The sequence below is a fragment of the Lampris incognitus genome, chromosome 8 (assembly GCF_029633865.1).
Source record: "Lampris incognitus isolate fLamInc1 chromosome 8, fLamInc1.hap2, whole genome shotgun sequence".
Taxonomy (NCBI): Eukaryota; Metazoa; Chordata; class Actinopteri; order Lampriformes; family Lampridae; genus Lampris; species Lampris incognitus.
The window spans coordinates 37,559,672-37,673,108 of record NC_079218.1 but is presented as its reverse complement, the minus strand read 5'-3'; the positions used below and the strand labels follow the sequence as shown (position 1 = coordinate 37,673,108).

Below are 113,437 nucleotides of genomic sequence, written 5' to 3'. Positions count from 1 at the left end.
TCCTCCTGTTAACCACATCTAAAACAAGGAGGGTAAAGCCATTTCACCAGTGACAGAGAGGCACCTTTTACTCATTATTTTGATTAGATCAGAGCCCATAGCAAGTGAGGAGGGGAATGATCAAAAGCTGGGCCACACCATTTACTCAACCCCGACCTACCCGCCCCCCGTGGGCCATTCTCGTAGCCTAAGAGATGTTTTTCCTCTAAACAACATTCCTTACTTTCGAACACCCCAAAGAAGTGCACGTGCCTGTACTCTAAATGCTGCTTAGAAGAATTAACGCTTGGGTCTGACTAGTTTTTGAGCTCTCCAAACACACAGCAACTGTGGAGGGAGATTTGCATTTGTGGAGAAGTTAGCAGTGCTGTTAATGCACGGGAATCAAAACTCTATGTGCTTGTTCTATATGACCCAATAGGCTTTACTATTGTCCAACAGTGAAAATGTTGAATGAATACACATTATATTCATATTATATTCTAGCAAAATGCTTTCATTTACTTACACTCTAAGTTAAAAGTGAACTACCACAATATTAAACAAATAACATAAGGATGCAAATGTACAGTAATATCGTGGTTAACAAGTCACATCGCTGTTGTTTTTTCCCCACCAGAATTTGTGGTTCAAACAGGTTGTTTCTTTCTCTTCTCATTTAGCAATGCTCCCCAGTGTAGTTGAAACAAAGCCTATAACTTAGAAATGAGTGATTGCTAATGCTTGGTGGGATGCTCAACATAAAGACACAAAGAACATTAACATAACATCTGAAGGAAGGAAATTAGAAATAAAAAAGAAATTAGGATAAAAAGAGAAAGAAAGAAAGAAAGAAAGGAATGAGAATAACAACTCTAAGGACATCACAGACTGATGGCAAAAATAATTCCAACAGTACTAACATCCATTGCCTTGAACGCGGAAAAATCAAGAATATTTCAATGACAATTGTCTCAAGTCAGGTCAAGTTTTATTTGTATAGACCAAAATCACAAGGTAGTCCCGAAGGGCTTTACAATCAGTACAAGCGGCTATATTGTTGTATTTGAACCCCGGACTATGTTGATTCTGGGCTTCAAGCCAACACAAACTGTTAGAAGTTGAAAGCTTCAACAAGCTTTATCAAAAATATCCACCAAGTTTGGTGATGTTTGGACAAACTGTTATCGATCTATGGACAAATTAGCACCAGGCCCATGCACGTGCTCGGAACTGGTGGTGCCCATATTGAACAATTTCAGAATAGTTTTACACAACTGGTTCAACATTGTTATGAAACATATCCTGCGAGATTTGTAATGATTAGACAAACAATGTCTGATTTATAATCTAATTTATGTTATGCAACACCCATTTTTGGCATTTGTAGTGCTCCGCTAGTGGTCTATTTGAATGAAACTTTCAGGGTATGTTTCAGGTATTTATATGGAAATATCCCATAAGTTTTGTGATGACTGGCCCAATGGTTGTTGACTTTGGTCTATTTTTGTGCTGAGCCACATCCTTTTGACATTCATTGGTCAATATCTCGAAAACTAAATACGATATCAACAAGCTTTATGCAACTTTTGATAAGCTTGTGCCAATAATGATCCACATAAAATTTGGTAGCAATCAGACCTATGGTTTAGGAGACGTCAAAAATATGTTTTTCAAAAAATTCAAAATGACGGACATCTAGTCAGGCAGAATTTAGTAGTTCTTGAGGCAAATTTGTTGAGTGAGGAGATGGATGTCTGTGCCAAGTTTTGTGTAAATTCGACTTGTGGTGCAGGAGTTAAGACTTTTCAAAGCTGACCTTTAATAAATTGCTAGGCCATCACTGCAAATAAAAATTTATCTTAATGAGTAGCCTGGTTGAATAAAGGTTAAATAAAAATGAAAATTATTGTGCAGATTGAGGTCATATTTCTTGGGCAGCATTTGCACAAAACTTCCAATCAATGGACAAAATCTCATGCTTCTACCATTTATCATCTCACAGGAATTTGCACACATTTCTGAAGAAAAATAATATATGGCATAAGTCACCTTCAATCCTTGGATCCCCGATCCAAATGAGGAAAATCTCCAAAAGAAAAACCTGATCAGTCCTGAGATGCAGCTGCTTGTAAACTCTGCCAAAAGCTAATAAGCGTCACTGTGTGCCGGAGATGGCTTTGAACAACCTCATAATCATTGGTCATTGATTTATTTCATTAATGGCTGACGGTATTAGTTTAAAATCTAATCATTATTGTCTTGCATCACTAAAGACGACCTCTGACACAGCATCTTTGAGGACTTTAAACAGCCCATAAAATTAGAACCTGTAATGTGGGAATTTACATCCTCTATGTAATTCTTGTTTTGGTGTGTGGTGTGGGTTAGATTTGAGATAGGGAGAAGGCAGGGCTTGTGATAATCTGTGAGGAAGTGTGAACTGACAAGGACAAAGTTGTGATGGCGCTATGACAGTGCCCCTGCTTGTTGTGCCATATCACCTCTTTCCATTGACTTGCACTGTGCCAAAGTTTGGAGCAAGTGAGCCCATGACTGTTCTAGCCTTCTAACTAACACAGGCGAGGCTTTAAAAGATGGGAGAGCTCTGAAATTGCACATAAATATATATATATATATACATATATATATATATATATATATATATATATATATATATATATATATACACACACACACACATATATATTGTTCCTAGGTGTGAATGTGTGTGTGTGAGTGTTTGTGTGTGTGGGTCCTGTGATGGCCTGGTGGCTTGTCCAGGGTGTCTCCCCGCCTGCCGCCCAATGACTGCTGGGATAGGCTCCTGCATCCCTGCGACCATGAGAGCAGGATAAGCGGTTCCGCCAGGCCATCACAGGACCCCCCCCCCCCCCACACACACACACACACACACACACACACCCACACCCACATCCACACATTGATACCTAGGGACAATTTAGTATGGCCAATTCAAATGACCTACACGTCTTTGGACTGTGGGAGGAAACCGGAGCCCCCGTAAGAAACCCACACAGACACAGGGAGAACATGCAAACTCCACACAGGACGACCCCCCCCCCCATGGTTGGACTACCCCGGGGCTCGAACCCAGGACCTTCTTGCTGTGAGGCGACTGCGCTAACCCCTGCGCCACGGATATATATATATTGGAAAACCTCCAAAGGAAGGCACCCTAATCAGATACTCGAACCACCTAAACTGGCTCCTTTCGACAAGCTCCTCACCCTCCTCACTCAAGCTTGGGCATCGGGAGGGAGCTCAGAGTAGAGCCGCAGCTCCTTCACGTCGAAAGGAGCCAGTTGAGGTGGCAACTAATTGGGATGCCTCCTGGGCACCTTCCTTTGGAGGTTTTCTGAGCATGTTCAACTGGGAGGAGACCCCCAGGGTAGACCCAGAACTTGCTGGGGGGACTACATGTCCAATCTGGCCTGGGAACGCTTTGGGATCCTCCAGGAGGAGCTGGAGGGGGTTGCTGGGGAGAGGGATGTCTGGAGTGCCCTACTTAGCTTGCTGCCACCACTACCTGACCCCAAAGAAGCGGCTGATGATGAGATGAGATGAGATAAGATGAAATTTCCAGTATTATGATGTATAGTAAAATGACTGATAGTAGAACTGAGAGTGAATTCATGCAAATAAACTGGGTGTTGAGGTGACAGAATGTTGAGATCATATGTATTGAAGTCACCTATGATCAATTAAAAACACAATGTTTGGGCAATATATGGGAAAATAGCAGTTAGTCACTTCGAGCATGCTTTTACCCAAAATGATTTAGATGCAAACTTATGAGATACAAAGTGACATCAGTATATTATGTGACAATTGATGAGAAGGTAAACATATAATAATAGCATGTGTCCCATCATTAATACTTCTCCTGTGCAGTTAGATCCCAGTCCAGTTCAACTACATAATATAACAACTTGTTAACATTGTAAAAAGTGAATCAACAAAATTAAAAAAAAGTATAGTGAAAGTGAACAGTAAATATTATTTATGAGTAAATGCATTGATTTGTAGAAATGGAAGACAAACTGAGATGACTTACAAAAATCTCTAAACTTCAAAATGGTTGACAACTTTCAGGGGTGTTTGTGATATGTTAGTGACAGATGAATTGTCAATCAATGAAAAGAAAATGTGGCATGATGCCTTGAGCCAGCCTGAAAAAACACGGCAAACTACAAGTTAAAAAAAAGAAGTGTGACTTGGGAAGCCATATATGACCCATGTACTCATGTCATTCACAGTACTCAATTTCACATTTAGCCAGTATCTCAGAAAACACAAAATGAGAAACGCACAATAAATGATGCTGGCTAAAAAGCATGCATGCAAGCATCCACTGCAGCTAAACACTTAAATTCAGCTACAAAATTGCAAACGCGCATGTAAGAATAGTGGCATACCTTTGTGGACTCTAGATTCATATAGGTTTCTATAAATGAACAATATCAATGCAAACTATAGGTCTAAAATGAACAATAAATATCAATTCAAATGTTGTATAGATTTGTAAAATCCATTACTAAACACTTCAGTTCAGCTACGAAAACAGATGCATACCTTTGTGAACTTCCTTTGTGGGAAGATGGTGGTGGGAATTCGCGTTTACGGCAGCCTCACCCAGTACCGGTGTGGGAAGATGGTGGTGTGAGTGCCGTCCATGCAGTGTCTTTGTCAACATCTGCGTTTGGGGTTTGCCTTCGTTTGGTGGCTGGGAGAGCTGGCGCTGGATCGGATGGGAAAGCTTGGTCTGCTGCTTCCTGTGGGCCCAGGGACCACGGCTCTGCCTGGAGCTGCGACCAAGGAGGTAACACCAAGGGTGGTCTGACAGGACGTGGAAGCGGGGCAAGCTATGCTAACTTCTAGCCCTTACAGACCGGCAGTTCCAATAACACCGAGGGCAGTCTGGCAGCGGCCTCACCTGGCGTTAACTGTGGTGTTTTTGGTGTCGTCGTGTGGAGTGCGAGGAGGTGTGTCGAGGGTGTCTGGCTAGTAGAGCTGGCGTTGGATCGGCTGGGGGAGGGAGCCTGGTCTGCTGCGTCCGGCGAACCCTAGGACCACAGCCCTTGCCCGGAGCTGCGCCTGAGGACGAAGCACCGAGAGCGGTTTGACAGGACGCGGAAGCGGGGCAGGCTAAGCTCACTGCTAGCCCATGCAGAAAACAGTTCTAACAGTTATCCTGGCCGGCGTTCGTTCTCCTGATATACGTATGTATCATTTTGGATATACTATGCGTTCTTGTAGTTTTTGGATATCTGTTTTTTTCTTTGTGCTGCACTGCTGTGGGCTGGGGGAAATGAACATGAAATGAAATGACAAAGTATTCCTGCTGCTGGGATAGGCTCCTGCATCCCCGCGACCCTGAGGGCAGGATAAGAGGCTTGGATATTGGATGGATGGATGGATGGATGATTCCTGAACTCTACATTTGTATAGATTTGTAAAAATGAACAATAAGAACTCTCCTGTATTTTTAGATTGTATTAATTGGACTTTATATAACTCAAATTCAAAGAAAATTGGAAATTAATAGACAGCAATGGCCCAACTAGCCAATAGCTCAAATCAGCTAAGAATTGTATCTATATTGATTGGACACAATAGGGTACATTGTTGGGTGCAATTTCATCACCAACTGCCAACATTATGATAATTAAAAAAGTGGACTTTACAATTTGATTGGCTTGATAATATAATAATTTGATATATGTGTGTGTGTGTGTGTGTGTGTGTGAGGCTCACACACACACACACACATACCTAGGGACAATTTAGTACGGCTGATTCACCTGACCTACATGTCTTTGGCCTGTGGGAGGAAGCCGGAGTCCCCGGAGGAAACATGTTGACTTGTCCAACACAGCCACACTACATGAAAACATGTTTACAGATAATTTAACACTGCCACGAACATAAAAGTGCAAAATCAATGGCTTACCTTCACTTGATGTCCACTCGCCTGTCTTTCTCCATGTATCTCTGTGTGACGTGACGTGACCTTGATGGCTCTGATTGGCTCGCACTCCCGCCATAAGCAGTGCCTTTCCTCGTCTGTTGATTTCGCCTTAAACTATGCAATATGCATGCGAAACTCCGAAATTCACAGCGTTATAGGCAAACCTGAAAAAGCAGAGCCTACCCTTCCCATTGAAAAAGTAGGTGAGCTTGTGCGCTATATGACGTTTCGCTTATACAATATATAACACAGCACAATGGTGACTAGAGTGAGATTTTGATATGTTATGAATTTGCCTACCCTGCCCACCCTGACTGCACAAACACACACAAACACAAACACACACAGTGCGTGTGTGTTTGTCTCGGCCCTGTGATGGCCTGGCGGCCTGTCCAGGGTGTCTCCCTGCCTGCTGGCTGATGACTACGCAACCCCAATTGGGATAAGCAGGTTGGATAATGGATGGATATATATCATTCATTCATTATCTGAACCGCTTTTCCTGCTCTCAGGTTCGCGAGGATGCTGAAGCCTATTCCAGCAGTCATCAGGCGACAGGCAGGGAGACAACCTGGACAAGCCACCAAGCCATCACAGGGCCGACACACACACACACACAAACACTCTGGGACAATTTAGTACGGTCACCTGACTTACATGTCCTTGGATTGTGGGAGGAAACCGGAGCCCCCCGGAGGAAACCCGCATTAACCTGTGCCACCGTATATATATATATATATATATATATGTGTGTGTGTGTGTGTGTGTGTGTGTGTGTATGTATGTATATATATATATATATATATCAGTTTTTTTTCGGAAACCGTGAATGGTGTTGATTAAAAGTTCTCAACAAATGAGGAGCAGAATATCAATAGAGATGTGAGAAAACAAACTTTTAATGCATAGCGGTACAAGCTTGTTTCATGTGTCGCGCACTCATCAGATGCTATCATTAGCAGCTGATGAGTGCGCGATGCATCAAATGAGCTTGTACTGCTTTGTATTAAACGTTTTTTCCCTACATCTATATATATATATATATATATATATATATAGCTATAGCTATATATATATATATATATATATATATATATATATATAGCTATATATCTATAGCTATATATAGAAACATCTGAAGGATGATCAGTGGAAACAGGATGAACCTGAGCTCAATTTTGAGCAGCAAAGGGTGTGAATACTTATGTACATGCAATATTTCAGTTTTTTTATTTTTAATAAATTTGCAAAAATTTCTACAAAACCTTTTTGGCTTTGTCATTATGGGGTATTGTATATAGATTGATGAGGAAAAAAAAGGAATTTAATCCATTTTGGACTAAGGCTGTAACATAAAATGTGGGGAAAGTGAAGGGGTGTGAATACTTTCCGGATGCACTGTATATATCTCAATATAGATGTAGATGTGATGGCCTAGTGGCCTGTCTATCAATATAGATGTAGGTGTGATGGCCTAGCGCCATGTGATGGCCCGGCGGTCTGCCCAGGGTGTCTCCCCGCCTTCCGCCCAATGACTACTGGGATAGGCTCCAGCATCCCCATGACCCTGAGAGCAGGATAAGCAGTTTGGATAATGGAATGGAAATATATATATATATATATATATATATACACTACCGTTCAAAAGTTTGGGATCACATTGAAATGTCCATATTTTTGAAGGAAAAGCACTGTACTTTTCAATGAAGATAACTTTAAACTAGTCTTAACTTTAAAGAAATACACTCTATACATTGCTAATGTGGTAAATGACTATTCTAGCTGCAAATGTCTGGTTTTTGGTGCAATATCTACATAGGTGTATAGAGGCCCATTTCAAGCAACTATCACTCCAGTGTTCTAATGGTACAATGTGTTTGCTCATTGGCTCAGAAGGCTAACTGATGATTAGAAAACCCTTGTGCAATCATGTTCACACATCTGAAAACAGTTTAGCTCGTTACAGAAGCTACAAAACTGACCTTCCTTTGAGCAGATTGAGTTTCTGGAGCATCACATTTGTGGGGTCAATTAAACGCTCAAAATGGCCAGAAAAAGAGAACTTTCATCTGAAACTCGACAGTCTATTCTTGTTCTTAGAAATGAAGGCTATTCCATGCGAGAAATTGCTAAGAAATTGAAGATTTCCTACACCGGTGTGTACTACTCCCTTCAGAGGACAGCACAAACAGGCTCTAACCAGAGTAGAAAAAGAAGTGGGAGGCCGCGTTGCACAACTGAGCAAGAAGATAAGTACGTTAGAGTCTCTAGTTTGAGAAACAGACGCCTCACAGGTCCCCAACTGGCATCTTCATTAAATAGTACCCGCAAAACACCAGTGTCAACATCTACAGTGAAGAGGCGGCTGCGGGATTCTGGGCTTCAGGGCAGAGTGGCAAAGAAAAAGCCATATCTGAGACTGAACAATAAAAGAAAAAGATTAAGATGGGCAAAAGAACACAGACATTGGACAGAGGAAGACTGGAAAAAAGTGTTGTGGACGGATGAATCCAAGTTTGAGGTGTTTGGATCACAAAGAAGAACGTTTGTGAGACGCAGAACAAATGAAAAGATGCTGGAAGAATGCCTGACGCCATCTGTTAAGCATGGTGGAGGTAATGTGATGGTCTGGGGTTGCTTTGGTGCTGGTAAGGTGGGAGATTTGTACAGGGTAAAAGGGATTCTGAATAAGGAAGGCTATCACTCCATTTTGCAACGCCATGCCATACCCAGTGGACAGCGCTTGATTGGAGCCAATTTCATCCTACAACAGGACAATGACCCTAAACACACCTCCAAATTGTGCAAGAACTATTTAGAGCAGAAGCAGGCAGCTGGTATTCTATCGGTAATGGAGTGGCCAGCGCAGTCACCAGATCTGAACCCCATTGAGCTGTTGTGGGAGCAGCTTGACCGTATGGTACGCAAGAAGTGCCCATCCAACCAATCCAACTTGTGGGAGCTGCTTCTGGAAGCGTGGGGTGCAATTTCTCCAGATTACCTCAACAAATTAACAGCTAGAATGCCAAAGGTCTGCAATGCTGTAATTGCTGCAAATGGAGGATTCTTTGACGAAAGCAAAGTTTGATGTAAAAAAAATCTTATTTCAAATACAAATCATTATTTCTAACCTTGTCAATGTCTTGACTCTATTTTCTATTCATTTCACAACATATGGTGGTGAATAAGTGTGACTTTTCATGGAAAACACAAAATTGTTTGGGTGATCCCAAACTTTTGAACGGTAGTGTATATATATATATATATATACAGTGCTGCTTGAAAGTATGTGAACCCCTTGAGCAGTTTAGATTTTTCTGTTGTTTTACCATGATTTTCTTATTCTATCATCACCAGTTTTTATGTATGAAATGTCAGATATATGTTTATCAGTTGCATGTACTTGTTTAGTGGGACTTGTTTAAGTAGCCCAAAAACTACATGAAACATGGAATTAGTGTATGTGCAAAAGTAAGTGAACCCCCAGCTGCATTGGTTAAGTCAAGCAGGTAACAGACTCGGGTGAAACACATTTGGGTGCTTAATTAATCATTTAAGCAGACCAATGAAATGAGATATCCTTGGGAAAGGGTTTGGCCTGCACTAATTAAAAGTGAGAGGAAACCAACCAAACCATCGTGGTCCCATACAAATCAACAATGCCGAGAGCAAAGGAGATATCTGAGGACATGAAGAAGAGGGTAGTGACAGCCCATCAGTCTGGGGAGGGATATAAGACCATCTCCAAAAGATTCCAGCTCCATCCATCCACTGTAAGACAAATAATTTACAAATGGAGGGCCTTCAACATGACAGCAACTCTGCCTAGAAGTGGACGCCCATCAAAACTATCACCCAGAAGTACCAGAAAAATAATAAATCAGGTAAAGGCCAACCCACACATCACCTCTAGAGAGTTGCAGACCTCTTTGGTAGCATCTGAGACAAATGTGCATGCGTCTACAGTCAGACGAAAATTGAATAGCCATGACATTCATGGGAGGGTTGCTAGAAGGAAGCCTCTGCTCTCAAAAAAGAACAAAGCTGCCCATTTCAACTTTGCGAGAGAGCACTTGGACAAACCAGAGACCTTCTGGAAGTCCATTCTCTGGACAGACGAGTCCAAAATAGAATTATTTGGTCACAATCAAAACCAACATGTTTGGAGAAAAGCCAACACTGCATATGAAGAAAAGAACCTCCTCCCAACAGTGAAGCATGGTGGTGGAAATGTGAAGGTCTGGGGCTGCTTTTCTGCTTCTGGACCTGGACGACTCCAAATTATCCAAGGAACCATGAATTCTCCGGCATATCAACAAATTCTTGACCAGAATCTCCTGCCATCAGTCAGGGAGTTTAAGCTGGGACGAAAATGGATTATGCAACAAGACAATTACCCAAAGCATTCCAGCAAAACTACAAAGGAATGGCTTCAGAGAAAGAGGATTTGTACTCTGGATTGGCCCAGTCAAAGTCCGGATCTTAATCCAACTGAAATGTTGTGGCGAGACCTGAAGAAGTTGGTACATACCAGATGTCCCTCCAACCTCTCTCAACTGGCTGAGTTCTGCAAGGAGGAGTGGGCAAACAGCCCCATAAGCAGATGTGAGATACTGGTTAGTGGTTACAGAAGACGTTTGGTTGAAGTAATGGCTGCAAAAGGAGGAGCCACAAGCTACTAATACAAGGGTTCACATACTTTTGCACATGTTAAATTTTCAGTTTTTGTGAAATAAACCACCTTTGTTGAATTAAATAATGGAAATATATCTCTTTTTGTGTGCGTGTCCATTATTTGGAAGGTGTGCTTTACAAATTGGGATTTGGATGTATGTGTAATAAGCTTATTTTAATGTTTTTTACAAAAACAGTGACCATGTCTGGAGGGTTCACAAACTTTCAAGCAGCATTGTATATAGCTAGCAGTGATCTTGCCATATTTGTTCTATGCAAGTAAATGACCTTCTGTGACTTCCAGCAAGTGTGCTATGGCGGGTATCTGTAAGTGGTGAATTAATGAATGACATATTTTGAACATGTAAATAAGCAGGATATAACATACAGTTAAGCCATTGCCAAAAATCTAAAGTGAACAACAAATCCACACATCAAACCCAGTGAACAAATCTCCATATGCATCAGATTATTTGTTACATGCTGGAAAAGGAGTAGGAGGAAATATACACTGATATTTCCTACCCCTTCTCACCTACTCTAAAGTTAATACCTTTCAAACTCAATTCCCACTGTACTATATAGTTCAAATTAAATGCAAGTTATACTGCACAATACAAATTCAACAACTGTGAGACACGATAAGCAAGCAAGCAAGCAAAATTCATTTATATAGCACTTTTAAAAACACACCGCTATAAAGTGCTTTACACTCCATACACAAAATACAAATAAATACATAAAATGAATTGAATGAATAAGGGGCGTCCAGGTGTCGTGGCGGTCTATTCCGTTGCCTACCAACACGGGGATTGGCGGTTCGAATCCCTGTGCTACCTCTGGCTTGGTCGGGTGTCCCTACAGACACAATTGGCCGTGTCTTCGGGTGGGAAGCCGGATGTGGGTATGTGTCCTGGTCACTGCAGTAATCGGGGTGCCTGTTCGGGAGGAGGGGACTGGGGGGAATAAGATGATCCTCCCACGCGCTACGTCCCTCTGGCGAAACTCCTCACTGTTAGGTGAAAAGAAGCGGCTGACGACTCCACATGCATTGGAGGAGGCATGTGGTAGTCTGCAGCCCTCCCTGGATATGCAGAGGGGGTGAAGCAGTGACCGGGATGGCTCGGAAGAGTGGGGTAATTGAACGGGTACAATTGGGGAGAACAAGTGGGAGAAAAAAGAGAATCAATCTTGCCCCACAAATGGAGATTTGCTGGGCTAGACAGAACATCGTACACAGCTTGTACCATGAACTTGATCCGCTGTGGTTCTGCCTGCCAGATATCTACCCAGGATATCTTCTTCTCCAGCATACCCTCCCACCTTGTCCATGCTCCCTGCTGCTGTATGTCCACCTTTCTGCTGGTCCTTTCCTCCTCGACATGTGCCTGCTCCTCCTCTAGGATTAGATGGTGTTTGTCCTTGCCATGGGCCTTATCATAGCGAGGTTGTGGGATGGCTCCCAGCCCTGCCCGTCCAGTTGCCACTGTGCCCACCAAAGCCCTGCGTCTCAGCTGAGACTCTGCTCTCTCCAGGCCTTCCTGGGCTCTCCACTTCCTGCCTGTCCACATCATAAGGCCTGCTGATGTACTCTAGAGTCCTTGGAGTACCAATAGAGCAGTGCCTCTCTTGTGCAAAAAACCCCGAACTCCTCGTCGAGGCTGCTGATAGGGAGCTGGAGTTTGTTGCTCCTCCCATACAGTGCTGCACTACTAAGGCTGCGCGGCAGGCCAAGCCATCTTCCTCTCCAAGGTCTTCATTGTTGACAAGTTTACCTCATAAACCAGCATCGGCCAGAGGACTCAGTGTAAGATGTAAATCCAAGCCTTGAACCTGCCAGGTACGCCAAACTTGTCTACTGTGGTGAGCCAATTCTCAAGCTCCTTGATGGTTGCTTGGATTGCCGCTGTATCTCTTAAGGCTACAGTCAAAGACCTTGCCCAGACTCTTGACTAGTTTCGTGGTAATGGAAGGGATTGTAATGCCATCCAGAGAGAAGCGAAACCAGTACACAACTTTTCCCCTCTTCAACACCATGGCTCTGGATTTGGCTGGTTTAAAACTCATCCTTGCCCAGGAGATGAGCATCTCCAGGCCCCGGAGGATCCACCTAACACCAGGCACTGATGCTGTGGTGACAGTGAGGTCGTCCATAAAGGCTTTGATTGGGGGGGGGGCGAATGCTAGACTTGGACCAAACGTCTCTGCACTCCGTTTCAGCTGCCTTGACCAACATATTCATGGAAAGGGTGAAGAGTGTAACTGAGATGGTACACCCAGTTATGATCCCCTTCTCAAGTTGGTTTCAGTCAGATGTTGTGAACAAAATATATTTGTGTCATCCAAAAATAAAACAAATTTCAATATTTTTGACATCTTGCATACATCATTTAAGTACAGAATGAACCATTTTGGACCTAAAACTGACCCCTGTCGTATACCACAAGTAATATCCATGCATGACGATTTATATTCGCCTAGCTTTACAAACTACTGCCTGTTACTTAGATAGCTTCTTAATTCTGCACCACAATCTATTGTGATCAATCTTGTCAAAAGCTTTTTTAGATCTATAAATATTCCCACAACAAACTTTTTTTGGACTATGCAATTAGTTATTTCTTCAATTAATTCATGAGCACCAGAGATGTCGATCTGTTTGGTCGAAACACATACTGGCTATCAGTCAGCAGATTGTGCTTCTCAATGAACTTGTCTAGTCTAGCAGCAAATAGTTTTTCCAATATTTTGGAGAATAGTGACAATAATGAAATCGGGCTGCAGTTTGTAAATTGGTGTCTATCCTATCTCAGATTTTACACAACGGTATGACTTTAGCGATTTTCGTTTTGCTTGGAACTTTACCATATTGAAAGGACATGTTATAGATATGGGTTAGTGGTTTTGCAATACTTTCGATTACTTTTTTAACTATTGTCATATCAATATCATTTCAGTCAGCAGAATTTTTTTGTTCTCTCATTTGTTTACAATGTTCACGATTTCCTTCTACCGCTCTAAGAAAAATGGAACTTGGATTTCTGTTCCCATAATCACTGTCATTCCCCTCTGTGACTGTTTGTGTGTCATTGATTTTTTTTCTGTCAGTGTTGGGCCCTCATTTACAAAGAATCCGTTGAAGCCATTGACCACGTCTTCCATGTTATTTATAATCGTATCATTATCTGTAAAATATTGAGGGCAGCTTGGGCTTCTAGAGCCGTTACTAATAATACTCTTCAACACATCAAAGAAGGTTGAATCAGTTCCTCTGGATACAACGTTTATTGACAGATCCGGTTTATCACTCTACTAAGTGACAGGAGCTCACTTAATAGAGCGATGAACCTTATCTGTCAATAAATGTTGAGTCCAGTTGAATTGATTCAACCTTCTTTGATTTTCTTACCTGGGTTATTGAGCATGCATCAAGACATTATTCAACACATTCCATATAAACCTTTGTGAATTGGTGATAGGGGGATGTAGCGCCACCCTGTGGCTACATCTCTCAACAACAACAAGAACAACAACAAAAACAAAAACAACAACAAAAAACACGCCAAAATAACATACAGCAAAATTAAGATATTTCTTTGTTAATTTTAAACTTGTCATGCTGCCTCTTCTATACAAAGACGTCATTATCGTTAACGTACATTTGCATGCAGCACAGTGACTTAGTATTTAGCTCTGTTTTATCAAAGACAGGCATGCTATACTAACTCAGGATGCGACATGAATAATTCTCTTAAACGTATGAGTTGCGTCTGGGTAATTATGTATAGGACTGGTGACACGTTTCCCTGATGCCTGCATGTCAGCTGAATTAGCATTATACATTACTAATTATTACTATATTACTACCGCAATAAAAAGTGATATTCAGTTAAATTTAAATCAGATGGCTGTAAAATTGTTGCAAAACCGTCATAGGTCCACAGAAATAAAGTTCAAGCTGAAACATATACAAGGTGGCAATGGAGGATTAATCAACAGCAGTGAGGGTTAATATGAAAACAGAGGTGCGGATTTGTCAATGCAAACCCCCATTCATATAAGAAGAAGCCTTGCAGCTCCAGCTTTCTGCTCTGACTCCTCTTCCTAAATCTCTGCTGGTGAACAAAAAACTCATTCAACTCACTAGAAGAAAAAAAAACAGAAAGACAGGGAGAAATCATTTGAAAACAGGCGTCCTTGCAGAGCGAATCGGAAACTTGTAAATGCTCGACAGAAGAAAACGTGTAACAACAGATATTCATTTCTTTTATGAGCCAAGATACTCCAACAGAAACTGCATGGATTCTGCACAAAGTCATTTCTAATAAGTTGGGAACAGCATTGTCAGGTGGGGAAAACTGTAAAATCATACAGCAAGCATACGTGTATTTTAAAAATCATGCATTATAAGCACCTGTCACTTGAACTGAAATTTCTTAGCTCTGGGTACATTCGGTGCATAAGTTCTAAATCCCTCTGATTCATGTGATGTATTCAACAGCCCAGTAGAGAGCTCACATGGTGGATCAATGTTACACTGGCAAACTGGAAATGAGTTGATGTCTTGCTTAAATACTGGGCAGTAAGTGATTATACCAGAGGCTCGTAAGGTTTATTACATCTTAGCACATTGTTTGCACTTTGACTATTTTGTAAACTACTTAAGCCAAAGTGTTGGCAGCACTGAACAATTCTGTTAAAAAGCTTATCCCCCCCCCCACAGAGTTTTGTCTTTTATTTCTGTTGAATCACTTTTTTTACATAATGTGTCAGATGGAAAGGAGAACAATTAAAATGTTTATTCAGACAACATTATTTGGCTAATGTGACCATTGAATGTAACAGTCCAAAGTCAGGTAAAGAATTTCCCCCAAAATCCACTGATTCCTGAACTGGTTGTTTGATGGATTAATGGGTGTTTAATTACCCTCCTGTTAAGCATGTGACTAATTCAACATCCCGTTCAGACACGACCTGCTTACTGCTGGTTTATAGGCTCACATCTGAGTCTTTGAACTTGAAGTGTTTCTGGATGCAGAGCGACCTTGGAGCTTATTCAGTATAACACTGTACCACTCCAGATGATTCATTATGCACAATCTGACCCTTTCCAGCTTCATATCACCGTACCGAGTCAATGCAGCACGTTCAGTGCATACGATTCATTACATGCAAGACTTATTGGTGGTGAATTTGAAAAAGATTTGTTCAAACACTGTTCATTTTGCCGTCACGGGAACACTTCTCGTTTATGTAGAGCTAGTTACTTATCAATTAGTGTGGTTATGGGAAGTGGGCATGAACTTCCCCTCTACTGCATTAGACTGCAATACACACACACACACACACACACACACACACACACACACACACACACACACACACACACACACACACACACACACACACACACACACACACACACACACACACACACACACTTCCCTTATTGTAGAGAGCGGATCAGTGTAACACGTGAGTTGAAAGACACACCCCGGGTCCGGTACAAATGTGTTGAAAAACGACAAGTGAGATTAAGAAAGTTGTCCCTGTGGAGCTCCCGCTGTCATGTACTCCCCCGATAGCAATCATATTAACGTGCCCCATGGTGATGCGGCGCCCCTGCGACTAAACCAGCTCGAAATCCCAGTTACTTCCAGCATGCCTAACTACGAGGACGTCACCGCTTTCCTGGGGGAATGGGGTCCATTTCAGCGGTCGGTGTTTTTCTTTCTGTGTCTCAGCATCATCCCGAACGGCTTCTCCGGTTTGTCCATCGTCTTCCTTGGCGACACGCCATCCCACCGCTGCCTCATCCCCGCACACGCCAACCTGAGCGCCGCTTGGAGAAACAGCAGTATCCCAGTGGAGGAAAGCGGCGGAGGACTGGTTCCCAGCAGCTGCTTCAGATACAAACTCGATGCGATAGAAGGCTTTTCGGAGAGAGGGTTGATTCCCGGGGTTGACGTAAACTTGTCCGATGTGCAGCGAGAGGGCTGCCTGGACGGATGGGAGTATGATCGGAGCACGTACACTTCCACCATCGTGACCGAGGTGTGTAAAGCCGCTGCGTGGATTGCTTTATATCCAATACAATATCCACGCCGTGACCTCTCTTGAACTCCGAATAGACGCGTCAGAGTTATTTGTTTGTTAAAGTTAATTTGCAAAAAGAAAATCAATTCTACCGTGATGTGCATTATAGTAATTGAGCCATCACTTTGTGCAACCTGCCTATGGATGGTCTGTGTAGCCTACTTATTATCCCCTTCACGCGTACTACGGGAGCTATCAGCCTAATATTTTCTGTGCACAGTTATGACTGTATGAGCAAGAACCAACCTCATAAAAAAACATTTGTTCTCGTTATTGCCGTTCCCTCTCTTCATTCACCCTCTAGCTCGCTCGAACAATGCTGCTCTCGCTGCCCGATCTGAGTCAACGGTGCGCATGCGTAGAAATGCGTGACTACGGTTGAGTCAGATCGAGCAGCGACATGAGCAAGTTTTTAAAAGAATTTTGATAATCCCAAAAATGTGCAGGTTATAAAGGAATAACTTTCTTTAGGTTGCAGTCAAAACAGGAAGTGTTGCATATCTTTTTTCTTTTTTTTTATTCGCCCCCTCTTTATCTCGGCCAATTACCCCACTCTTCCGAGCCTTCCTGGTCGCTGCTCCACCCCCTCTGCCTATCCGGAGAGGGCTGCAGACTATCACATACCTCCTCCGATACATGTAGCGTCGCCAGTTGCTTCTTTTCATCTGACAGTGAGGAGTTTCGCCAGGGGGGCGTAGCACGTGGTAGGATCATGTTATCCCCCCCCAGTCCCCCCCCCGAACAGGCGCCCCGACCGACCAGAGGAGGCGCTAGTGCAGCGACCAGGGCACATACCCACCCCATTCGGCTTCCCATCTGCAGACAAGGCCAACTGTGTCTGTAGGGACGCCCGACAAAGCCGGAGGTAACATTCGAACTGGCGATCCCCGTGTTGAAAGGCAAAGGAATAGACCGCTATGTAACCCGGACGCCCCAAGTGTTGCATAGTCTTGTCGCTGCCCGATCTGAGTCAAACACAGATGTGAGTCGCGCATGTGTAACCCGCATCAAATGTTGGGTTATCAAAGGGTTAAAACCAAAAAAATAAATCACTGCGCATTATGGGTGATGCCCAGTAGAGAGCGCGTGCGTGCGACAAAGGCTTCTTGCAGTGAAAAACTACTTGTGGAAAATCTTGGTGAGAATTTAAAAAAAAAATAGTCATACAACATGAAAATATTCGGTTAATGTATATCAATCCTTGCTAATAAGGTACTCTTCTGTTAGCGACAAGATTATTGACGAGAGGAGCCAGTTTTCTTACATCGTTTTTCCACTTTTCTACCGGGAATCCCGGTAAGTCAACATGAAGCACATGTTCGCTAGCAGGAGCTACAGGGTTTTCTACAGCCTATAGTGATTGTCAGCTTGAAAAACGAGAGTTTTACAGCAAATTCTGTTGTTGGAATTACATACGGCAACCAATGAATGAATAAATAAATAAATAAATACATTTAAAAAAATACAAAACATCGGGGTAATAAGGAAGTATTGTGAAATGTTTGAGTTATGTAATATCCATAGGTCAGGATATTATGGTATTGTAACGTGCATGGATAAGTAGACACGTTGGTCCTTGGCTAAGGGGTCGGACCCTTCAGTCGACTGGTTAACGTTGTCGCTTGCGGAGCGAGCGATACGGGTTCGCGACCCGGCTGTGGCGACGGTCTCCCAGACTGCCCCCCGAATTCGCTACAGTATGATCCATTAATGGTCTAGTCCAGCACGACGCTAGGTGATCACGTCATTGACCTATCCTGGAGATTCAGGAAATGCACCAGACGGAAGGGATGTGTATGCATGGTAGACCGCAGCAAACACGGAAAACCAAACGTTATTTAATGTGTGGACATTGCTTCATTCGAGAGACTGTTAGGAGGCAACCCTTTTAAATATTACACGGTGTCAGAATCAACTCTCTAGTGCTCATATCGACCTGACGACGAGAGATGGAGGCTACCGGTGTTCCGATGCCAGGGATGGATTGGGACTCGTCCAACCTTCCCGATGCGTGGAGAAAGTTTGGCCAGCATGTGGAGCTTATGTTTGCCGGATAAAAGGAGGAGGAAAAATGCAGCTACTAGCTGTTATGGATTGGAGAGAAGGGAAGAGACGTCTTCAATACATGGACTCTCACTGCAGACCAGAAAAAGGTATTGACAACCTCTTATGACGGCTTTGAAGCCTACGTAATGCCCAAAGCTAACCCCATCTTTGCACGTTACAAGTTCCACGAAAAGATGCAAGGTGAAGGTGAAAATTTCGACCCGTTTGTGACTGAATTAAGACTGCTAGTGAAGGACTGTGATTATCCTAACAGTGACGAGATGGTCAGGGACAGAATTGTGTTCGCCACAAACTCAACAAGAGTGAGAGAAAAGCTTCTCTGTGTAGGTCCAGAGCTAACACTGGAAAGGGCTATTGACATAGCACGATCACACGAAATATCACAGCAGCAATTAAAAACAATGGATTCCCCCACCGCAGGCGTAATCAACCAGTCTGTAGATGCAGTTAGCAAGAAGCCGTTCAGAAGAGGACAGGCACGTCACGACCGCAAAACTGTAAACAAAACTGACGCTAACCGTGCCATGCAAAACAAAGGATGTGGTGCGTGCGGAGGAGAGCACAGCCGCACCGAGGAATGTCCAGCAAAGGGCCACCAGTGTAACAAATGCAAAAAATTCAACCACTATGCTAGGGTGTGTAGGACACCACCACAGCATCATCAAGCACAATATAAAGCAAAGAAAGTGCATGCTATTGCAGAGAGTGCTGAACAGCAATCAGAAGATGAACTGTACATTGACACTATAACTGAACAGCATGAAAACACAAATAAGGAACAGGCCTTTGCAGAATTGGAAATAGGCAAACAGAGGCACAAATTAAAGTTTAAAATAGACACAGGTGCCCAGTCCAACATAATACCAGCAAACACATTCCACCAACTGTTTGGAAATGTAGTGCTAGGCCCACCGTCCAGGCTTTCAGGATATGGTGGGAACACACTCAGTGTGAAAGGTGCCTGTAAGTTAACCTGCAGGTACAAAAAGAAAACAGTAATGCTAGATTTTGACATACACTACCGTTCAAAAGTTTGGGATCACCCAAACAATTTTGTGTTTTCCATGAAAAGTCACACTTATTCACCACCATATGTTGTGAAATGAATAGAAAATAGAGTCAAGACATTGACAAGGTTAGAAATAATGATTTGTATTTGAAATAAGATTTTTTTTACATCAAACTTTGCTTTCGTCAAAGAATCCTCCATTTGCAGCAATTACAGCATTGCAGACCTTTGGCATTCTAGCTGTTAATTTGTTGAGGTAATCTGGAGAAATTGCACCCCACGCTTCCAGAAGCAGCTCCCACAAGTTGGATTGGTTGGATGGGCACTTCTTTGAGCAGATTGAGTTTCTGGAGCATCACATTTGTGGGGTCAATTAAACGCTCAAAATGGCCAGAAAAAGAGAACTTTCATCTGAAACTCGACAGTCTATTCTTGTTCTTAGAAATGAAGGCTATTCCATGCGAGAAATTGCTAAGAAATTGAAGATTTCCTACACCGGTGTGTACTACTCCCTTCAGAGGACAGCACAAACAGGCTCTAACCAGAGTAGAAAAAGAAGTGGGAGGCCGCGTTGCACAACTGAGCAAGAAGATAAGTACATTAGAGTCTCTAGTTTGAGAAACAGACGCCTCACAGGTCCCCAACTGGCATCTTCATTAAATAGTACCTGTTAGAGCCTGTTTGTGCTGTCCTCTGAAGGGAGTAGTACACACCGGTGTAGGAAATCTTCAATTTCTTAGCAATTTCTCGCATGGAATAGCCTTCATTTCTAAGAACAAGAATAGACTGTCGAGTTTCAGATGAAAGTTCTCTTTTTCTGGCCATTTTGAGCGTTTAATTGACCCCACAAATGTGATGCTCCAGAAACTCAATCTGCTCAAAGAAGTGCCCATCCAACCAATCCAACTTGTGGGAGCTGCTTCTGGAAGCGTGGGGTGCAATTTCTCCAGATTACCTCAACAAATTAACAGCTAGAATGCCAAAGGTCTGCAATGCTGTAATTGCTGCAAATGGAGGATTCTTTGACGAAAGCAAAGTTTGATGTAAAAAAAATCTTATTTCAAATACAAATCATTATTTCTAACCTTGTCAATGTCTTGACTCTATTTTCTATTCATTTCACAACATATGGTGGTGAATAAGTGTGACTTTTCATGGAAAACACGAAATTGTTTGGGTGATCCCAAACTTTTGAACGGTAGTGTAGTCTGTGCAGAAAGCGCTCCCCCCATCCTAGGCATGAGAGCATGTCTAGACCTGAACATTGTCAAAATAGTGCATATGGTCAATGCGCAGCCAGAGCCACACATGAGCCCGATGGATGAGTATGTGGATGTTTTTCAGGGCATTGGGCTGTTTCCTGGAGAGTGTAGTCTTTGCCTGAAATCTGAAGTAACACCAGTGGTGTGCCCGCCTCGCTGCGTCCCATATGCTTTGCGCAGCCGACTCAAAGACGAGTTAGATGAAATGGAGAAAATGGGCATAATCCAAAAGGTCACTGAACCAACAGAATGGGTTAACGCACTGGTAGTAGTGGAAAAGCCCAAAACAGGAAAGCTCAGGATTTGTTTAGATCCCCGCCCCCTAAACAAAGCCATCCAGAGACCCCACTATCCACTCTCTACTCTAGATGACATTACGGCAAGACTGGCGGGGGCACAGTACTTTAGCGTATTAGATGCTAGGTCTGGTTACTGGAACATAAAACTCAGCGAAGAGTCATCCATGCTAATCACATTTAACACCGTCTATGGCAGATACACGTTCAAGAGACTCCTGTTCGGAATCATATCTGCACAAGATGAGTTCCAGAGACGGGTGGATGAGGCCTATGAAGGACTCCACAATGTCGCTGCCATTATCGATGACATCATTGTATATGGTCACACCAAAGAGGAGCATGATGCCAGCTTGCGTGCCATGCAGCAGAGAACCAGAGAGAAAGGAATAAAATTGAACAAAGACAAGAGCATCATCTATGTGCCCAAGGTGAGCTATTATGGACACATACTGACACGAGAGGGCGTCCAGCCTGACCCCAACAAAGTCAAAGCAATCAAAGACATGCCCCACCGCAGAGCAAGGCGGAGGTAGACACAATATTGGGCATGATCACTTACTTGTCTAAGTTTGCCCCCAGACTCTCGGGGGCAACAGCCCCGCTCCGAGAACTGTTGAAAGAGAGCAGTGAGTTTGTATGGGACTCGAACCAGGATGCTGCATTCCAGCAAGTGAAAAGCCTCTTAACACGAGAGCCCGGTCCCGTACTAGCCTACTTTGACCCCACAAAGGATGTGAAGCTGTGGGTGGATGCCTCCAAACATGGTTTAGGAGCAGTCCTGCTGCAGGATGAGAAACCAATTGCATATGCATCAAAGGCACTGAATGAGACGGAAGTCAACTATGCTCAGATTGAAAAGGAGCTGTATGCCGTGCTCTTTGGATGCAAACGATTCCACCAATACCTGTATGGACGTCAGGTGACCGTGGAGTCAGATCACAAGCCGCTTGAGTCAATCATGCGAAAGCCCTTGGCATCTGCACCGCTGCGGCTCCAGCGCATGATACTACAGTTGCAAAGATACAGTGTCAACATTGTTCACAAGCCTGGAAAGCAAACACCAGTCGTGGACACGCTGTCTAGGAAGCCGATTGAGTACAGTGACAACTCCCTGAGTGAAGGCATGGATTCCCAAATACACAGAGTGATCAGCAGTGCTCCGGTGAGCGACCGGAAAATGGCAGAAATCAGGTCTGCCACAGCCAAGGATGAGCAACTCTCAGCCTTGAGACAGGTTATCCAATCAGGGTGGCCTGAGACAGTCAAACAATTTCTGCTGTCGCTGAATATTGGAATCACAGGAATGAAATATCCTAGACAGACTGCATTCTGTTAAAAGGAGAAAAAATCATTGTGCCAAAATCACTCAGAGCAGACATGCTTGCGCGCATACACACAGGCCATCTTGGCATGGAGAAGTGTAAGCAGCGTGCGAGAGAGATTCTATTCTGGCCAGGGATGGGTAAACAAATAGAGACACTAGTTGGATCTTGTAGCATTTGCCTAGAGCGACGCCACTCTGTCCCTAAAGAGCCAATGCTGCCACACCCCATTCCTGAACGACCTTGGCAGGTCATAGCCACCGACCTGTTCAAATGGAACAACACTGACCATATATTTGCAGTTGACTATTATAGCAGGTAATCTGAGGTAGAGAAAATCGCAAACCTCACTTCCCCAACTGTCATCCGGAAGCTGAAGGCCGTGTTTGCAAGATTTGGAATAGCCCAGTCTGTACTGAGTGATAATGGCCCTTGCTACAGCTCACAGGATTTCAAGAGATTTGCACAGGCATGGGACTTTGAGCATGTCACAAGCAGCCCCCTGTACCCACAGAACAACGGGTTGGCTGAGAAGACAGTGCAAACAGCCAAAGCCCTCATGGACAAAGCACACACACAGAGGTCAGACCCGTACCTCAGCTTATTGGAATACAGGAACACACCAGTGGATGGACTCAACTCCCCAGCACAGCTGTTAATGAGCAGAAACTTACGCTCAGTCCTTCCAACCACTGCAAAACAGCTACAACCAGAACTCGCTTGTCGCAGCGCAGTCCATGGCAGGAGAGAACTGTGCCAAAAACGACAAAAACAATATTATGACAGAAATGCCAAAATGCTACCTGCACTGCCGACAGGAGTCACAGTCCGAGTCCAACAGCCAGCTGGAACGTGGGAACCCGCTACAGTTGTGGGACCAGCTGAGACCCAAAGATCTTACATCATCATCACAGATGAGGGTCAAGCGCTTCAACGCAATTGACGACACCTTCTACAGACCAACGAATGTGATGCAGGTCAGGAAGTTAACACACACGACCAACAGGTAGAACCCCAGACCACTGAGTCTAAGACTGTACAGCAAAGTGTGTCAGGTTCCCCAAGAGTGTCGCCACAACACGCCACTACTAGGTCATGACGTGTGGTTGAGCCAAAAGTTATCTTTGACCTGTAACTGTTTGAAATCAACCTAAAAAAAAGCAGAAAGATTGATACTGTGTTGCAAAAAAAAAAGTTGTTTAAAATGTGAATAGATGTTGCACTTAAATATATGTATTATTGTTCATGATTTTCCGGAATTTTATTTGAGCTACTCAGGGCCATTGAAGATTCATTTGCAGATTTATTTCATTGGTGCAATAATTGAAAATGTCTATTTTGTTATTGATAGATTTATGTTGACATTATAGCTTACTGAACTTGCATGCCATCAAGTTTTTTTTTAAAAGAAGGGGGATGTAATATCCATAGGTCAGGATATAATGGTATGATCCAGTAATGGTCTGCACGACGCTTGGTGATGACGTCACTGACCTTTCCTGGAGATTCAGGAAATGCACCAGACGGAAAGGATTGTGTATGCATGGTAGACCACAGTAAACACGGAACACCAAACGTTATTTAATGTGTGGACAATGCTTCATTCGAGACACTGTAGAGTGACCGTTAGGAGGCAACCCTTTTAAATATTACAAGTTACATTGGTGCATTCTCTATCATTTTATATTATGTTAAGCTAGGCAGCTAGCTGGCTTTATTGTTTTTGTTACCTGTGCATCTTGATCCTGGTTTGGTGCTAAGGTAATGTACTGGCTAATTTTTTTTTTAAATTATTACACTGGTCAACACAATTTTTCTTGCATGGGGTTTTTCAACGGATTCTAGCTAACTTTTGGGTGCTGAATCCAAATCTGGCATTAGTTTTTGCCTATCACATCAGGTTTTTGAACTATGAAAAATCATTATTTTTGAGAAAACAGCAATTTTACACTCGAAGTTAAAAACACTTGCAGGGGTCTCCAACCTTTTTCCCTCTGAGAGCTACTTTTACAAAATGAAAATGGCTGAGAGCTACTCGTGTTTTGCAACATTTATTCTCATAGCTTATTTCAACTCAAACAAATTGAATAAGTTTGTTTTGCCTGAACGTTCACAAAATGTTGGTTTCCACAACTCACATTTTGTATTAAAACGTTGTGGCAGGATGAGGAAAAACACAGGAGACGAAGGCGAGTTTGAACTTTATTCTTCAGCTCCAAAACCAAACTGAAACAGGTACAACCTTGCACCAGAAAGCCTGGGAACGTGAACCACACCCCCAGCTCACAGCCCTGCTGGGTGAGAGGCATAGCCCCTAGTGTCCGCCACAACGTCACAAAAAGTATTTAATTCACCTGCATATGCGTTTTGTATTTCTGCATGCATTTCTTTCTAGTCTATCTCACACTATCAAATTAAAATATGAATGCTGTAAAACAAAATGCAATTACAAATACAGAGATATTATTACTTACTTGTCATTTTGTTATATCTGTCCACATGTCACTGTATCACTTCACAAGAGTATTCACATGTACAGTTGTATGTGTGATGTGTATTCAGTCTTTTGTAGTTAGTGAGATGACTGGCACTGCATGGAGTCAACAAGAGTGGTGTGTGCGGGAGTGTATCCACTCAGGTTCACTCTTATGGAGTCATTTAAATTTTCATCTGTCAGTCTTGTTCTGAATTTTGATTTCATGACATTCATGTCAGAAAAGGCCGACTCACAGAGGTATGTAGACCCAAACAAAGCAGACATTTTCAGAGCTGCTTGGTGAAGATTCTTATAATTATCTGGCTCTACTAAGCTCCAGAAATACTGAGAATGCTGTTGAGCCCTTAACTGCACATTATTTTGAAGGTTTATTACCTCAATTTCCATTTCTACAGGATCAACACAGAAAAGTTCAGCAATCTGTCCTGAAATCTCACTTATGTCCACATCCATGAAGGGGTTAGCCATCACAGGGCTCAAGTTTCTCAAAGTCACTGAATCTGTCTGCAAACCCCTGTCCAAGCCTTGACAAGAGGTCACAATACTTGGAAACATTTAAAACGCTGGCTGCACCTGTGTGACTTTCCAACATATTTGAGACACAGGGGAAGTGCTGAAACCTTTTGTTTTTCACTTGCTGAATGTACAATGACAGTTTTGCACTGAACGCATTGACAGCACTGATCATATCAGATATGTTTTTATCTTTGCCTTGTAACTGTAGGTTCAGGTCATTAATTTTCTCAGTTACATCTGTCAGGAAAGCAAGATCAAGTAGCCACTCTGCATCAGATAATAGGGTGGTATCCTCCTCCCTCGTTTCCATAAATGCCTTGATTTCACAAAGCAAGAAAGAAAGCGATGTAGTATCTTACCCCGACTTAGCCATCTGACTTCAGTGTGGAGGAGGGGATCCCCATACTCCGCAGAGCATTCCTCCAGCGGCAGCTTGAAGCTCCGGTGTTGCTTAGCCTTTGCTCGAATGGAGTTGATCTTAACAACAGGCGCCATCACACGGTCAAATTCCATAACTTCTGCGCATATAGCCTGCTGGTGAATGATGCAGTGATAGTTCAGAAACTTTGGAAAGTCCGGGCCGCTTTGCAGTGCGCAATAAATCCTGAGTGACGACCTGTCATAGCAGGGGCTCCATCAGTTGTTACAGACACCAGCTTTTCAATAAGGATCTTTTGTTCTACAAAATAGTCCTTCACTGCATTGTAAATATCAACTCCCCTGGTTGTGGTTTTCAGTGGAAGTAAGGTCAAAAACTCTTCTTTGGTGGAAAAGTCACCAAACACCATCCGAATGAGAACAGCCAGCTGGGCTGTTCACTGGGGTCGACAGACTCATCATACTGAAATGAAAACCATTTGCACCTGTTCGTGTCCGAGTCCAGCTGTTTTACCGCATCCACAGACAGCGCAGACACTCTCCTTGCCACAGTATCAGCACCAAGTTGTACATCGGCAATAGCAGACAGCATTTCTGTCTTACTTTTATGGTCCCTGAATAACGTGTCAGCCACCGCAGTCATATACCTCCTTTACAATCCTGCCATCGGTGAAGGGCTTTTTGTGCTTCGTTAAGACGTGCGCCACTTTAAACGCAGCCTCCGTTGCTGCTCTGGCCTTCTTCGTTGGTCTTGTGAGCAGAGACTGTTGTATTTGAAGCGTAGTTTTCAGCTCCTTTATCTTCTCTTTTCGTAGACTGCTACCTGCAGGAAAGTCTCGTGAAAACTTGCTGTGGACTTTGGTGAAATGGCGCTCCACGTTACATCTTTTACCAACTGACACGCTAGCTCCGCAGATCAGACACACACACTTGTCGTTTACATTTATGAAACAAAACTCTGTTTCCCGCTCTCCGTGAAAATAGTATGTTTTTAGCCTCTTATTGGTACGGGCAGCTGCCGCGGTCATGGTTGCTGTCCATCTCACATCACCACTGACTCATCAAGCTTGACAGCAGCGCAACTGTTTGATTGACAACTAATTAGCAAATAATCATTTCGTGTAAGGAGGGACCGGACACCTGTGAATTTGATTGGATATAAATGTAAGCAGGTTTTCCAAGTGACCAAACAAATTTGACTCATCAAATTTTCAAATTTATAGTCCGCGGTGGTGTAGCGGTCTAAGCGTCGGCTTTGTGTCGATGCAGTTGACACTGGGGTCCGGGGTTCGCGCCTCGGTCTCGTCAGATCCGACTATGGCCGGACTTGATGAAGCAGCAATAATTGGCAGCGCTGTCTTGGGGAGGGAGCGGGATCGTCTTGTGTTCGTCATATGAAAGCGTCTCTGGGTTTGTTGGAAAAAGCAGTGGTTCGGCCTGGATTCACCTTGTCACGGAAGTGGCGAGGCGTCTCCTTCAAGACTGCCGGCCGGAGAGATGCAGCTGGCGAACGCATGCAGTACGAGGGTGGGTGTTGGAACTAAAATAGGGAGCGATTGGCCACTGAATTGGGAGAAAAAGGGGACAATCAGAAATAAATAATAAAAAAAGTTTTCAAATTTATGAAAGATTCATTAACCCTTTGGCGAGCTACTTGAAAAGGGGCCGCGAGCTACCGGTAGCTCGCGAGTGACGTGTTGGAGACCGCAAAAATGATTACAATGAAAGGTACCTACTTCAAATACAATATTAAATCATACATTAGCATTTAATCCATGCTGGCTTGCACATATTTTTACACATTTTCTCAATATTTTTAATGTATGAAAAGTTTACAAATGTCACTAATATATAGACGGAAAAAAGTCCCCATTAACATGGTGTACATCACTTAAATACAAGGCATCACTCAAGCTCAAAGCAGTTTTGTGACTTTTCACGACATTCAAAATGCAGCAATAAATGCAATATTTTGCGAATATAAGAAAATAAGTACCGGTACTTGAAAACGTAAGTATCCAAAGGCACAGGTGTAATCATATTACAACATGCTAAACTTCCTCTTTGTGGACAGTCTCTTATATATGTAACCAGGTTAAAATTAATGTTTTTATTTTATTTTGTTTGAGTATGAAATATCACCAAATCCTGTCTGTGTGCTGTTATTTGTGTTTACTACATTTTATTTTATGTCATTATTTACTTTTATGTATGTTTTCCAACGACCGTCATATACATGTACTGTCGCTTTAAGAGAGAGGTCTTGTGGGTACACGGAAGAGGGAACGCGGGAGAGGCCATTTTTGTTTTGTGGGAGGAGTCTCAAGCGGCAATCGAGCCGAGCCACACGTGTTTCTTACCGTAGGACAGTTTTGCTGGTTGAGGAGAACGTAACCTTGAGTATCCCTGTAAGAAGATACTGCAAGCTGTGGGATAAAATACTTGTTTATCCTTTCTTACATCGGAGTCCCGTGGACGGTTTCTCCTTCTAACGCACACGAGTGAAGTCCGGGCAGTGGTTGAACTTCGACCCCCACGTCCGTAAGAAACACCGCTCCCGCTGGAGGACTGGACGTTTGTCGAAGGGTTTGAAACCAAAATAAATGGCAAGGTGGGCCAAATAGAGTCCTGTGTGTCCCCCCTTCTTCCTTGATCATGATGATGATGATGATGAGAGACTGAGGGCCCCCACAACACCTGGGGCCCCACCCAACTAGAACACAACGCAGAGCTAATGATGAGAGTGACGGGCATGCAGCAGGCTGACCAGCATAGAACAGCATAGGACTGCCCCCGTTACATTGGTGCCGTGACCCTCCTGGATTCTGAGAGTGACATCAGTTGCTCGCCGCGGGAGGCTGCTGTCGTCATCAAGCCCCAGACATCCTCAGGTAGTTCTACAGACTGTACACTCATGTTACAGTGGACTGGAGTTGAGCTGTGTGGACACTGGACAGTCATAGCTGTGGTTACCATGGACTGGGCTTGTGAACAGGACATTTGTATATACTGAAGGAAGAAAAACACACGAAAAAAAAAAAGAGGAAAAACTGGTTAATGTTGATGTGATTGAAGGACTCGTGTGAATAATCTATTGATCTAAACTACTGGATATGTGCATATGTGATTAATCTATTGGTGAATTTGTTGATTGTGTGTGATTGTTTCAATCTCTTAGTGATTTCTAGATTCAATTATTTAAATGAATTGAGCTTTTCACTTTTTTATTTTATTTTTTATTTTATCTGAGTGTTAGAGGTAGGAACATGGCAGAGGGTGGTTCGTACGTAGGTGGGGGTAACATTGCTGATCAGGATCTTTTGGATCGCCAGTGTGCTATGGAGAGGGGGTACCAGTTAGATGTGGGTGGGGGTTTACGGCTAGGTGTAGGTAGGAGTTTCGGGCAGCTCTTAGAGGGCGGGGAACCAGACACCAGAGCACCAGGACCTAGAGACCTGACCACATTTGGCACTCCTCAGTTCACCTCCACACGCTACGTAGAACGGGCCAGGCCAGGTATCAGCGAAGGGGCTGTGCTAGGTAACAGCGAGCAGCCAGTGGGTGAGTTAGCCATGCTCATTACTCGGTTAGCAGAGAAGATAGGAGAGTCAATCACTGCTAAGCTGCAGGAAACACAAGTGCTTAGAAACACACACACAGACAGTGCTAGGTCTGCTGAACAGCGTTTGGAGACAGCTCCTAGTGTTAGAGTAGTAATGCAGACAGACGCTAGGGAGCCTCCTATTTTCAGGGGCGATAGCTCTGATAAGTTTACAGTTCATGAGTGGGAGAGCCTTATGACTTTGTATTTGAGGAAGCGAGCCATTCCAGTTAGTGAGCAGTCACATGAGATTCTAGCTAAGCTTATGGGGAAAGCAGGGGACGTGGTGAGGATAAAGCTGCGCAACACATCTGTCAACCACATAGCGAACCCCCACATTATTTTTGATGTACTGAAGCAACACTTTAGTGACCTCACATACTCGAGCATGCCCCTGGCGGACTTTTACAGTACGCTGCCCAAGCCAGGTGAGGACGCTATGGAGTATTGGATTAGGCTTAATAAAACAGTGGAGGTGGCTGACGAATGCTTGAAGTGGCAGGGCCGTAGTATTGAAGAGCCAAGCCACGAGGTAAGCATGATGTTTATCAAACACTGTCCAGATCAGTCTCTTGCCAATGTTTTTAAGTTCAAGTCCGCAGGGAAATGGTCTGCTAGCGAGATCCAGGAGAGGCTTGATGAGCACATGCTGGAGAGGAAGTCCCGTGTTGCTGCAGGTGGACAACGTGAAGCAGGCGCGGTAGAGCGTAGGTTCCATTCACAGGTTCATGTCCCTGTAGTCGACATGGCTCCCGACTTGAACACGACCGTGCCGGTGGTGCCATCTCCCGTCCCGGCTCATGGGTCATCTCCTATACCATTTTGTGCAAGGTCTCCTACACCGTCTCCCGCACCGTCTCCCGCACCTGTCTCTGGCGGTGATGACTATATGAGGAGTTTAGTGAGCTTGCTAGACCGTTTGGTCACAATGCAGACTCAGGTTCCAGTTAGCGCTGCAGTCCGGACACCGACGCTGACTCAACCGCCAGCTAACGCCGCAGGGCGGGTGCCAGACGCACCACAGAGGTTGTGCAGGGTTTGTAAGTCTCCGGATCACTCCACATTTTCCCACTGCAGCCGGGAGAACCGATGTATAAACTGTTTGTCTCCTGGTCATTGGAAGAGGGACTGTCCTCACCCTCAGCCGCCCAACCAGCTCCGTTCTCAGCCTGGTGGAAGAGCTGGTCGTCAGTCTCGTCCGTTAAACTACCAAACCCACACCTAGAGAGGGATGGTGTGGGTAATGTAGATGTATCCCTCACTGATGTCTCCGACCTGGCTCACTTGTATGAAGACAAGTGTGCCAAAGCACCTCAGGGTTCGCGTATGGTCATTCAGGCGACACAGAGGATTCAGGCTTTCAGTGACTTGTTCTATGCTCCTGTTCTTGTCAACCAGAGTGTGCAGCTTAATGGCATGTTGGATACTGGCTCTATGTCATGCAGTATCAGTGAAAATGCAGTAGAGAAGCTCCGCTCTGGGGGTGTTTTACCTGAGAAGCAGCAGCCTGAAGAGAACATTGTCTTGATTGGCTGCGGTGGTCTGGAGACTAGGCCTGATGGTTTTTATGACCTCAACATGCAGCTTTATGGTGTTTCCTTTGTCATACCCACTCTGGTCGTGCCCGGTCAGCATGATGATCTGATAGTCGGCACAAACGTCATTAAACATGTGGCCCATGTACTCAAGAGTGGTACTGAGTACTGGGACATCGCGTCCAGACAGGAACATCCGTCTAGTCCTGACGTTGAACAGTTCTTGTCCATGTTCACGAATGTAGAGCGCTGGAGGGGTGGTGCAGTTCCTGAGAAGATAGGTACTGTTAAGCTCACCCAGGCCGTGACGCTCTTACCGAGGCACGAGCACTTAGTCTGGGGCAGACTTCCTGCTAAGGTGCCTATGTCAGCTGGAAGCACTGTTGTTGTGGAGCCGACAGACTCCAAGGCCATGCCACGCAGTGTCCTCGTAGGTCGACTTGTCACACCGCTCTGGGGTGATAGGTGGGTACCCATGACTGTTGTCAATCCATCTGACAAAGCCATCACACTGAAAAGGAACTGCAAGTTGGCTGATGTGTTTCCATGCTTGGCGATTGAGGACTTTAATGTTTTCCAGGGACTGCAATCAGTTGCAGGGAGGCATGAGTCCAACGCCACAGATAGTGCCTGTCCCCCTGTCCAGCCGGCTAGGAGTTTGTCAGAGCTCGGACTCAGTGACATTGACCTCAGCTCCTGTCAGGTTAGTGAGGCATGCAAGTCCCAGCTCACTCAGCTGCTCACCGAGTACCATGACATCTTCTCCAGGGACTCTCTGGACTGTGGCGAGGTCACAGGATACACACATCGCATCCATCTGGTGGATGAGCGCCCCTTTCGCTTGCCCTACAGGAGGGTTCCCCCAGCCCACTATCAGAAGTTGAGACAGGCTCTCACTGATATGGAGGAGAAAGGGATTATCCGGAAGTCCTCGAGCGCATACGCTTCACCGCTGGTTATGGTATGGAAGAAGGATGGCGGGCTTCGGATCTGCACTGATTTCAGATGGCTGAATGCTCGGACCTTGAAAGACGCTCATCCCTTGCCACACCAGTCGGACTGTCTTGCCGCGCTGGGTGGTAACTGCCTCTTTAGTACGATGGACCTCACCTCTGGCTTCTTCAACATCCCAATGCATGAAGATGACAAGAAGTACACTGCTTTCACGACTCCCCTTGGGTTGCATGAATACAATCGCATGCCACAGGGCCTTTGTAATAGCCCTGCAGCCTTCATGAGAATGATGATTGGGATCTTTGGGGATCTGAACTTCACGAAGCTTTTGTGCTATCTTGATGATCTTCTTGTCTTCGCGCCGTCAGAGGTTGAGGCTCTGTCGAGGCTCCGCACTGTGTTTCAGAGGTTGAGGGAGAACAACTTGAAACTGGCTCCGAAGAAGTGTCATCTGCTGCAGAAGCGGGTGCGGTTTTTGGGCCACGTGGTTGATGGCGGAGGTGTGTCTGTCGATCCCTCCAAAGTAGAGGTCATCTCCAACATGACAGTGCAGGATCTCATGGAAGGTGATGGGTGCACGCCTTCTGTTTTGGTATGGTATTTTACTACTAGCATTTCCTCCTGAACTGCTCCTCCGTGGCTAAGCCCCTGTTCGCCCTTACAGCTGGACAAAAGAGGAGGGGGAGGTCAGCTAAGGATAAGAAGCCCCATGGCAGCTTCCGTAAGCTTACCTCCGCAGACTGGACGGTGGAATGTGGGGAAGCATTTGATCTGTTGAAGACGATGTTACTGGAGTGTGTGGTGCTTGCCCATCCAGACTTTGAGGTGCCTTTCATTTTGTCGGTCGATGCGTCTTTGGACGGACTCGGCGCGGTGCTGTCTCAAGTGCCCCGAGGAGAGTCCAAGGCCAGACCTGTTGGTTTTGCAAGCAAGTCCCTCAGTGCCTCACAGCGGAAGTATCCAGCTCATAGACTGGAGTTCATGGCGCTGAAGTGGAGTGTTTGTGAAAAGTTCAGCCACTGGCTGAAGGGTCAAAGCTTCACCGTTTGGACAGATAATAATCCGCTGACTTATCTCCTAACGAAGCCGAAGCTTGACGCGTGTGAGATCCGCTGGGTGTCTAAGTTGGCGTCTTACACTTTCGATCTCAAACACCTGCCAGGGAAGAAAAACGTGGTGGCGGATGCCTTGAGTCGCGACCCTTTTTCCAAGCCCGTCAGTCAGAGGCTACTTAGGGAGCCCTACCCGGCCCTTGTTCAGGAAGCCGAAGGGGTTGAGGGGGACTCTGTGCAGGATGTTTTTAGACTCAGTTGCCAGTCCCAAACAGTGAGTAGTGCGCGATCTGGGTTTGCTTGTGATGCAGCTGAGGTCAGGGCTTTTTGTCAAGCCAAATGTGACTGGCCTGATGCATCAGTATTCACAGCACTCAGTTTGGTCCAGCACGTTCAGCATCTGTCGGGTGGTCAGGATACACTGCCAATGTTATCCACCGAGGAGCTCAGGTTGAGTCAGGAGCAGGACCCCTGCATCTCCAAGGTGTTGCCCTTTGTCGCTGTTCGGAAGCGGCCATCGAGACGTGAGAGGCATGGTGCTGACCAGAAGGTCCTCAGGCTGTTGAAACAGTGGGAGAAGTTGGAAGTCAATGATGGTGTCTTGTACAGGGTGACAAAGGACCCAGTGTCCAAGCAGAGGAGGTCTCAGTATGTTTTACCTCTGAGTCTGAAAGACAAGGCACTGTCTGGCATCCACGATCACGCTGGTCATCAGGGCCAGGACCGTACTCTCTCTCTTGCAAGGCAGCGTTTTTATTGGCCTGACATGGAGAGGGATATCAGAGCATATGTCAGATGCTGTCGGAGATGTGTGTTTGGGAAGACCCCAGAGCCAGCTGCTTGCGCGCCCCTGGAGAGCATTAAAACTTCCGCACCGATGCAGCTTGTGTGTATGGATTTCTGGTCCGCTGAGGACAGTAAGCAGCGGTCAGTCGATGTCTTAGTGGTTACTGACCACTTCACTAAGCTTGCTCACGCGTTCCCCTGCACCAATCAGACAGCGAAGCAGGTCGCCAAGAAACTCTGGGATCATGTATTCTGTGTTTACGGGTTTCCAGAGAGAATACATTCTGACCAGGGCACAAACTTTGAGAGTAACCTGATTGCAGAGCTTCTCAAGTTGGCGGGTGTAGCGAAGTCCCACACGACGGCCTACCATCCTATGGGTAATGGCGGGACAGAGCGTTTTAATCGCACGATGGGGAATATGCTCCGTTCCCTTCCGCTTCAGCAGAAGCAACAGTGGCCTCAGCAGATCCATTCTCTCACGCTCGCGTACAATGCCACTGTTCACGAGACCACGGGTTATGCACCTTTCTTCCTGATGTATGGGCGTGTCCCAAGACTGCCGGTGGATGTTATGTTCAGGCAGGTTTTGCATGATCCTCACGTTGTTGACTATGACTCTTATGCTCAGTCTCTGCTTTCCTGTCTAAGGAGTGCAATGGAGATCGCTCAGAAGCACTCCACGGCTGAGCAGCAGCATCAGGCGCGACAGTACAACAGACACGCCAAGGGCACTGTCCTGTCTGTCGGGGATCGTGTTTTGGTTGCGAACCAGAGTGAGCGAGGGAAGAGAAAGTTGGCTGACAAATGGGAGAACGGAGTGTACACGGTTGTCGGTGTCAACCCCAATATCCACGTCTACAAGATTCAGGATGCAGAGGGGCACACCAGAGTGGTGCACAGGAACCGTTTGTTGGAGGTCAACTTCTTGCCCCTTTCTGAGTTAAATCAGGGTGAGGAGTCCAGTACAACCAGTCAGTTGCTTGACTGCGCAGAGTCCGATGAGGAGGACAGTGCAGATGGCCTGACGGTCTCAGGGGATGCAGTGGGGCTAGCAGTCTCATCACTTGGAGACTCGCCTAGATCTGAGTGGGCAGAAGCGGAAGAGTTCATTCCGTCTAGTCTGGTAGTCAGTCCTGTGGGGGCCACTGCTCAGTCTCCACCCAACACACACGCACCACACAACACATGCACCACACATAGAGGCATCACACTCACTCGATGTAGGTGTTATATCTCACACTGATTCGCACATAGGGGCACCACCCTCACTCGATACAGATGTTGCAGCTCGCACTGTCTCACGCACACAAGTAGAGAGCGATGGTCGGGTTAGGACACGCACAGGGAGGGTGGTGAGGTCAGTGAACAGGTTAATAGAATCTATGGCTCAGATGCCATTTCTACGGAATGTGAGGGTTTGAACTTTGATGGAGGTTGGAGTCATTCAAACTAGTTTAATGTGAGTTATTAGGTGTCTATCAGACAGGGTTGTTTTGGGCCAAGTGCATGGTGTGGCGTATCAGGCGTCACATTGATCTAAAAGAATTCTGAGACTTGATCAACCTCATTATTTTCTGGACCTCGTAACCGAGGTAGCTCCTAAGTTGACTGGAGGACTAGGTCCTTCTTTTCACTTGTGCCAGTAGTCAGTGATGGACTTTTCCTTTCCTCTTTCTCTTTTTATCCTGCTGTCAGGATGTTGGTGAATTTCAGGAGGGGTGAATGTAACCAGGTTAAAATTAATGTTTTTATTTTATTTTGTTTGAGTATGAAATATCACCAAATCCTGTCTGTGTGCTGTTATTTGTGTTTACTACATTTTATTTTATGTCATTATTTACTTTTATGTATGTTTTCCAACGACCGTCATATACATGTACTGTCGCTTTAAGAGAGAGGTCTTGTGGGTACACGGAAGAGGGAACGCGGGAGAGGCCATTTTTGTTTTGTGGGAGGAGTCTCAAGCGGCAATCGAGCCGAGCCACACGTGTTTCTTACCGTAGGACAGTTTTGCTGGTTGAGGAGAACGTAACCTTGAGTATCCCTGTAAGAAGATACTGCAAGCTGTGGGATAAAATACTTGTTTATCCTTTCTTACATCGGAGTCCCGTGGACGGTTTCTCCTTCTAACGCACATGAGTGAAGTCCGGGCAGTGGTTGAACTTCGACCCCCACGTCCGTAAGAAACACCGCTCCCGCTGGAGGACTGGACGTTTGTCGAAGGGTTTGAAACCAAAATAAATGGCAAGGTGGGCCAAATAGAGTCCTGTGTGTCCCCCCTCCTTCCTTGATCATGATGATGATGATGATGAGAGACTGAGGGCCCCCACAACACCTGGGGCCCCACCCAACTAGAACACAACGCAGAGCTAATGATGAGAGTGACGGGCATGCAGCAGGCTGACCAGCATAGAACAGCATAGGACTGCCCCCGTTACATATACAGCATCTGGGACATCCCTCATCAAACTCCAGCAGTAATCTGCCATCATATTTGAGTCCCAATGACCTTGATAACGTTCTTCCATCACTTTAATGTCTTGATGGAAACGTTCACCCTGTTCCTCACTTACATCTCCAAGGTTATCTGGAAACTTGCTCAGGTGACTGTGCAAGTAGTGCACCTTGATGCTCATTCTGCACCCCAGCGCTCGCAGACTAAGGAGCAGCTCCTCCACAATCTCTCGGTAGTTGTCATCTTTCTTGTTCCCAAGAAAATTCTGCACCACATTAATGAATGCATGCCATGCTCGAGCTTCGACAGCGGTGATCATCATAACGAAGTGTGGATCCTTGAGTAATGTTCTGATCTGAGGTCCGTCGAATATCCCTGCTTTTTTCTTCTCGTCGCTAAGACTCGGAAAGGTTGAACATATGTAGCCAAAGCAGTCTCCAGTGTGATCAAGAGCTTTAACAAACTGCTTCATCAGACCGAGTTTGATGTGCAATGGTGGAAGGATGATATTTTTCCGATCAACCAGTGGTTCATTAATGATGTTCTTGTCACCAGGTATCAAACTATTCCTTGATGGCCATTCCTTTCTCACCCAGTGCTCCTCCTTAGCCCTACTGTCCCAGTAGCATAGGAAACAAGGGTATTTGGTGTAACCTCCTTGTTGCCCCAAAAAGAAGTTCACCATTTTCAAATCCACAAAAATCAACCATTCATGATCGTGGTACTTCAATTGTTCAAGTACAACCTTGATGTTTGCATACTCCTCCTTCAAGGTCACTGGGTGTCCTATAGGGATGGATCCATAGATGTTCCCATTGTGAAGTAAAACACATTTCAAACTTCTTTTCGAACTGTCAATAAAGAGTCTCCACTCACTTGAATGGTACGCAGGCAATACCACAGTGAGAAGAAGCCCTTCAACATCATTGCAGTATACAAGTTGACCATCAGAGTGGAAATACTTCCTCAGTTGTGCCTCTCTGTTGCGATAAAATGAGACGCTTGTGCCAGGTTTGAGAAGGTTTTTCTCTTGCAGCCTGAAAGCCAACAACTCAGCAGATTGTTTTGGCAAATTCAAATCTCGGATCAGATCATTCAATTCAGGCTGACTATACAGTGAAGGTCGATCAAAAAATGAATCCAATGGCTTGTACTCTGCGTCTGCTTCTTCATCATCAACGGATAAAGATGTGGATGAAGTAAGTGCTTCCTCATCAATCTCTGTGAGCTCGGTAAAAATAGGTACACGTGTTTCGTCACAATGAGGAACTGGCCGTATAGCAGAGGGTATGCTAGGGTATTTCATGTATTGCTTGTTTTTCTTACTGAATCCTTTGACATTTACAAGGCATAAGTAGCAGTCATCTAGGTGGTTTTTTGATTCTCTCCAAACCATCGGCACACCAAACTTGAGCTTAGCATTTTTTCCTTGAGACCATGATCTCAGAGTTTCGACACAAGTCGTGCATACTTTATGAGGGGCCCAGTGTTTGTCCTGGTCTCCAAGCGGTACTTTAAAGTAAGCACGGTACACTCTCTTGACGAATGTAGTGATGTTGCGTATTTGAGGGGCTAAAGTGAAGCATCCACAGATATAACAGAAGATATCTGGGTCGTTACGGCACTTTCTTCTCTTTGGAGGTGTAGACATAGCTAGCTGAGTGTAAGGTACCGGTATAAACAGCAGTCTTAACAGCAGATTAGGTAGTCTTCACAGCTGCAAATCACAAAACATAAACAAAGACTTAGAACATTTGTAAAATAATTTTAACCCTTTAATGCATAACATATTCATACCCCCGTTACTACACAACTGGGGTCAAAATGACGCCAATTAATTTACTTTTCAATTCATTTTCCATTAAACTCCTCCTTGCAAACAGTACCCCCCCTCCTCCCACTCCCCCTCTGCACCCTCAAAAATGATACATTTGTGTTTTTTCCCACACTCAGGACCAGCACCTGCTCTGATCAAGCTCTGACAATGCTCTGATCATGCTGACCATGTCAACCATACTGTATGCATTACAGTGTTATGATGTATAATATAGTATAAACACTTGATTCAAGACTTATGAAACTGCTTAACATGGAATTATGTATTGTATTTCTGATTTTAAACATCAGCTTACCTTAGGAAGAGCGGGATTTATGTTTGTTGACAGCACTTGGGGAAATGTCTGCTGCATCTGTGGCTGACTCCTTCAAAATGACTGACACCCCCCCCACCCCCTTATGTGACACTTTAAATTAGGACCCATGCAAACATGAACTAAATAAATAGTTCCATCTCTTAAAATTGCATATGGCTGCTTTTGACTGGGATCCCAGCAAGAAGCACTAGTAAAAACAGTAGTGAAAAATTTCATTTGTGATGAAAAAGTAATATATTTATAGAATACATGTGATATTACATGATAAAATACATTTATTTCAAAGATATGACAAATAAACACTCAACCTAGCATGAAATTACTTAGGAAATGAATAGGGGTCATTTTTGTCCCCACCAAGATTGCCAGACTAGATGGTCAACTTTTGTAAAATCCTGAATAAGGAGCATACAGATGGCGCAAATCTGAGCTCAGATTTGGATTCAGCAGCCCAAAATTAGCCAAAAACAGTTTCCAAAGTCCATGCAAGAAATAAAAAACCACATTTTTGTAGACCAGTGTTATTAGCGGTACCTTTTGTATCATATTTTATTTCAACAAGCAGCCAGCTAACATTGTTTACATTAAAGATGCGTTGCACAAAATTCACCGATTTCTCTAGTAAATCGAGCATTTACCTAAATTCATGATGGTTTGTACCAAAGCATTTATAAGTTACATTGTATAGCAAGCTAAAATTACATTTAATGTTACAGTTAAGGATAAATATTAAATGTATTCACAATGTTAATATCCATTTCATAAGTGTGGACAAAATAAACTGTTCCTAGAAGAAATACGAAAATGTAGAAAATGTTTAAAGGTGTAATATTTCATTCTGTCATGTTAAATCATGGGCAGCACAGTGGTGCAGTGGTTAGCACTGTCGCCTTACAGCAAGAAGGTCCTGGGTTCAAACCTTAGGGTTGTCCAACCTTGGGGGTCATCTCAGGTCGTCCTCTGTGTGGCGTTTGCATGTTCTCCCCGTGTCTGCGGTGGGTTTTCTCTGGGTGCCCCAGTTTTCCCCACCACCCGGTCTGTGCCCTTGACCGAGGCATCGCAAGAAGAACTGGAATTGGTCCCTGGGTGCTGCACGGTGGCTGCCCACTGCTTCTAGCTACACAGCTAGGATGGGTTAAATGCAGAGTATAATCTCCCTATGGGGATCAATAGAGTATATCAAAATAAAAATAAAAATCAAAAAAATCAAATCAAAAATCATAGTCTGTTGTAAAAAAAAAAGTAGTGGTAATACATGCTGCAAAATTATATAGTTATTTCCATAATTCGTGGTTTTGTGCTACTGTGTTAAATAATAAATATGAATTAACTAGGTCTCATGTTAAGTTATAAGAAAGCAAACATCTTAACTAATATTTTCTCTATGTGCAGATTGTTTTTTTGTTTTTTTGTTTTTTGGAACCTGGAATTGATTGGTTTCAAGCCTGAAAATTGATGCGTGAGCTTGCCTGAGCTCGATGGCGAGCCTGCCTGGTGAGAAACTCCAAGCAGGGAACGTTTTGAACCAGTGTGGCAAACTGGTTTGAATTTCTTTCTTTGGAGCGACTGATCTGATCCTCGCCAGGATTTCAGACAAGATAACTTGTGCAAACTTTAGTTTTCTACCCGGGTAGATAAGTAATCACAATATCAGTAAAGGGAACACTGAAACTGTTTTTTCTTTCCAACAAAAGAACTAATTCTCTTTAAAAATTTAGCAAGCAGGACCATTTAAATACAAAACCAAGGGACAAAATTATATATGTGAATTTGTTTATTTTGCTACTTTAAACAGGACACTTTACACTTTTGTTTGTTACTTTGCCCTTTCTTTATTAGGCGAGCTTTGCGTTTGTTAGGAAATTTCATTATTTTGTACAATTAATGCAGTAATCATACAGTAAAGGTAAACTGATAATTGTGTAATAAAGTTGTCAAGTGTTCAATCTCACACAAAGTCTCCTCGTGAGCCTTTCTAACCTTACTACTTCAGAACCTGGGTTTGAAGTGTAGTATCGCTAGTCAATTGGGAATCAGAATCAGAATACTTAATTCATCCCCGAGGGTCAATTGGGAACAGAGGTGCTACACTATGAAAAAAATGGTGAGCCAGCCAGGAGTACTTTGTGGTTACTTCCCCAGACCTGTGAACAGCTTGGTAATTTTATGCAGCACTCCTTGGTAATTTTCTTACCTTTTACTTACCTTAAGTATGCTACAACATGGTTGTAATTCAGACTGAAAATATTAAGGTACTCTATTCTGCTTTAATTGATGGGATATCTGGTACTGAAGCAGATGATGAGGTAATTGAATTTCTTCAGCAATATGGGTCAATAGCCAGGGTAATTCAGGTGGCAAGCTCCGATGTGTAATTTGAGAACGCAGCCATTGTTGAATTCCAATTTGGCTCAGCTATCCAGTTGCTTCAAGATGAATTACCATGCAAACGCCCTACATCTAACCCCAACATTGTTCATCACCTCCAGCTTCTGTCTAGCATTTACTCTGAGAGGAAGGGCTCGAGCTTAGCCCTTTCCTACTTACACGAGTTAAAAGGCATTGCTAAATCGAGTGGTGCAGACTTTTAGAAAAGTCTGCTTGATGAGTTAGCTCGAATTCAACAATATGCAAAACCTGACCCCCCAGTTAAGTATGAAGAGTTCACAATAAGTCAACCTCCTTCACTTACCTCTGATGCAAATCTAGCTGTGTCACAAGCAATCGATAAATCCCCTCCCACTGCAATAACAGACCCCAGTGTGACTAAGCTTCTTGAGAGAAGCTCACCTCCACCTGGTGATGAAGCTGAAGCTTCAATTGTAGGTGCGAGGCCAACCTAGGTGGTAGTTGAGCACATTGCAGAGCACTGACCTTTCCTGCCAGTACCATGGCTTTTCTAAATTGAGACCTTTTTCAGGCAAAACCACCAGTCAAAACTTAGAAGCTGACTATGATTTAAGGCGTAGTAATGTCGAGTTCTTCCTCACAGACTCCTCAGTCACTGACAAGCAAGTGGTTAGAAAAATGCTCAAAAGCCTCTTTCCTCCTGCTTCAAACATTGTGATATATCTTGGGCCTCATTCCAACCCCCATGATAACTTGAGTTTGCTTGATTCAGTTTATGGCACTGTAGATGATGGTGACGAGGTCTTTGCATGTTTTCTCAGTACCAACCAAAACTCTGGTGAGAAACCTTCTGTTTTATCTACAGCGACTATAGGCAGCATTGAGTGAAGTCATAAAGAGAGATGGCATTGCTGCTAGTGATTCTGACTGCCAGCTGCTTAAATAGTTTTGCAGGGGTTGCTGGAACAACAGCTTAATTACCAGTCTCCAGCTGGAACAAAAGAAGTGTAACCCACCATTGTTCTCAGAGGTGCTGCTCCTGCTAAGAGCTGAAGAGGACAAGCAAGCTGCTAAGTCCACCCATATGAAACAGCACCTTGGGCTTCCCAAAGTCAAGATCCAGTCCAGTGCTCTGACTGTGGACGACTGCGGCACAGATGAGGCAGACATGGCAGCCGTTGCTGAACATACACCCTCTGCAACTGCAAGCCCAGCTGACAACCCTGAAAGCCTCCAGGGGTGAGTACTCCGCAAAGACCAACTCTAAACCTGCTAAGCCAAGGAAAGCTGCAAGAAAAGAGCCTGCACAGAAACTGCCTCAGCAGACTGAGATGAAAGCCAGCAAGAAACCTTGCCCCTGGTACTGCTTTAACTGTGGCGAGGATGGGCATATTGCTACATCCTGCAGCGATGAGCCCAACACCAAACTTGTTGAAGCTAAACGAAATGCACTACGGGAGAAGCCGAAGGCTTGGGAGGAACACGCTAGGAAGGGTTTGAACTGAATTCTGTTCCTGTTGCGGGACTGATGGGCAGACTCAGCCCAAAGCCTCAATTTATTCACACAGTTTGAAACACCAGTTTAAATTACGGACAGGGCTTGTAGGTGAAAAAACCACAGCTAATCTTATTGTGTCAGCAGTTAACTGTAGCTGCCTTCTAGACACCGGTTCTCAGGTGACTATCATCTCAGCCTCATTCTACAATGAAAATCTTACAGAGGAGCCTATTCAATCTATCAGTCTCCTTGACATCGAGGATGCCAATGGTCAGCGTGTTCCATACTTAGGGTATGTTCAACTTACTTTACAGTTCCCAAAAGACTTTGTTGAAACAGAGCTCGAAGTTTCCACCCTTGCTTTAGTTATCCCTGATCTGCACACCAACTGCGTCTTACCTGTCTTGATAGGAACCAATGCACTTGATGTGTGTTGTATGATGAGCACTGTCAGCACAGAAATCCAAATGACATTTCCCTGTGTATGGCTATGGAAAGATCCTCAGAACTCTTCAGCTCAGACAAAGGGTAAACACCACAGGGAAAATAAGCCTTATGACACTCCAAGGCAAAACACAGGAAGATACCCGCTAATCAGCGAGTTGCTCTTGAAGGTTGTGTAAATGTCAAAGCCAGTAAGACAGGGGAGGGGACAGTTCTTGAACAGCCACTCACATCTGCCATACCCAGTGGTATCTTTGTCGATTGCTGCCTTATCACTTTGTCAAAAAAACAAAATACTCCCATAAGTTGCCTGTGTGGGTCAGAAACGAAGCAGATCACGACATAACATTTCCCAGTAACTGTGTTATTGCAGAACTGTATGTTCCAGATCAGGTCTATGAAAACCCACACTCGCCCGAGAAAGTTTCAGACTCTGCCAAGTGCTGTAACATCTCTTCATAGCCATCATGTGAGACTGCTGGCACAAAGTTAACATTTAACTTTGGCAATTCTCCTCTGCCAGAGGAATGGAAGAGAAGAATCACAAGGAGTCTCATTGCATATGCTGATGTCTTTGTACACCATGACCTCGATTTTGGACATGCAACAAAGGTCAAACACCGTATTAAGGTTAAAGATGGAATGCCCTTTAAACAAAAGTCAACACCATCCACCCAAACGATTACGAGGCAGTGAGAAAACATCTGCAAACACTCCTTGAAGCAGGCGTGATATGCGAGTCTGAATCCCAGTATTCCTCACCAATCATCATGGTGAACAAAAAACATGGTGAAGTCCACTTATGTGTCGATCACCGTAAGCTCAATACTCAAACTGTTAAGACCGCTTACGCACTGCCAAATCTTGAGGAGGCATTCTCAACCCTTAATGGTTCCCAGTGGTTTTTGGTGATGGACCTTAAGTCTGGCTATTACCAAATCGAAATGGAAGAGTCTGACAAGCCAAAAACTGCCTTTGTGTGTCCTTTGGGGTTCTGGGAATTTAATCGTATGCCCCAAGGCATTACCAATGCACCCAGCACCTTCCAACGCTTAATGGAGAAATGCATGGGCAACTTTAATTTGCTTCCTGGTGCAGGAAAAAAGATGCAGGCTCTTGCACGGTTTTACTGTGGGGATGTATCTGATCCAGATGGAGCAGTCGATGAGTTTCTCTCCTTTCGCACCATGTACTCGGAGTTGTCCATAGACCTTGACACGGATGCAGTCCTACCTTTTCTCATTTCCAATGACAGGCACAATGCATACCTGCAACTTACAATACTCCACAGAATATATACGACAATCCCGGTTACCAGTGCCAGTGCTGAAAGGAGCTTCAGCCAACTAAAACTCATCAAGAGTTATTTACGTTCGTGCATGAACGAGGCCCGACTCTCCAACCTTACTCTCCTTTGCATTGAACATTAACTTGGAAATAGTTCATTCATTGTTTCGAGTTAATTGGGTACTTTTTATAAACACTATGGAGCTTAAGCAACAATGGGCAGGCCCGCTTGGTGAATAAATGCTTTGTTTGCATTTCACAGCGTGTGTGAGAGAAGAGAGACTAAAGTTTGGTGTTGTCATTATGCTGCCTAAGTGCTGCGCTCTGTCTGTCCAACCTGTAAAGAGAAGTTCTTCAACCCAAAGGAGCCCTTTGCAGACTGATGGACACCTGCCTGTCAGGAAGCAATGGAATCATTGAGAAGCTGACTTCTGCACCAGTTCTTGGGTTTGCAAATCTAAAGTTACAATATATTCTCCACACTGGTTTAGGAGCTGCATTATACCAGGAGCAGGATGGTCAAATGTGCGTCATTGCCTATGCCAGTATGGGACTGTCACCTAGTGAGAAGAGGTATCCAGCACATAAACTGGAGTTTCTGGTTCTCAAGTGGTCCATTGTAGAGACGTTCCAGGACTATCTGTATGACAACACTTTCACAGTCATAACAGATAAATAAAAATCCATTAACCTACATACTTAACTCAGCCAAACTAAACGCAGCCAGTTATCACTGGTTGGCAGCCCTTTCCACATTTAACTTCAACATCAAGTACATGGCTGGAAAGTGCAACCAGGACACTGACGGCCTCTCTAGGTGGCTTCATGAAATGTTGGCTGAAGACCCTGCTTCACTAGAGGCGAGGGAGGGGATTGAACTGTTCACGTCACATCACTTGTCATCCTCACCTGCTGTCCAGGATTTGCCCATAGATATAGTTACAGCTCTTTGTCATCGACATCTCCTGAGGAAAACAGACGACGGCTTACCTGCCATCATGTTGGTGGAATCTCTTGCCCTGTATGCTGATGCAGTTCCAGACACCTACAATGTGGAGGAAATGTTAGGACATGTAACTGTACCTACCTTCAGTGAAGTTGAAATCAGAGAGAAGCAAAATTCTGATCCAGTCATCAGCCCTGTTGTTCATCTGTTAAAGGCAAGAGATGAAGTACCATACAACCCTGATCCTGATTGTTCAGAGTTCAAGCTTGTGCTTAAGGAGTGGAAGCACCTTGAGTGATGTCATGTACAGGAAATGGTAGTGTGACAATGAGACAACTTATCAGCTCGTACAGCGACCTCTTGCATCTTGGATTGGCTCATCCTCTGCATTTTCCTCAAAATGTCGTTTCTTCTTTCGGGCACTTTCTTCTTGAAACTCCACAGTCCCATTGCTCTCCTCTACCATCTGTTTTGCTGTGCCCACCATGGCACCAAAGGCTTCATCTGTCCGTAGTACCCTTATCTGAGCTATGCAAGTGTCAATTAGATCAACAGCCGTGTTTATATCTATAGAATCTTTCTGTAAGTAGTTGGACAAAATGTATGTCTTTTTTAACACGGTAGTCCAAAACATACATTACCTTGTATTCGAAAGTGCTCCTTTTTGAGAGAAGACCTTGTGCCTCAGATGCTGCTTTCAGTGATGTATGGCTGTGATGCTGGATTCTGTCCAGTGCCTTCAGAATTGCAGGGAGACCCTGCATAATGGCCTCCGTAGCCTGTTTCCTCGAGGCCCACCTGGGGTCTGACAGGCTTTTAAGAGTAAGAACTGTTCTGTCCAATTTCCTATTGTCTTGTTCCTCTTCTAATATCCTAAACCTAGGGAGGCTTGAGGTCAAAAAACAATAAAGGCTCTCAAGAGTGCCGAAAAATAGTTTTGCACTATTTGAGGAACACGCAGCGTCTAGTAATATGAAATTCAAGTTGTGTGCGCAACAACGTACATAGAATGCTTTGTCGGTGCAGTTTTCATTAACACTCGCTTGCAGTCCCAAAATGTGCCCAGACAAATTTCACACACCACCATATGCCTGGCCTCTCAAAAAAGTAACATTAAGCCCAAGATAATTGAGCGCGCCAATCAAAATATTATAAAATGCTTCAGCGCTGCTGTCAGGCAATTCATCAAATTTCACGAAGCGCTCGACTGTGTCGGCCTTTTCTGTGACAAACCGCAGTGACAAAGAGAACTGGTCTATTCTTGCTACACCAATGATCGAGTTGACAATAACTGAATAGAACTTAGCTGTCTTGACCTCTTGTATAAAAGCACTGAGGGTCTCACTGGTGAGTGCCTCAATAAGTTCGTTTTGTGAGTGGTTGCAGATGTATGTCACATTGCTGTCAGCCGGTGATTTCAGGTGATTTTCCAAAATCGAATCGTACTGGGCCAATAATTTCAGTAGCACTATAAAGTTTCCTTCGTTTGCATGCGAGGCTCCCAAACCACTCTTGGTGGCCACGAAAAGCAAGACCCTGTTGGGCCAGAAACAGAGTCACATCAACTAACCTGTGGAGGATTCTCCTGTTCTTCTCCACCTGTTTTCATTCTACTTTTAATAGTTCTGCAATCACCATGTTATCCTTAGTGATACGATACTTGGGTCATTAAATGTGCGCGTTCTGCCTCACGGTGGGCTTTTGATTTTTCATGTTTATCAATCTTCTCTATTCCTTTTCTGTATGACGACAAGCCCAGATTTGGGTCAGCCCAAACTCTCCCCGCAGAGTCACTGGATTTATTTCCAAATAACCAACAACAGCAGCAAAACATGCAGTGGGCAGTAGGCAAGTAAACTAGCCATGCTTGATGGATAGAAGAATTTCCTACTTGACGTTTGTACCAGCTTGAGTTGAATTGTCGCTGCTCCTGGTCAAAAGGAAACTGGTCAAATCTGTCTTTCAGTCCAGGCTGACAAGAACCATGTCGAATAACGGCCCGGATTACATCAGGGTTGAGTGGCTGATTTTTAAAAAGATGTGGGTCGATCTGATAGTCTCCAGGTAGGAGAATGCTAACGAGTTGAGTTGGTCGTTTTGCGTCAGGCGTGTCACAGCCTAGCGGCGCTAAATGGACTGTTGCTGGGCTGGAGCTCTCCTCATTCCTTTGGTTCTGTTCACCTTCACTCTCTTGTAAAATGTCTATATGTATGTCGGCAGTGTCCAGTAAATCCACGGGGTCTGGGGGAATATCTGCTTCTGATTCGAGTCCACCATTATTTTCATCAAGCAGGAAACCGCTAACATTAGCAGTAGCTGTAACGGTCAGATGCTCCTCTTGTTTGGATGAGGAGTCATGAGAGAAAAAATGTGAAATGGGAGCACAAGATGCCGTTAAATTTTGTTTAAATCCCTTTTCTTTGTGCTTCTGTGCACCAGATTTGTGTTTTTTGTCCATTTTCAATTATAGTTCAGAGTCAGACGGTTAACGCAGTTAGCTAGCACAGAGTCATGTCAGTTCAACCGGATATAGCCTACGCAATGGTTGTGTAAAGCAATGTGAATTCAAAACATAAGAATAATATGAAATATAGGTCTACATAAATGTTTTTAATTACGTTTTTGTAAATAAATTAAATGTGAATTTAGAAATAAAAAAAAATTAAAAATATACATATTTTTAAAATTATATAATTTATTAATAAATGACAGCACCAGTGGGCCCCTAAGCATTATGGGGTCTGGGGCTGCCGCCCCCCTGCCAGACCCGCTACTGAATGGAACTTATCCCTGGAGCCTGACAGTCAAAACATCAAGGATATCTTAGTCATTACGGAACATTTTACTAAGTATGCGGTAGCCATACCAACAAAAGACCAGAAGGCTACAACTGTTGCCAAGTGCCTTTGGGAGGAGTTTCTGATACATTATGGGCTCTCTGAAGGACTGCACAGTGATCAGGGCCGAGACTTTGAGTCTTGTACACTCAAAGAGCTCTGCGCTATTATAGGTACCAAGAAAGTGCAGATTACCTAGAGGTAATCCGGTGAAGCAATTCAATCGCACCCTTTTAGGCATGCTGGGTACTTTGAAGGATAAAGAGAAGAGTCATTGGCGTGACTTTCTGAAACCACTCACACATGCCTATAACTGCACTAGAAGCAAGGTCACCAGATTTAGCCCCTACGAGTTGATGCTCAGATGACAGCTCAAGCTACCAGTGGATATTGCTTTTGGCTTACTTGTCAGTGAGGGTAAATCAGGGTCTCACTTACAGTACGTGTGAAACCTGAAATCTCGTCTAGAGGAAAGTTATCAAATTTCCAATACGAACTAAAAGGTTGCTGACAGGAACAAATGTCACTATGACAAGTCTGTGCGAGAATCAACTCTTGAGGAAGGAGATCGAGTATTTGTGTGAAATGGCTGTCTGCGGAACAAGCACAAACTCGTGGACAAATGGGAGTCTTCTGTGTATCAGGTCCTTAAACGGATGGGAGACTTGCCAGTGTACATGGTCCAGCCAGTGGGTGAAGATGGTCCAACCAGAACCCTACACAAGGACCTCCTACTTCCTTGTGGGTATCTACTTTCACCTGAGGAGGATGAGGCAGCGGACCCAAAGCCAGTTCGCCAGTTCAGGACAAGATGCAGTCACCCTCAGCTCCAGGAAGGTGAGAACTCTGAAATGGAGGACGACTTCCCATTCTGTTCTGTGGAACCATCAGTTATCCCTGAGCAGAGGTTTACCGAAGTTTATGAAATTCCACAGGCGGGAACCACTCACTGTTCCTCCAGTAGAAGATGGCCAGAGCAAAATCTTACCTTCTCAACCTCAAGTGGAGTCCCCTGCAGATAATTCTCCATTCTTACCTGTTGAAACAGTAGAGGCATGTACTGAAACTGAAGGAGATAATTTAGAACATGCTCCTTAGCAACTTCCAACTGAGAGCGGAGATCTTACAGGATCCAGTCAATGGGACACCAGTTGTTGCTGATGCACATGATGATGTACTCATGCTAGAGTTAGGTCATCCTGAGGATAGAAATAAAGACAAAGAATTACAAGAAACGGGAGCAAAAGAAATGACAAGCCAAACTCTGAAGTTCCTGGAGAATATGAGACTGAAGCACGTGAAGAAAATGGCGAGGACAGTTCTGTCCACAGATCAGATAGACTGTGGCGAGCATCCGGATGGTTTCATTATCCTGAACTGGGGAAACCCTTAATCTCATTTGCACAGAGTCTCTTGGAGAGTTTCAGTCAGGCCCTCGATTCTATCAGTGACTATGAAAGCCACCCAGGCAAGTGTGTTTGAGTCTAGACATTGTAGCACATGAAGGGACTCATGTGAATTCAAGGGGAAGGGTGTAACCCACATGAAATGTTGATTATTAAAGGGTTAAAACCAACAAAAGAAATCAGAGCGCATTATGGGTGATGGCCAATAGAGAGGGCATGCATGCTCTAATTAAGCAAGAGACAAAGGCTTCTTGCAATGCAAAGGACACGTAGAAAATCTTGGTGAAAAATGTTTAAAAAATAGTCACAAAACATGAAAATATTCGGTTAATGTATAGCAATCCTTGCTGATAAGGTACTCTTCTGGGCATCCGGGTAGAGTAGCAGTCTATTCCATTGCCTACTAACACGGGGATCACCAGATCGAATCCCTGTCTTGCCTCGGGCTTGGTCGGGTGTCCGTCCCTACAGACACAATTAGCCGTGTCTGCGGGTGGGAAGCCGGATGTGGGTATGTGCCCTGGTCGCTGCACCAGCGCCTCCTCTTGTCAGCCGAGGCACCTGTTCAGGGAGGGAGGGGGAACTGGGGGGGGGTAGCGTGATCGTCCCTGGCGCTACGTCCCCCTGGCGAAACTCCTCACTGTCAGGTGAAAAGAAGCAGCCGGCGACACCACATGTGTCGGAGGAGGCACGTAGTAGTCTGCAGCCCTCCCCGGATCGGCAGAGCGGGTGGAGCAGCGACTGGGAAGGCTCAGAAGAGTGGGTTAATTGGCCAAGTACAGTTGGGGAGAAAAAGGGGTAAAAACAATTAAAAAAAAAACAACCGAAAGTACTCTTCTGTTAGCGACTAGATAATTGATGAGAGGAGCCAGTTTTATTGCATAATTTTTCCACTTTTCTACTGGAAACTCCGGCAAGTCAATATGAAGCACATGTTTGCTAGCTAAAGCTACCAGCTTGAAAAACGAGAGTGTTTTACAGCAAATTCTGTTGTTGGAATCACATACTGTAGCAAAACCAAACCAAAAAAAAAAAAAATTAAAACAAAAACAAAAATAAAAATAAAAAAACAAAACAAAACCAAAACCAAAACAATCTGGGTAATAAGGAAGTATTATGAAATATTTGAATTTTACATTGGTGCATTCATGGTATATCATGTTAAGCTAGGCACCTAGCTTTATTGTTTTTGTTACCTGCATATCTTGTATCCTTGTATATGGTGCTGGCTAATTTTCCGTTTTTTTTTATTTTATTTTTTTTAGCGGTACCTTTTGTATCATCATGCTTTATTTTGACGAGCAGCCAGTTAATATTGTTTACATTAATGGTGTGTTGCACTAAATTCACGGAATTGTCTGGTAAATGGGGAATGTAGCTAAATCCTTGACAGTTTGTACCAGAGCATTTATAAGTTTAATACATTGTATAGCAACTAAATTAAATTTGATGTTATAGTTTAGGATAAATATTAAATGTATTCACAATATTAATATCCAGTTCATAAGTATGGACAAAATAAACTGTGTTTCTAAAACAAATAAGAAAATGTTGAAAATGTTTAAAGGTGTAATATTTCATTGTTATGATAATTCATAGTCTGTTGTAAAAACAAACTATTGGTAATACATGCTGTAAAATTATATACAGTTATTTCCATAATTCATGGTGTTATGCCACTGTGTTAAATAAGAAATGGAAATTAATGAGGTCTCATGTTAAGATATAAGAAAATGAACGTCTTAATATTTTCTGTCACCCTGCACGCTCTCTTTTCGTAGTGGGATCTGGTATGTGATGACAAATGGAAGAACCCGTTGACCTCTTCCCTTTTCTTCTGTGGAGTTCTCACTGGGTCCTTCATTTCAGGGCAGCTTTCGGACAGGTGATTCTCTCAGTGCTAATGAAAAAAATAACAGCAGTAACCATATCAGTCTGTCATGAAAGGTGATGTGTTAAATCAGGGACCAGACACATGCATTTGTGTTACTTTTTAGCGTTTCTTGATGCTGTGGTTGAAATGTTCACTAGATAAAAAAAAAAATTATTTTGATAACGTCAGATATAAATACATTGTAAATTATAAAATGAGCTCTGCTTTGGTTCCAATGGTTGAAATGTGTTCCCCAGCATGAACCTGCAGTCTGCATAGCTGATGTGAAATTCATCATACTTGCAGTTTTGAGGTTTTCCACATCAAAGCATGGATTTATTAGTTTCAATCATTGGTTATAACAAGATTGAATATCAGGACTTTATTACTGCTCAGATTTGTTAAAGTATGCTTATTTGTAAATGTGTATCCAGAAGCTCTAAATAAGTAGTGATATATTGTAAATGTGCATTCACATCTGTAGACTTGTATCATGACATCAAAAAGGGTCCACATTTGTAGCAGAAATGAACATTTGTGAATAGGTGCACAACTCAACAAATTTGTATTTAGAGGTCTTACATTTTTAAACCGTCTTAGTCTTAATACCTTCCCAGTTTAGTTACCATGTAGCCTATTAATCACTTGCAAATCTGCATATGGGTATTTGTGAATTTTGTCAGACTTCTGGCACACCATAATTTGTAAATATAGAAGATAAAAATGATCAGATAACATAATAAATATTTAAAAAAGCTGAATGTACAACATTTTCCAAAATGCAATATGGCCCATTTCCTGGTGTTGTCTGAGCAGTAGTCTGGCGGATGGTGTCTTCTGCAAAGCATTTGCTATTTCTGTTGAACTCTATTGCATATACTGGTAACCCACTTGCTATTTGTGTTTTTGCTTTGTTTATTTCCTCAGGTTTGGGAGAAAAATAGTTCTGTTTGCTACCATGGCAGTCCAGACAACATTTACCTTTATCCAGGTCTTTTCTCCATCCTGGACTGTATTCTGTGCCATGTTCTTTGTCGTCGGGATGGGACAAATATCAAATTATGTGTCTGCGTTTGTGCTAGGTACAAAGAAATTACAATTTACTGTGGGGATTTTTAAATGTATAGAGAGGTGCATTTTTTGGTGCCGATGCCATCCATCCATCCATCAGTTTGGCCCTGTCCTACCCTTCATCCATCCAAATCCCTTCTCTCCATCCATGCATTTATCCATCCATCAACCTTTTGAACTTTTTGTACATCTGTCCAATGATCCATCCATCCATCCATCTGTCTGTCCATCCGTCCGTCCATCCACCAGTCTGTCCACCTGTCCTCTCCATCCATCTTTCCATCTTTCTGTACATCTGTCCAATGAGCCTTCCACCCATCCGTCTGTCCGCCCATCTATCCATCCTTCCATCCTTCTGTCCATCTGTCCATCCACCCACCAGTCTGTCCACCTGTCCTTCTCCATCCATCTTTCTGTACATCTGTCCAATGATCTGACCATCCACCATTTTCCATCCAGCCATCCATCCATCCATCTGCTTGTTGCAAAGTCTCAATACAAATGAGACTAAGTATGTGCCTGGTTAATCTCTCTGTGTCTTATGTTTGAAGGAACTGAGATATTCAGCCCACCAGTGCGGACCATCTTCTCCACTGCAGGTGTATGTTTGTTCTTTGGCCTGGGCTACATGCTCCTCCCTCTGACGGCTTTCTTCCTAAGAGACTGGAGGATGCTTCTACTAGCTCTTACACTGCCTGGCTTAATTTTTGTGCCTCTCTGGTGGTAGGTGTATGCTAGTATGTTTGTGTTTATTACAGGAGGGACAGTTACCTATCACTGTTAAATTTGAAATAGAAAAATCCAAAATGGAAACTGCCCTGCATATTCTTTTTTTTGTATTCTTTATTTTTCACAGCAGTATATATTACAAAATGTATATCAACACAATAACGGTTTCATTTTCTACTGCCATTCAGGTTTTTTTTTAAAATTACAAGAGAAAGTAAAAAAACAAACAAACAAACAAACAAAAAACTATATATATACATACACATACATACATACATATATACATACATACATATACACACATACACACACACACACACACACACACACACACACACACACACACACACACACACACACATATACACACACACACATATACATACACACACACACACACATATATACACATAAAAAAAAGGCAAACTTTAAGAACTTTACACAATTTGGGAGAGGTAACGTGTGTACATAAGACTATACAGGAGAGAGGTGATATGAGGATTCCCAGTTTGTGGTAGGGAGAGTGTGAAGGTTCCCAATGCATGGTAGGAAAAGGAGTGTGAAGGTAGAGAGAGAGGGTGTATTAAAATCTAATTAATTCAATATCTCCACAAAATATGGTCTTAAGGGCTTCACATATTTGACCCACTTGGTCCAGAATTTAACAAACTTCTTTTTCTAAAGATGGAGGGAAAAAGTAATCTTTTCCATAACATAAATGTCATTTACTATATCTATCCACTCCTGTATTGTGGGGGGTTCAGGAAGTAACCAATGTCTTGTGAGTGCTTTTTTACCAGCACATGTCAAAATACCAAATAAATATTCATCCGGCCGTCCTGCCTGGAAATCGGCATTTCCTAAGAATATTGTGGAAAATTGCAAGGGCAGATCATTATTAAGTATGCTTTTCAATACTTTGTGAAGCTCTGCCCAGAAAGGTCTTATCATTGGGCACTCCCAGAATATGTGTCAGTGGTTGGCTTCCTGAAGTCCACACTGTCTCCAACATTTGGTGTCCCCCCCATCAATATGTGCTTTCTGTTTTGGTGTAATAAAAAATCGACTAAAACACTTCCACCCAAACTCCCGCCATACAGTGCATCCGGAAAGTTATCACACCCCTTCACTTTCCCCACATTTTTTTATGTTACAGCCTTATTCCAAAATGGATTAAATTCCTTTTTTTCTCATCAAGCTACACACAATACCCCATAATGACAAAGTGAAAAAGGTTTTGTAGAAATTTTTGCAAATTTATTAAAAATAAAAAACTGAAATATTGCATGTACATAAGTATTCACACCCTTTGCCATGACACTCAAAATTGAGCTCAGATTCATCCTGTTTCCACTGATAATCCTTGAGATGTTTCTACATCTTGATTGGAGTCCACCTGTAGTAAATGCAATGGCTCGGACATGATTTGGAAAGGCACACACCTGTCTATATAAGGTCCCACTGTTGACAGTGCATGTCAGAGCAGAAACCAAGCCATGAAGTCAAAGGAATTGTCTGTGAACCTCCAAGACAGGATTGTATTGAGGCACAGATCTGGGGAAGGGTACAAAAACATTTCTACAGCTTTGAAGGTCCCGAAGAGCACAGTGGTCTCCATCATTCGTAAATGGAAGAAGTTTGGATCCACCAGGACTCTTTCTAGAGCTGGCCGCCCAGCCAAACTGAGCATTCGGGGGAGAAGGGCCTTGGTCAGGGAGGTGACCAAGAACCCGATGGTCACTCTGACAGAGCTCCAGTGTTCCTCTGTGGAGATGGGAGAACCTTCCAGAAGGACAACCATCTCTGCAGCACTCCACCAATCAGGCCTTTATGGTAGAGTGGCCAGACGGAAGCCTCTGCTCAGTAAAAGGCACATGACAGCCCGCTTGGAGTTTGCCAGAAGGTACCTAAAGGACTGTCAGACCATGAGAAATAAGATTCTCTGGTCTGATGAAACCAAGATTGAACTCTTTGGCCTGAATGCCAAACGTCACGTCTGGAGGAAACCAGGCACCTCTCATCACCTTGCTAATACCATCCCTACAGTGAAGCATGGTGGTGGCAGCATCATGCTGTGGGGATGTTTTTCAGCGGCAGGAACTGGGAGATTAGTCAGGGTCGAGGGAAAGATGAATGGAGCAAAGTAAAGAGAGATCCTTGATGAAAACCTGCTCCAGAGTGCTCAGGACCTCAGAATGGGGCGAAGGTTTACCTTTCAACACGACAACGACCCTAAGCACACAGCCAAGACAATAAAGGAGTGGCTTCGGGACAAGTCTGTGAATGTCCTTGAGTGGCCCAGCCAGAGCCCAGACTTGAACCCCATTGAACATCTCTGGAAAGACCTGAAAATAGCTGTGCAGCGACGCTCCCCATCTAACTTTACAGAGCTCAAGAGGATCTGCAGAGAAGAATGGGAGAAATACCCCAAATATAGGTGTGCCAAGCTTGTAGCTTCATACCCAAGAAGACTTGAGGCTGTAATCGCTGCCAAGGGTGCCTCAACCAAGTACTGAGTAAAGGGTGTGAATACTTATGTACATGCAATATTTCAGTTTTTCATTTTTAATAAATTTGCAAAAATTTCTACAAAACCCTTTTCACTTTGTCATTATGGGGTATTGTGTGTAGATTGATGAGAAAAAAAATGAATTTAATCCATTTTGGAATAAAGCTGTAACGTAACAAAATGTGGGGAAAGTGAAGGGGTGTGAATACTTTCCGGATGCACTGTATGTGGGAGTTGGTGCATTTCCAATGGAATTTACATACATCAAGCCAATCGTCATTTGATATTGTAAAGTTACCTTCTTTTTCCCATTTTTTTTTAATGTATTCTGTAGAGCAGGGGTGCCCACTACGTCGATCGCGATCGACCAGTAGATCGCGAAGGCAGTGCTGGTAGATCGCCATGACATTCCAAAAAAACTTTTTTTTCCCCAAGACATTAGCCTATCATCTGTCCTCCATTTGGCATTTGCCTTTTGATTGACGTAAAGGACGGCCAGTCTGCTGTTGCCTAAAACCAAAGATTCTAGAGCGGAACCTAAAACTTTGTTACATTAGGTTACCATAACAACCAGAGCCCTTCTCTAACGTACCTTGAAGTTCACATGCCCACAACGTGAGCTAACACAGAACTGCATCGAGCCAGCTAATTCAACTCTCTAAAAAAAAAACTACTAAAAAGTGAAACAAAACAAAAATGAGTGGGGGAGCCGGACCTAGCAAGAAACAAAAAACGTACCATTTCCATGTGGAATGGGAGGAGGACTTTTTTTTCACCATGTCTTATTCCAAATGTGTTTGTCTCCTCTGTCAGTCTAGCATTGCTATCCCAAAGAAAGGAAATGTGGAGAGGCACTTTCGAACTGTTCATAAAAACTATGACAATGACTTCCCTCCGAAAAGCGAGCTGAGAAAGCGAAAGGTGAGGGAACTAAAATCACAGTTAATCGCCCAGCAGTCACTTTTCACGCAGCCACATTCAAAGACAAAGGCAGCCACCGAAGCATCTTTACGGGTGAGTCACTCCATCATTAAGCATAAGAAGGCCTTCCAAGATGGAGAGATGATGAAAGAGGCCTTCCTTGAGGCAGCAGATTCGTTGTTTCGGGACTTTAAAAACAAATCAGAAATAATATCTTCAATCAAAGCTCTCCAGTTATCAAGAAATTCCGTCACAAGGTGCTGTGAAGTGATGGGTGATGATTTGACACAGCAGCTTTTGAGGGACATTGTGGACTGCGAGTGTTTCTCACTACAATTGGACGAGTCTACGGACATAAGTGATATGGCCCAATTGTGCATTTCATTCGCGTGGTGTTTCAAGATATGACCGCAAAAGAGGAGCTGTTAACAATACTACCCATGAAGGAACACACGTGGGGAGAGGACATTTTTCAGATCTTCAAAAACTTTGTGGATAAAACCCAGCTCCCAGTGTGTAAACTGGTGTCAATCACCACGGATGGTGCGCCTGCTACGGTGGGCCGCTCCAATGGATTTATTGCCAAGTGCAGGGAGGACGATGCTTTCCCGGACTTCCTTAATTACCATTGCATAATACACCAACAAGCATTATGCGCAAAAATGCTAAACATGAAAGAGATCATGGATGTGGCAACCAAACCCGCCTGTTCTATTCGAGCAAAGTCTCTTCAAAGACGGTTGTTTCGTACACATTTGGAAGAGGCCGACTGTAACTACTCTGGCCTCTTGCTACACACTGATGTGAGATGGCTTAGTAGAGGGAGATTCTTGCAGAGATTTCGAGAGCTCTGCCCGGAGATTAAGGAGTTTCTCCTTATCACTAAACATGCAGAACACAAGCAACTTAATGACAATCAGTGGCTGCTAGACTTGGCGTTTTTAACTGATTTAACCAACATGTTGAACGAGCTTAATTTAGAGCTGCAAGGAAAAGACAACAGCGTGGTAAACATGATCAGCTCAGTTAACACTTTCAAATGGAAAATGCAACTTCTGTCCTCAAAGTTGCAGCGCCGTGATTTGGGAAACTTCTGAAACCTCGCAGCAGAGCTGGAGAAGCAAGGGAGGGCGTGTGCGCAACTTGACAGTGCACGCTACACAGAGCAGATTGAAAATGTCCGGTCAGACTTTGACAAACGGTTTCAAGACTTTGCTTTGCTTGAGCCAATCGCTACATTTATGTGCTACCCATTTGGGGACGATACAGAGGTGGATTCCCTCGCCTCAAAAATGGCAACACTGTTTCACCTGAACTCGTCTGCAGTGGAGAATGAGATGCTGACAGTACAGGCTGACATTCAGCTTAAGTCCAGGGCGCATGGAGAGTTTTGGAACTTACTTACAGAGGACAAGTACCCAACCATGAGGAAATGCGCAACCTCCTTGACGGCATTATTCGGCTCTACTTATTTGTGTGAGTCAGCCTTTTCTCACATGAAGTTTATCAAGTCCAAATACCGTTCCACCATGACAGATGATCATTTGGAGGCCTGCTTGAGGCTGGCTACCAGCAGCTACTATCCGAACTATGCAACCCTGTCTGACTCTCTCCAGTGCAGGTCATCCTCAGAGTAGAGGCAGAGATCACAAATCTATTTACCACAGCTGTAAAGGTTCATGCAGTGATGCAATTTCAACATAGTGTAGTAGCAAATGCTTGGTATGATTATTGCCTGTGTAAGGTTCAATATAAATGCAAAGCCATTGCAATACTGTATATGTAACACAACATGTATATAAATACACACACTGCATATAAATGTTCATATATATGTAAAACATTTATTGAGTATTTTCATTATTATTTTTAATATGAGTAGATCATTTTGACCTGGTCATTTTAAAAGTAGCTCACAAGTCAAAAAATTGTGGGCACCCCTGCTGTAGAGTGAGATTTTTTTGTCATAAGGCCTTTATAAAATCTCGAGACAACACCCCTATTTGAGTCTTTTTGCTAGGCACTAATACATATCCTCAGTATAGGATCATTAAAGTCTGTTTTATCTTTAATGTTATGTTCAAAATGATTACGTATCTGGAGATACCTATAAAAATCAGATTTTTCAAGATCATATTCTTTCCTCAACTTTTCAAAGTCTTTTAAGTGTCCCTTTTCTGTTAGGGAATAGAATGTTGTTATTCCTTTTGAAATCCAGGACTTAAATCTATAATCCATTTTATTAGGCTTGAACTCAGGATCATAGGCACACCATTGAATTATTTGTAATGTATGGCCCAGTTTATATTCTTCTCTTATCATATTCCAGATTTTTAGTTGGGCGGTAACCCATGGATTTTGCACCTTATCTATAAACCTTCCTAAATTTTTGTGAGCCAATACTGCATGAATTGGAGAATCATTCATAATGGAGAGTTCAATGTCTTTCCACCTGGCATGAAATGTTGGGTTACATATGTTGATTAAGGGTTTAGTCTGAGCTGCATAAAAATAATCCTTGAAACAGGGTAATGACATTCCTCCTTTCTCCCTTGGTAGTTGTAGAGTTTTGAGTTTAACACTGGGTTTTTTTCCCTGCCAAATAAATCTGGAAATGATCTTATTCAATTCGGAGAATTGTTTTGAAGAAATTTCTGCAGGGAGTGCTTGAAATAAATAGAAATATTGTGGAAGGATGTTCATCTTTACAGAATCAATTCGATGACTGAAACCAAGGAAAGAGACAGCATTCCATCTACGTACACTACCGTTCAAAAGTTTGAGATCACCCAAACAATTTTGTGTTTTCCATGAAAAGTCACACTTATTCACCACCATATGTTGTGAAATGAATAGAAAATAGAGTCAAGACATTGACAAGGTTAGAAATAATGATTTGTATTTGAAATAAGATTTTTTTTACATCAAACTTTGCTTTCGTCAAAGAATCCTCCATTTGCAGCAATTACAGCATTGCAGACCTTTGGCATTCTAGCTGTTAATTTGTTGAGGTAATCTGGAGAAATTGCACCCCACGCTTCCAGAAGCAGCTCCCACAAGTTGGATTGGTTGGATGGGCACTTCTTTGAGCAGATTGAGTTTCTGGAGCATCACATTTGTGGGGTCAATTAAACGCTCAAAATGGCCAGAAAAAGAGAACTTTCATCTGAAACTCGACAGTCTATTCTTGTTCTTAGAAATGAAGGCTATTCCATGCGAGAAATTGCTAAGAAATTGAAGATTTCCTACACCGGTGTGTACTACTCCCTTCAGAGGACAGCACAAACAGGCTCTAACCAGAGTAGAAAAAGAAGTGGGAGGCTGCGTTGCACAACTGAGCAAGAAGATAAGTACATTAGAGTCTCTAGTTTGAGAAACAGACGCCTCACAGGTCCCCAACTGGCATCTTCATTAAATAGTACCTGTTAGAGCCTGTTTGTGCTGTCCTCTGAAGGGAGTAGTACACACCGGTGTAGGAAATCTTCAATTTCTTAGCAATTTCTCGCATGGAATAGCCTTCATTTCTAAGAACAAGAATAGACTGTCGGTGAGACTTACTCAGTTTTACCTTTCTGACTAGACGAAGCTAGTCTGACTGGCTGGTGATGAGACTCAGAATTTATCCTCTTGGAGTCCTTGTCAGAGCTATAGATGTCCATGGCTCTTTGTGTCCCGATGTTTACCAATGCCCGTCGCTAACAGAGCCATAGATATGAGTGGCTCTTTTGTGTACCGATGTTTGGCTGCGCCTGTCCTTATCGGAGCTATTGATTTGCATTTGTTTAGCAGCGACGGTCATTGGGGGTGTTAGTTTCGACTTCATTACTCAGTGGTCATGAGAGTCGTTGGAGCCGTTAGTGACCGACTGTTGTTCTTGGAGGCTAAGCTTCTTGAGTCTCCTGGGTAGAGATGAAAGGATGGCATTGTAAGTGGGAGATAGGTGGTGTCGCAGACCTCCTCCTCTGTTGAGGGATGGTTTTTCCAGTTTCGCATAGATGGCTTCATTCACCCCTCTTTCAAACCATCTGTCTTCTCTGTCCAAAATGTGTACGTTGCTGTCCTCGAAGGAGTGTGTCTTCTCCTTTAGGTGTAGATAGACTGCTGAGTCTTGTCCTGAGGAGTCTGGCCTTCTGTGTTGGGCCATCCGTTTGTGTAGTGGTTGCTTGGTTTCTCCTATGTATAGGTCAGTGCAATCCTCATTGCATTGTACAGCATACACCAGATTGCTTTTTTGGGGGTGTGGTACACGGTCTTTGGGATGAACCAGTCTTTGTCGGAGTGTGTTGCTGGGTTTGAAGGATAAGGTGTTTGTTGAAAATTCTCCTGAGTTTCTTGGAGACCCCAGAAACATACGGAATGACTGTGCTATTCCTTCTGTTCCTTTTCTCCTCGTCGCCCACCTGGTTGGTCTTTTTGGAACGTGTTCCAGTTTTCACAAAGGTCCAACTGGGGTAGCCGCAGGTTTTTAAAGCTCCCCTCAGGTGTTTGTGTTCTTCTCGTTGGGCCCGAGTGCTGCTGGGCACATTGTCAGCTCTGTGTTGCAAGGTTCTGATGATGCTCAGTTTGTGTTCCAGAGGGTGGTGTGAGTCGAAAAGTAGATATTGGTCTGTGTGTGTACGTTTCCTGTAAACCCCAATGTAGAGGCTCCTGTCTTCCCCAATGTGGACGTCACAGTCCAAGAAGGGCAAACTGTTGTTCTTTACGTCTTCCTTTGTGAACTTAATGTTCTTGTCCACTGAGTTGATGTGTTTGGTAAACGCTTGCACCTCTTGTGTTTGGATTTTGACCCATGTGTCATCCACATATCTGAACCAGTGGCTCAGAGGTGTTCCTCTGAAGGAGTTCAGGGCCCTGTGTTCAGTCAGACAAGCTTTGTCTAGTCAGAAAGGCACGAACTGAGGAAGCCTCTTGGATGAGAGGCGAAACATCTTCACGGATATATACCAAGTCCAGTTGCACTTGATTCAACTCCTTTGGATAAGGGCCAACAATACTTAATTTGTGAATTTTGATGATATTGAATGGAAATGAAAGTGAGCTGACTAAAAGTTTGGGGTGTAAGATGAAATAAACAAACTGTAACTTAACTTGGCAGGAATGTGAGCAAGAATATTACGCCACCAACCAGACGAATTGAGTTCAATTCTCCAATGTTTTCAAAAGCCTCCCCTGCTAGAGTACTTGTGCAAGATGCTGAACTCTTACCGACTGTACGGACGCTGTACTGTGGCTTAACTTTTGCTCTGATCTTATTTTGCAGGAAGTTGAGCAAAAACATAATTTCCCTATGGGGCACAAATTAAGCTGCATTAAACAATATATTTGATATTGACAATCATGAGTGGATTACCAAACGGGCCTACCAGGCCCAGGCCCAGGGGCTCAGGAGGCCCCCTAAGCCAGAGCCTCTGAGTGAAGTCGCTGTTATTAACTTTGTATTTCTTGTCGCATAGTCAAAGGGCTTAGTCATTCAAGTCAATAAGAGCCCCAAAAGTCTTACTGAAAAACTGGAAGAAACTGCAGGTGAATGTATGTCTTAGTTAATATGCTGTTGGCTTGTGCGTATGTGTGCTGTAAATCTTCTTGTGGTATAGGTGAATTTAATTATTGTGTTGTGTTGTTGGCTGCAAGTCAGTGTACCTGCCCTGTCGGGGGGGGGGGGTGTAATTTTATGCATCTGCTCAGGGGCCCATTTTCTCATAATCCGCCCATGTTGACAGTGAATGTAATGACTCCCTGAAATGAGAAAGGATCGCTTATACTGCCGATCGCATTGAGATTCATAACCGCAGTCTACAGTTTTCCTTAACCACAGACGGGCTTCGCCTTCAATTTCAACTAACTGTTGACATCATCTGGCCCAAAGATGGCACCTCTGCCCAACCCAATTAAAACCACATTCGCAGCTCAGAAGTAGAGAACGCCTCCTCTTTTCTATGTGAGCTTCACCCTACACCACGATCTCAGTTTCTGCTTAGCCATGATTTATTATCTGGGGGAGAAGTGCCATCTTTGGGATGAATAAGGTCAACAATGAGCTAAAAGTGAAGGCAAAGCCTGTCTCTGGTTAAGGAAAGCTGTAGACTGTGTGGTATTCATTCCCAATGCAACGGGCAATACAAGCGAAGTGATTTAATGCACTGTTGGTATTCTATTCAAGTTAATATCAGTTAAAAGTTTTATTTTCATTTTCAAAGAAAACAAGTCACCATGTTCTAGGAGTGGTACTATTTGTACCTTGTACCCATTTGTATCTTCCTCTTGTCAGTTTTATTATTATTATTATTATAGAAGAAACAAACCCTGCTTGTGGGGGTTTAGGAGAAGAGGGTCAAGCAGTCTAAATCAAATAAAACGTTTTTCCAAGAGCTTATTTGACACTGAAAGATTCACAGTGGCCTAAATGAAAAGGGAAGCATAAAAAGCAATGAAAAGGATAAAAAAGATAAAAGAAAACAAGGGAGATTACCAAAGTTGTAATAAAACCTGCACAAACCAAAAACCCAAGTGCAAGACAGAGCGGTGTAACTACACAGAACCTAATGAAACTGTTATTTTAAAAATAAAGCCCAATTCTTTTGAAAAGGGGGGGGGGTCCCGTCAGAACAATTTAATAATACTTTACATGGTTAGACATATAGTTCACAGAGTGACGTGTCCTATATCCTGCCTTTAAACCCAGTTAAGAAAAAAACATGCTGCTTTTCTAAATATTTCACTACAACTTCTCTCTCTATCTCTTTCTCTTCTATATATGGGCTCAATATGATGCCAACTTTAGGATGGAGCTTGGACTTGGGACCAAACTAACTGACTTCGATTTTGACAAAAGAAATGACAGTAAATGTCTCTGCTGGAATTGATAAAGCTTTTCCTCTCTTGTCTTGACACTACATTCCTCCCAAACTCACCAAGGTGAATGTGAGTGAGAAATATGCTTAACGCTATAGGACACGTCACGGTAAAAGAGGTGTCCTTGGTATTTGCCATCAAAAGGTTATATACGTACATAATGAAACAGACCCACAAAACAGGATGCACAGGATATCACATGTATTTTTTTTAACTTAGTTATATCATTTTGTATGTCTGTTGTCCCCCCCCCCCCCAAACCTCTCTCTCTCTCTCTAGGTTCATCCCAGAGTCTCCTCGCTGGCTGCTCTCTCAGGGGAGAGTGCAGGAGGCTGAGGACATACTGAGGGAGGCTGCTAGGAAAAACAAAGTAGAGGTTCCACAGGTCATCTTCAGCCCTTCGCAGGTGGGATTCTTCTCCTTTGCCAATCAGTATTAATTTTCCTGAAGGAAACTATGAGAAAAAAATTTTTGTCCATGACTTTGACCATAACCTTTCCACAATAACAAAAAAACAAAACCAAAACCCAAAACAAAGGCTCAGTTGGCTCTAAATGACAATTGACTTATTTTTAATTAACATGGTAAGCCAGTGTGTTCCTTTCTTGTAACTTGTGGCTCTCCCATTTTAATCTCTCCCATTTTGATCTCAGCGTAGTTTTACACATTTCTTTCCAAACTTCATTTTGTGGTTTCCAAAAATTTTCTTTTCTTTTTTTCTAACACAGATTTTGATTATACTTTTAATTTCCTCAGTTTTTGTTTAAAAAAAAAAAGATGAGTTTATGGTTGCTGTGTTTTGTTTTTTTCCGTCTCATTCTTGTCAAGGAAAACAGGAAGTTGAAGAACATTGTTTTACTGTATTTTTGATGAACTAAATCACTGTAGTGAGCAGGTTTTGCTATGTAATGAGCGCGCATGCGGAAGTGTTGAGACTGGAAGATATGCCTAGTAAAGGTCAACGTTATGCCTTGGTCTCCGGTCCATTCATTACTAATGTAAGTACAATAAAGTACAAGACATGGTGTCAGAAGTCGTCGTTCTCGCCTCTGAGATGACTACAATCACCAGACGCAAGTGACCGGAATGATCCGTGCAGTTTGACTACGTGAGAAAATAACTTTTGAATTCGCCGTGTGAACTAGCAGAGTTAACGCTAACGTGGAGTTGCGTTGATACAACGTTTGAGAGGAGCATTCGGAAGGTAAAACAGAATGGATTCTCTATTTTCAATAAGTCTACCTGAAGCATTTGACTTCGGAGACTTTGGTAGTTGGCCTAATTGGATCTGACGTTTTGAAAGATTCCGCATAGCGGCAGCAGGACTAAATGCAAAGAGTCAAGAGTATCAAGTTAGCTCGCCAATTTACACTATGGGAGACATGGTGGATGACGTTCTGAAAACATCAGCACTGATGGGTGAGAACAAGAAAAAGTACGACAAAGTAAAGCAAGCGTTCGATAAACATTTCATATGCAAGCATAATGTGATCTACGAAAGAGCTAAATTCAACAAACGTAGCCAGGAGCCTGGTGAGACGGTTGAAGCGTTTATTACGGCTGTGCATAAACTGGCTGAGCATTGTCAGTATGGAATGCTCAAAGACGAGATGATCAGAGACCGCCTTGTCGTAGGTATCAGAGACCATGGACTTTCAGAGAAGTTATAGCTAGATTCCGAGTTGACTCTCGTGAAAGCTATCACAAAAATCCGCCAAAGTGAGGAAATTAAAAAGCAACAGCCTGCATTGAGACAGAGTAGCACAGATGGCACAGATGCAAACATGGATGCAGTTAGATTCAAGTTCAAACAGAAATACTCTCCACATGGAAAAAGTGGTTTTAAACAAAAGGAAAGAGTGCAAAATAATGCAAATACTAAATGTGGCAGATGTGGGAAGACACATGAAAATGCATTCAATGCATGTCCCGCGCGCACTGCTGAGTGCAAGAAATGTAAGAAAAGGGGGCATTTTGCCGCTGTTTGAAAAACGAAAATGAGAGTGGAAGAAATTAAGGAAAATGACTTGGATGAAAGTGCAGAGACGTTGTTCCTGGGCACAGTGAATTGTACAAAATCCAAAACATTCTGGCAGAAATCGGTCGCAGTGAATGGTCAGCAGATGCTGTTCAAGTTGGACATGGGCGCTGCAGTGACAGCTATCCCGGCACATTTGTATTCACAAAAGCGACATGGAAAGCTGTTACCGAAAACCAAAAGAATGTGTGGACCAAGTAACACTCCCATAGAGGTGAAGGGACATTTTACTGCGGATATTAGTCACAATGGAATTGTAGCGAAGCAGCAGGTGTATGTTGTGCCAGGATTAGTGACTCCTTTGCTTGGCTTACCAACGATATACTAAGACCTCTGCCTGCTCCGCCCTGTGCAAGCTATCACAGCAGCTGAGGTAAGCTACAAAGAACAATATCCTAGAGTTTTCACAGGCTTAGGTAAGCTAGAGGGAGAACACAAAATTAAATTAAAAGAAAATGCCACTCCCTTTGCCCTCACTGTGCCACGCCATGTGACATTGCCCTTAAGAGGAAAAGTTCAAGAAGAGTTAAAAAGGATGGAGGAAATGGGTGTTCTTTCTCCAATAGAGGAAGCTACAGAGTGGTAATCAGGAATGGTCGTAGTACCAAAACCTAATGGAAAAATTAGAATATGTGTCGACCTAACCCGCCTGAACGAAAATGTGTGCAGGGAGCGACATATTCTTCCAGCTGTTGATGAGACACTAGCTAAGCTAGCTGAAGCTAGGATTTTTTCCAAACTGGATGCCACTGCCGGTTTTTGGCAGGTGCCTTTGCACAAAGATTCAGCCCCACTCACCACCTTCATCACACCATTTGGCTGTTATTGTTTTAATCGGCTTTCCTTTGGAATATCATCAGCGCCAGAGCACTTTGAGACGCGTTTAACGCAGATGCTTGAGGGCCTAGAAGGAATTTTGTATCATACGGATGACATCCTGGTGTTCAGTGTCACGCCCAAAGAGCATGATGACAGGATGCATCAGGTGTTGCAAAGACTGCAGCGGCGGGGCCTAACTCTGAATGACAAATGTCAGTTCGCAGTTAAGCAGGTCAAATTTCTCAGACATGTTGTCAGTTCAGAGGGCATACAAGCAGATCCTGAGAAGATTAGGGCAATTAGAGAGATGCCACCACCCAAAGATGTGGCCGACGTAAAACACTTCATGGGGATGGTCAACTATGTGGGGAAATTCTCTCCTAACATTGCAGAGCTCACTGGGCCAATCAGAGAACTCCTGAAACCAGAAAACATGTGGAAGTGGGGAGCAGTGCAGCAGTGTGGCTTTGAAAAGGTGAAAAACGAGCTCAGCTCATCTACTGTCCTTGCCCAGTACAGTCCAGAGAAACCGACCAGGGTGTCTGCAGACACATCGTCTTACAGATTGGGAGGGGTCTTATCTCAGCTTCAAGAATCTGGAGACTGGAGGCCAGTGGCTTTCATATCTTGCAGCATGACTGAAAGAGCGCAGATATGCACAAATTGAAAAAGAGGCCCTTGCTGTCACCTGGGCTTGTGAAAGATTTCAGACCTACCTCCTGGGCCTACACTTTGTGATGCGAACCGACCACAAACCGTTAATCAGTCTTCTCAGCTCAAGGCTGCTGGATGACGTCCCGCCCCGTATAATGCGCTTCAGATTGAGACTTCGGCGTTTTTCCTACTCAATCATACATGTACCAGGGAAAAATCTTATTGCAGCCGGCGCTCTATCAAGAGCTCCATTCCAGCATACTGCAACAGAGGAAGACCTTGCACTTCAGAACGACATGACAGCTCAAATCAATGAGGTCATTCAGCAACTCCTGGCCTCACCTGAGAAGTTGCTACAAATAAGAAGAGCACAAGAAGAAGATCCAGTGTGTAAGCAGCTGTCCTCCCTGATCCACACAGGGTGGGAAATAAGCAGTTCTGCGCCACAGTTAAAGCCTTTCTGGCAATACAGAAACGACTTGATGGTGGATGGCCTGTTGATGAAAGGAAAGAGAATACTGATTCCAGCAAGCATGCAACAGGATATCTTGGACAAAATTCACCAGGGTCACCAGGGAATGGTGAAATGCATGGCCAGGGCCCATGAAGCAGTGTGGTGACCTGGGCTGACAAAACAGATCAGAGAGAGGGTACGTCAGTGTGAAATTTGTGCTGAAGAGAGTCAAAATGCGACAGAACATCTGATGACCACACCCTTGCCATAACGCCCATGGGAACGGCTAGCAGCTGACTTATTTAAGTGGAAGAAGGGTCAGTATTTAGTAGTAATTGATTACTATTCAAGATACACTGAGGTTGCCAGTTTAACAAGCACTTCAGGAACAGCTGTGATTGTGAAAATAAAAGCCATCTTTAACTGCCACGGGGTGCCGGATACACTCGTCACAGACAATGGACTGCAGTTTGCTGCTGCAGAGTTCACAGATTTTGCTAAAGATTAAAGATTTCAACATGTTACCAGTAGCCCCCGTTACCCGCAAAGCAATGGGGAAGCTGAACGTGCGGTAAAGACTGTGAAATCCTTGTTGCAGAAGAGTGAGGACCCTCACAAAACGCTTATGGCATACAGAGCAACTCCTCTTGCCCATGGAGTATCATCGGCGCAGCTCCTGATGGGGCGCAACATCCAAAAACCCCTTACAGTGTGTCCAAGCACTCTCAAACCAGCATGGCCAGACTTGGGAGCTTTTGAGTTGAAAGACCAGGAGCTTAAAAGACAACAGGCTGAAGGATACAACAGACGACATACAGCACGGGAGACACCACCACTCCAGCCAGGTCAGAGAGTTTGGATACGGAATGTTCCACACACAGGAGTCATGTCTGGATCAGCAGGGACACCACGTTCATACGTGATCCAAACCTCAACAGGCAGTCTCCGAAGAAACCTCTCATTTGAGAGTAGTGCCTTCACCTTCTGGAAGCCAGCCAGACTCTGGACTACACACCGGAGTTGGCAGGGCAGTTAAGCCTGTTAAAAGACTGAATTTGTAGTTTAGTGTTGTGAGTATACACGGAGCAGAATAACCTCCATACCACAACAGAGAGGATCAGGTAGTCTACCCTACCTCTCAGTTAGGTTATGTACTTGTCTTGATATGTTCATACGTCAAAAAATAAAGAAAAGGAAAATAAGTTGTGGAATGTGTGGCAAGAAATGTGTTGTGAAATGTGTCTAGATATGAGATGTGAAATGTGAAGTTCATTTAACCAGTTTACATATGCTCACGTTTACAGAGAAGTTTAAGGTGCCAGCTGTTCCCCTGCCTTGTTGGTAAAATCAGCATTAGGCTTTATTAACATATGATTTAAGTTTTCTGTAAAGATCCTGAAAGTATCAGTTTAAAAGGGGGAGATGTAGTGAGCAGGTTTTGATATGTAATGAGCACGCATGCGCGAGTGTTGAGACTAGAAGATATGCCTAGTAAATGGTCAACGTTATGCCTTGGTCTCCGGTCCATTCATTACTAACACAAGTACTATAAAGTACAAGACAGTCACCAATGTCCCACCTTTAATTTACCCGGGTTAAAGAGTATTTTGAAATAATTCTTTGAGTTCATTGTGGGGTCAGTTTTAAATCATTCTTCCTAATGATGTTTGTCACTCATGGAGCTCTTTGTCTTACCCTACCATTGTGGCCAGTTGTGGCTATAAGTCAAGTCAAGTCAATTTTATTTGTGTAGCCCAATATCACAAATTACAAATTTGCCTCAAGGGATTTTACAGCAACACAACATCCTGTCCTTAGACCATCCTGTCCTTAGACCCTTGCATCGGATAAGGAACTCCCTAAAAAAAAACCTTTAACAGGGAGAAAATAAGACCTCATAAGACATATTGCTTTTAATTCAATACAATTACTGAATTGTTTCAGTATCATTATTTGATTCAGGGAAGTGCACTTACATTACTTTTTTTGTGGCGTACATCTTACATATATATTCATAGCTTATCTTGGCACTCGAGAAAGATTGGTACAGACATGAAGAATTGAAACGAAACTACAGAAATAATATCACAGAAAGTTGTATCAGTTCATCTGGATGCAACATTTATTGAGAGAAATGTTTCATCACTCATTTAAGTCAGTGGTTCTCAACCTTTTTGGGGTCCTGGACCCCCTGCGTATTTTTGATCTACCCTGAGGACCCCTCCACCTGATCTTGGGGGAGGGGGGTTGCAATTTGATGGAAACAGTAGAAACTGCACTTTAAATTGCATTATAGCATTTATTCACTCTTTGGGGCAAAAATAAGAGCTTTCAGTTGTAACTTAGATATAGTTAACAAAACAGAATTCTTATGCAGTAACTTTCAGATATATGTAACAAAACAGAATATGTATTCAGTAACTTTCAGATATATGTAACAACAGAATTTTTATGCAGTAACTTTTAACAATGCAAACGGGAGCGAGATCTCTTATTAAAATACAATAAATTACACTTGTGAAACAGATGTAATTAGAGAAAAAAGTCCTGTTACCCTTTATAGTTTAGGTAGATAAAGGTCTCAGTCACATTTGAGTAAAGTAATCCTATTTCTATAAATGTCATAGGATCTTTTTTTAAAGATATTTTATTGTCACGGACCCCTTGCAATTACACCACGGACCACTAGGGGTCCGCGGACCCCCGGTTGAGAAACACTGATTTAAGTGACTTCTTCAGTCTCAGAGGGAGACTGAAGACGTCACTTACATGAGTGATGAAACGTTTCTCTCAATAACCATTGTGTCCAGATGAACTCATTCGACTTTCTGCAATTTCCTTACCTGGATTATTGAGCATGCATAAAGACACAGAAATAATAGCTACAATAGCTAGAAATAGTAGCTAGCCTCACTCTCAGGTAATCGGCCTAAAATTTTATCAATTAACTTCTCAGACTATGAGCTGTAGTTAAATCATATATACATATTAGGACTGGGCAAGTTAACGTGTTATTATTGCGTTAACGCAGACGATTATTTTATCGCGGATTAACGCAGTTTTTTTTATTATTATTATTTTGAAAGTCTGTTGCTCACTGGCTCTGAATACACATACAGACAAACCATGGGTCACAGGAGGGGTGGGATGTTGATCAGTATTGGCTTGGGGTGGGCCTAAGACTGCTGCAGCGCTCACATGAACCAGAACAGAAAAGAATTGGCGTGGAGAGAAAAAAAAATGGAGAACGGTAACAAACTATTACATGGACATTTTCATTTTAAATCAATTCCAGACGGCGGAGTTGATAGAACGAAAGTTATTTGTAACAACTGTAATGTTGAATTTTTCTATCACCGGAGTACTTCGAGTCTGAATTATCACCTAAATGCAAAACACACCGTTGATGCCAGCAAATTACCCAGCAAAGTGAGGCTTCGGCGGACTACGTTAGATACGTTTGGGAGAAGTATAGATAAAAAGAAGCAAGACAAGCTAACCGATGCCACAGCGAAGTGGATAGCTACAAACTGCAGGCTGGTTAGTATTGTGGAAGATGTCGGTCTGAGGAATATTCTTAGGATCGCAACGAATGATGTCACGTATGAGCCTCCCTCAAGACACACCATCACGAGAAGAATACACGAGTTGTACGAAAAGGAGAGGACTACAAAAGCGACGGCGTTACAACGTGCACCAACTGTTGCTCTCACTGGAGACTATTGGACATCGCTGGGTAACCATAATTACCTCGGAGTTACAGTGCATTATACTGATTAACAGTGGGAGCTGCATTCACATGCTCTGACTTTAATGAAAAAAAAAGACAGAAATTTTGCTGAAACGTGCGCGGGACATTTTATTCATGTTGCACAGCAGTGGAACATTTCAAATAAAGTCAGCACACTTAGCACAGATAGTGCAAGAAATATGATCGCTGCAGTGAGACATCTGCCTTTTGAACACATTCCCTGCGTCGCGCACAGTCTCCTGCGTTCTGTCACAGTATCTCTGCAGAACATTGCATTTGACAATGTCCTGGCCAAATGTAGAAAAGTTGTGGGCCACTTTAAACACAGTCCAGCAAGTGCTGCTGAATTAGAACAACAACAAATTGAACATGGACAAAAGAAGGAGTCGCTTATACAAGACATTCCAACCAGATGGAATTCGACTGGACATGATAAAAAGCGTCCGCAGAAACGAACAGCCACTGAGGGATGTCCTCACCACACACAACACCAAGATTGCCATGCCAACTACAGCTGAAATGGACAAACTACAGAGGTTGGAAACGCTACTGGAGCCCTGCAGGTATATTTTACGTCATATATTTCTCACTGTCCTGTCTGAGTGCGTGTGAGAGAGAAATAGTGTCTGTATGTGTGTGTGTAAATATAGCATGCATATGTAGAGGACATTTTAGTAAGTGAATGCAATACATTTTGACTGAATGGGTTTGATTTTTTTTTTGCAGGTATGTGACTGAACTTCTGGGAGGAGAAAAGTATGTTTCATGCTCTGTGGTTCTGCCTGTTTTTTGCCATCTCTCTCGGGTGATGGAGAGCTCAGATGATGACCCTGCCTACGTGGTCAAATTCAAGTCTACATTCAGAACAGACATGGAGACACACAAGGAAAATGCCAACATTGCATATCTGCAGATTGCTACCGCATTGGACCCAAGATTCAAGGACCTCAAGTGTATACCCAGAGCTGAGAGGGGTGAGGTTTGGGCCTCAGTCACCAACTTACTCAAGGAACAGAGGATGTGGCAGAGAAACCTGTGGAAGCAACAACATCTGAGCCACCAAAGAAAAAGTTAGCCCTATTGGCTGCTTCAGCAGAGTCTGATTCTGAAAAGGAGGAAGACTCAGTTCAGAACTGTGTGCGTCGATACAGAGCGGAGCCCACCATCAGTACAGAGGCCTGTCCGTTAGAGTGGTGGTCCAAACATTGAACCATGAACAAGCAGTTCATGTGAGGAAACCCACCAACTTCCCAGAGTTGAAGCTGTTCCGTACGAAAGAATGGGCTAAAACTCCTCCAAGCTGGTGTGCAGGACTGATCAACAGTTACCAGAAACGTTTAGTTGCAGTTATTGCTGCATGGGGGTCACACCAGATACTGAAAGCAAAGGTTCTCATACTTTTGCCACTCACAGATATGTAATATTGGATCATTTTCCTCAATAAATAAATGACCAAGTATAATATTTTTGTCTCATTTGTTTAACTAGGTTCTCTTTATCTAATTTTAGGACTGCCTCTGCCTCTCTTTTGAAGCATTTAGGATCCATATTTAATCATTTTGGATTTACATTTAGAATCAGGGATTTTCCTGGATGGAATTCCTCCGTGTTTTTGACTGGAGTCCAAACGTGTTGGGGTCACTGGGAGTGAATGACCTACGGGTTGCTGGTCAGCACAATGAAATCAATTACATCTGAGTGCACACTGGTCTAGATGGGGGCAGGAAACTGCGCCAAGATGCCACCCACTGGTCAACGTCCTTCTGCAATTACAAAGGGCTTGCCAATTTGTCCCACCTTGCATTCCCCCAGTTGCATGTTATTCTTATTTTTCTTACTTTCATTTTTCAGCAAGAGCTCTCAAAACACATTCCGGCCAAACAACACACCAACTGATTTCACCAATTAGTTCTCCCATCTCCGGTTAAAGGTTTGCAAATGAGTGAAATCAGCTGGAGTCGGATTGTCTTGAAAACCTACATATATGTGGCTTTTCACGGCACATGAGCGAAGGCCATGGTTTTATTTCATCACCTAAAACCAAAGGCTGATGCCTTTTTGCTTTAATAACTTATATTTTCATTCAGCAAGTGTCCCCAGAAAGTTGAATCAGTTCATCTGGACACAACGTTTAGTGGGATAAACATTTCATCACTCATCTGAGTGACTTCCTCAGTCTGAACTGACTGCAGGTATCCCCACCTTTATAAACAATACAGTTGCATAATGACCGAAACCAACAATCGGTTTCATATGCAAATTGCCATGACCATTAACTAGATTTACAGTGGCCATATGTACTATTCACAGAGAATTGGGGAATAGTTGCAATCACAGCATTGTAAAATGGTGACAGAACTAATCTGAACCGCCTCCCCTCCAGTTCAGGGATGGTCCTTCCCTCTTCACATAGATGGCCTCTTCGACTCCCCGTTCAAACCAGCATTCCACCCTGTCAAGGATGTGCACAACCTCATCCTTGAAAGAGTGGCCACTGGCCTGTAGATGGATGTAGACTGTGGAGTCCTGGCCTGACGTGTTAGCTCTTCTTTGTTGTGCTATCCTCTTGGCCAGTGTCTGTTTGTTTTCCCCAATGTACAAATCACAGCAATCCTCCTGGCACTTAACAGTGTTCACTATATTGCTCCGTTTGTGCCAGGGGACCTGATCCTTGGGGTGGACCAATTTCTGGCGCAGCGTGTTTTGGGGTTTGAAAGCAACTGAGATGCAGTGTCTGGAAAATATGCGTCTCAACTTTTCCGACACCCCCGCCACATACGGAATCACCACTGGTTTATGCTTACGCAGCTGTTGTCCTTCTCCTCTCTTCAATTGGCTGGTGTACTGTTTGGGCGTCTTCCTGGCTTTGACAAATGCCCAGTTAGGATAACCACACTTAACCATGGCCTGCTTAATGTGGGATTTCTCCCTATTCCTGGCTGCTGTGTTGGTGGGGACGTTGTCAGCTCAGTGGTACAGTGTCCTGATGACTCCTAGTTTGTGCCCCAGTGGATGATGAGAGTAAAACCTAAAGTACTGATCAGTATGTGTTGGTTTAAGGTAAACATCAACAATAAAATGTCCCCCATCAACAATTGCAATTTCACAGTCTAAGAAGGATAACCTGTAATTTTTCACATCCTCCCTGGTGAACTCGATGTGATTGTCAACCGATTTAATGTGGTCAGTGAAATGTGGCACATCCTGGGATTTAATTTTAACCCAGGTGTTGTCCACAAATCTGAACCAATGGCTAGGTGATGTCCCTGGATAGGACATCAGAGCCCTCTTTTCTACTTCCTACATATACAAGTTGGCCACTATAGGTGACACTGGGAAACCCATAGCACACCCATGCTTCTGTCTATAGTACTACCCCCTGTACGTGAAGTATGTGGACTTCAGGGCACAGCTTCAGGAGCAGATACACTTGCTCAGTGTTAAGGCTGGTTCTATTGCTAAGGGTGGCGTCGTTTTGCAATTTCATATGGACTCCCTCCACTGCCTCATCGACAGGAACACACATGAAGAGATACATGAAGAGATACTCATAAGAGACTATTGTTTCATCCACCTCCATAATGATGTCGCTCACCTATCCACAAATGTTCTGAATGTGATGTTCAATGCTGCCTACCAACAGGTTAAGAATAGATGCCAGAAACTTAGAGATGTTATCGGTCACTGAAATAGTCATACTAACAATAGGCTGTAATGGCACATCCTGTTTATGTATTGTAGGTAAACCATACAGGCTAGGTGTAGCTTCCCCTGTGTATAATCTATGGACCATAGATTACCATAGTAATCAGTGTACCATAGATTATGGTACACTATTCTGTCAATAGCATTGTCCTGTCCTAGCAGCTTCAGATCAGCTTTTTCTTGTAACCACTGCCTGGATCTCCTTTCAGGGGCTCAAAGTATTCATGTCGCTAAATAACGTCTTAAGTTTCTCATGATAGTTTGTCTGGTTTAATACAACAGTGCATCTGCCTTTGTCTACCGGAAGGATGACGATGTTATTGTCCTTACTGAAAGTCGTGAGAGCATACCTCTTATCTCTAATGATGTTGGATAGTGGTGGCTTCACATTGCTGAGACAGGCTCCGCAGTTGCTCTGCTTCTGGGTCCGTGATATTGTTGTTACAGATCACCCATTCTGTGGCTGTGATCAGTTCCACTAGCGGGATATTCCTTGGTGTGACAGCAAAATTCAGCCCCTTAGCAAGTATGTCTTTCTCCACTTGGGTGAGTTGTCTGTCGGACAGATTCTTCACCCACTTGTCCACATAATCGGCCTGTGTCTTGCATCCATCTCTCTGCCTGCTGTTGAGAGCACCATCCGTTGTCTGCTGATGTCTCTGGCGTACAGCAAGTAGGTCGAACCTCTTTTGCTACCTGGTTTTTGATTTTCCATGTTGTACTAGACGAGCTTTCTCTGTGAACTCAATCACATGTTAGAAAGTTGTCTCATCTAGACACGACATATAAGTCTCTGTTGGAGCTGCTCAACTTTGACTTTCAGAGTAGCGATGGTAAAATAGGTTTGTCTCACCCATTCGTTCAACAGCTGGCTCTGTGCCTTCTGGAAGATCTGGTTAGCTCGGTGGCCCTTGACTGAAGATTTCATTTGCAGGCTCTTAGGTGTAATCCCGCCCTGTCTGCATCTGAGGCTGAATTTCAGGTTGCTCCTGTAGTCTGCCATCTTATGTGCCATTTGCTCAAATTAACGTACAAGTTTAAGGCTAAAAGTACATCTGTTGCCATTTTACAATGCTGTGATTGCAACCATTCCCCAGTCCTCTGTGAATAGTACACATGGCCACTGAAACTCTAGTCAATGGTCCCGACAATTTGCATATGAAACTAATTGTTGGTTTCAGTTGTTATACAACTGTGCATAAAGTTGGGGGATACCTGCAGGTAGCTGAGACTGATGAAGTCACTTAAATGAGTGATGAAACGTTTCTCCCACAAAACATTGTGTCCAGACTCCAGATGAACTATTTCAACATTCTGGGATTTCCTTACCTGAATTACTGAGCATGCATCAAGACACTCAGCAAGTGTGTTTTGTGTTGTTCGGGAGTGTGTGTGTATGCGTGCGCGCGCGTGTGTGTTAATCATACTTTATTTCAGTGAAATCAGAATGAGTAAGTTACACATTTTCAGTAAATTGAACCAATTTTGTCTCCTTTAAAAAGATATCATAAAACATCTATTGATTCAATCTCAGAAATATTTGTCATTTCATTCCATGCACCTGCGCACATGAAATTAAATGATATATTGTTTCCCCCAGCCCACAGCAGTGCAACACAAAGACAAAAACATATGTCCAAAAACTAAAGGAACACATGTATCCAAACTACAGAAAAAAACAAACTAAAAAAACACATATATCCAACATATCCCAAAAAAAATATTCACTTTCCAAGACAGCGAACGCCAGGATGACTGTCGGAACTGCCGGTCTGCATGGGCTAGCAATTAGCTTAGCCTGCCCCGCTTCGGCATCCAGTCAGACTGCCAGAGGAGCTCCAGGCAGAGCTATTCTGAGGTTATTCTTTCCATTCTTCCATCCATCTAACCTGACTCGTGAACTTTGACCTGTAAATTTTCTCCGTGAAAGCAGTACTTTTTGACACCTTGCTTCTTTTGTGGAAACACAGATGTCTGTTGACATGTTTCCTTCTTTCATCTTTTAGAACTGAAAATGAATTATAAGCTGGATCAGAGGTGAGGTGGTTGGAGCTGACAGTGTTTATGTCAATTAAAAATTTAATGTGCTGTTTCCGTTAGTCAATTTTGCCATGTCTGAAAAGCGTTCAAGGTGAGCTCTGTTACTTTAACGCAGTACAGTTAGTTTAAAACGTCATTGCTGAAATGTTTTGATAGAGAGAAAGCTCAGTATGACATAGAAAGTCCTTCAGATGGTCATATTTGGATTTGGGGAATGTAAAGTCTTCCAGTCACTTGCAGTAACATGACTCTGTTTTATAGTTTCCCAACCACACCTTTTTCCTTCCCTTTCTTTTAATTATTATTTTTACTAACTTACTTTTTAAGTACATTGCAGAAAAGGTGCTCTGCATTTGTATTAGGGCAGCGGTCGGGAACCTATGGCTCGCGAGCCATATATGGCTCTTCCGGTGACGGCATATGGCTCCCAGACAATTTTGAGTTGAAAATTATTTTTTTTTCAAAAAAATCAGTTTGGAACTGATTTTAAAATACTTGTGATATTTCTTAATAATACTGTGTCATTTTAAAGTAAACAGAAATTAGTTTTGAAGATAAATTTCACGGGTCACGGGTCACCCGTGGGTCGGGTCGGGAACCAATGGCTCGCGAGCATGTCCGGGTCATTGTAAAGGTGAAGAAATCAATTTTATCAGATAGCCAACTAGTTTATCCGCTTCAACCCTTGTAACGGAAAAGATGGCGAAAAGAAAAAAAGACGATGATTACCGTGCATTCCAGGCTGAGTGGACAGAGGAATTTGCATTTGTGGAGAGAGCAGGATCTGCGGTATGTCTAATATGCAATGATAAAATTGCATCGATGAAACGGTCAAATATAAAGCGGCACTTCGATACGCACCATGCTTCATTTGCATGGAAATATCCAGCGGGGGACAGCAGGAAAAGGGCATGCGAGGAGCTACAGCGGAGAGTGCAGACGAGTCAGCAGCAACTACGTGTGTGGACCAAGCAAGGTGACGGGAATTCCGCTAGCTTTGCGGGGGCTTTGGCAATAGTAAGGAATGGAAAGTCATTCACAGATGGCGAGTATGCCAAAACATTCATGCTTGATGTGGCCAATGAACTGTTTGATGACTTCCCAAATAAAGACAAGATAATCAAACGAATAAAAGACATGCCCCTGTCAGCAAGAACTGTGCACGATCGTAGCATCATGATGGCAAATCAAGTCGAGGAAACACAAATTAAGGACATAAACGCCGGGACATACTTTTCTCTCGCGTTAGATGAGTCAACAGACGTTAGCCATCTATCTCAGTGCAGTATCATTGCCAGGTATGCTGCAGGTGACACACTGCGTGAGGAAAGCTTGGCTGTTTTGCCAATTAAAGGGACAACAAGAGGAGAGGATTTATTCACGTCTTTCATGGAGTTTGCTAAAGAAAAAAAACTACCGATGGATAAACTTATTTCTGTCTGTACTGATGGTGCACCCTGTATGTTGGGGAAGAACAAAGGATTTGTAGCGCTTCTCCGTGAACATGAAAAGAGAGCCATCCTAAGTTTTCATTGCATCCTGCACCAGGAGGCGCTTTGCGCTCAGACGTGTGGCCAGGAGCTTGGCGAGGTGATGTCTCTGGTCATTCGAGTGGTCAACTTTATTGTTGCCCGAGCTTTAAATGATCGCCAGTTTAAAGCTCTGTTAGAAGAAGTTGGGAATCATTATCCCGGTCTGCTTTTACACAGCAACGTGCGTTGGCTGTCAAGGGGGAAGGTGCTCAGCCGTTTTGCAGCTTGCCTGAGTGAAATCCGGACTTTTCTTGAAATGAAAGGCGTCAAGCATCCTGAGCTAGACAACACTGACTGGCTCCTGCAGTTTCACTATCTCGTGGACATAACTGGCCATCTGAACCAGCTCAATGTGAAAATGCAAGGTATTGGAAATACAATCTCATCCCTTCAACAAGCAGTGTTTGCATTTGAAAGCAAGCTGGAAGTCTTTCTCAGGGACATTGAAACAGGTCGTCTTCTGCACTTTGAAAGACTGCAACAATTTAGAGATGCATGCTTAGCAAGTGACTCCACTCAACATCTGGATCTCCAGCAGCTAGCTGGCTTTACATTCAATCTCCTGCAGTCATTCAAAGCACGTTTTGGAGAATTTCGTGCGCGCACTGGTCTTTTCAAGTTCATCACTCATCCACATGAGTGTGCAGTGGACAAAATCGACCTGACATGCATCCCCGGGGTCTCTATCGGAGACTTTGAGCTGGAAGTTGCTGACCTGAAGGCATCAGACATGTGGATGAGTAAGTTCAAGTCACTTAATGGAGAGTTGGAAAGTCTTGCGCGACTGCGAGCAGAGCTGGCGAGGGAACACAAGTGGACAGAAATTAAAAATCTTCAACCTGAAGACCAGCTGATTCTTAAAACTTGGAACGAGCTTCCTGTGACATACCACACAATGCAGCGTGTGAGTATTGCCGTATTGACCATGTTTGGCTCTACATATGCATGTGAACAGTCTTTCTCGCATATGAGGAACATTAAGACCAACCTACGCTCACGTTTAACTGATGGAAGCCTCAACGCCTGCATGAAGCTCAACCTCACCACGTATGAACCAGACTACAAGGCCATCAGCAAAACCATGCAGCACCAGAAGTCGCATTAAAAGTAAGACATATTTAATTTATTATACGTTAAAAATACTATATGGCTCTCAATGAAATATATTTAGAAATATTTGGCTTTTATGGCTCTCCCAGTCAAAAAGGTTCCCGACCCCTGTATTAGGGTGTAGTGCAATGTGGTAGTTGCTGAGTGCTGATGAGTTGATCACTATGTCACTCACTAATTTGCAACTAGTCAATTTATTTAATTTGCCACAACCCAAAATATAAAGAAATTGGCAGAGTTGTAGACTCGAGTCACATGACTTGGACTCGAGTGCGACTCAAGTCACAAATTTGATGACTTGCGACTTGACTTGCCAAAATGAAAATTACTTGAGACTTGACATCTATGACTTGGACTTGGACTTGAGCTGGATGACTCAAGAGAATTGTTTGAGTGTTTTCTCAATGTTTATGCGGGATGCACCTCTCTCGTATTTTATTTTGTCATCATTCTTCATTTCTATCGCACACACAATTACCTACGCACACGCATCGCGTAGGGCCAATCAAACGTTTAGATGGGCGGGAAAACAAAAATACTCAAATCTAATTGGAGGTACCATCATGCTACTCAAAAACTAACGTCAGCTCTACTCAACATGAGCGCGGAGAGTTTGCAATCATGGCAAGTGCAGCTGCTGGAACGATTCCAAAAATAATTATTTACGGCTATAAGAACTTCAAAGTTGTTGGGAAAAAAAGGACTGCTGTTTGTAAAACATGTGCAGCAAAATTATCAGATGGGATTTCAACAACGTCAAACTTTGTGCGTCATCTGAAAAACCACAAAGAGAAGTAAGTTTGTTTGCTAGCCTACAGGTACAGTAGCGTGTGAGTGGTCAGACACACACACAGACGCAACCTGCCCATTTGGAATACGCCAGGCTATATCGCCCAAACATCATCCCAATCTCATCTCAAAAATAAAATTGAACATACTGTCCTGTTTCAGAACACCTAACAGCGAATATTCAATTATGTTGGCCCAGTGGGCAAACGATGTCTGGGCGATGTAGCAGTCACCGGAATGAATTAGCATACCCCCTGTTGCCCCCTGATAATTAGCTAATCAAACACTGTTTCAGTGCATGGTTTCACGTATCATACTATAATATAATATAATATAGTTTTAAATATGGGTAATATAATGTGGTTCTCAAGAAAATCCGCCCATTCCGAACGGGCACTGAACTAGTGGTATTCAATCGTGATTATGTTTACACTGTTTTTAATTGAGCATTTAGACTTGATGCTCCGAATTATGTGCTACCGACGACTCCTGCCGAGGGACTACAGATGCAAATTAGCCTATAGCTAATTCTGGTGCAATATATTTACTGTGCATTGTCCCTGTCAAATAAACAAATAAATAAAAAATATTAAAGCTCATATTTGCAATTCCAATGTAAATTATTGTGAAATTGGTAATACTTGTCCTATTATTTAACACAAATGTGCTAACATCTTTTGTATCTTATTTAATAGATTTGATGAGTACCAAAAGAGTAAAGAGATCTGCAGCGACCCACAGCAGCCACACATCTCACATTCATAGAGTCGCAGTCAGTGAAATTATATAACACAAATCACCCACAGCAAAAGGCAATCACTAATGCCATAATGTCAGACCTCATCATCAATTGCAACATGCTGTTGTCCATTGTTGAAAATAAAAGCTTCCATCACTTTTTGTCGGTGGTGGACAGCAAGTATGCTCCAGTGTGTCGCAGAACCATGAATTCGAAGATTGACAGCCTGGTTGCTGAAAGACAGACAAAACTGAAAAATCAGTTAGCACAAGCAGATCATGTCTCCATCACAGTGGACATATGGTCCGATCGCAAGATGAGAGGAGTCCTGGGGGTTACCGTCCATTGGATGGAAATGGAGACTTGAGGCCCTTCAACTGAGGTCCAATTTGCTGGCATGCAACCGTTTTAGAGGAGCACACACAGGGGGGAGGATATTCGAGGAGTTTGACGCAGTCTGTGACGAATATGGCATTAAAAGTAAGCTAGGTTACATCCTTTGTGATAATGCCGCTAATATGAAAAAGGCTTTTCACAGTGTGTTTTCCAAAAGAACATGAAGACACGGATTATGAAGATGACGTTGATGATGCAGAATTATGGAAGGACCTCTCAGTAGAAGAACAGGAAACCCTCAACGACACTCTGGGTAAAAATGGTCAACAGCGTTTGCAGTATTTTGCCCACACCCTACAACTAGTGGTGGGAGATGGCTTAAAAGATACTAAAGTAATCAATTCAGCTCTTGCAAAGGCATCGAGGCTGAGCTCGTTGCTTCACACCAGCACAACTTTTAAAGAAGCATTTGAGAATGCGTTTGGACAGCGTGGAATCCCTGCTTCTGTAAATACACGTTGGAATTCAACGTTTAGGCAGGTGAAATCAGTGATAGACTGTGACTACCCACAACTGTGTAAGGTACTTGAAGTTGCAGGCCACAAGCAGGTTAGATTTTCATCTAGAGAGTGGAGCCAACTGAATGTTCTGCAGCCTTTTGCAGAGGCAGCAGATCTAACCCAAGGAGAGAAGGTAGTAACGATCAGCACAGTCCTCCCTTATGTTCTTTCTCTAAACCATCACTTGGAGAAACTGAAGACACAAGTGCGCTTTCTTGGCAACCTGATCCACAGCCTCCAAGGATCACTAAACAGAAGATTCCTTGGAATATTTGTGAACGTGAAGATGGCAAGGGAATCCAGAGATGGAGCAACTGCACCCTTATCGGACACAGTATATCTCAAAGCAGCGGTGCTGGATCCCTCTTTTGCCATGATGTGGCTCGACCATGATGTCCTAGTTGGTGATGAGGTTAAAGAGCAGGTGGTCGAAATGGTAAAAGTAAGTCGATTTTTATCCTTGTTTCTTATTAAAATTGATAGTGTACTTTGTCATTGAATTGTCTTAAATTTGAATTAATGAGGTCTTAATTTCAACATAAACATTTTATCTGATTTTATTCATTCATTTATGTATTTATTGACAGAATTAGTCGAGTTCTTCTGTAGCAGAATGAAGAGTTTTAATACACTAAGAAATGCCTATTCCTGATAAGCCCAACTCCCATACTTACCTGTCATACATGTAGAGAAATCAAAGCAAATCCTAGAACTTACCTGTCCGAAGCCCCGTGGGAAAAAATAATAATGGTTTGATTTATTACACTACCTAATCACTTACCTTGCCATCTGTATCTTCCAAATAGACACCTATATATTTTAATAACAATAATAGGCTAATACTTAATTATTTTATTTATGCTAACCTTTTGTCTCTGTCTTTTTAATTTTTTAATTTTTACTTGCTTTTGTCAGATTTGATTCTGGAAGACACTTCAGATGCTGAACAACCTCCTGCCACCCCAACCACCACTGAGGAAGATGTTGTTTTGAAAGAAGCAGGGCTTTTTTCAGCATATCGAAAGAAAACCAGGAAAGCAGTTAGTGGAAGTCCTGCATGTCAGCTTAGCCACTACCTTGACCAATGTGAAGGACAGAGTGTCTTGTTCTGGGCTCTGAACAGGAAGACTCTTCCTTCACTTTTCCATGTGGCAGTGAGAGTCTTGGCTGTCCAGCATCAAGTGCTCCCGTGGAGCGTGTTCAGCCATGGGGGGATAATAATGCGGCCTCATCGCGCTGAAATGAGCGATAAAGTCCTAGCCAACTTGATATTTTGCAAGTGCAATGATTGTAGGTCGAACTAGACAAGCAGAGAGAGTGTTTGTATTGTATTGGAATTTATTAAGAGTTGTGCGCTCATTTGTGATTTAGTGTGCCTTTTATTATTTCTTAAATGTAAAACAAAATCCAACTGTTGTCCAAATTTGAACACAATAAAATAACAATTATTTCTAACATTATCTGTGGTTTATTTATGTACTATTGTAATGAAACAATTTAATATTACCTGAATTTTAAAAAAAATTGTTAAATTGGTATAAACCACCCTACATTTGAGACTTGATGACTTGACACCTGAAATTAGGGACTTGTGACTTGACTTGACCTGAGCTCGGTGACTTGGGACTTGACTTGAGACTTGCCCTTCATGACTTGGGACTTGACTTGAGACTTGAAGGTTAAGACTTGAGACTTACTTATGACTTGCATAACAGTGACTTGGTCACAACTCTGGAAATTGGTCCTGGCAACATCTGTGCAGAGCCATAATTTGCAGAATGCAAAATACACACTGACAGACATGGTACATTTGTACGTGTATTTATGCAAGTCATATGTGTAATGGGCACTCAATTTGTCTTTGGGAATCACCACTCTGAAAAGCTCTGCCTTTGCCATGGGCTCACAGGCTTCAGTCTAATGAGGTGATTTTAGGTTGAAATATCTGCTTGCACTGACTTGAGTATTGTCCCTGTGTTTGTTGTGACACCTGTCTGCTGTACCACAGAAAGAACTTAAGCCTACGAAGAGAGAGCAGCACAACATCTGTGATCTACTTCATTCTAGAAACATCCGCTGGGTCTCTGTCACGCTGTGGCTCGTTTGGTGAGTCCCCGCTGTCTTTTCTAACCTTCACATCTTGCACAGTGACCCCACCCACACAAACACATGCTTGCAGGCAATAACATACACACATATGCAGATACACATGCATTTGAATGGACATACACACACATCCACATAACCTAATTCCAAACTCCACCTGCATCATCCCAGCCCCATGCTAGCCAGTGTTACTAAAAACAAACTATTAACTATTCAAGGCTTTGAGGCCTCTCAGGTCAAAATTGAGTTTTATATATACAGTAACATCACAGTACGCCAATGCTCCCCTTCTGCTGACAGTTTTAAGTCTGAAATCTTGTGCAGTTTTCACTTACTTTTTCATGTTTCAGTTCCAAAATGAAAGATTTTTCACACTAACTAGAACAAAATACCACAGAAGGTTGAATCAGTTCATCTGGACACGAGGTTTATTGGAAGAAACATTTCATTGCTCATCTAAGTGACCTCTTAAGTTTCAAGAGTGGCCAGTGGCCACTCTTTCAAGGATGAGGATGTGCACATCCTTGATAGGGAGGAACACTGGTTTGAACGGGGAGTCTAAGAGGCCATCTATGTGAAGAGGGAAGGACCATCCCAGAACCGAGAGGGGGGCCTAAGAGTACATCTGTTACCATCTTACAATGCTGTGATTGCAACTATTCCCCCAATCTTCTGTGAGTAGTACACATGGCCATTGTAACTCTAGTTAATGGTCACGGCAATTTGCATATGAAACTGATTGCTGGTTTCAGTAATGGTCACGGCAGTTTGCATTAGAAATCGATTTGTTGGTTTTGGTTGTTATACAACTGTATTGTTTATAAGGGTGGGGATACCTGCAGTCAGTTTAGACTGAAGAAGACACTTAGATGACTGTCAATGTTCTCATTCATCCAGGTCATAACCAAGTCCAGTTGCACTTGATTCAATTCCTTTGGACACTTAGATGAATGATGAAATGTTTCTCTGACTAAACATTGTATCCAGATGAACTGATTCAACTTTCTGTGATTTCCTTACCTGGATTATTGAGAATGCATCAAGACATTAGGATAAAATATGTACGTATATAATGACATGAAGGTAGTAAAAGTCTTTATGGAATGTAGCTGAAGTTGAGTGAGATATTTGAGTATTTCAGTCGTTGTTCTTGACACTACACCAGGATATATACACACACACACACACACACATATATATATATATATACACTACCGTTCAAAAGTTTGGGATCACCCAAACAATTTCGTGTTTTCCATGAAAAGTCACACTTATTCACCACCATATGTTGTGAAATGAATAGAAAATAGAGTCAAGACATTGACAAGGTTAGAAATAATGATTTTTATTTGAAATAAGATTTTTTTTACATCAAACTTTGCTTTCGTTAAAGAATCCTCCATTTGCAGCAATTACAGCATTGCAGACCTTTGGCATTCTAGCTGTTAATTTGTTGAGGTAATCTGGAGAAATTGCACCCCACGCTTCCAGAAGCAGCTCCCACAAGTTGGATTGGTTGGATGGGCACTTCTTTGAGCAGATTGAGTTTCTGGAGCATCACATTTGTGGGGTCAATTAAACGCTCAAAATGGCCAGAAAAAGAGAACTTTCATCTGAAACTCGACAGTCTATTCTTGTTCTTAGAAATGAAGGCTATTCCATGCGAGAAATTGCTAAGAAATTGAAGATTTCCTACACCGGTGTGTACTACTCCCTTCAGAGGACAGCACAAACAGGCTCTAACAGGTACTATTTAATGAAGATGCCAGTTGGGGACCTGTGAGGCGTCTGTTTCTCAAACTAGAGACTCTAATGTACTTATCTTCTTGCTCAGTTGTGCAACGCGGCCTCCCACTTCTTTTTCTACTCTGGTTAGAGCCTGTTTGTGCTGTCCTCTGAAGGGAGTAGTACACACCGGTGTAGGAAATCTTCAATTTCAGCAATTTCTCGCATGGAATAGCCTTCATTTCTAAGAACAAGAATAGACTGTCGAGTTTCAGATGAAAGTTCTCTTTTTCTGGCCATTTTGAGCGTTTAATTGACCCCACAAATGTGATGCTCCAGAAACTCAATCTGCTCAAAGAAGTGCCCATCCAACCAATCCAACTTGTGGGAGCTGCTTCTGGAAGCGTGGGGTGCAATTTCTCCAGATTACCTCAACAAATTAACAGCTAGAATGCCAAAGGTCTGCAATGCTGTAATTGCTGCAAATGGAGGATTCTTTGACGAAAGCAAAGTTTGATGTAAAAAAAATCTTATTTCAAATACAAATCATTATTTCTAACCTTGTCAATGTCTTGACTCTATTTTCTATTCATTTCACAACATATGGTGGTGAATAAGTGTGACTTTTCATGGAAAACACAAAATTGTTTGGGTGATCCCAAACTTTTGAACGGTAGTGTATATATCATATATATATATATATATACATACACACACACATATACACACACGTGTGTGTGTGTGTGTGTGTGTGCATATATATGTATATATACACACACACACACACACACACATACATACACACACACACATACATACATACATACATACACACACACACACACACACACACACACACACGTGTATATATATATATAGTATATATATTATATGTATATATATATATATACACTCACTGGCCACTTTATTAGGCACACCCGTCCAACTGCTCGTTAACGCAAATTTCTAATCAGCCAATCACATGGCAGCAACTCAATGCATTTAGGCATGTAGACATGGTCAAGACGATCTGCTGCAGTTCAAACCGAGCATCAGAATGGGGAAGAAAGGTGATTTAAGTGACTTTGAACGTGGCATGGTTGTTGGTGCCAGACGGGCTGGTCTGAGTATTTCAGAAACTGCTGATCTACTGGGATTTTCACGCACAACCATCTCTAGGGTTTACAGAGAATGGTCCAAAAAAGAGAAAATATCCAGTGAGCAGCAGTTCTGTGGGCGAAAATGCCTTGTTGATGCCAGAGGTCAGAGGAGAATGGCCAGACTGGTTCGAGCTGATAGAAAGGCAACAGTAAATCAAATAACCACTCATTACAACCGAGGTATGCAGAAGAGCATCTCTGAACGCACAACACGTCGAACCTTGAGGCAGATGGGCTACAGCAGCAGAAGACCACACCGGGTGCCACTCCTGTCAGCTAAGAACAGGAAACTGAGGCTACAATTCGCACAGGCTCACCAAAATTGGACAATAGAAGATTGGAAAAACGTTGCCTGGTCTGATGAGTCTCGATTTCTGCTGCGACATTCAGATGGTAGGGTCAGAATTTGGCGTCAACAACATGAAAGCATGGATCTATCCTGCCTTGTATCAACGGTTCAGGCTGGTGGTGGTGGTGTAATGGTGTGGGGGATATTTTCTTGGCACACTTTGGGCCCCTTAGTACCAATTGAGCATCGTGTCAACGCCACAGCCTACCTGAGTATTGTTGCTGACCATGTCCATCCCTTTATGACCACAGTGTTCCCATCTTCTGATGGCTACTTCCAGCAGGATGACGCGCCATGTCATAAAGCTCGAATCATCTCAGACTGGTTTCTTGAACATGACAATGAGTTCACTGTACTCAAATGGCCTCCACAGTCACCAGATCTCAATCCAATAGAGCACCTTTGGGATGTGGTGGACCGGGAGATTCGCATCATGGATGTGCAGCCGACAAATCTGCAGCAACTGCGTGATGCTATCATGTCAATATGGACCAAACTCTCCGAGGAATGTTTCCAGTACCTTGTTGAATCTATGCCACGAAGGATTAAGGCAGTTCTGAAGGCAAAAGGGGGTCCAACCCGGTACTAGCAAGGTGTACCTAATAAAGTGGCCAGTGAGTGTATATGTAGGCCCTGTGATGGCCTGGCGGCCTGTCCAGGGTGTCTCCCTGCTGCCGCCCAAAGACTGCTGGGATAGGCTCCCAGCATCCCCGCGACCCTGACAGCAGAGCAGGACAAGCGGTTTGGATAATGGATGGATGGATATATAGTCTATCCTAAACTTCAGATTTGGAGCAACTGTGTACTGCAAATCTCAACTCTGTACTGCAAATCTCAGAATCTGTTGTATGTGTGACTGATCACTTGCTGCTCGAGTAAAATTATGAAAAATGTAGAAAAAATTAAAAGAAAATTATATCCTCACAACTCGATCAACAAAAAGGCATTTAAACATTCTCCCGCTTTCATCTAAAATTAGTTTTAATTTCCATTTTTTACCTCTTCAGCAAAATTTCTTCTGAATTACTGTTTTTTTTTTTTTTTTTCCTCCTGGCAGCTTGGATAAGGATCAACAGTTTTTTTTTCAATTGCTGCATTAGTTTGCAGCTTTCAATTCCATATTTCTATCCTGTTTATCTACAAATGACACATGACATTCAGTGGAAAGTTTTAAGTACATTATGAAAGTTTGTTTTTTTTTGGGGGGGGATAGGGTCATGCTCTTGGCATTGTGTGTACCATGTGCTACTCTTTGAGCTACACCTTATAATAAATAGCATGAAGTTTGCATATAGCTGTATTATTATTTTCACAGGATTGTCCTGTCTATTGCCTACTTCGCCCTTTCTCTGAACACTTCCAATCTGCACGGAAGCTCCTACTTCAACTGTTTCTTGTCGGCTGCCATAGAGATGCCAGCCTACACTTTGTCGTGGCTAATGTTTCGCTGCTGCCCTCGACGCCTGTGTCTCTTCTCAACCCTCTTCCTGGGAGGTGTCGTCCTCCTCTTCATACAACTCATACCACCAAGTAGGATAAATTTCAGTTCACACTTGAATGTAATTTTCATGTCGCTGCTATTGTCCTGTCACTCTCCCCATTTCTCTTCATATAGGAAAGAATGTTTGGTCAAATGGCTTACAGAACCTTGAAAAAATGTGCTTTTTGATGTTGGTTTCACTTGCATATTCAAGAAAATGCTGAAAATGTTTTTGTTTTACTCATTTTAATGTTTACATATTGGGTTGGACTTTCCCTGGAAACTATATGGTGTTAGTGAAACGTGTTTTCCTTCTGTGTTACAGCCAAGTGAACAAAACAGTGAACAAAGCAGATAGTGATGAGTGGATCAAGAACTACTACAAGACCTTGAACTTGAACTATAGCAGTCTAAGCTCATAGGAGACTTTTACCAGCCGATACAACATGAATAGCTTCAATTCACATTTAAATTTCTATTTTTTTAATTTTTTGGTGCCGTTGAGGAAAGTGTTGACACAAAAGTATTGATGACCCTTTCATTTTGAATTGATCTTCAGAGGTTGGAGTAGTCAAACACCATTGCAGTTACCATGTAGAATCACCAGAGATGTCACTAGGATAAACTAAAACAGTAATCTTCATGCCTTTAGGAACTTCAGTAAAAGTTAGCCTGTGTTTAACTATTTTCCCAATGAGATTACTTAGGTTCCATCTCATTTCTTTTTCAAATGGGTCCACTCCTCATTTCAAAATAAACCAGGCCCACCAAGCAGCACCTATTTCAGTAAATATGAACTTTTAAACCGGCTATGCTAGTCACTGGTTCATATTTGGCACACAAATAGACTGTTTGCCGACTACCGCCCCCATGAGCTAGGGGTGTGCTAAGGAGCTCTTCCTATTATTTCTGGGTATTGAAATGACTGCTTCAAACTCTGAGCCATAATAGATAACTATAACATTTTAGTTCGTTACAACTCGATAATATTGACCTCAGAGGCATTTTAAACAATATTCATCCAAGGAAGGGGGAGGGAGTTGATTATAATGAACACTCAATCAATGACAGCTCCATAATGATACGCTTTATAATATATATTATAGCCCCTAACTCCTTATGGAAGACCCATGCTATTCAGACCATACATGGAGCAGTGCAATATTCAAATTGTGCATGCATTAAAACTACTCTTTCACACTATGTTCCTTCTAGACCTGAACCCCCTAGCCATAGCGCTAGAGATGTTGGGGAAGTTTGGGGTGACAACAGCTTTCGCCATCATCTATGCCTACTCAGCAGAGCTTTACCCAACTGTGTTGAGAAATACGGCTGTAGGTGCCTGTTCCATGGCCTCCCGGGTAGGGAGTATCTCTGCCCCATACTTCATTTACTTGCGTAAGTAAATGTTTTTCAGTGTTGGTAAGGTGCTTTGGCAGATAGCACTGGCATTGTTGCCTCACATCAACAGGGTCCTGGATTTGACCACAGTCTTTTGCAGTGAAGTTTAATTGTTCTTCTCATATTTACGTGGGTTTCCTACAGTCCAAAAACATGCATGTCAGGTGAACTGGAAACTGTAAAGTATCCATGGATAAGAATGGTGTGTGAATGATGTGCGTGAGCACTGTGATGGATTAGTAACCCGGACAGGGTGACTCTTTTTGTGCAATGCGAGATAGAATATACTCCTATGCCTTTGTCCCTGAACTTGTTTTCGTGGGTATATGTTATGAATATAGCCACTAAATCCAGTTCAAGGGTGAGCCTGAACTGAATTATTCTGTTATAGACAATGGATGGATAGATTGATGAATTTCATGAATAAATTACTCCATGCCCCCTCGTGGCTAAATCTCAATTTCTCCTTTTTCTATTCATATAGCTGAGGACTCCACTTCTATCAATCCCCTCTGCTTTTTCTGTCATCACCGTTTTCCGTCCTTTACTTTTACAGTTTTCTCATCATTTTCCAACACATCCACATGCCTGGGAGACTCTAGAAAACTTATTAAAGCCCTTCAGTCATTGAGAATATACCGAATCACAGAAAAAACTAAAGGTTTTGAGAATATGGTTTTTTTGTTTTTTTTTTAGGGGGGGGGTAACACTTAACTGAGTAGCTGTGTAGTAGGGCACTTATAAGATCTTACATCACACTTGTTAACATTAGCAGATGGCTAAGAAATATAATAACCATCTTATTAATGTGGCTTGGAACGATGTATCAAGTGCCTTCTTCCTTTTTTTTTTTTTATTGGATTTTACATCTTCCTAAGAGCACTTATCAGATTAGACTTGGACAAAAATACCTTAAATATTTAGGACTTTGTACCTGAACCTAACCTTCAGGTTCAGAAACTGAATGTCTAAATCTTGGTTTAATTTTGTAAATAAAGTTTTTTGCGCTTTTCTTGTGATGCTATTATTAACATTCATAAGACAGTTGATAATACAATTGACAATTGATATATCTAACTTTCTGCTAATATTAACAATTGCGTTGTAAGAGCTTATGTGTCCTATTACTCATTTATGAATCATTATTTAGAACTACTCATAAAGTGTGATCTTTTTTTTCTTTCTTTTTTTGGTCTCTCAGTCATGAATAAAGTGATGCTAGAGGATGAAGCAAGGAAAAGGTAACACATACACTTGACAATACAACTGAGATTATTATCTGGCTGATTCCCGACAAATTGTTGATGTCAGGACCTCTTGTTTCACAGGAACACATGCAATACAAGTCAACACTTCCACATCCAAGTCAAGTCCACTTGTTCACTCTTGTACCTCATGTCACTGTAAACTTGGCTCTCGCTGGCTCCAGGCGGGGGCTGCCCTGGGAATGAACTGCTAATCCCCTCACATCAAAACACACTCAGGACCCGTGCAGATGTTGGAATGTGAATATCAAATATCACGTTTGACATTATTTACTTTGTCAAAAAGTTGGTTAGCATGGTTAGAAGTGAATCAATAAACCTTAGTTTTTCTATTTTTCCAGTCTCACTCTGCTTTTCTTTTTTTAATCTTGACAGTCTTTTTTTTGTGTTCCAATCCCTCCAATTCCCAACAAATTGTACTTTCTGTCATGTTTAGTTTTAATCCTAAAAAAGCCCACAACTTAGGAATCTTAATAATTATAATTCATTTTTTACATCTTAGGTGTTTACAGAAATATACTATCGATGGCTAATTAAAGTCCTTCCTAGGACTGTCAGGAATTTTCATTAATAATAGTGAACGTCAATGAAACTAAAAGTTGACATTTTCTTTTTATAAAGTGCAGACATATTATAAGCAAAGATTTGTTATTTCACACAACTGTAATAAGGAGGTAAGCATCCCCCCCCAAAAAAGAAAAATTAAAATCAAACCTTAAACGCAGAAACAGGGTCTAAGAGAAGGCTTGATAAGTGTTATGTAGAATAATTTACATCCGTTTTTTTATGTAACTTCCATATTTTCATGTTTGTTAATCCATCCATTCATGTTTAACGTTTTTCTTTCGTTTATTTAGGGCCTGGCTGTCTACCTTTTGTGTCATTGCTCTTAATTCACAGCGTGGCACCATTCTAACCCAGGATGTTTTTTTTTTGGTTTTTTGTTTTTTGTTCTGTCCTCTTTTGATGTGGCGCCAAAGGAAGTTATTCCGTCTCACTGCCTTACATCCTGATAGGAAGCCTTACAGCCCTGTCAGGGTTGCTTAGCCTCCTGCTTCCCGAGAGCTACGGAATGCCTCTTCCCGACACCATCGCTCACATGCAGAGCTTTCCAGGGTGAGGCTGTCCTTCCCTCTCACAGAGTAACCTAGACAGCCAGGGTCAAAGGGCATTTGCCTGTAAGCTGTTAAATCTACTGTTCTGAATATTGTCTTTTTTATCGCTGTCGTTGAACTTACTGACCCCTTTGGATATAGTGGTGCAGTGGTGTTTGAGCCATTCAAATCCCAGAGAGCCTTTCCAAATTAAACCGTGACTATCATCGCCAACATCACAAATAGATGAAACTGAGTTTAAGCTTTTGATGTTGCACCCTCTGTTGGTGAAGTCTCAGGCACTAGTTGCCTTAATCGTCCCTATGGTGAGGACACAAAACACCAAACGGCATCATTAGGCTTTTCCCTGGGGAAGCCCTTCCTGAGAGTAACACTCAACTTAATCAACAACCGGTATTGTTTTAAATATAACAGCGATAGAAAAAAAGAAATAAAGAAGAAAAAAAATCGTTTGTATGTACATGTTAAGTTTTGTATCTTGAATTCTGCTTTAGCCCCATATAGGTTTCTGATGGGAGGGATTTCAATACACTGAGTACAAGAAAGTGTAGTTCAATCAAAGGGGAAGGATTTTGAATGAACTTAGTGTGCTCTTTTGATTAACTCATCATAAAAGGCTTCCTGTGGTAAAATCCAGCCAACAATAACCCTAAGTCCTTCCCTTGTCTATTACCCTAAAACAGTAGCGGACCGTACATTTCAGGCCTAGGCCTTCGGTGAGATGTCACCTCCTCATAATTACCCAAAGACAGCTGTCATATTGCCATGCTACAATGTTTTAGTCGCAAAAGTGGTTATCATCAGAATCATCACCATCAAATTATTTGACACTTTTCACTTTCACAACAGCGACATCGTGAGGTGACATGGTGTAATGTACAGCCTAACTGGAAGTAATCCGGCTGGGCATATAAATATGCTATCAAGAAACTCAACAAACACATCCCAGCCGGGCCACTGGCCATAAAGACAATCACACATTAAGCAAATCAATTAGCTGTACAAAAGAATACATTTGACTCACCAGTGTTGTCTATTTGAAGAAAAAATCCATTCTCCTTTCTTTCTGGATGAAATGGTCGATCACACAGTCATAGAGCACTCCTGTGGCTTTTAAATCCATCAGAATTTCCTTTTCAATGGCAATGGAGGTCAATGCTGTGAGTCGTGTCTGTCCCGTTGTATTCCTGGAATACGTTTTTATTACTTTAAGTGCTGAAAATGTCCTTTCAACAGATGCCATGGAAACCGGGACTGTCACAGCTAAACAAGTCAGTGCATAGAGTTGGTGCATTGTGTCATGCAGTTTCTTCTGTTGGAGGAACATGAGCAGGTCTGCAGGGCTCTTTCCTTGAAAATCAGCCATAGAATACATGACTGTGAGTTCTGTCTTCCGACAGCGCAGGACGAACAGGGTCCCGTCACTCTCTGTCAGTCTGGAGAAGAGAGCATTGGGAAATGTGACTTTGAATACGGGGAACTGCTGTGGATTGAGAAGGGAAAGGAAAGCAAGTTTCCCATGGTCTTTAAATCTATTTGTGATCTGGGTCTGAACGTTGTCGAGGATGTCACTGTGCAGTTTTCAGTATTTTAAACGAATGTCCCCGTACCCCTGGCCTCTCCATCCTCGTGGCTCACCTACGTCATGCTCAGTCCCGTGATAAATTACATCAAAATGGTCTCTCTGCTTTTCGATATTTTCACAGAACTCTTCCACTCTAGCCAGGCAGAACTGCATATCTAATGCCTTGGATTGAAGAATCCCAAACAGTGCATCTGCATAAGCAAAAATCTCACAAAAAGTTGACAGCAAAAAGTTAAAGTCGAAGCTGTTCAGATGTGCGATATCATATCATGGTGCTCAATGATGTACTCAAAAAGCTCCTTCAGCACATCTTTAATCTCGACCACAGTGCTGACCAACCTGGAAGTGAAGTTGTACCTTGTCGGTGCTACTCGCGGCAGTCGCCATTCACATATTTGATCTAGCAGTTTCGTGTGTTTCGGAGACTTGTAGAAGAATGCAGCCAGTCCAGACAGGTGTGAGAAAAATATCTTGCATTCTCTCATCTTCGCTGCACCTTGTGTCCGGACTAAATTAAGGGTGTGCGCATAACAGTGGATAAATAGAGCCAAAAGTATCTGCTCTTTCACTTTAGCCTGGACTCCATTTAGACCAGATGCCATGATGGCTGCACCGTCATAACCCTGGGCCACAACTTTATGCAGGGACTCACACTCCTCCAAAAACTTGAGGATGAGAGCTACAATGTCTTCTGCTCGCTTGCCCTATGTCACATCTCCAAACTTCAAAAATATCTCTTTGACACCACGGTCAGTCACATAGCGCAGCAGAAGAGAAAGCTGTGCTGCATTGCTAGCATCCGTAGATTCATCGACCATAGCTGCAACAAATGGTGCTTTTCTTATCTCCTCTTTAATTGCTTCTCCCAGGACATCACCAACAGCACTAATCAAATCGTTCTGTATTTTTTCCTGAGGTGCCAGTGAACACCCTGTTGGTAGACAGGTGGTGATGCAAGTCCTTGTCACGCTCGGCCAAAAATGAAAGAAGCGCCAGATAATTACCTTTATTAGTTGAGTCCTTGCCCTCATCATGACCGCAAAATGCTAACTCCTGTTTCCCCTGGAAAAGGACACAATGAATCAATCAGCTTCTTCAATGTCTCCCTGTTTTGTCTCACTTTTTCATTGTGCATTTCTGTTTGCCTTCTTCGCTGCTCATTCAGTTGCAGGTCCACTCTTGTGTCCCCAAATGTTTTGAGTTTGAATGTTGCCTGGAGGTGTCCTGTGCTATCCTGGTGTCTTAATGCTGACTTGGTAAGAAAAGCCAGGTGTTGGAAGCCTGAGTAGTTCCATGACCCCTTCTCTGACGAGAAAAGCAAGCACACCCAGCAGTAAAGTTTTCCGCTTTGCTCAGATCCAGTGAGCCACGGGTACCTTTCATAGGTGCTTGCCTGGAAATGCTGCACATCTTCCTCGGTTGGGTCAGAGCCACTAACTGTGGGATTTGTGTGCCCATCTCCACAATCCTTTGCTTTTCCCCAAACGATCATCTTGAAAATGGTGTGACGATCTGCCACCACATCATTCATGAGTTCTCCTTGAGACATTATTCTCATTCACGGCTAGCTAGCTTAGCAAACTAAATCAAAAACACAAACGCTGGCTAACGTTAGCCACCAACTACCGCGATGTGCTGCGGAATGCAACCACAACGGTTTCAACCACAGACCTAGGCGCTGCTGCTGATTGGCCGAACAATCAGTCACTTAGGCTGTATGCAGCGAAGGCCCTATGATGCTGTGCAAGTATAAAAGAATACACCCATCCGCTACACATCAAAATCTGATTGGTTGAGTAATCTAACAATCCGCTATTAACACCTAACTTATTTAGATAGCAGAGACCTTCACTCAAGATGCCAAAGGCGCTGGCAGGAGGAGTCTTCTCACATGGTTACAACAGAGGGAAAAAGCTGATTGGATGATTTTTTTTTTGGCTGAGAGACTGCAAGCAGAGCCTCCCGAATTCGTATGTGTAGTCAAAATCAAATTCTAATGCGATATTAACAGATTGACTAGAAGATTGTATTATATTTATGAAAGTGTTTTCCTTTTTCTGTGGAGTCTTAGGCCTTCACCGAAGGCCTAGAAGGCCCTGATGGTTCGCCGCCACCCTAAAAGGGGTCCATAGACCATGCCCTGTCCCACCATTAACCAACAACTCCCTATATCTCGCTCACATGTAAACTTGTCATGTTTCTCTGTCATTTATCTTGATGAAGAAGCACTTAACGCCTCTATTAGAGAATTTATGTTGCATACTTCTGCCTACTGTTGGGCAGTAAGGTCACACAGAGAAGGTGTTCATCATATCACTGGTTTTCTCACTCTCTCTTCCGCAGATATTTTAAGAAGAAACCTTACAAAGTCACTCAGACCGAGGAAGAAAGACCTGCAACTGAGGTGATGTGAAAGCAAGACTTCTTTGAAGTTGCCTCAAACAAATATCAGCGTTCATATCAGAGCTGGGATTAAAACGGTTTTTTGTTAGACAAATAAATATGTTCTGTATCTGCAAAGAGTTTGCTTTTTAGGAACTCTGTATTCAATAGGTACACAGGGTATGATTTAACAATTTCTGTGCCGTACTCCAAAGAGAGCTTGGCAGGAGCACAATTCAGCCAACAAGCTAATGCTATAGCCCCAGTCTTATAGTAACCTGTCAGTAGATACAGTAGAGAACATTGGGCTAAACCATCATAAATCTGTTACCCCATATTATGGGTAATAGTATTTTCTAAAGCACTTGTATTAATTGTCACAGGGTTGAATGTATGACTGCTGTGATGTTAGTTGGGATATCAAATTGGGTTCCTTTTATTGCCGATGTTTAATGAAGTGTGGCTTACAAACCCTTCAAGAATGAATATTAGAGTATCTATATACATGCTTTTGATAAACTTGACTAAGCTGTGCTACAACGCACCAAGACCTTTGTGCCAAACAGCAAGCACCTTATTGCCCTGTTGTAAAATGATAGTTGATAGGATTAACAAGTTTCAATGGCCCCTGGATTGTAAAACCCATAGAATATGAATGACCATTTTGATGCTTAATTTATCAAATTAAATACGGGAAACACCTGAACCACTTTTTCCCCCCCAATTGCTTAATGCTACTAAATGCTTTATTATCAACATCAAGTGCAATTATTACCATTAGTACACTTGTTTACTAGCTCTATTCACTGACATTAATAGACTTTGTTTGAAGCTGATCCTATAGATCATCTGAATTTACAGAATTTAATTCCTCTTTATATCCAACAATAGAATTCAATCATATTTAATCTTTGCTTGAGACTGAAGACATTTTTTCACTAATGCAATTGTTTAACTTTATTGTTTTTTTTTAACAAAGCAAATTACTTTGTTGTTAGTCCTGTTGTATTTTTAATGGAAGGCTGGAATACTGCACAAGTTGAAATTTTGATATGTGAATTTTCTTTTGAAATGTTTGACAGCACCTTTTTTCAATGTATGACTTAGATTAAGCTCTTAACATTGTTGTACTTTTTACTGCAACACTAAATGAGTACTTTTTATATCACTTTGTGATGATGACTCATTTCAAAGTAAAAACGCAAAATGCAAAGCCAGCCATGGACATCAACTTAATTGAAATGTGTTATATTCACTCTAATGATGCAATATGTGTAGCTCAATTTAAAATGAAAAGTTATCGTCTTTTACAAAGAACACAACAGAAGAATAAACAAATGTCATCCTAATCTTAAGTCACATATTAAGTAGAAGAAAGAAAGCCACTTTACTTTTGACATTGTACAGTTTTTCGGTTACAGTGAAATTTGTTCTCTGCATTTAACCCATCCTATTGTATAGAAGCAGTGGGCAGCGGCAGCACCCAGAGACCAACTCCAGTTCTTCTTTCCATTGCCTTGCTCAGGGGCACAGACAGGAGTATTAACTTTAACATGCATGTCTTTTTGAAAATTATGGTGTCAACATCTCATTATCTTTTAAAAGGTTCATTATAACAAAGAGTGCAGGCAATGGTAAATAGTTTAATGTAGTTATCTTGCAAATGACTCTCTGTGATGACAAGGTTGTTTTTCATCAGAAAATAGCAAAATAAGTAAAAAAAGAAAATAGCAAAATAAGTAGGACAAATGAAGAGATTGGTGCAGAATATAGAGGAGAAGAGAGTAAGAGAATAAACAGCAGTTATCGCACTCACGAAGCCTAATCTTATGAAGGAGGAAGCCAGAACTGGTGTCAAGGTCACTGGCAGCCACACCAACATGTACCCTGGCTCTGCCAAATGACGGAAACGAAGCAGGTATGGGCTTGGCTAGTACTTGGATAGGAGACCTCCAGGGAGTTGCTGCTGGAAGTGGTGTTGGTGGGCCAGTAGGGGGCAGTCTTCCCTCTGGTCTTAATGAAAACAACAAATATCAAAATCCCAATGCCCCAGTGCAGTGATGGCGACACTGCGCTGTAGGAGATGACATCCTTCGGATAAGACATTAAACTGAGGTCCTGACTCATTGTGGTCATTAAAGATCCCATGGAATTTATCGCAAAGAGTAGGGGGTTCCCCAGTGTCCTGGCAACGCTTCCTAACTTGGCTGTCTCCATCTGTCCATCTAATCATCCCCCCGTGTAACTGGCTTAATGATTCCTCCCTCCACCTCAAGCTGATGTGTGATGAGTGTTCTGGCGCAAAATGGCTGCCGTGCATCACCCAGGTGGGTGCTACACATTGGTGGTGGTTGAAGTGAGTTTCCCCCTTCAATGTGAAGCACTTTGGGTGTCTAGAAAAGTGTTATATAAATGTAATGAGTATTATTATTATTATTCATCCTCAGTTTTGATGCTCGGCCTTTTTTATCCTCATATAGAAGAACATAGTTCAAAGCATTACAAATGTAGTTCAGAGCATTGTACAAATAAAAATAATGAATACCCTCCCTAAATTCCTATATCTTTTTAAGAGCTCTACGAAAGCAACTTCGTCCAGCAGATGAGAAGTATGAAACTGGGGACAAGGTGTTCTACAAAAGGACAGACTGTTGAGTGGAAAGGTCCTGGAGTTGTGATAGGACAAGATGGGGTGGTAATCTTTGTACGCCATGGTGGGACCTATGTCAGGGTTCATCATTCTAGGTTGCGGAAGGTTGATAAGAGTGAAGTAGGTGCTAGTGGGGGTCTAGAGCAACCTGGGGAGAATGTTACTGAGGGCAATATGAATGTACCTGTTACTGATAGTGATGTGGATGTTGTTAACAATGACAGTGGGAACATACCTGGTACTGATTGTGACATAGATGTTGATATGAACAATGACGGTGAGGCTGGGGGTGTTACAGACAATGATACAGATGTCACTAAAGGTAACAATCATAAGGATAATCAACAGACAGGCATAAGGGTAGGAGCCTCCCTAGGGCTGAAAACAGGTCAAACAATCAGTTTTGTAGATAATGTAACAGGTGCGTCTCACAGAGCTAAAGTGATGGGACGAGCAGGAAAGGCTACAGGAAATAACAGAAACTGGTACAACCTACAGTACTTAGAACCATCTGACATCGCTGGTACTATGGGGTCAGCTGATCTGACTAAGGTAGACAATCTTCAGGTTAATCCACTGGATAGTGTAGAACTATGCTCTGATATGCAGAAAAATTATGTATTAGTCACAAATGGTGTTTCATTTGATAAGGCTAAACTAGATGAAATCAGTAGCTGGAAAAATAATGGGGTGTTTGAGGAGGTAAAAGATATGACTCAAAGGCATGTGTCCACTAGATGGGTATGTACACTGAAAGAAACCCCTGATGGTATAATACCCAAAGCGCGTCTTGTGGCTAGGAGTTTTGAAGAATTCAACACTAAAGATCTACAGAAGGACTCACCTACATGCTCATCAGAGTCCCTCAGACTACTCATGTCAGCTCTATGTCAGAAAAAGTGGACATTAAACTCTATAGACATCAAGTCAGCTTTTCTTCAGGGAACGGAGCCGTCTCGGGACATCCACTTTCACCCACCTCCTGAGGCTAAAAGTGAGGGAACATTGTGGAAGCTCAAAAAATGTGTCTATGGACTCGATGATGCATCACTCTACTGGTACAACAGAGTCAAAGCAACGATGCTGAAAACAGGGGCCACAATGTCACGAGTTGATCCTGCTGTTTTCTACTGGGTTGATGAAGATTGTAATGTGACTGGTGTCCTTGCCTGTCATGTGAATGATTTTATCTGGGGTGGCTCTCACAAATTTGCCACCACAATCATTCCCCATCTCAAAACAGTTTTCCAAGTGGGACGTGAAGAACAGGACAACTTTCGCTATGTGGGGATGGAACTATCCACAGTAGATGGAGAAGTGCACATGCAACAAGAGATCTACATAAAGAATCTTCAGCCCATTCTCATAGACTCATCAAGAGCGTTGCAGCGTGATGCTCTTCTCACAGAGTGTGAGACTGACAAACTAAGGTCAAAGATAGGACAACTCCTATGGGTGGTTAGACAGAGCAGGCCAGATATCATGTTTGATACATGCGCCCTTGCAGCCAATCTGAAACATGCTACTGTACAGACCATGCATGAAGCAAATAAAGTAGTAAGAAAACTGAAATCAGAACGTGTCACCCTAAAGTTTCAGAACTTAGGAAATGAGGACTCTTTGAAGTTTGTTGTTTTCAGTGACGCTTCCATGGGAAACCTCCCAGATGGGGGAACACAAGGAGGACATCTCATCGTGCTGATGGGCGAGGAAGGAAGATTCTCGCCAATCTGCTGGCAATCAAAAAGGATCAGAAGAGTGGTTCGGAGCACGCTGGCAGGAGAGACACTTGCCCTTGCTGATGGTATTGATAATGCCATATTTCTGTCCTCCCTCTACTCTGAACTTACCACAGGAAAGGTCCAACAGCACACACTACCTGTGATGTGTGTAACAGACAACTACTCCCTTGTGGATGCCATCAAGTCCACTAAGTCAGTGACTGAGAAACGACTGAGACTAGAAATAAGTGGCATCAAAGAACTTATCCAGAACAAAAGGATTCATCGTATTCTGTGGTCAGCTACAAAGGAACAGTTGGCAGACTGTCTGACCAAAAAGGGAGCCTCTTCCCTGGTATTGCTTAAGGCAGTGTTTCTCAACCGGGGGTCCGTGGACCCCCTAGTGGTCCGTGGTGTAATTGCAAGGGGTCCGTGAAAATAAAATATCTTTAAAAAAAAGATCCTATGACATTTATAGAAATAGGATTATTTTACTCAAATGTGACTGAGACCTTTATCTACCTAAACTATAAAGGGTAACAGGACTTTTTTCTCTCATTACATCTGTTTCACAAGTGTAATTTATTGTATTTTAATAAGAGATCTCGCTCCCGTTTGCATTGTTAAAAGTTACTGCATAAAAATTCTGTTGTTACATATATCTGAAAGTTACTGAATACATATTCTGTTTTGTTACATATATCTGAAAGTTACTGCATAAGAATTCTGTTTTGTTAACTATATCTAAGTTACAACTGAAAGCTCTTATTTTTGCCCCAAAGAGTGAATAAATGCTATAATGCGATTTAAAATGCAGTTTCTACTGTTTCTATCAAATTGCAACCCCCCTCCCCCAAGATCAGGTGGAGGAGTCCTCAGGGTAGATCAAAAATGTGCAGGGGGTCCAGGACCCCAAAAAGGTTGAGAACCACTGGCTTAAGGCACTGAACAATGGAAGCTAGATGACTGAGTCTGACTGTTGATAACTGAGCATTTGTTTTGTTTTCCTGAAATATTATCCTTGCAGTTTTGTTTTTTTTTTTTTAAAAAGAGGGGGGGTTGTTAAGTTTGTTAAGTTAACTTTTGTTGGTGCCTATAATACAGTTAATACGGTAGCCTATTTTGTTAGTCACTTCTACTGCAGTCTTTACGGTAACCCTGCTGTTCGGAGGAAGGCGCGCTGCTAGTGAAAGGCACTTGTTGAAATGTTCTGTAGGCTGTGGCCACTTGCTGTTGAGAGCACAAATAAAACTCAGTTAAATAAGTACACTTGTCTTATTTGAAACTAACACTACTAATCTCAGGATCATTTGGTACTGGTTGCGGAGCGAAGAAATATCCACACCCCCAATTTGGCTAGAGATGGAGGCCGCCTCATCTGCACCAGCATCATTGTCTTCCCTTGTTCACTCTTTCATTACAGGCCCTTATCACTTCTTCACTAAAAATGTATGTGTCAAAACAACATTGCTGATCTGGAACCAATTTAGATGCCATTTTGGGTTTCAGACAACCTCTCTTTATGCCCCAGTGGCCTCAAATCCTGCCCCCCCCCCCCATCTATGGTGGGCAGTTCCTTCTCAATGTGGTCTAGTTTTGGTATTAAAAGGTTTAGAGATCTCTACATTAATAATACATTTCCTACATTTGAGCAACTCTCAGCCAAAAGGCTTCCCAGACATCATTTTTTAGGTACTTACAGATCCGGAGTTATAGATCCTCAATTCCCCACTCTTCCTGGTGACACACATTTTGACACTTTTCTTACCCCTCTTCCTACTCTGAAAAGCACCTTGACAATAGTCTATAGACAAATTTTTTCTTTACAGGCCACCTCATTAAACGATATTAAATCTTCATGGGAGGTGGAATTGGGTGAGGAAATATCTGATAAATTATGAGTAGAGGCACTCAAAAGGGTACACACCTCCTCTATTTGCGCCTGACACAGCCTCATCCAATGCAAACTCATTCACAGGGCTCACTGGACCAAAGCAAGATTATCCAAAATTTACAAAGATGCTAGCCCTAACTGTGTAAGGTGTAACCAATCTCCTGCAAATCATGTTCATATGTTTTGGGGTTGCCCATCACTTGTTGGTTTTTGGGAAGATATATTTAACACACTCTGAAATAAGCGGCACACAGATTGAACCAGACCCACTCATTGCGCTATTTGGGGTTTCGTCACCCACATTACGACTGACCAAAATGAATAAGGACATAATTGCCTTTGTCACCCTGTTGGCAAGGCGATTGATCTTGCTTAGATGGAAATCTCCGGCACCCCCTTCCCATGCTCTCTGAATTAAAGCTGTTTTAAATTGCATAAAGCTGGAAAAAAATTAGACAAACATTTAAAAGATCCATAAACACGTTTTATGTAATGTGGATTCACTTCTTTTCTCATGTTAAGCGATTACACCTCCCTGCAGTTCCAGAGTGCTGTAAAACCATTTTTATAGCATGTATTCTTATACTTATCTTTTTTTAATCTTATTTATTTCTTATCTTATTTTAGCCTGTATTCTTATCTTCGCTGGATGAAATTGAGGACATGATACATTCTAGTGATGCAAAGGGCCTGGTATATGTGTATAGGACACCCAAGGTTAAATGTACTGTCTGAATATATTGAACTATCACAATGGTATTTTATTTTGGTTGTTTTTTTTTGTTTTTTTTTTGTCATTGTTATGATCTTGTCCCACAGTCTGTTTTTGTTTTTTGTTGTTTGGATATGTTGTTTTGTATTTCTAATACATACATTTCCAGTTCGATTATTTTGTAAATACTGATGAGGTTGAAAACTCAATAAACAAAGTTATAAAAATATATATATTCTCATTCCTAATCCTGCCTATCTTCATCACTCCCAATGACAACTTTCGCATTTTCAACTCTGTCACCTCCAGCTCCATCCATCTGTCCATCCATTATCTTAACCGCTTATCCTGCTCTCAGGGTCGTGGGTATGCTGGAGTCTATTCCAGCAGTCATTGGGCGGCAGGCGGGGAGACACCCTGGACAGGCCGTCAGGCCGTCACAGAGTCGACACACGCACACACACACACCCATTCATACCTAGGGACAATTTAGTACGGCCGATTCACCTGACTTGCATGTCTTTGGACTGTGAGAGGAAACCGGAGCCCCCGGAGGAAACCCACACAGACACGGGGAGAACATGCAAACTCCACACAGAGGATGACCCGGGATGACCCACCAAGGTTGGACTACCCCGGGGCTCGAACCCAGGACCTTCTTGCTGTGAGGCGACCACGGTAACCACTGCGCTGCCGTGCCGCCACCTCCAGCTCCACCTTCTGTCTTTTCGTCAGTACCACCATCTCCAAACCATACAACATAGCTGGTCTCACTAGCATCTTGTAAACCAACCCTTTAACTCTTGCTGGTACCCTTCTATCACAAATCACTCCTGACATTCTTCTCCATCCACTCCACCCTGCCTGCACTCTCTTCTGCACTCCCCATTGCTTTGAACAGTTCACCCCAAGTATTTAAACTCATCCACCTTCACCACCTCTACTCCTTGCATCCTCACATTCTGTTGTCTTCCCTCATATGTATTCCATCTTGTTCTTACTGACTGTCATTCTTCTTCTCTCCAGTGCATACTTCCACCTCTCTAGGTTCCCTATTCTTACTACAGATCACAACATCATCTGCGAACATCATAGTCAGGGTTCGACATTAACCATGGCCCGATGGCCCGTGGCCATAAAAAGTTACTCTGTAGCCACCATATATCCCCAGTAGGTGGCCCCCTGTGGCCACCAAGTCAAGGTTAATAAAATTTTTAAAAAAAAACCCACTGTCCTTCGCAAATGCAACATCACAGTTCCACAAACATCCCGATTCATTTGCGTCTTTTAATTCAACATTCTACGAAAACAGCTAACAATAACTTAATTTTACTCGTCACCAGCTAGCTGCTGATATGTCGGGGCTGCTGAAGTATGGGTTTACTAAGCCTAACGTTACTCAAGCTGCGAACACGATCCCTACAGAAGAACCAGAAACACAAAAGGCGGACTATGAATAAACGGAACGGCAAAGAACATTTAGGAGTGAATGGAAGCAAGAGTTTAAGTGGCTAGAATACGACACATCTAAGGATGTGACGTACTGCGGTGTGCCACCAGTTTCCTCAACAAGCCGAGAAGTCTAGCTCATTTTTCATCGGAAACATTGCCTTCAGGAAACACCACATCACAACTCATGGAAGAAGTGGACAACACTTAAGGTGCACAGTTGCACACCTTGCAGTTACATCGCCTGAAAGTACAATTCACCCATAGGGAGTCAAATACGTCAAATGGAGAGTGGATAACGGGAGAAAATGATTAAACATTTCAACATCGCATACTATTCTGTACGCAAGGCTCAGCGTTTTCGGTTTTTACCGATTTTCACCGACAAATACCCAGATTTTTTTAAAAGGAGCAGATCGGTTTAAACTGATTTTCACCCAGAGTTTATGTTTCCACGGATATAAAAGTTATTCCTTTTCCTGTGAGCTTATGTAACAGTGTCCTCTTGTGGCAAAATTCGGCATGCTGGATGGCTTTGAAAAATAAAAACCGAAAATGTTGAGCCTTGTCTGTATGTAACGAAATCGCATCCAGTGCTTTGCCTGGGCTTATCAAACTCCATATCAAGAAAGGCGTGGACATGGTGCATGGATATGCAAACGACAAAGCCATAGCAAGGTGGGTTGGTTTAATTCTAATCTAGTTAGCTAGCTAGCTGGTTAGGTTTATATGCTGCAAATTAAAGTAGTGCTAATAATACTAAGTAGAGCAGCTACCTAAATTTATTGGACAAATAATGTAACGTTAGCTACTCTTCATCAGCAGTAGGCTATTGCTGGCTAGCTCGTGTAGCATATTTTCTGTTTGTATTGCAGCTAGTTGCTCATAGTTAATGGTGCTAACATTGTTGTCGGCAACTTTACTTCTGTAGATTCATTCCCCACATCTACAATGACATCTGGGAACCAACACTGGAGAAGCTTTGCCAAGCCCGCTATATTTCAGTTCTTGCGGATGAGAATTCTACTGCTTTTTGTAATGTTTTTTATTGCACTCATGACTGACGCCGGGACAATGCTGGGAGGGAGGGAGCAAGCAAGCGAGAGAGTATGAGGCAGAGGGATGCGAAAAAGACTGAACTAAGACTGTGGGAGAATATATGTACCATATGTTTACAAAAACTTCAGTTTTTAATTTAAATAATTATAAAAAAAATATTCATTCTTCCCATGTATTTTGACAATTCTGGCTAGAGTTAGACGTATGTGTTATAGGTTTTGTACTACTTTTTGTAATGTTTTTATTGCATACATGACTGACAGGCACAATGCTGGGAGGGAGGGAGGCAGGGATGGAGGGAGCGAGAGAGAGCGTGTATGAGGCAGAGGCATGGAGGGGGGGTGCGAAAAAGAGACTGTGAACTAAGAGACAGAGAATATGTATGTATGTTTACAAAGGAACTTGAGTTTTCAATTTAAATAAATAGTTATATATTTTAATTTTGCTGATGTCTTTTCGTTTGTTGATGTGTCAGTGTTAAGTTGTGTTAAATTGCCTTTTCTGTGTTTTTACATTTGGGCCACCAAAAATGTACTTTGGCCACCAAATTTAGGGGCTTGGTGGCCCATGGGGCCAGTGCTTAAAAATATTAGCGTCTATCACTGATAGTCCTTGGAGACCCCCGCCTGATCTCATCTATCAACCTGTCCATCACCATTGCAAACAAGAAAGGGCTCAGAGCCAATCTTTGATGTAATCCCACCTCCACCTTGAACCCATATGTCATTCCTACTGCACACCTCACTACTGTCACACTGCCCTCATATATATCCTGCACCACTACTACATAGTTCTCTGCCACTCTTGACTTCCTCATACATACCACACCGCCTCTCTCGGCACCCTGTCATTTGCTTTCTCTAAATCCACCAAGACACAATTTAACTCCTTCTGACCTTCTCTATACTTCTCCGTCAACATTCTCAAAGCAAACATTGCATCTATAATTATTTCCTGGCATGAAACCATACTGCTGATCGCTAATCATGACTTCTCCTCTTAATCTAGCTTCCACTACTCTTTCTCATATCTTCATGCTGTGGTTGATCAACTTTATACCTCTGTAGCTACTACAGCTCTGCACAGCACATCACCCTTATTCTTGAATATCGGTACCAGCAGTGTTGTAGTACTCGAGTCCAGGACTCGGACTCGAGTCCGACTCGAGTCCTGATTTTCATGACTCGTGACTCGACTTGGACTTGAGCACTGATGACTCGGACTTGGACTCGGACTCGCGAATTTACTGCATTCGGACTCGGAAGTTGGAGACCCGGACTCTGACTTTTTAATTGATCAAGACTGTTTTTGTTAGATTTTTTTTAAATAATAGGCCCTATTAAAATATATTGATAGCTATATTAATACTGTAACATTATTCAATTTCGTGTAAGGGCAGGCACGTGTGTTCCACCTACATGCGGATTCACGTGGCGTGCATACCGTCATGTTCAGTAGCGCGAAGATGCCTAAAGAGACGCCCCGAACTGTGCTCTTTGCTTACACAGATTTTACAACAAATTCCAGCAAGATCACTGCTAGATGTTCGATATGTAAACGAACTATTGAGGAGAAGACCGGGACAACCTCAAACTTCAACAGGCATCTGTCAAGGATGCACCCAGAAAAGTAAGTGATATGCAGTCAGTTGATGATATGGTTGGTGATCAGTTAACGTTAGCTAGCTAGCTATCTAGCTACGGTAACAATAGCCTCTGAAGTAACTCAACCACTGGTCCAAGATGTTGGGTTAGGTCGTGTGGGTAAATCATATCACTAGAACCAAGTGAAATCGTATAGGTAAGTTAAGTAACGTTACTGTTAGAATGCTAATGCAGCATTGCACAGAAAAGTCACAGTACGGTTCGCTTTCGGTACGAGCGTGCCATCGATCTCACTAATGATGAGTTGGTAAGTAACACGCAGCGTCTTCGTGTTATAGGGAGATTAAAACTGATTTTTCTTATTTATCATTTAGCTAATTACCAAGTAGCATACACTTAACGGAAAAAACACACCACTCTGAACTACCGTGTTAGCATTAATCTTAACTAGCAATAACAAATCCGCACATTGCAGATCTCCGCCATGAATATTCTCCAAGTGCGGAGAAGGAAGAAGTCTAGCCTATATGCATCCACAAATAATGTTGATAAAATGTGCACAACTTTACAATGCAAATAAAAATAATTGTAGGCTATTACTCGCTAAATGGACTAATTGAAGAAAGCTAATGTGGATGCCGCCACCGGTTTTCTTGAGAGCTGGAGACGGTACGAGATTTGACGGATGTGGCATTTCCCCCCCGATGTACCGAAAACTACCGAACCGTATGGTGATTGGTGACACCGCATAGGCTACTGTAGATATGGGGATATTTTTCTTTGGATATATGCAGCATTGGGTGTGCCAAATTCTAAAAATAGACACACGCGACGTAGCTTTTGAACAGTACTATGAACTGGCTCTGTCTTCTAACAAAATCACACCCTCCCTGACCCATACAGAATAAACGTACAGACTCACGGAGGATAGAGAGTTAAAGCTCAGCTAGGTAGCATGTAACATACTTAAGTCAATAATTAAATGACTGGGTTTTGCTAATTAATCCCTGTCCTGTTAGTCTCATAAATTATGTATCTTTTCTCATACTTTTCATTTATCCAGCGAGCTTACATTAGTTAATCTACTAATATGGTAATGTTAGTTATATAGATAACTAAATATGTAACTTAACTGGTTATGGTTCAAACAACTATGTGTATAATGTGTAACATTTGTATCGTTATTGCATATTGTTATAGCTATAACGTTACACATTTTTTGCTGTGAGAAAGATTACTTGAAACAGTTTGGCATCAGCAAGCTAAAGTGTGTATCCTATCTTCCCCTAGGTTCCAAGAATACCGTGCCTCCACTGCTTCAGATGTGATGCCAGCTGCTTCAGCTCAGAAGACTATCACATCATTTTTAAATGATGGACAGCAAAGAATGTACGACCTCAAACATCCACGTAAGAAGGCTATAAGTGATGCCCTTGTCAAAGATCTAATCATTAAGTGCTGCTTGCCACTCTCCATCGTTGACAACGAGGACTTCAAGCACTTCCTGCATGTCCTGGACCCTCAGTACCGGCCCATAGCAAGATCCACAATTTCCTCTGTGACCATTCCAGGAATGGTGGAAGTCAAGAAAGAACAGATAAAGAGCCAGCTGGCAGAAGCATCGAGTGTTGCTGTTACCACAGACATTTGGAGTGATCAAAAGATGCGGTCATTCCTTGGAGTGACAGCACACACAGTGGCAATGGATAAAAAAAAAAAAACAGGAACTCAGTCTTCAGTCATATCTTCTTTCCTGCAAAAGAGTGCATGGCACAAGATCAACTTTGTCATAACTGACAATGCATCCAACATGAGAAAAGCTTTCCAGGCCAGCTTTCCCCTAGAGCAGCGGTCGGGAACCTATGGCTCGCGAGCCATATATGGCTCTTCCGGTGATGGCATATGGCTCCCAGACAATTTTGAGTTGAAAAATTTTTTTTTTAAATCAGTTTGGAACTGATTTTAAAATACTTGTGATATTTCTTAATAATACTGTGTCATTTTAAAGTAAACAGAAATTAGTTTTGAAGATAAATTTCACGGGTCACGGGTTACCCGTGGGTCGGGTCGGGAACCAATGGCTCGCGAGCATGTCCGGGTCATTGTAAAGGTGAAGAAATCAATTTTATCAGATAGCCAACTAGTTTATGCGCTTCAACCCTTGTAACGGAAAAGATGGCGAAAAGAAAAAAAGACGATGATTACCGTGCATTCCAGGCTGAGTGGACAGAGGAATTTGCATTTGTGGAGAGAGCAGGATCTGCGGTATGTCTAATATGCAATGATAAAATTGCATCGATGAAACGGTCAAATATAAAGCGGCACTTCGATACGCACCATGCTTCATTTGCATGGAAATATCCAGCGGGGGACAGCAGGAAAAGAGCATGCGAGGAGCTACAGCGGAGAGTGCAGACGAGTCAGCAGCAACTACGTGTGTGGACCAAGCAAGGTGACGGGAATTCCGCTAGCTTTGCGGGGGCTTTGGCAATAGTAAGGAATGGAAAGTCATTCACAGATGGCGAGTATGCCAAAACATTCATGCTTGATGTGGCCAATGAACTGTTTGATGACTTCCCAAATAAAGACAAGATAATCAAACGAATAAAAGACATGCCCCTGTCAGCAAGAACTGTGCACGATCGTAGCATCATGATGGCAAATCAAGTCGAGGAAACACAAATTAAGGACATAAACGCCGGGACATACTTTTCTCTCGCGTTAGATGAGTCAACAGACGTTAGCCATCTATCTCAGTGCAGTATAATTGCCAGGTATGCTGCAGGTGACACACTGCGTGAGGAAAGCTTGGCTGTTTTGCCAATGAAAGGGACAACAAGAGGAGAGGATTTATTCACGTCTTTCATGGAGTTTGCTAAAGAAAAAAAAACTACCGATGGATTAACTTATTTCTGTCTGTACTGACGGTGCACCCTGTATGTTGGGGAAGAACAAAGGATTTGTAGCGCTTCTCCATGAACATGAAAAGAGAGCCATCCTAAGTTTTCATTGCATCCTGCACCAGGAGGCGCTTTGCGCTCAGACGTGTGGCCAGGAGCTTGGTGAGGTGATGTCGCTGGTCATTCGAGTGGTCAACTTTATTGTTGCCCGAGCTTTAAATGATCGCCAGTTTAAAGCTCTGTTAGAAGAAGTTGGGAATCATTATCCCGGTCTGCTTTTACACAGCAACGTGCGTTGGTTGTCAAGGGGGAAGGTGCTCAGCCGTTTTGCAGCTTGCCTGAGTGAAATCCGGACTTTTCTTGAAATGAAAGGCGTCAAGCATCCTGAGCTAGACAACACTGACTGGCTCCTGCAGTTTCACTATCTCGTGGACATAACTGGCCATCTGAACCAGCTCAAGTGAAAATGCAAGGTATTGGAAATACAATCTCATCCCTTCAACAAGCAGTGTTTGCATTTGAAAGCAAGCTGGAAGTCTTTCTCAGGGACATTGAAACAGGTCGTCTTCTGCACTTTGAAAGACTGCAACAATTTAGAGATGCATGCTTAGCAAGTGACTCCACTCAACATCTGGATCTCCAGCAGCTAGCTGGCTTTACGTCCAATCTCCTGCAGTCATTCAAAGCACGTTTTGGAGAATTTCGTGCGCGCACTGGTCTTTTCAAGTTCATCACTCATCCACATGAGTGTGCAGTGGACAAAATCGACCTGACATGCATCCCCGGGGTCTCTATCGGAGACGTTGAGCTGGAAGTTGCTGACCTAAAGGCATCAGACATGTGGATGAGTAAATTCAAGTCACTTAATGGAGGGTTGGAAAGTCTTGCGCGACTGCGAGCAGAGCTGGCGAGGGGACACAAGTGGACAGAAATGAAAAAATCTTCAACCTGAAGACCAGCTGATTCTTAAAACTTGGAACGAGCTTCCTGTGACACACCACACAATGCAGCGTGTGAGTATTGACCATGTTTGGCTCTACATATGCATGTGAGCAGTCATTCTCGCATGTGAGGAACATTAAGACCAACCTACACTCACGTTTAACTCATGGAAGCCTCAACGCCTGCATGAAGCTCAACCTCACCACGTATGAACCAGACTACAAGGCCATCAGCAAAACCATGCAGCACCAGAAGTCGCATTAAAAGTAAGACATATTTAATTTATTATACGTTAGAAATACTATATGGCTCTCAATGAAATATATTTAGAAATATTTGGCTTTTATGGCTCACCCAGTCAAAAAGGTTCCTGACCCCTGCCCTAGAGGATCCTTGTGATGCTGAAGTTCATGATCCCAGCACATTTGAGGAGGATGATGAAATATGGCAAGACCTAATGCCAGAAGATCAACAGACAGTCAATGACACTTTGGCTGAGAACTGTAAGATGCAGAGACTATCATGCTTCACACATTCACTGCAGTTGGTCATAAAAGATGGTCTGAAAGACACCAGTGGGCTGTCAAGCACCCTAGCAAAGCTATCCCGTGCAGCCAACCTCCTCCACAGTGGCACCTCGTTTAAAGACTGCTTTGAAGCATGTTTTGGTGATGCAACAATTCCAACAGCGAATGCCACACGATGGAATTCCACTCTGAAGCAGGTGAAGGCTTATGTGCATTTAGACATGCAAAAGCTGTCCAGTGTGTTGGAATCAGAGGGGCACAAAAGCCTTATCTTATCCCCGCGAGAGTATGCTCAGCTTAAAGAACTGATCGAAGTTCTTGATCCGTTCTTAGAGGCAACCAACCTAACTCAGGGTGAGACTACTGTCACCGTCAGTGTGATTGTGCCCTGTGTCCTCACTCTGCGCTGTCACCTGCAGGAAATAAGAGGAAAAGCCAGATACTGTGGGCCTCTGGTTGAGAGCTCTGGAGAGCTCCTTGAAAACAAGGTTTGCAGAGGTTTTCAGTGCAGTCAAGATACCAGGCTGTGAGCCAGCTGAAGGAAGAGGCCACCAAATTTCCTTTCACCAATGCCTACTTCATAGCATCTGTGTTGGACCCAGCATTTGGCTTCCAGTGGCTAGAACATGATGTGCAGCTGGACAGTGACATCAAAGATGTGCTGAAGACTGAGATCAAAGGTGAGAAATGTTTTGATTAACGTTAGTTAAGTGATTAACTATTTGATTGTTGTGATGTTTATATCATTGAAGGTGTTACAATAAAGCACATAGGCGTGTCATTTGTCATGTAGGCCTAGTCAATAACATATTTGTAATGAGTCCCCCATGCCCCCTCTCATTTCAGAGTATATAAAGGCAGAGGGTGACAAGCAAGCGGTATCAACAGCAGATGCAGCGGAAGCAACAGGACCAGGGGAAGGTGAACTTTCAGAGTCTCCTCCTGAGAAGCAGTTGAGAATGTTCTCCCACTATAGGAGGACTCCCTCCTCCACCGAGAAGAAGCCGTCTGGCCAGGCTCAGTTGACTGCATACCTCGACTTGATCACGGAGAAGGACTCAGTCCCGTGCCTCAGATTTTGGCAGCAAAACAAATCCAAATTCCCTACCCTCTATTAGATTACCACACAGGTATTCTCTATCCCTGCCTCCAGTGCGCCCATTGAAAGGGTATTTAGTCATGGAGGCATTTGGATGAGGCCTCACCGTGCAAGGTTGAGTAGTTCCATGCTGTCAGATCTTATGTTTTTGAAATGCAACGTGTATGCTTAAAACTAGTGCCACCAGCCTTTTGTTCCTAACTATTCCTGAGAGACAATGTCTTTTGACTAGTTTTTATGAATGTATTGTATGCTGTAGAACTTACTTCTGTATACTGTTTCCACCATTTGCTAATATCATGCTATTCACAGCTATCAATGTGTTTTGAAGCACATCCAATGTTCAGAATGTCAAAGAAATTCAGACTGTTCTAAAAATGTGTGTGTGCGCGCATGCTTGCGCGTGCATGTGTGCGAGTGTGTGGGTGTGCAT

At 42.8% G+C, this 113,437-nt stretch overlaps 1 protein-coding gene across 1 annotated transcript; it reads left to right on the top strand.

Annotated features, from left to right (window-relative positions):
• The first annotated feature begins 16,214 nt into the window (after positions 1 to 16,214).
• slc22a21 (solute carrier family 22 member 21) lies at positions 16,215 to 92,485 on the top strand. Its single transcript, XM_056284295.1, has 10 exons — positions 16,215 to 16,699; positions 51,179 to 51,282; positions 52,198 to 52,352; positions 52,893 to 53,064; positions 63,632 to 63,758; positions 72,369 to 72,371; positions 83,888 to 83,985; positions 88,535 to 88,749; positions 89,915 to 90,097; positions 92,346 to 92,485. Exons 1-10 carry the CDS (start codon positions 16,307 to 16,309, stop codon positions 92,483 to 92,485), a joined length of 1,590 nt encoding a protein of 529 aa, XP_056140270.1. The 5' UTR covers positions 16,215 to 16,306.
• Positions 92,486 to 113,437: the final 20,952 nt, after the last annotated feature.

Coding starts and splice junctions, on each gene's coding strand:
- slc22a21 (XM_056284295.1), top strand. CDS start 16,307: ATGCCTAACTACGAGGACGTCACCGCTTTCCTGGGGGAATGGGGTCCA. Junction 51,283..52,197: donor TCAGGGCAGCTTTCGGACAG/GTGATTCTCTCA, acceptor TTATTTCCTCAG/GTTTGGGAGAAAAATAGTTC. Junction 88,750..89,914: donor CATACAACTCATACCACCAA/GTAGGATAAATT, acceptor TGTTCCTTCTAG/ACCTGAACCCCCTAGCCATA.